The sequence below is a fragment of the Diadema antillarum genome, unplaced genomic scaffold, assembly GCF_040938485.1.
Source record: "Diadema antillarum isolate AM-2024a unplaced genomic scaffold, OU_Dant_1.0 seq00001329_RagTag, whole genome shotgun sequence".
Classification (NCBI taxonomy): domain Eukaryota; kingdom Metazoa; phylum Echinodermata; class Echinoidea; order Diadematoida; family Diadematidae; genus Diadema; species Diadema antillarum.
The window spans coordinates 3781-112731 of record NW_027272099.1 but is presented as its reverse complement, the minus strand read 5'-3'; the positions used below and the strand labels follow the sequence as shown (position 1 = coordinate 112731).

The window sequence follows — 108951 nt, the reverse complement described above, 5'->3', positions numbered from 1 at the left end:
CGCTAGGATAAGTTTGGATGATATTGTCCCAAAGTTATTTGTATATGTTTACATTTTTGGAAAGTGGCGCAATGAACTACTCAATCAGAATTGCCCACTTCTGATGTTGTATGGAAAGCAGGTTTTTATGAAGATTCACAGAATTATGCATGATTTGACATACCCAATGCAGTATATGTTCTCGTGTGATAAGCATGAAGCATTATGTGGAATATCAGTAGAGTATCAGCTCTTCTTTCTCGACGAAGCTTGTTTAGGGGGCGCTTAAATCACCTGCGTTGCTACGCAACATACATTTTGGACATTTTACGAATGCGGCACAGTGTTGTATTGCTTTACCAATGTCTGATACAGAGTGTCATAACTTTCAATTTGTTTTGTTATGGGGAAACTTGACAAATGAAAATCAGAAGAGGTTTAAACAAGTCAGGAAAGTGGTGCAACGAATTACTCGGCTAGAAACGCTAGGATAAGTTTGGATGATATTGTCCCAAAGTTATTTGTATATGTTTACATTTTTGGAAAGTGGCGCAATGAACTACTCAATCAGAATTGCCCACTTCTGATGCTGTATGGAAAGCAGGTTTTTATGAAGATTCACAGAATTATGCATGATTTGACATACCCAATGCAGTATATGTTCTCGTGTGATAAGCATGAAGCATTATGTGGAATATCAGTAGAGTATCAGCTCTTCTTTCTTGACGAAGCTTGTTTAGGGGGCGCTTAATCACCTGCGTTGCTACGCAACATACATTTTGGACATTTTACGAATGCGGCACAGTGTTGTATTGCTTTACCAATGTCTGATACAGAGTGTCATAACTTTTAATTTGTTTTGTTATGGGGAAACTTGACAAATGAAAATCAGAAGAGGTTTAAACAAGTCAGGAAAGTGGTGCAACGAATTACTCGGCTAGAATTGCCCACTTTTATTATGTTGTTGTATGAAAAGCAAGTTCTTATGAAGATTCACAGAATTATGCAAGATTTGATACACTTTATGCATGATATGTTCAGATGTAACCGATCTGGTCTTTGAATAATTGTTTCTAAAACTCAGTGATGTGGATTAGACAATTATTTGTCCCAAATGTTGTAGATATGTTTAACAACTCTGTGAAACGTTAGGATAAGTTTGGAAGATTTTGTCCCAAAGTTATTTGTATATGTTTACATCTTAGGAAAGTGACGCAACGAACTACTCGGTCAGTATTGCCCACTTTCTGATGTTGTATGAAAAGCAGTTTTTATGAAGATTCACAGAATTATGCATGATTTGACATACCCAATGCAGTATATGTTCCCATGTGACAAGCATGACGTATTATGTGGAATAATAGTAGTGTATCAGTTTTTCTTTCTTGACGAAGTTTGATTGGGGGCGCTTAAATCACCTGCGTTGCTACGCAACATACATTCCGGACATTTTACGAATGCGGCACAGTGTTTATGTTGGGGCACGCACGTGCCTATGGAATTAGTGCCGTGCAATACACATTGTACATGGGTACTCAGCGCCTTGGCCACCGCCTCCTGGGCGTGGCGCGCATTATAATTAAGGGTTTAGGGTTTATTGATAATACTCTTGCTGCCTCATCATTGGCCGACGTTGCACAGGACTGGTAAAGGAATGCAGAGGGGGAGGAGTTTTATTTTGGGTGGGCCGCCTGCCCTTCGCGGCTTTCTCTGAGTAAACTTGAGCAGGGCAGCGCTATGTGCTGTGCTGTGCTGCGCTGTCTGGTGCTGGCTGCTGTTTTGTGCTGGCCAAGCACCTAGGCGAGTGCCTTCGTAGTTGGTAGTTTAGACGTGGGGGTGTCGGAGGAAGACAGCGGTGATTTTAGTGTATGTTTGTTACTACATGTCTCGTTTAACTCGCGGGTTTTGTGTACGATTTATTTTTTGAAGGGTAGTCTTGTATTAATTGTTTTACTCTTGTTAAATGTTGGTGTACATGTATCTCCATTTTGGGGGTCTTTTTATTGGCTGGGGTGGTATTCTGAGACCGTTTTATCTCTGTTGTAAGTCTGTTGTAACAAATCGGTATTCTGAACACCGTTTTATCTCTGTTGTAACTTCTGTTGTAACTTCTGTTGTAACTTGTGTTTTATCTTGCGCACTCTTTGCCTGCGCATACCATTGTCTTAGGGTATGCGCACGCGCGTAACAGTGGGCGCAAACCTGAAAACCCATTAGATTACACGGTATTCTGAAAACTGTTTTATCTTCTGTTGTAAGTCACGCCCCGTGCAAATTTATGCTTCTGAGATAAAACAGGGTGGAAGGTGTTTTAACTCCGTTGTAACTGTCGTTTTAACTTAGGTTAGATAGTGAGATAATTCATCAAGTCAATATTGTGGTATGCGAGTTCAAAATAAAAAGATATACAAAAAATAAAAGCAATGTATGTACAGAAAGGCAAAAGATATAGCAGTTTGACAAAATGTAAACTCATTCCACAATACAAAATTTGGTAACAGTAACACTGCAAGTATACATACGCGTTGTATAAATGAACACAAAGGTTACCGGCACCGTCGGCAATTTATTTTAAGCACTATTCATTTCAAAAATGTGTTTCCAAATATTAAACATTTTATTATATGATTTCACTATCTTCACCAATTAGAATTCATTATCAGTACCTTTGGGTGTTTCAAAAATATTTATTGCTGGGAATGGCGCGAATCCTGAGAAAAGTATTAGAAGTCCAAGGTTCCATGACGGAACTTGACGTGATATTGATCTCCAAGAGATATCTTGTGAAGATAGTGACAACAACAACAACAACAACAACAATGATGATAATGATAATAATAACATGGCATTGCAAGGGCTTAACTTAATTTAGAAGCGTCTAGTTCCCCATAAACCATGAAATTTGGGTTCCTCTTATGAACGCCAGATATCTTTTTATTTTTTTAGACAAAATTTCAAATAAAAAGACTCAATCTGAGATAGCTTTGCGAATCCCCTTCCGCACCAACTATACGTCAAAACCGGTAAGAAGGCATAAATGATCAAGCTTCTGTTGTAACTTTATTCTATCTCTGGCTCTCTTTACCTGCGCATGCCATTGTCCTATTTGTGCGCACGCCAGAGAATGAGCGCTTGTTAAAACGCGCAGAGTTAAGCAAGGCGCATTTGCCCAAGGGAGCAATCTTATTGGTTGAAATGTCTTAGATGCTACTTCTAACAATATTTCCTATTGGATATGATTATTGCGATGGGCGGGGTTACCATGACTTACAACACCGTTAAAACAGTTTTCAGAATACCGATTTACAACTGTTTTAGCGGTGTTGTAACTCACAGACTTACAACACAAGTTACAACACAAGTTACAACAGAGATAAAACGGTGTTCAGAATACCACCCCAGGGGTCCGGTGCTTTTAAGCCCCTCCTCATCTCTCACCAGTCAATGCCTTCGATCCAGCTTTCTTCTTCTCCTAACTTCTCTCTCTATGACATGATCTTTTCCCCTTCCATCTACTCTTTCATCATAACTTGCAGAGGAAATGGGAGGGATGAGGAGGGGGACGAGAAGTTACACAGATATTTAGGTACTGAGGAAGTGTGCAACTAAGGTCTGGTAGGGTATTTTTAGACAGCTTACGTGTGTGGGCGGGTGTGTGAGTGAGTGTATGCGGGTATTCAGGTGTGTGTGAGCAGGGAGATGACACCTCCCTGGTGCGAGTGTGCACATGTGTATGTGTACCTTCGTGCGGGAGTTTGTGTATATATTCTTTTATATAAATTACAGAGATTTTTAATGAAATCATTCAAGACACTGTTCGTTCAATGCTTTTGTTTGTCTGTTTGTATACCACTATTATAATACGTGCAATATATGTTGTCTGCTCCAGTTCCTTTGTTATGCCAGTGGACGACGAATTTCTGTATTTTTAACAGACAATAAAGTTCCTTGTATCCTTGTATCCTTGTATCCTTGTATTGTACATACACATTTATGTATAAACATAAACATAAGTTGTTCACAGAGTATTTTCTTCTTCATTGTCTTTGCACAATGTACAGCAAAACGTACAACAAAACATACAACAATGAATAATACAGAGGGTCTACAGCATAACATAATAATATAATATACATCTGAAGGAGAATAGGAGGGAGGGATGACTTGCATAGAGATAGGATAGCTGGAAGGAGAAAGGGAAAAGAGAGGCCTGTCTGCTTTCACTAAAGGTTTTTACAAAGTAAAATCACCTGTATCATTGATTAGCAAGGTATGACAAAATATTTTCTCACCGCGGCACTGGTGAACAGTTGATACAGGTCATGGTCGGTTACATAATTACATAATAAATCAAATGCGTCGATATTTCTGCGAAAGAATTTCGTGTATACACTACCTAGTTCACACAACAAAAACACAACAGAGTACTGAACGCTGTACTTAATCATATACGTATAAATATAAAACCGTTACAATACATAATTATGCATATTACACGGATGGGAATGGAAATGGAGGGTCCCACTAAAAAGCCAAGCTTGTACGATATGGGACCCTCAGAAATACACAAAAAACGAATAATGACTTCATGAAACTACAAACAAATATATGAAACAAAATCAAAGAAACAAATGTAAACTGACATGAAATGAAATAACAGGGAAAAACGAGAAAAAAGAAAAAAAGAAAAAAAGGAAAAGGAATGATATTGGAAATATAAGAATTGGGTACATATACCAGAAAAAAAATACAAAAGAGCGGACATATTAAAAGGAAAGAATAGACACAATGATAACTTGTTCAATAACTGTAACATTTGAGGAGAACTTATATTCGACAGATTATTTTACTCTAATAGAAAATAGTTGATATGTAATGATTAATGCATATATAAAAGAAAGAAAATGATAACTTAATTGAGTTAATGAAACAAACCTAATCCGGTAGTATGTTTTAAGATTTCAATAAAAATCATTTCAATTTATTCTTGAAAGAATTCAAAGTTCGTGCTGTTACAATATCATTTGGAAGTGAGTTCCAATACTTTGGCCCATCGTAAATAAAGGTGTTCTGAGCCACCAGAGTTCTGAAAAGGGGCAAATAAAACTCATTCGAACGCCTTGTTGGGTAATTATGAACGGACTGATTTCTTGGAAACATTGTTTCAAATAATATTATATTTGGAAGTTTTTTTGCATCATAATTAAACATTGATTGTCCTAGATTATACAAATACAAATCCTTAATTTTCAATATTTTGTTTTCAAAAAATAACGGGTCAGTATGAGACAGAAATGCAGTATGACGTATAATACGGAGTGACTTCTTTTGTAATAAAAGTAATTTATCTAAGAACGTTTGATATGTATTTCCCCACGCAAGAATATCTTAAGCATGACAATATGAGAGATGAATATAATGTAATCAGGGACGACAAAGGAAGACAAAATTTAATCTTGTTAATTATACCAATATTTCGTGAAATAGTTTTACATATACTATCAATATGGAATTTCCATGTAAGCTTGTTATCAACTGTTATTCCCAGAAATTTAATGTAGGAAACATTTTCCAGTGGAGTCCCATCAAAAACAATGTCATTAGGTAGTGTATCTATAGAGTTGCTGAAAAGCATATACATGTATATTTTTTTTTGAAAATTAAGAGACAATCTATTTGCCTTTATCCATTGGGCGACATTTTTTAATTCAGAGTTTATTGTATTTACAAGTGTAAGAAGATTATTGTGCGAAAAAATAAATATGAGTCATCCGCAAAGAGAATAAAGGAAAGAACAGCTGATGACCTACAAAAATCATTTTGATAAACGAGAAACAAAAGCGGACCTAACAAACTTCCCTGTGGGACCCCACATTTGATATTTAACATTTGTGAATTACAACCATTCAAAGAGACATATTGCTTCCTGTTCATGAGGTAGCTCCTGAACCACTCCAAGGCCTTCCCAGGTACTCCGTAATGATATAATCTATCAAGTAAAATATCATGATTAATGGTGTCGAAGGCCTTGGAGAAGTCCAGGAACAAACCTATTAGATGTGAAGATCTGTCAATAGCATGTGCCACTTTTCTACAAAACTTAATAAACTTAACATGAGTAGTGCTGTGTTTTTCTCTAAATCCAAACTGAGAATTTGAAAGTATATTATTAAATTTTTAAAAAGTAATAGTTCTTTTATAAACAATTTTTCCAAGAATTTTGGACAATGTAGGACCTACATAACAAAGAAATCGGTCGGTGATTATTGACATCTAATTTGTCGCCGTTTTTAAACAAGGGGATGACTTTTGCTATTTTCATACTTTCGGGGACAATGCCATTAGAAAGAGATAAATTGAATATGTGAGCTAAAGGATCCGCAATTGAAGATATTACCCCCTTTAAAAGAAAATTACTGATGTCATCGTGTCCAGCACTACTTTTAGAACTAAAATCAGAAACGATATTGATGACGAAATGATGACTAGACCAACTGGTTATTAGACCAACTGATATTAAACAGTCCAACTGGCTGTAGACCAAGTGGTAATAGAGTGTAAACCGATCCGGACGATAACCTCTGTGAAATGGTTGTTTGAAGGTTAGATATAAATTAAAAACTCGTCTTTTAATATTACCTGAGAAAAAGTACCAACGCACCCTTTCGGCAAAACCGGGTGTGGGGGTGGGGGGGGGGGTCAACCTCCCAAACGTACACCACAAATACACTACACGTGAAAAACCTATGACGCACGACACAACAACATCATCTTTTCTTCCCATGCGCTGCGGCTTGATTCTGAAACTGAACACGTCGAACTCGCTACTGTACGACGCTAAAAAAAAAAAAAAAAAAAAAATGTTTTCGACGAATATCTTCATAAAGGCATAAAGTCATCAGTGCAGTGCTATCTCTGCATACCATGGCAGAGAGAAAGAGTACCTGTAAGCGAGTCCGGCAGGGTTGGACTAAAGAATAAATAGACGCGTTGGCAGTGTGGGCTGAAACTTCCGGTTCCGTGGTTTGGACGAAGGGTGGGGTTCCAGTCAACGCGACGCGACACAACGCTCCCAACGCACCCTTTCGGCAAAACCGGGGGGGGGGGGGGGGGCTTTGAACGAAGGGTGGTGTTCCCATTAACGCGACGCGCCACCACCCAACCCACCCTTTCGGCATAAGCCGTTAACGTTCATGTGGGAGGACGATGAACGGGGAGAATAACATTATGTACGCTGATGAGTGTACGAGCGCATCTGAATGAGGACTGTTACATAAGTGGCGTAATTACGGCTGACATGCTACATGATTGTGTGCACGGAATACAAACCTATAAGGCTGTGTTTATCAACTCCTTTTCTCGGCAGAAACAGGTTATCCAAACAGCTTTCAAGGAATTTTTACGAGTTGATAAACGCAAAGCTGTTTTGAAAGCCCTTTAGGAAAGCCTTTTACGAAAGGGTGCGTTTATCAACTCTCCTTTCTCGGCAGAAACAGGTTATCCAAACAGCTTTCAAGGAATTTTCACGAGTTGATATTAAACGCAAAGCTGTTTTGAAAACCCTTTAGGAAAGCCTTTCCGAAAGCCCGAAATTTGTGACGATCCAAACAGGATTCCTAAACAGGTTATCAGAAACCTGTTTGTAAAAGCCTTTCGAAGTTGATAAACGCAAAGCTGTTTTGAAAGCCCTTTAGGTCGCCCTACTGCGGTTCCAGTTTCTGAAAAGACGCGCGCCACGTAAAGTGCACACGAGTACGTGTACACAGGTGTATACATACAGCTGTGTGTAATGCACGCATATGCTTGGAACAAGGAGGTGTTTCTTTCACCAACAAGGTTTGAGAAATAGAGTAACAACAGTCTCATTCCCTTTGATCCCATGTCTCATGCTGCCACTCAGAAATATTTGAAGTATGTGGAGCTGCTTCACAGATAAGAAGACAATTGACTCATGTGCCATTGTATCATGACTCGTCACTCTCAAAGGAAGATATGTCTTTATGATGGTAATTGCTTTTCGCCGTCCCTTCTTAGAAAACAAGCGGCACATTAATAGTACAGGCAGTCAGGGCTTTGGAAAGGCCTCTCGAAAGGCTATGGAAAGGGCTTTCGAAAGGGCTATCGAAAGGGCTATCGAAAGCCGTTTAAACAGGGGAAAGTTGATAAACGCAGCCGACGAAACCAAGAGGCACATTAATAGTACAGGGAGTGGACAGGGCTTTCGAAAGGGCTATGGAAAGGGCTTTCGAAAGGGCTATGGAAAGGGCTATCGAAAGGGTTATCGAAAGGGCTTTCGAAAGTCGTTTAAACAGGGGAAAGTTGATAAACGCAGCCTTTGTCTAACATCTGTGTAGGAAGGTAAGTGGTTAGGCCTACAATGTATAAGTAGAGATAAAGGCGTACTTGATGCTCACACTCCACCAAAACTATTGTCCTCTCGTACATACAACACACCTGCAAAGCTATACTCTCCCTTCCTCATCCTCATAGCATTCCACCTTTCAATGACACTCAACAAAATATAACAGCGATTAATGCTGGTGTGTGAAAATTGAAAACATTTAGTTTTGAAAATAAACAAACTTATGTATAGAACTAGACTTGGAATTTGTCAAGACTGACAAATTAGGTGATCCGATTTTTTTTAATCAATGATTCGAGTCCTGATCGCAATAGGCATGACCATATAGGTTTCATCTGTGTTTAGAGACATTGGACGTGTGATATTTGGATTCTCATTTAGAAAAGAGAGTTAGGTCTGCTATCTCTGTTACCAAATTCGGTATACACTATAAAGAAGATACAGAATGAAGTATATTTGACCATTGACCCAACTTTGCACAGCCAAGATGGCATCTGACCAAAAAGTGGTTATTTTGTGAAATGATTCTTGTAACATGGCCTTTGCGTGTGTAAAATATGGGAAAGATAGGACATGTATTCACCAAGATACAGGTTAAAACATTTATGACCTTTGACCCTAATTTACATACCCAAGATGGTGTCTGATCAAGTAGTTGTTATTTTATGAAATAATGTACGTGACATAAACTAAACATGTGCCAAATATGGGGATGATAGGGGCTGTTTTTCTTGAGTTATTGCAAAGAAAGTTGCAGAGAGAAAGAAATATCTCAATACATCGAATATAAGTTTGATGTCAACCAAGTTTTTACGTGATCTCGGCATCGTATGAAAAAATGAAGAATCACTGATGATAGCCCAAAGTCTCAGCTACATCATATTAAAATCTGGGAGAAATTTACAGAAGAGTAAGTGAGGTAGTGCTCGATAAAGAAAGTCATGTCAATTTTCATTTCCAGAAAAATTCCCTCCCATAGAGATAACACGTAAACTGGTTAAATTTGACAAGGTTACATTATATCCATTTTCACGTGGTGAAGACATCATCCGATTAAAACTTTGATTAACAAAACTTAAAGAGTATTACATTGGCTACAACATACTAACATCTGGAAGAAATTCACCGAAGGGTAATTGAGCTAGTCGTCGATAAAGACAATCATGTCAATTTTCACATCTAGAAAAATTCCCTCCCATAGAGATAACACGTCATAATAAAGATAAAGAAAGAAGTACATATGACCTTTGACCCTACTTTGCACAGACAAGATGGCGTCTGAGCAAAAAGTGGTTATTTTGTGAAATGATTCTTGTAACATGGTCTTTACGTATGCAAAATATGGGAAAGATAAGACATGTATTAACCAAGATACAGGATGAAACATTTTTGACCTTTGACCCTAATTTACATACCCAAGAAGGTGCCCGATCAAGTAGTTGTTATTTTATGAAATAATGTACGTGACATAAACTAAACATGTGCAAAATATTGGGCTGATAGAGCTTGTTTTTCTTGAGTTATTGCAAAGAAAGTTGCAGAAAGAAAGGAATATGAAAATACATGGAAGATAAGCTTTAATTTCAACCAAGTTTTTGGGCATGATGCCGACTCCGTATGAAAAAACGAAGGGCACATTAACGATAGCCCAAAGTCTCAGCTACAACATACTAAAATATGGGAGAAATTCACCGAAGCATAAGTGAGCTAGTGCTCGATAAAGATAGTCATGTCAGTTTTCATTTCCAGAAAAACTGCACTCCCATAGAGATAACACGTAAACTGGTCAAATTTGACAAGATTACTTTAAATCCATTTTTACGAGGTGATGCCGTCATCCAATCAAATTGTTGTTATTATATATCTGAAAGACCATTTAATAAGCTACAACATATTGAAATTTGGACGTAAATCAATTAAAGAAAAAGTGAGATATGCTTGAATGAACTTGAAATTTGATGACGTCATTTTGAAAATTTACTTTTTTAACTTTATTAAGAAATTTGATATCTTTGAATGACTTTTTCAGTATCGCCAACCCATAAACTGACATGTACAACTCATCAGCTTTCAGAATATGTAAAGAAAATGGGGGGTCACCGTCCATCCTGACGAGTAAAATCGGATTTAAAATTGGCGGTTTTGGGGCATTGTTGTACTGTATATCGCCATTGACGCGCGCGCGGAATTTCAACTTTGACAGTCCCGTATGACGTCATATTGAGTCGGATTGACTTGAAACTTGCTAGAAATATTCCTTGACTTTTCAGACATCCGATAAATGTAAAAAATCGGGAAATTTCTGTTGCATATGAGCTGTACGTGCGTATATGTGCGCGCGCGTACGCGTCCGTCCAATTTTTTCAATTTTTCAAAAAATGCTCCAAATGGTCTGAAACGTATGCAAAAAAAATTTGAGCTTGATTGGAGCATACAAATATTTCAACGCGCGCGTACGCGCACGTCTTTACGATGCGAGGAATTCTGAAAATATGGGTAGAATTCCCTTGAATTGAAATTTATGTGACGTAAATTTCATTGAGAAATTCCACTCCATTAATGAGATATGATTGAAAATGTGTTTTCATATAATGACGTCATAGTGACGTCACGGTCGACTGATCACTACGATTTTACTTGACATGTCGTCTTTGGGACATGATACACATATGGTATAAGTTTGACATTCATAGGCAATGCACTTTCTGAGCTTATCTCTACACAACTTTTGCGGAGAAATAAAGAAGAAGAAGAAGAAGAAGAAGAAGAACAAAGAATCAGTACAGATACAGAAGGTGATCCGAGAGGATTCTCGGATCACCTAATAAAGAGGTCAGAAATGCGTTTCTCCATGTATATTCAACGGCTCTTATCTGGAGTGCAAGGGAAGGTGGCCGTGTGAGGGTGAAAAGGGATTACAAGAATTCGAGGTGAATTAAAGTATGGTGTACACAAATACTTTGGCAATTTTATGGGTATTAAAAATACAAAAGTATGTGAAGGCACGCTATAAAAAAAGCCAGAGAAGGTTCCATAGTTACCCCATGAGGGTACAATACCAGACAAATACCAGGATTAAGTATAATTAACTGGAGTATGCAGATATTAAAGACAAGGCAATCGCCAAATTGTGTCTCGCCCATTCGCGTACAAGGAATTAATATTTTTTATAACTCCCAGAAGTTAATTGACCTGCTTATGACCTTTGACCTTGTGGTGACCTTCAACACCCTAAGGGACATTTACCATCCAAGTTTGGTCACAAACGGACAAAGGATCAAAAGTAATGAGCCATAATCGAAACGCGCCATAAAAACTTAACATTGGGCCCTAAAAATTTGTTGACCCCTTTCTGTGACCTTTGACCTTGTGATGACCTTTAACTCCCCAAGGGACATCTACCGTCCAAGTTTGGTCACAAACAGACATAGGGATCAAAAGTTATGAGCCACAATCAAAACGCGCCCTAAAAACATAACATTGGGCCCTAAAACTTTGCTGACCCCTGTCTGTGACCTTTGATCTTGTGACGACCTTCACCTCTCCAAGGGACATCTTTCATCCAAGTTTGGTCACAAACGGACAAAGGGATCAAAAGTTATGAGCCATAAACGAAATGCGCCCTAAAAACTTAACATTGGGCCCTAAAAGTTCGTTGACCCCTGTCTGTAACCTTTGACCTTGTGGTTACCTTCAACTTCCCAAGAGACATCATCTCTCACCATCACCCAAGTTTGACTGCCATTGTAGCAACATGTGCTGAGTTACGTGTGATAAGAGAGTCTTGCAAGTAAACTTTAATGTATGACCTCAAATGACCTTTGACCTTATCATGTGACTTCTTACGGCACCATAACATGAAGGTACCCCCAGTGCATCCATCACCCAAGTTTGATTGCCATTGTAGCAACATGTGTCGAGTTACATGTGATAAGAGAGCGTATCCGGGCAATTACCCCCAGAGGGCAATTACCCCCCGGCTAAATACTGGTTAGTGGTAAGGTTAGAGTTAAGATTAGGGTTAGGGTTAGGTTTAGTGTTAGGAGTTTGGGTTAGGGTTAGGATTAGGTTCAGGATTAGGATTAGGATTAGGGCCAGGGGAAGGGCCCGGGGTAATTGCCCAGGGGGTAATTGCCCTAGACCCATAAGAGAGTCTTGCAAGTAAACTTTAACGTATGACCTCAAATGACCTTTGACCTTATCCTGTGACCTCCAACGGCACCATAACATGAAGATACCCCCAGTGCATCTATGACCCAAGTTAGGTTGTAATCCAAGCAACTTATGTGAAGTTATTTGTCAAAAGAGAGTCTTGCAGGTAAACTTTAACATAGAAAAGAGAGTCTTGCACATACTCTTTAATATATGACCTCAAAATGACCTTTGACATCATCACATGACCTCTGACAACACCATAACATGAAGATACCCCTAGAGCTTCTATCACCCAAGTGTGGCTGCCATTGCTGTAACAGTTGCCAAGTTATGCATCATAAGAGAGTCTTGCAGGTAAACTTTAACATTTGTGACGGACGACGGACGGACGACGGAAGACGGACGGACGCCATTTTGGATCCCTTAGTCTCGCCTTCACCTCCGGTGGGCGAGACAAAAAGTAACTTCTGCTACTTACAATTCACTAATGTGAACCGGATTCATATTTCACATGTTACAAATACATTCTAAATTTCACACACACAGATTATGAGGGAAGTAGGTGAATATTCGTTAATTGTTGCTGACATATACATAAACCCATTTAAATTAGAAAACATGATGTTATAGAATGAAATATTTCAACTATGCATTTCGGAACTGATTTTCAAGTTGATGTTACTGGTACAAAAGTGTGAACAGATCACCCCCCCCCCCCCAAAAAAAAAAAAAAAAAAAAAACCTCATAGCTGCAACATGCACATAAAGCCGCCATTACATTGGTGGCTTTCTACATTCCTTTCAACATGGTGCCCATACAGCGCAAGAATAAAATACAGTTCTGCAATAACAGTAGGCGTTTTCACATCAGCCCGAATAAAATCCAAGCTCGAGAAATTTTTCGCGATTGCGAATTAGCGCGCTATTTCATTTCTTATTCACATCAGCCCGAAGAGAATTAGCCCGAAATTTTTTCGAGCTAATTCGGCAGCTGAGCATGTGCAAACAGCATCAGTATTATGCGTTTTCACATCAGCCCGATAAAAATCCAAGCTCGAAATATTTTTCGCGATTGCGAATTAGCGCGCTATTTCATTTCTTATTCTCATCAGACCGAAGAGAATTAGGCCGAATTTTTTTCGAGCTAATTCGACAGCTGAGTATGTGCAAACAGCATAAGTAATGTGTGTGCCCTCTCAAAAATTCCTCGTGATTTGTGTGCAGTTTGCCTCGATCGATCGGGTCCACAGAACTGATCGGGTCACACACGCTAGGCATGACGGGATGCATCGCGCTAATTTCTCGAGTCGTTTTCACCAGGCGTTTTCACATCAGCCCGATGTTTCGAAATAGCGCGCTATTTTCTGACTTGGGAAATTAAAAAATATCTCGAGCTTGTATTTTTACCGGGCTGATGTGAAAACGCCTATCATCAAATAGCGCGCTACTATCCCGCTATTTCAGAATTTCCTGAGTTGGACTCGAGAAATTTTCTCGATCAGAGCGATACAATAAGCGCGTTAATTTGTGTTCACATTATCAAGTAGCGCCGTTTCGCTATCGGGAAAATTTCCCAAGTCAGAAAATAGCGCGCTATTTCGAAACATCGGGCTGATGTGAAAACGCCTAGTGTGAACTGGAGAATAACCTCAACGTGCATTTGCATTGCATAAACAAATTCGCATGTTTGTCTCAATCTCCAATCTCAAACTGTTACAATTTATTTTTTTTTTCTCAGTTCAGTTCAGTTTCATTTATTTTCCATCCGACATCCAACAAAGAATACAACAAAATACAAAGTATGCATCACACCCTCAAATCATTTGGTCAGTTTGAAAAGGAGAATACATAACGCAATATGAATCGTAAAGTATGTGGTAAGATTTGATGTAGACGCATTAAAGCAGAATAACTAGGAACATGAATGCATACTCTGAAGGTTGACAGAAAAGGATGAAAACAGAGTGATCCACCAACAAGCAAGATTTGTAATACATGGATCACTCAAAACGTCATTTTATAATATGCCATCTAACGACAGGAATATAAACAGTAATCCTTAAGTTTAATAAAAAAAAGAACCAAGTTCAGACTAATCTTACAATATTACAACTTGGTGCAGGCACTATACGCTGAGCTGTGTTACCCAACAAAAGAGTGATAAGGAAGAATAAAAAGCAAACAATAGTAGATAGGTGGATACATACACACGTAATGTTCGTCCGATTTTCCCTAGACCCCGCTTCTCTGCTTTTTCTGCTTATAGTAGAGCGGTTAAGCCCTCAAAATCACGAGAATTGTGCAAAATTTGACTAAAGCATGAAACTTTCACCACTGTTAGTACATACCATAAGATTTATTTTAAGATTGGGAGGTAAGTCTGATTTGACCTCTGATGACCTCCAGAGGTCAATGAACTTTAGATATGAGAATATTGATGTTTGGAGACATTTGTGAATGATACATGTGATTATGTTGCACTAAACATACATTTATATTACAGAGAAATCATTTTCTGATTAAACAGAGCATTGACATGTTTTTACCTTTGACCTCTGATGACCTCCAGAGGTCAATGAACTTTAAATACCAGAATATCGATGTTTTGAGACATTTGTGAATGGTAAATGTGGTTATGATGCACTAAACATGCATCTATACTTCAGGGAATCCATTTTCTGACTCTACAGAGCATGGACAGGTTTGAACCTTTGACCTCTGATGACCTTTAGAGGCCTCAAATGACCTCAAAATATAATATTGATCTGTGATGTCATTGGTTAATGGTAAACATTGTTAAGATGTACAAAACAAGCATATATCTTTCTTACAATGAAATTGTTTTCATATTCTAAAGAGCAGACAGGTTTCTACCTTTGACCTCTGATGACCTTGAGAGGTCAATGACCTCAGAATATCAGAATATTGAACTATGACATCATTGGTTGGTGATAAACATGGTAAAGATGTACAAAACAAGCGTATTTGTTTTACAATGACATTGCCTTCATATTCCAAGGCACACAGACGAGTTTCTGCCTTTGACCTCTGATGATCTCGAGAAGTCAATGACCTCAAAATATCAGAATAGTTTGGCATCATTGATTAATGGTAAACATGATGATGTTCTAGAGAGCATTCGTAGGCCCTGTTTATTAACGAGCCATTACCTTTCACCTATGAAAATCGCACAAGGGCAAAGACCTCAAAAGAAATGTGAGGGTATTAATACTGACACTGCGATAGTTAATAGTTAATTGTTTATAATGCAGGGCTTACAAACCATGCATTTCTGTGACAAAAAAAGCTGCTCATTCCGCATAACTTTTCAGGTAATTATCTACATCGGGTGTGTGCACAGAGCAGGGGTGTCGATCTGTTTTCAGGTGGGGGGGGGGGACTTGGAAAATATGTGTAAGCATAAGTCCATGGTGCAAAGGAGTGGAGCGGAGGGGGAGGGTGTGGGTCGGGGATTGGATTTTTGCAGTTTTAGACCTGAAATCAGTGATTTAGTGCAGCTCTTGTTTGACGTGTGCGTCGTCACTTATATGTCATTTAATGGGGTGTTGGCGCATCTCACCACCCCCCCCCCCTCGAAGACGAAAATTTTCAATTTTCGAATCTGATGCATAGGTTTTGTGGAACATTTGGAAAATCATGGATCGCCAAAGTGTACCAAGTCTATATGGGTGGGGACCCAGCAAGAGCAGCGTTGGAGAGGGTAGGGCATTCCACTCCCATTCGAGAGAGCTCTTGTCTTTTGAGAAATGACATTCAACGATCTGGCACACATGCACTTTTGAAGAAATATCTCGAAATTTGTATCAGAGAGGTGTCGTAAGTCAGCCATCGATGGAGGGAGACGATTTGAGGGAAGGATGTGGGTGGAGGTATCCCCCTCCCACATTATGGAGCTTTTGCATTCTTTTGTTTTCAATTTAATGATCTCGTGCCACTCTGGGTTGAACTACCCTTTTGAAAAAAAAAATGTCCATCCCAAAATGTGTAGCCATAATCAATGTATGGAGGGGAGGTTGATATAGCGAGAGGAGGGTATGAAAGGGGCTGTCCCCAACCCTTCCCATGCGAGGGAACCTTTGAAATAGAAATTAAAAAAAAAAATCTTATGTACACATTTATGATGGAATATATGGGAAATTATGAGTAAAAGTAGTGTACTGAATCTAAGGGAAGAAACCGGGGCAGTTTTCTGTCTAAAAAGCAAAACCAAAAACAAAACAAAACAAAACAAAACAAAGTCCACATCTCAGAATTTATTGGGGTGGGGGTCAACTATCCCTGCCACCACCCCACCCCTCCTCCAAACTGATGGCCCGGTATGTGCATGTGTTTTACTACACTTGCTGAAAAGAAGAGAGAATTGTAAGAAACAATATCGTTCAGTGGTCGCTATCCCAGTCAAGTAAATTGTTTATCCATTATGTGATTTCCTTCACCTGTTTACCTTAAAGATGATGTAGACCAGCAGGGCCCTGTTTTATCAAAAGATAAATGTAACGTTAAGTCAAAATAATCTATGATTAACCTCTCAAATCAACTCTAAGTCCACTTAATCTATGATTAACTTCCAAGTCCACTTGAAGTCCGTCTTATCAAGACACCCAGAGTTGACATCAACTCCAACTTCCTAAAATATCAACACATAAGTTTTCTCAACCGCTCCAAATCTATGATTAACTTAACAGGTGATGAATATCAACTCTAAGTAGAAACAGTCTAGGTAGACTCAATTGTAAGGCAATTTACAGAAGAAAGATGACTGTCACACTTTCCTAGTCTAGCTGGGGTCTTGTCACAAATGTTTGTCTGTTAAATGCTAACCTTTCTCTAATATTTTGTTGCGTTTCTTTCATGTAATTATGGTCTTTTCCTTGCATGAAATTCACGATCGGCACGCATTGCTTACGCGACTGCTGCACGCAAACACCCTCGACAGCAGTTGCAATCCCAGCCTGCGCGCCCTGCGCCTCGGCACGCCGTCCGCCCGCCAATCAAGCTATCGCCAGCAAGCAGGTAACCGAGTACAGTACTGGAACAGGAACCGCGTCTGTGTGTAACGCATATCTTGCCAAAGTAAAGAACCCATATGCGAGGAAACCAGTGATTTCTGACGTGCGTAAGCCTACGTAGAGCTAGTTCGGCAATATACAAATGATGCACAGGATAGAGTGTGTAAAGCCCCCGTTCCACTATGCCGTTCTCGCTACGATTTGACAATTCTCTCAGATCGGGAAGGATCGGGTAAAACCTGAGCCGATCTGGACACAGTACGATGTTAGAACGCTCTAAGTACGCTGCAGTTACGACTACGATGATCGGGAATGAGACATTACGATCTCTGCCGCTGCCGGTACGCTTTAGAACGATGTAGCTATACGCTGTCAGTGCGATGTTGCCGATGTTATCCGATCGATGCACGCTGTATCTACGCTCTGAACGATCTATACGATCTTATCACGCTGTTACCCCGTTCAGAGAGCTGAAAAGTGCCTGATGTGCCCCGATGTACCCCGATTCCACTGTTGATCTGCAGTCAGTCAACTTATTAGCATGCAGAACCGAAGAAATATACTGTGGACCTCGAAGAGGCTCCTCAACTCACGGTTCTTTTGCAGCAATGCATTGTATAAACAAAGACGTGCTGACTGATTTTTCCAAGGCTTTTTCTTGAATCCTTGCTTTTATAGTCCGTCTTCCTCCAGTTGTAGATGATTTCATATTCTTCAAAATTATGCTATGTCCTCTTCCTCCTCTTTCAGCACACGTGCAGTCTCTCTTCTTCGCCTTTTGGGTAGCTGCTTCGCTGCTTTCTTCTCTTCTTTTTCTTCATCTCTCTTCTTCTTCTTCTTCTTCGAAAATTACAGCTAAAATTACTTCCCGTTCTTGTGCCGATGTTACTACGCTCAGAAGACCATGTTACGCTCTCCCCGCTTGCCGTTCGATAAAAATAGGTCAATTTTGATCGGGAGATCGGGAAGGAAATTTTGAACCGGTTCAAAATTTCTCTCCGATCTGAAAAAATGCCCGCTCCAACCCCGACCTCCACACGCTGCTGCTACGATGCTTCCGATCCCCGTACGCTTTTGCCGCTCTCTCCCGATCTGCTAGATCGGGACAGATCGGGGTCCAAATCGTGATAGTGGAACGGGGGCTTTAGTGAAGGTGCGGCGCGCTCGAGAGTATTGACAATGGTGCGACATGCAGAGGCGCAGCCGAGTGCATGTTTGCAACCGTTGTCAATACTCGAGAGTACGAGAGCACGCCCATCTTTATTTATCGTTAAAAACAAAAGAAATAAAAAGGAAAACATGAAATGAAACCCGGAAGTGGCACCAGAAATATTAGGTGCGCCCCCTCCCCCTTTACAGAATTCCTGGATCCGCCCCTGCATCGGGTATAAGTTGACCTTGACTATACATGAAATATCAATATATTGATATTTTGAGGTCATTGAAATGTCACAGTCCTCAGAGGTCAAAGGTAGAGACACGTGAGTAATTCTCTTGCTCTGTGGAATAGGAAAACAATTCAATGGTAATACAAATGAATATGACATCTTAATCATGTTTATCATCAACCAGTTGCACCAAATATCAATGTTCTGATATTTTTAGGTCATTGACCTCATCATAGGTCATCTGAGGTCATCAGAGGTCAAAGATAGAAACCTGGCTACAAAGACTCTGTGGAACATTGAGGCAATTCCACTTACAAAACTGAGTTGTTTAGTACATAATTACCATGTATCAGTAACAAGTGACGCATTAAAATATCAATTTTCTGACATTTTAAGGTCATTGACCTCTGGAGGTCAATGAGACATTTTGAGGTCATTGACCTCTGGAGGTCATCAGAGGTCGAAGGTAGAAACCTGTCAAGGCTCTGTGGAACATGAGGACAATTCCACTGTAACAAAAATTAGTTTTAATACACCATTACGGTGTTAATCATTAACCAATGACGCAAAATATCAATTTTCTAACATTTTGTGGTCATTGACCTCTCGAGGCCATCAGAGGTCAAAGGTAGAAACCTGTCATGGCTCTGTTGAACATGAAGACAATTTCACTATGACAAAAAATTAAGTTTTAGTACATTATTACTGTGTATATCATTAACGAATGATGCAAAATATCAATTTTCTTACATTTTGAGGTCATTGACCTCTGGAGGTCATCAGAGGTCAATTCAGACTTACCTCCCGATCTTAAAATTAATCTTTTAGCATGTACTACCAAAGGTGAAAGTTTCATGCTTTAGTCAAATTTTGCACAATTCTTCGGCTTAACCGCTCTACTATTATGCATGTACAAAGTAAACGTCAGGAAGGGATTTCCCACCCAGAGATTACCGGAGAGATCAAAGGTTGTACACACAGTCAATAACTATACACAGCATTAGTCCATGGGCCAAGACCCGAAAATGGGTTATTGGTGCCACCTGAGGTGGCCAAACCTTTTTGGTGTCATTTTGTTTGTCGGACATAGATATGTATATGCTTATCAAGCTATTAACCGGGGGCCAAAAGCTAAAAACAAAGGTCGAGTTCCACTCTCTCTACAAACTATGTAGACCATGCTTATTTTCAAGTTTTTATTGTAACAAACAACATTCCACTGGTCTACCTCAAAAAATTTGTTGCAAAAGCCTCCAAATCCACGATGGCGTCCAAGATGGCCGCCATATTTACTGAATTTGTTATTTGAAAGATTGAATTTTATAGAAATATCAGATTTCAACAAATGTGATGTCATATGAAAGAAAATAAAATTTTCTACAAGTTCATACCATTTTTGTTGGTTATTGTGATAGCTGGATTGAGATTTTAAGGAAAATACACTCATTTTTTATATTTTTCTGAAAAATGAAAATCATAAAAATGCTTGATTCAGCACAAATCAGAGAAAGACTCAAGGATTATCTTGAAACATTTCAAAAATTTTGTTTGATATATAATTAATATTTGGAGAAAATTAAGGGTCAGTACCATTTTTGGTTCAGGAGTTATAATGTCTCAAACTTGAAAACTCACTATGTAAAAATGGCCACTTTAGTTGTGACAAGACCTTGTTGGTCGTAAAAATAGTCTGCGCGCGCCAAGACTACTACACGCACCACTGGCGCTGGCAGTTGTAGCAGTGCCAGTGGTGCTGTAGTAGTCTAGGCAAACGCAGACTTGTTTTTGGCAAACAAGGGTTTGCGCCTGCAAACTAACTTTTCATACCAAGTGGTAGCTCAGGTGACGCTGATCGCTATTATTTCAAAGTAGATTGTTCTGAAGCAGATGAGATGAAGCAAAAATTATTTATCAAATAGAGTTAGAAGCTTGAAACTTGGCACCAATCTTATTATAGATAGTTTAAGACAGAATTTAGATCAACCACTCAAAAAAAAAATCAAGATGACAGCCATCAAAGTTGACATAGTGTATTGCGACAAATTATTTTTTTTTCGATTTTGATACAATTTTGTCTGTTGTGCTATCTATTTATATGTTTTTTATATATTTTGAACACTGTAATGCTATTTTAAACCGTCTTAGGTTTTTATGGAGACTTTTTTAAACCAGCGATATTCTACTCTGAAAAAGAAAAAAAATCGAGTGCAAGTTTTCACTTTTGAAGGAGTGAATAACAGAAAACAGTGAATTTAGAGTGAAATTGGAGTGAATTTTGAGTGAAAATGTTCATTTTCACTCATTTTAGAGTGACCATAGGGATCACTCGTCATTCGAGTGATCCCTGAGGTCATTCTAAAATGAAGGAAATTGAACATTTTCACTCTCGAGTGATCCTGATATCAAATAGGGAAAGCATCTACCAATGGCATAAGTTCAGATCAATTGTGACACACTGTAACCCACATGAAATCAGCCTAAAAACAATGTAAGAAAAATCTAATAACAGCAAATACAGTTTCAGCATGCTTATTTGTAAATGTGAATATACAGCACGAATAATCAATTTGGACAGTTTTATTCGAACAATATACTGAAAAGTAATTTCGCACAACACATTTAAGAGCAAATTTGAGAAATTGCCGCCATGTCGGATTTTCGGGGGGGGGGGGGGGGGGGTCTCGGATCAGAAGGGCTTTCAAGGACATCTACGGATCAGACATTATTACACATATACCATCATCATTCACGTTTCTACAACAGCAGAGTAACATACAAGTAAAAAAGCATATCTTTGATACAGATGCATTTTTTTAAATCAAAGATTGGGCGTTACCCAAACACTGGAATGAGCTCCACCCCCCCCCCCCCCCCCCCCCCACCCAAAAAAAAAAAGACCCTCAATATGGTTTACACTAGTACAATATCGTTCGGATGTATAGAAACATATAATAGACAGCAATATAAGAAGATTAAAAAATATATCAAATTATAAGTTGAGATTTAACTTTGACGCAACACACTAAAGGTATTGTTTACCATTGGGAGAGATATCACATTCGATTTATATGTGCAGGTTAGTTGTATCACAAAACATTCTACCATGTAAAAAATTATAATAAAGCCTAAAACATACGGAGATATCACCGTTTCTTTTCAAGAAACTATAACCATGATAACGGTTGACAGCTTAGTATAAAAAAAAAAAACATTCTTATCATATCTATTTAGTATATAGTCTAACAATATTTAGCATTAATTATACTGATTTAAGTTTGTACATTAGTAATGTTCTATCCCTAACTCACAGTTAAGAACTAGTTTGAGGAATTAACTAAAGCTGGGTTTTTGTTTTACGTGCACTAATGGTATGATAATGCCTTGAACGACAACCTCAATTACCGCCATCTTGAAGTTTGTGTGGATACTATCTTTGTCGCTGAATATGACACATCGGCAAAAATTTGTGCCAAATTCCAAGCTCCTATCTCTTTTTGGAAAATACTTTCTGTTCAATCTTATCTGCCTCAGAACAATCATAAATGCTATACAGTAATAGCGACCAGTGTCACCTACCACTTGGCATGAAAAGTTAGTTTGCAGGCACTTGCAAGTCGCTAGACCATTATAGTATTACATGTGACCATGTAAACACATTGTATGCAAAATTTTTAATGCATAAATATAATTTTTCAAGTTTTAGATGTCACCTTGTCAACAGTGTATGATATTGCCTGTAATTCCATACATATGAATTATGTCTCAATCTCAGTAAATCTCAATCTCAGTAAATCTCAATCTCAATCGCAGGTTTCAAAGTAATTCTTCAGTTCTTCTTTGATAAATACTAAAATCATGCATTTTTATATTTCTTCCTTTTTTCAAAACATTATAAATAATATGGATTTCCTCCCCCCCCCCCCCCATTTATCACAATACACAGCTAAATTGGTATCAATTTTTAGGAAGTTTTACTCTCCTTCATATTACATCAAATTTGTTGCAATCCAATGTCTCAATCAAATTTTATATTTGAAATATTAAATTCAATAAAAATGGCGGCCCTGTTAGACCGCATCTGTACTTTAATGTTGGAGGTTTTTGCAACAAATCTACTGCGGTGTACTTACGGAACATTGCTTAGTATGTTTAATATCATGTATAGTCTTGTTTATAGAGAGAGTGGAACTCGAAAAGTAAACACGATCTTGGATTTCTTTGACCCTCTGTGACTTCTTTGGGAACAGATGTGTGTGAATACATGATATTATCTAAAATGGGATTTCAAGTTTGAGACATTATAACTCCTGAACCAAATACAATACTGACATCTAATTTTCTCCAAATATTGATTATATTGGAAAGATGTTAATTTCTACATGGTTTTCATAAACACTTTTAAATTTGATTCTTTTTAAAAACTTTTTAGAGAAATATTCATGGTGCATTCTGAAAAATGTCTCCATAAAAACCTAAGATGGTCTGAAATAGCATTACAATGTTGAGAATACATAAAAACCATATAAATAGACAGCAAAACAGACAAAATTGTATCAAAATCGAAATAATACATTTACTATGGCGCAATACCTATCTCAGGATTAAAGTGAGAGTTGCAATTGAAGGCATATTCCCTTTTGTCTTTTAAAATAAGTAAAAAATAGTCACTTAAGTATGCACCAGGTGGCGCGCACCATTAAGAGCTAAAAATTGAAAAAGCTCCCTACCGTACTGTTGGAGGGCGGACACCCTCCCCTCGCTCAGTCGCACACCCTCCCCTCGCTCACTCGCTTCGCTTTCTTGCTTTCGCACATAAGCCTGCGCGCAGAGATGCCGAGTCATGAAAATCTCACTCATTCATTTTTGAACTTTGCATCTATGAACCCTGGACTGAACCCTCGCTTCCATGGTTCGCTGACTGCATTATCGTACAGCCGAAACCGTGTCTGTTTCACAAAGAAACTACTATACGCACATTCACATAGAACGGAGGACGATGGCGGAGCGGAGAGACGGCAAAGGTAAGTATTGGATTTAACCAAGGTTTTGAACTGGGTGAAACTTAATTTTAAAATGACCTGATATATATAGATACTAACAGTGCGCCGGAGAGAGTATACGAGTGTCTATAGGGCCCGGGTAAGACTGATCCTGTAATATAAACATATACAATCCTAACTACACGCAGCCGCTGTTGTGAAGCTTCGCACAGCGGTCTGGTCAGGCTAATACAATCCAAAAAGCGTACACGTGACTGGGCATGCATTCACTCATATTTTACAAGGAGTGAAATAGGAATATTGATAACACTTATCATGAGAGGATAATACCCGCATTATAATTGATGTGCAGTATACTACAGAATACGTTTCACTTCCACATTTCTCCTGTTTTTTACCGTGCTTTTGGTGTGTCTCGTCTGTTGTCTTCGACAGAACTTGGGAGCTGTGCTCAGCCATTTTGAAGTCTGCATGAGAATGCTCAAAGTGCAAAGTTCATCATGTCTGCGCGCTATCCCAATGTGGAGACAAATCTATTGTTGAACATAATATATCCGACTTCGAAAGCAAACAACCCAAGTAACCCAAGTAATCTGTAGGGAAAAAAAAGATAGAAGCAAACGTATTATATATTGTATGGCACGTATGATTGATTGGCCACATATTTTACGTGATGATCAGGGTATATTGTAAACTAATAGAGGTCAGCATGCGTTTGCATTGTGCGTATTGCACTTAAGTATCAAAGCGCAATGTTTATACACACATCAACATCCACTAAAAAGTGAGTACACTGTACGTTTTTAATTGGTCAAATCCTATTACTTTTGTTGCCATCAAATAGCGTAGATTATCATCAGTGTATGATCCTAATAAATGCAGCCTACTCGAAAAATGTAATCTGTATAGAGCTCTGCGTTAACAAGTAATGAAGTCTTCTTGTTGAGTTGAGTTTATTTATTTTACCACGGTAAAAAGCTTGCTATAAGCTAAAAGCTGTTTTTCAGCAAGGCCGTGAAATGAGAACAAAAACAGAAAAATCATACAATGAAGAGAAATACAAAAAAAAAACATATTACATACGAACGCAAAAAAAAAGAAAAGTGAAAAAAGTCACAAAGTATGCAAAGTGTAACATAAAAATTATATACAATAAACACAAGAAATCAAAATGAGAATTGAGGAAAAGAATTATACAGAAATACACAAAGGATTGAAGAAAATTGACAATCATAACATCACATTGCAAACAGATTTAAACGTTTGAAAATAACAGACGAGCTTCAAACGAAAGGGGGGGGGCAAATGAATTGACACACCTGTTCTGTGAGCAAATATTTGATTATACAAAATTAACACTTGGATATAAGTTGAATATAAATTGTTTCAATCATACAAATCTTTTCTTTATTTCTGTTATAAATAATTTTATGTCATTAATTGTCCTGAGACTCAAAGGGAGATCGTTAAAGAGCTTAGAAGCTGAATATAGTGCGCTTTTTCTTAAAAAATTGGTTCGTGGTTTTGGGAGAACAACAGTGGTGTTATCGTTTCGGAGATTGTAATAAGACTGAGATCTAAACTGAATCTTGGAAGACAGTGAATTAGGGGCGAGGTTATGGAGCAATTTAAAGATGATTGTCGATTTTTCAATGGTTTAACATCGGTGGTACTATACAGAGCTTCTCTATTGAAGCGACCATCAACTCCCAGGATTAAGCGGAGACACCTGTTTTGTAAAGTTTGAAGCTTTGCAAGTTGGGAAGCATGACCATTCATCCAAACCATACTACAATAGTCCAGCTGTGGCTGAATCAATGTTTGGTAAAGTATTAATGAGGTTCTCTGGTCGAGGTATTGACGGACACGTTTTACCGCGTGAAACGTTTTCAAAGTCTTTTTCTTCACTTCTTCTATTTGGGGTGTCCATGCACGTTAAACTGCTGTCAAGGATAACGCCAAGATATTTGCACTTGGAAACTCTTTGCAATTTACTGTTTTAAATGGAAAGATGCAAATTTTCAAACTTGCGTAACAATCCCTTTGAACCGACCAACATAAAATGACATTTTTCTATATTAAGGAGGAAATGATTATCTAAGAACCATTTTGACATCGACTTTAAATCATCATTCATAACCTTTTCTAATACTCTTGGGTCTTTCGCGGCAAAATATAAACAAGTGTCGTCCGCGTAGAGTGAAAGGGAACAATTCTTAACAGATTTATATATGTCATTTAGCGTAAGGATAAACAACAACGGCCCGAGAATGCTGCCCTGGGGCACTCCACTGAGAACTGCTTGGCTGGTAGAGCTATTACCATTTAGCACAGTCAGTTGCTCTCTTTTATAGAAATAATTTTCGAACCAATTCACAACAGTGGGGTCAAATCCAAAGAAAGTCAACTTTTCTAAGAGTATGTCAAAGGATATCAGGTCAAACGCCTTTTGTAAATCGAGTGTGACAATCGCTACGACATAACCTTTATCCACATATTTCGAAATGTCATCGGTCAATGAAAGAAGTGCAGTTTGAGTGGAATGGCCTGGACGAAATCCGTGCTGATGTTTATTTAGGAGGTTATTCTCAGAGAGATAAGCATATACTTGATTGAAAACAACTTTCTCCATAACTTTAGAGAGAACAGGTAGAACGGAGATCGGTCTGTAATTAGATGGGTTTGAGGTATCTCCACCTTTATGTAATGGGGTGACACGAGCTCGTTTCCAAATATTTGGGATTTTGCCTGCTTTCAGCGACAGGTTGATGATACGGGTGATAGGTTCGACAATGTACTCTATTGAATCTTTCAAAATACCAGTTGGGATCTCGTCCAGACCAGTCGCTTTGTTTCTAGGAATACCGTTAACACACTTGTAAACATCGTCTTGTGATATTTCCTTCCACAATTCATTTGCTCTTTGTCAATCGCCATGAAGGATTTAACGCAATTGTCAAGGTCACGGAGAAAGCGTTTTCTATTATACAATCTAAAAGAACTGAGACGTTCGTTCATTCCTCAATGATTGTGACGTCATAAATTCATATCAAGAGTAGTCAACCTGGAAGCAGACAAAGTTTCCTATACAACTTATCACCAAAAGGTTGTCTATACCGGACACCGATGGTGGTTGGACCCACACTTGAGGAGATCGAAGAACTCTCTGTCGAGCTCGATCTCGGACTAAAAGGTAGCCCTGAGCTCCGGGACTACCAGTCCGCCATCGATGACATCGTGAGGGGGATCAACGAACTCGACGAGCTGGTAGAACCCACTCCACTGGTCAAATACCCACGGACTCCTGGTCGACGACCAAGTAAAGCCGATAATCCACACAATGCTTGGTTAGCAACAAACTTTCTGTCTCTATCTAGTTCTCAATAAAAAGTAAAAAACAGTCAGAAATTATACTCTTGTAACTGTAAATTGGTAATAAACACGAAGAAACAATAGTTAGTGGCAGCTATGTAAATTTTTTACACTCAGGTGCTATAAGTAGCGGACTAATCTATGCACAATATGTGCGCATGATGGTTAAATTTTAACTTTGTATAGCATATTTCCTGTTTATCATTTAGTCCTTGGGCATTAATAACAGGGAAATTCGAAAAAAAAAAGCCTTGAAGGATTTGTTACGTCAGCCGACGGAACTCGTACCCATCATGACTATTGTGTCTAGTCTATTATCAATCGTTACTCGATGCTCGTTACTACTGTATAGGTATTATAAATCCACGATAACCGGGGCATCTAACGGGAAACTGTCGGGAAAGCGCGTCGCAATCAAGGACTCCATTGCGATAGCGGGAATCCCTATGATGATGGGCTGCCACGCCCTCGAGGGCTACGTTCCAGACTTCGATGCTACGGTTGTGACTCGAGTGTTGGACGCAGGTTTGTGTGACTTCGTTATAGAAATCAGAGAGCAAACTTTTGTTATGATCTTGTCTTCCAGGGTCGGGTTTAGTTTCACGCGATGTTAATGGGACTGATGGATTTGATGCAATATCAAACTTAATTCCTGGATTGCAATGAAATAACGAAAAATTACAACTAGTCGGACAATGGCCGTTGGTTGTTAAACTCCGTAATCAAGTCAATACCCGTAGGCGCACTCCATGCTTTACATAAATGGACAAAGATTTTTGAAAGCTGTCTGAAGTATGTAAGATTCATAAGTGGCTATTTGCAAAAGTTTTTGTACTTTTCTTTCTCTTCCGCTATTTATGTATTCCAAACTTTGCCATACATCATTTAGAACCGCCGGCATAAAGATGAATAGACACGTGATCGAGATAAGAATAGATAGGCCCTATCATTTGCACTTCTTACTCAACGGACAAAGGGGAATGTACGGATAATGTCTTAGTAAGAGCTGGGTATGGTAAAAAATTGGAAAATAAATATGCAACAAATAGATATGCAATACCTATCTTTCCTTCTCAACCACATGCTCTTGCATACTCATTGCTCACAATGTTTTTCACTGCATGTGGAAATGCTCTCACATACTCAAATGCACACAATGTTTTTCATTGCATGTGGAATGAAGGTGGCGTCATTCTGGGTAAGGCTACAAGCGAAGACAATTGTGGTTCTGGGAGCAGCTTCACCAGTGCCTTCGGGCCCGTGACAAACCCATACGATGATACGCACGTCGCAGGTGGATCGAGCTCGGGTAGCGCGGTAGTGGTGAGTATGATACGAATGGAGAAAAATAGCCAGAAAACTCCATGTCGCTGTCTATAATGGTCTGTCTGAAAGAGACAAAGAACTTTGACTTTCGCGTCCTTCGCAAATGGGATGGTGTCACCCTGTCCAGAAATTGGCACAAGATGGCTACACGAATATATATATGTATATATATATATATATATATATATATATATATATTTGTATACATATATATACCTTTTTTGTGCGAGGTTAGCTCCGAATAAGCCAGTTCGTAATTAGGTAATGTACGCATTAGACGTTTTCACATCAGCCCGATGTTTCCAAATAGCGCGCTATTTTCTGACATGGGAAATTAACCCGAACACGAAGTAGCGCGCTATTTGATAAGCTGTGTTTATCAACTTTCCCCAGTTTAAACGACTTTCGAAAGCCCTTTCGATAGCCCTTTCCATAGCCCTTTCCATAGCCCTTTCGAAAGCCCTGTCTACTCCCTGTACTATTAATGTGCCGCTTGTTTTCGTCGGCTGCGTTTATCAACTTTCGATAGCCCTTTCGATAGCCCTTTCCATAGCCCTTTCGAGAGCCCTTTCCAAAGCCCTGACTGCCTGTACTATTAATGTGCCGCTTGTTTTCTAAGACGGGACGGCGAAAAGCAATTACCATCATATATCTACCTTTGAGAGTGACGAGTCATGATACAATGCCACATGAATCAATTGTCTTCCTATCTGTGAGGCAGCTCCAGTTTAGCACATACTTCAAATATTTCTGAGTGGCGGCATGAGACATGGGATCAAAGGGAATGAGACTGTTGTTACTCTATTTCTCAAACCTTGTTGGTGAGAGAAACACCTCCTTGTTCCAAGCATATGCGTGCATTACACGCAGCTGTATGTATACACCTGTGTACACGTACTCGTGTGCACTTTACGTGGCGCGCGTCTTTTCAGAAACTGGAACGCATGGCTGCGTAACCGCAGTAGGGCGACCTTAGGCTGCGTTCACATAGAAGTATTCGGTATTCGGTATTCGCTATTCGCTATTCGCTATTCGCTATTCGCTATTCGGGCACCGAGTACACCATCACCCGCACCGTCAACTCACCATCCCATGCAGTGAGGATTTCTTCCTCCTACATCCCAGCAAATCTTATTAACAATTTCTAAACTGCATCAGAATGTCAGTCTACATGCTTATTTCGTAGGTGTTTTCACGAACCGACGCTATTTCGATTTTGGTCAAAATTTTCAAAATCGAGATATTGGTACCAAATGGAAGTGCTTTCAAAACTCTACCAAATCCCCAAATTTTAGATCACAAAATTAATTATTCTTAATTTTATCAAAGAAGGAAAAAAACGACCGTACCCGAAATATCGAGAAATTGAGAAAAAGGGGTTTCACGAACCGACGCAGTAAAGATACGCCGGTTCGTGAAACCCGAATTGCTAGGGTGAAGAGCAATGCGGGTTTTACGAACCGTCGCGGTTGCATTATTTTGAGCTTTGTTCAACTTACTGGCCTAGAATTAGGTTTTGGCCCTAATCCAGATCTCAGAGTGAGGCCCAAACCTTCTGAAAGATGAATGACGGCCTAAGCCAGCCCACTGTCCACGATTGAAGTGAATGATAAGCTATAATCCTATTAAAATCATGCTCAAAATAACAGTTGTAGTTGGACTACCATAACCATTAATTGCGGTAGAGCGTAGTCCCATGTATTCAATCGCATGATGCTTATGAAGCCTAGTCTGTAAACGCCATCCAATTTCAAATTAGGTCCCAAATCATATTATTTATAGTTCCTTTTCAACTTATGTCGTTACTTCTGAGACTACTGAGTACTGTAGTCGTAACGTCTGTGTGCAAGACATGCAAGATGTCAAAGTCTCGAAGACACTCATGGCTAAGCCTTGACTTGAGTTGAAAATGAAATCATGAGATTGACAAAGTAGGCCTACTAAACAAAAAAAAAAGTAAAAAGTCTTAAAGTAAAACTCAAAGGAAGAGTAAAGAATAAAGGTAGACATGTTAGACTTTAACTTTCAAGTCTAACTATTAAGTCTAAGTTAAGACTTTACTTGTAATACCAGTTACTAAAACTAAGATCAGCTGAAGTCTCTAAGACCAAGTCAAATTAACACAGAGTCTATAGTCTAGCTCTAGATCTACATCTAGACTAGTGGTAATAGTAGGTAGAGTCCACCCATTTTCCCCCCAATTTTTACTGGTCCATTCCTGAAAAAGTTACTGGTCAGTGTCCAACAGTGATTTTTCCTGGTCAGGGACCGTCGGACCAGTGCCAGTGTGCAGCGTTGGTGTAGATGTCATCTATGACAGTATGTGGTCTAGTGATACTACCTAAACACTACGAGTACTCTACAGGTTAGGTGGCTTTCCTGTACAGTGCAGTGTTATAGTATACTTGTGAATTCAGCCCTAGTACCGTACTGTGTGTAGATATGTGACATTATGTCTAACGTTAGTTCGAGTGGAGTACCTTTGAAGCACAGCGGTGGGGCTTTTTATGCCTCCGCCACGAAGTGGTGCCGGAGGCATTATGTTTTCGGGTTGGTTGGTTGTCCGTCCGTCCGTCCGTCCGTCCGTCCATCCGTCCGTCCGTCTTTCCGTCCGTCCTTCCGTCCGTAATGAATTTTGTGGACAGCGTAACTAAAAAACCTTTTGAGGTATCCTAATGAAACTTGGCATGTATGTGTATTAGGGAGTGAAGTTGTGCCTATCAACTTTTGGGTGCACATGCTCAAGGTCAAAGGTCAAAAGGTCAAGGTCAAATATGTAAAATTTCACTATTTCCACCATAACTATGCATTGCTTGAAGATATTTTCTTGAAACTTAGTGTATACATGTATTACCCAATTAAGATTCTCTGGTGAAAGTTTGGGGTCATGAGGTCATAGGTCAAAGGTCAAAAGGTCAAGCTAAAATATTAAAAGTTCACTTTTTTCTCTGTATCTTGGAAATTGTTCAAGGTATCTTCATGGAACAAAGTGTATATACATGTACTGACTGGCAGTGATTATCTAGAGAATTTAGGGTTCATGGGTCAAAGGTCTAGGGTCAAATGTCAACAGCAACACTTCGCAATTTTACTATTTCCCTCATATTTATGCAATGCCAGCAGGATTATTATTATTTTTTTATATACACTTAGTGTATGCATGTATAACCTAATAGAGATTCTCTGGAAACTTTCTTTTTTCTTCTTTTTTTTTTTGTTGTTTGCCTCAAAGGTAAAAAGGTCAAAGATCAAGGGAAAGTGCTGAACTAACTTTTTCCTCCATATCTCAGAAGTGGCTCAAGTTCTCTTGAAACTTACTACATATTTATGCATGTTGTGCCTGACAGTGATTATCCTATGAATTTTAGGGTCAAAGGCCAGATGAAAATGGTAACAATGATCTTTTCATTACAGAAATTGCACTTTTTCTCCATACCTTGAAAATTACTCGATGCATTATAAACTTATGAGTGGGTCAAAGTCAAGTTAAAATCCTTAAATCCCCAAATACATGCTCTCCTATTCATCCAATTAAACCTACAAATGTAGGTCAAGGAAGGTGAACATTCAACACATTTGTGACAAACTTGTCACTTTGATATTTTGCCAATTTTGTGAAAATGTAATCACACGTTGTCTACATGTACTATAGACCTATTAGGAGAATCATGCATTATGGCGGAGGCATACCAGTCGCCTTAGCGACATTTCTAGTTTTCCCTAAAACTTGTGAATGCGGCCCAACCAAATGGCGTTTACATATTTACGCGTGATTGATAGTGATACAGTAGCGCTGTCGATTTCCACAGCAGCCATACATAATCTTTTGTCCTTTCTTCTTTCCTTTTTTCCCTTTGTTCTTTCACCCTTTTTATTCTTGGAATCGAAGGATTTCTAAGAAATGTCCCTCGACTGATTTAACCAGGACTCTTGAGTCCTGGTAAACCTAACCTAACCGAGTAACCGTTAACATTTGTTAGGCCTAACATAACAGTAACACTGACTTAGCCCTGTATTGACTTTGTCTTTGGCCGACTTACTGAGATGGCGAGTCTAACTCTTTAACGTTAGTCTAAACGTAGTCGTTAGATCTGTCAGTGTCAGTGTCACCGGTTATTGTATATGGTGCCATCTCTAATGTACGTTAACAAGTTGATGTTAGTTATCTATGTCAACTTACTGATTCAGTAATAGTGGTACTGTCATCCTGTTGGATATCGCCGCAATATCATCCGTGACGTGTTAATTTCGTGTCACAAAGACATAGTATAATGCTTGCTCATGTTTTGTTTATAGACATTCCTTTGCCAGCTACTCAAGCATCTTATATAACTCAGCCGGGTGAATGTCGTCTTCTCCCTAAACAGCAAGCAGCAAACAAGTTCAAAAGCAGAGTTTTGTGTCAACAAGTTTATGTAATACCCACTGTTCTGAAACTTTTTCACAATGGCTGAGTCAAATAGTGTGAATGATATGAATAATGGAATTGTTGTTATGTCTGCTTATGCACAAGACAAAGAGGATGTACCCGTACATGCCACAAATAGCGAAGAGGGTAATAATCCTGATATAATTAGTTTTTTGAACTCACAAGCTCACGAACTGATACTTGATTCTGATGTAAACGACACCAGTCCTCAAACACCACCTACAGAATACCACATTGAAGACGACATAATTTCATTATCTCATTCTAATCCAAACCAATTTTTTATTTCGCACTTTAACATAAGGAGTATAAACAAAAACTTTGATCAATTCAATATGTTCGTGAATCAAGTTAAATTTGATAGTCAGGTTGTCGGAATCAGTGAAACCTGGTTAAATGAAACATCACCTTCTTCGCTATTTACCATTCATGGATTCACACTTTTGACAAAAAACAGGGCAGGTAAAAAAGGCGGCGGAGTTGGGCTTTACGTCACTCAGAATTTGAATTATGAACTCTTAGACGAATTCAGTTTAATGTCTGAAGTTATTGAGAGTATTTTCATTGAAATTAGGGTTCCAAATAGAAAAAGTATTGTTGTCGGTGAAATATACAGACCTCCAAATACAAGCCCCACTGAATTTATTGAATCTTCATCCGTACTTTTAGCTGATAAATATTTGGAGAATAAAAGTTGTTTCATCATGGATGACTTCAATTTCAACCTTTTAGACTGTCATACCAACTCCGCATGCCAAGATTTCCTCAATGTGATGTTATCACCTCTTATAAAGAAGCCCACTCGAATTTCAGATGTCACAGCAACTCTAATTGACAACATCTTTGTTAATAGTTCTCTTTCCAATACCACGTTTGGTGTAATAGTGTCTGATGTATCCGATCATTTTCCGATTTTCGCTGTTCTGCCCAATGTTAACATAAGTAATGCCTCTTTTTATTCGCCCAATTCTGGTTTTCGAAAAATGTCAGAAACTAATCTTAATAGACTTAGGGAGAGACTAGGATCCGTTAATTGGTCAATTGTTAATAACCAAAGTGATGCAAATTTAGCTTTTGAACACTTTTCACAAATATTATCATCCGCATTCAATTCCATTATACCCGTTAAGCCATTTACTCGTTCAAACCGTAAAAAGGTTCCAAAGAAACCATGGATTACGAAATCTCTCCTGAGGTCTATTAACCGTAAAAATGCTCTTTTCTACAAATACCGAAGTGATCCTAACAGTCGAACTCGGTCTCGGTATGTGCATTATCGCAACGTTCTTACATCATCCATACGTTTAGCCAAACGAATGTATTTTTCAAAGCAATTTATCAAGCATAAAAATGACATCAAGAGTACGTGGAAGGTGATAAATGAAGCGCTGAACACTAAAAATAACATCGAACCACCTAGGCATATTATTAATAATGATAAGTACATTGAAGATGAAGCTGATGTGGCAGAAGTATTCAATGAATACTTTGTAAGCATAGGACCTAATCTTGCCAGCAGTATTCCGCATTCAAATACTGATTTTTATTACTTTCTAAAAGACCAGAATCAGCAGTCTATTTTTTTTTTTGAACCTGTCATTGAAGAAGAAATCAAAGATATCGTGCAAAACTTGAACACTAAGAAAAGCTCTGGATGTGATGGAATCACCAATTTTCTCCTTAAAAACATCATTAATGAAATAGTTATACCATTAACACACATTTTTAAATTATCGTTATCTACTGGCATAGTTCCACAAAAAAATGAAAATAGCTAAAGTAGTACCAATTTTTAAAAAAGGACAAAAAGAATCTGTGACAAATTATCGCCCTATATCTTTGTTAACTTCATTTTCAAAACTTCTTGAAAGGTTGGTATATACGCGCACACACAAATTTCTCGAAAAGTGTGAAGTTTTTTGTAACTCCCAGTTTGGTTTTAGGAAAAACCACAGTACGACCCATGCCTTACTCACTTTTATCCAAAAAGTTGCTCATGCTATAGATGATGTCTCCCACACTATTGGAGTTTTTCTTGATTTTTCGAAGGCCTTCGACACAATTGACCACGAAATTTTGATTTACAAGCTACGACATTATGGTATACGTGGGAAGGCTTTGGACTGGTTTCGAGATTATTTATCAAACAGAAAACAATTTGTGAGTATAAATGGCCGTGATTCTCAGTTTAAGTTAATTTCATGTGGTGTTCCACAGGGCTCCTTACTAGGCCCACTATTGTTCATATTGTACATTAACGATCTTCCTAGTTCCTCGCCAATTCTTTCCTTTATATGTTTTGCTGACGACTCCAATCTGTTTTTTACACACAGAGATCCTTATACTCTTGTTAACACAGTGAATAAAGAACTTAAATCTGTGCAATCTTGGATATACGCCAACAAATTGTCACATAATATTGATAAAACTCATTGTATGCTTTTTAGCAATAGTCTTAAAACCCTTCCTTTTCATATTAAATTTAATGAAACTGAATTAAATCAAGTCAGTAGTATAAAATTTTTAGGGCTTTTTATTGATAGTGATTTATCTTGGAAATCCCACGTTAGTTATTTAAGTAATATTCTTTCTAAAAATACGGGTGTTCTTAATAAACTTAAGAGTGTTTTTCCAAGTCAAATTCTGCTTAATCTTTATTCTACTTTGATTACTCCGTACCTTAATTATGGTATTCTTGTGTGGAGGAATGCAACTAGAAATCTTCTTGATATACTGTTCCGTATTCAAAAACGTGCCATCAGAAATATCAACCATGTCGGATATTTGTCCCACACGAATGATTTATTTTTGAAAAATAAAATACTGAAAATATCAGATCTGTTCAGTTACAACGTCGGCATATTTATGTACAAATTTTCTGCCAACGAGTTACCGGATGTTTTTACTAGCATGTTCAGAAAAAAACTATTTGATTCATAATTATCCTACCCGCCAAAGTGACGCATTTCACCTTCCACGTACTCGAACAATTTTCGCTAAAAAAACGATAATGTATACGGGCCCTAGATACTGGAATGACCTCTCCCCCGAAATAACAAGCTGCTCGTCTTTATATTCCTTTAAACGTAAATTAAAAGAGTTTTTATTGAGTGCATATTTTGCAGACACTGAACAGTCGTAATGTCTTATGTAATACTCTGGTATGTTATTGTCCAATCAAACATTTTGTCAACACGTTGCAGATTCCATTTAGGGTCTTGCCATCGGGCTCTCTGAATTCATCACTAGCAATTCCACATTCTACTTCGTTTCCCTCTCTTCCTCTTTCCCTCTACCCCTCTCTAACCTTCCATGCAGAGCTTGCCGGCAGGCACCAAATGGCTTAATAGTTGTACATGTTACTTTTTGTGTCTTACTGATCATATCCTGGTGAAAGTTTTAATGCAACAATAGTTTATAGTATATCTTCTATCTTATCTTCTATCCGTTCTCCGTTTCTTTTTCACAAACACTGATTACTCGGGGCTTACAGCCAAACAAGCTAGCTTTCATGTAGGTCCCGTCATACTTCTCTTTGATCAACCCCATTTCGATTTCGATTTTGACCAGTTATCATTACATGTAATTACTGTGTTATCACCATGTATATTGTTTGTTTTCTGCACATTGTTCACAAGGTAAAAGAACTTGTCTGGTTTATGTTGTAATGTTCATAAATGAGAAGTATGAAAATAAAATGAATTGAATTGAATTGAATATTAGATGTCTAGATCTAGATGTAGTCTAGATCTAAGTAATTTGAATTCTGTGTAACTTAAAAGTGAAAGGTCTAGACTTCACTTAGTCTATAATTAGACCAGACATTCATGAGGCAAAGGCCTATTTAGTAGATCTATTCTTATTCTATTTTAACGTAAATTCCTACTAACTCGCAACGTGTTATTCCTAAGGCCAAGGACTTCCGGGTTAGTGATTTTTTTTTTTCATAAATACCAAACAGCAGACGTGTTTCATTTGCATTCTTGCACAGACTTCATGAAAATATGTGCAGTATCAAAGAAATATGATGCACATGACAATGCCAGTGTTTTATAGGTGAATGGTTAATACCTTTAAAAGCTAAATGATAATGTAGAGTCTAGGTCTAATTAAGATGTTACAGTCTCTGATAAGAAACAGGTTTGATTGTCATAGACTGTTTCCCAAATGCAGGTACATGTAGTAATATTCAGCTATTTCAATGCAATGCCTTGTTTACAAGTACATGTGGATTTATATTCATGTGAATGATAATTCAATTTCTACATGAGACTTAAAAGTGCTAAACATAATATCTTGCATCAGTAAAATGTGTAAATGACGAGACAATTTGAATATGCATCAAAGACGAACAGCAGCATTTTTTGACATTCTTTGATCCTGCATAGGCCTACCATTTTGTTTTATGTTTAATATAAATAGAGCAAAATAATTTCAACTTCAGTTTTGTTGGCTGATTTTTTTTTCTTCTCAAAATTAAAGTTGTATCTTGTACCATGATGTTTGATTTTAATCAAAAGTTCTTAATTTCTTTCTTTTCTTTCAGATGACTGGTGCCATGTAGTAGCGAAGAACTGGACTGTCTCAGAAAAGAAAAGGAAAAGTACAAGGTCGTGTACATCATCAACGTATGTGAATACAATGGTAATGTAGAGTCTAGGTCTAATTAAGATGTTAAAGTCTCTGATAATAACCAAGTTTGATTGTCGTAGACTGTTTCCCAAATGCAGTTAGTAATATTCAGCTTTTTCAAAGCAATGCCTTGTTTACAAGGACATGTAGATTTATTCATGTGAATAATAATTTAATTTCTACATGAGACTTACTAAGTGCTAGACATAAGATCTTGCATCATTAAAATATGTAAAAGGCGAGACAATTTGAATATGCATCAAAGACGAACAGCAGTATTTTTTTGACATTCTTTGATCCTGTATACCATTTTGTTTTATGTGTAATATAGATAGAGCAAAATAATTACAACTACAGTTTAGTTGGCTGATTTCTTTTTCTCAAAATGAAAGTTGTATCTTGTATCATGATGTTTGATTTTAATCGAAAGTTCTTAATTTCTGTCTTTTCTTTCAGATGACTGATGCCATGCAGTAGCGACGAGCTGGACTGTTTCAGAGAAGAAAAAAAAAGTACAGCATCGTGCTGATCATCAAGGAATGTGAATACAATGGCTTAGGAAAGAGGACAATCTACAGATAGGATAGAAGGGAGAAATTGGGATGAAGGGCGACAACATAAGGACGGTATATCTACAGTGAAATGTGATTGTAAAGTGGAAACATGAAAGGAGATTTTAAGATTGAAGGTGAAAACAATGCATTCCATTCTGTGATGTCGTAATTTCAATTTTGCTACACTTTAATAACACTACAGAGAGACATTTATATCAAGGAAAGCTTCATGTGGATATGGAATGTTAGATTTTTTTAAGTGTTCATTGGTATGTATTTCATGATAATAAATCTTGAAGGTTTTGTGTGGTAATCATAACCTTGTGATAAATCTTGATAGATTTCTAAGTGCACATTGGCAATATTAGATGATGCTGTAATCAGATTAAGTTCTATTCTCCTTTATTCTTTTATTTATTATTTTGTTGTCTTCAACCCACTCTGAATGTGTCACGTATGATTCTTATAAACATGGGAACATGCACTCCATGTAACTGATAGGACTTATAACAAATTGACATAATTATTCAACCATCACTAGACAGTTCTGTTATAAGATGTTCTTTATTTAACTAAAACTGTAAATTATGATACGTGTATGTTCCCATGCAAACTCACAACAAAATACAGAAATATGATTTCTTTTAATAATAATTCATTATGTCTCTACATTTGCAATTAAAGAAAGTGATTGCAAGAAGGATGTCAAACATTGTATATTAAAATAATAGATTATTAATTTGTCTCCATCCGTAGTAACGCACGCAACTGCAGTGTGCAGTTTGTAGGCTGCTGTGAAAAAAAAAAATCACAGGCAGCCCAAGCGGGATTCGAACCCACGACCTCTGGATTACTAGACCAGCGTCATAACCACTAGACCACCGGAGTGCCCTGGCACTACCTTTACACATGAATAACCAAATATAGAAGGGCTTGGGAGCGCTTCGAAGTTTACTGCTCTTATTAAATATGTACATGTCATTTGCAACTCAACTAAAGATGATTAAACACACTGAAATTCTTACTTTAAATGATATTCATAATCTGTTTTTTTTTTCTTTAATAGCTTGGGATGGACACTTTATACACTGTATCGGTCTACATTTCGCCTACAATATGGAATTCTTTACTTCGAGACATTTGTTTTTAAAAAACAAAAAATTAAGAGTCCTTTAAAGGTGCTGTAAAACAGTGGTGTTTGTTTGCTTGTTTGTTTTTTGGTGGGGGGGGGGAGGAGAGTCAAATTAGCCTTGGCCACTCTCCACCGTCCTTTTTTTTCCTTTAGCTGCATTTTTTTTTTTAGTCATCACATGAAAATTCGTCTGCATCCACCCCGTAGTTTTGCTGATGAACTTTCTTTTTAATTATTTTAGCCACACACATTTTGGCCGAATTTCCCCACCCCTCTTGTGAATTTGCTAGTACAGTGTACATGTACTAAGACACATTCTCAGAATGTGTTTATAGTACTGGTGGATTAAGGATTCACAGGGAGGGGGGGGGTCGGCCAAAATTTCTCTTTTCTCATATGTAACAAGCCTACGGGGCGAAAGGCTGATATTGTGGGCTTTCTACACACATTTTTAGATGCTAATTATTGGTTAACAGGAGCACGATCATTTATGTTGTGATTAATTTGTTTCCTTATATATGTATGACTTCTATTAGAGACTTAATTGGCTTGGCACTCCTTACATCGACCTATTTGAGACACCCATTTCCTTCTCTCTCTCTCTTGCTTTTTCTCTACTGTCCTGTGAATAGTGTAACTACATGTACATGCAGTACATCTTCTCTTTTGTATGATATACATCAAGTTTTTAAATTATGGGTGTTGCAGCACTCTCAAGCTTCATGCATATGCAGCAACATCTTTGTGTGTTCATATACATAGTTATGCTTGATATGTTAACTTGAGAATGTTATTCTTTCTCTTGTATATGTTCCGTCCGCACTCTATAGATGTAAATGTACGATGTAAGATTTGGTGTGCATGTTCGAACTGTGTTCCTCTTTTTGTGAACACACAAGAACTGATATAATAATGAACTTGAATTACACATATTCTTGAATCTTGATTCCATCTCCATTTGCCATTAGATATTTATTGATTTATGGAGCTCTTCCACAATTGTTATCCTTCCCATTGTCATTACTCATCTCTGAATAATTCAAATTTGATATTTTATTGAGTACCTATCTTTCTTCGATTACATAATGTACCTCTTCAATATATTGCTGCAAAAGGCATAATAAAACATGACCATTATTATATATTTAAAATGAAGCTTGAAATTCTGATAGTGTTGATATTTTTGTATTTTTAGGAGTTTATCAGTTTCAAAGAGTGCATGCAGGATGAGTTTTATGTTTTCATATCAAGTGCAGCTATCATAGAATCTGTTGAGCAGGATAGAGAAAGATGGAAAATGAGGAATTATGAGAGAATTCGCATGCGAGCCAAATGACAATAATGACACCGATAAAATTGTGACAAAGTAAAAGTCACAAATAACAGAGTGCATGAGTATGAAAGATGAGTAAATGCAAGTAATTATTACTGACTGGCACGTCTTTTTCCAAATTTTTAGCGGTATCCTTCATCTTAGAACAAACATTCATAATTAGTATGAAAGAGGTGAACTGAATTTGAATTAAAAATAATGTGAAAAAATAAAAAAAGTAAGTTAAAAAAGTATTAAAAAAACAATAAAAAGTAAAAAATATGAAACACAGTATACCGAGTACATGTATTACCAAATGATAGATGTCCACATGCAAAAGTGTTAAATAATATATCCACAAAAAAGGGGGGCAAAGAAATCTTTGGAACGATCAACGACAGCTCTAATAACAATACTAAAATGAAGATGAAAACAATGACAACACGCTTTTTAGAACAATTAAGAGAAACTGGCTTGTATTATCATCTTAATTATCACTAAATGTATTGTAATCATCACAACAATCATTACATGACAATTAATTTCAATTAATAAGGTTATTGTTGATAAGCAGGTATAGCCCTAATAGTATTTGTATGTAAACACACACGAAAATGAAATAGCGACGGTTCGTAACTACACGCGTATTGCACGTTACCTATTGTACAGGCCCTACAGCGCGGGTCTCACGAACCGGCGTAATACAACTTACGTCGGTTCGTGAGACCCGCGCTTAAGTACATAACCTATGGTGCGCGCAAGAATCGATGGATTTACGAACCGACGCAGTGAGTTTGAAGACAGAAATATCGTAAATTTTTTGGATTCACATTAAAATTACACTATGGATAGGAAGAACAACTTCCACTCTCATCACCCTGTCAAAATTTTCACACACAAGACAGGCAAAGTCCTTGAAAACGTTGTCTAAAACTTGTGAGATCTTTAAACGCGATTTTCTCAGAATTGCATTTTCGCTCAAAAACGAAATAGCGTCGGTTCGTGAAAACACCGACGATTTTTGCTAAGGGGCAAATCCAGACCAAAAGTGTCATTTCATAAACGAGAGACGATATACGCTGCAAGGAAATCGAAAAAGCTCGATTCCCACTTTCCTATACTTTTCGCAGCTATTCGGTACTTTCGAATAGTGCCCTCCTATGTGAACCGGTGTGAGGAAATCCTATCGTTCGATTCAAGCTATTCGCGTGCCCTCGAAAAACGAGCCCGAATACCCGAATAGTATACTTCTATGTGAACGCAGCCTAAAGGGCTTTCAAAACAGCTTTGCGTTTATCAACTTCGAAAGGCTTTTACAAACAGGTTTCTGATAACCTGTTTAGAAAACCTGTTTGGATCGTCACAAATTTCGGGCTTTCGAAAAGGCTTTCCTAAAGGGCTTTCAAAACAGCTTTGCGTTTATCAACTCGTAAAAATTCCTTGAAAGCTGTTTGGATAACCTGTTTCTGCCGAGAAAAGGAGTTGATAAACACAGCCTATGTGAACACAAATTAGCGTGCTAACTGTATCGCTCTGATCGAGAAAATTTCTCGAGTCCAACTCGGGAAATTTCTGAAATAGCGGGATAGTATAGCGCGCTACATGTATTTGATAATGTGAAAACGACTCGAGAAATCAGCGCGATGCATCCCATCATGTCTATAGCGTGTGTGACCCGATCGATCGAGACAAACTGCACACAAATCATGAGGAATTTTTGGGAGGACACATACATTACTGATGCCCAGTGTTTGCACATACTCAGCTGTCGAATTAGCTCGAAAAAAATTCGGCCTAATTCTCTTCGGGCTGATGTGAATAAGAAATGAAGTAGCGCTCTAATTCGCAATCGCAAAAAAGATCTCGAGCTTGGATTTTTATCGGGCTGATGTGAAAACCCGTTGGTTAGGCACTTCACTCGTTTTCAAAGTGGCATAATGCATAAGCTTGCCCGACGTAACAATTTATGGAATTCATGTTCTAACAAAGAATGAACTTGCGTTTAGATCAGGTGATCAGAACTCCATCAGTTGACAATTTAGCAGCAGGCATCCATTTAATTGTTTTGTATTGAATGCAATAACAGCCTATTTCCTTTTATATTGCGAAATACACCTACCATTCTTGCTGTCAGGTGGATGTGCTGGCGAGCACTATTTAGATAACGATCACATGAATAATCATCGCCTCACAGATGCTTATCTCAGTGAATTTACAAACCAAAATGCCTGTTGGTACAAATGACCTTTTTCTGCTCATGCGCAAAGTGGATTACGAACTGGTCTAGTTAAAAGTCAATCAACAGCAAGCAACACGAAACCTACAGAAAGAGGTGATGGCTTGTCTTAGAATTGGAGTCAAATTTGTTCTCTTCTCTTTCTTCTTATTCTCTCTTTCATCTCTCACTCTTTTGTTCTTTGTTGGTTTGTGCACGCACGCATGTTGTGTGTGTGTGTGCGTGTGTGTGTGTGTGGGGGGGGGGGGCTTCTTTTTCGAGAACGTACCCCACCACAAGCTTCTGCCTTTTCGTAGTTTCCTTCCCCGTACATTATTCTAATTTTCAAGTACAAATATGGCATGCTCTATAGACTTATTGAAGTTTACGAGTACACTGTACTTTTTATAAGCGGGGTTTCCATTCTTTTTTTTATGACCATATTTTGTAGTTTGATGTATTGATGATTGTATGTTACGATTGTAATTAGTGGAAAACTCTGTTAATGAAATGAATGAAATGAAATGAAATGAAATGAAAGGAAATGAAATGAAATCGATCTTGAGAACAATCTTGAGAATGAAAACGATCTTGAGAATGTCTCACGAAGTACACACAAGCAATTTGCGAATACGTCGAGAAATGATCGGACGAACTTCGCTGCTTTCATGTAACGTATACAAGACATTATCCAAACTGTCGGAATCTGTTTGGGGTTTTACGAGGATTTTGCGAACATCGCGCGCATCTTAAGTAAGTCGTGCGCATATGACGAAGCTTTTGATACATTTTCGAGAGCAAATCATTATGAGTAAATCACATTCTGGGATCTGGAAATGATCGCAAGAAGTTTAGAATGTTTTCAGCTCCCACCAAACTAAAAACGACACCAGCGAACAGTCGACTAAGCTTCTGAACCACGGGCCCGGTTTGGCGATATCTTACGCGTGTTTTACAGCTTAGAATACGAACGAGGGACTTTGCCATTTCTCCGACATCCGCATCCTTGTCAAATCGTTCGAGTGCCCGTGAAAACGGGGTCATCCCAAGAAACCGACACCCACGAGTCATACGGTCCACGAGACCGACATAAAAAAAAATAGGTCCATGAGTCATACAGCCCATGAGTTGTACGGCTCACAAGTCATACAGCCCACGAGTTCGACACTACACACAAAAGGCTCACGAGACCGACACTAAGCAAAGAAAGCCCACGAGACCGACACTATACAATAAAGGCTCACGAGACCGACACTAGGCAAAGAAAGCCCACGAGAGACCGACACTAGGCAAAGAAGGCTCACGAGGCCGACAGGATGAACAGCGCCATCTACATGTCAATTACCTGTACGCAAAAGAGGCTCACGAGACCGACACTAGGCAAAGAAGGCTCACAAGACCGACACTAGGCAAAGAAAGTCCACGAGAGACCGACACTAGGCAAAGAAGGCTCACGAGGCCGACAGGATGAACAGCGCCATCTACATGTCAATTACCTGTACAGGGTGTTCCATGAAGGGGAAAATTACGTACTGGCGGGTACAATTTCGTCACGCTTTCGAGCAAGAGACTGTAACTAGTTGAAGAGCACCATCTACTTATCAATGACATCAAGTAACTATGTATTTCTACACGTGTGGCTTTTAGAGGGCAATTCTTTCACGCTACGGGGAGCGACATTGTTACCATTTTTTTTAATGAAATTGTGGGGACCCCCCCCCCCCCCCCAAAAAAAAAAAATGTATGAAAAAATCATAGAGGACAAGAACGATGCATGATTTGATTTTAGATGCCATCGTGCTATTTTTAATAGGCTTTCCCAATTTCTAGATAGACGGTGGAGAGGATGTAAGCTTTTTTTCACCTTTTTCTTTCTCTCTTCACTAGTTTAGTATTCCTTATTAGATATCCTATCCTCCTGCTTATACCCGCCTGCTTAGAGTTCAATTTGGTGTGTTTTTTTCTGTAACTATAATACATGACATTTCAAAGGATGAAAACGCTTTATATCGCAGCGATTTACCTCGATTTGTGACTTGTATTTGTAAGATTATTCTCCTCAAAACGGTACATTTTTCAGGAAATAGAATAGCTGTTCGTATATGGATGCATCTTCATTTTCCGAATCCTTAAAGCTATTTTGATAGACGATTATATCATTTTCCGTGAATTTGTACTAAATCAGCACCTTTGTTGATGACTACTCCCCTTCAATATCATGTAAAGCAAGTGTGCAATGCAACATTGACCATTTTGTGAAATATTTTCTTGTAAACCTCATTTCACACCTGGGTATTATTCTAGTTGATTGATCTGAACGTCCACATCATTTTATTTCATTTTTTTTCTAAGCAGGTGTATACCGGTATATGTTTCGCGGAAAGGGATACGTGGGTGTTTCGGCATTTTCGAAATTAATGTGGAAACATCTCATGCACTTTTACTGAATCTTGTTTATTTTTTCACAAACGCTCAAACGCGCAAGCACAATTTAAAATCTTGAACAGTTCAGGGGGAGAGGGAGGGCAATTGACGGGGTAATCCCCTAGCAACTCTCCTTTTCCATCGCTCATATCTTCCTTATGCCATTATCTGGACACCCTATACAATTAATTGGTCTATAGGCGGAGCTCTTCATCCTGTCGTTCTCGTGGGCCTTCTTTGCCTAGTGTCGGTCTCGTGAGCCTCTTTTGCCTAGTGTCGGTCTCGTGAGCTTTTTTTGCCTAGTGTCGGTCTCGTGAGCCTTTTAAGCGTAGTGTCGGTCTCGTGGGCTTTGTTTGCATAGTGTCGGTCTCGTGAGCCTTTTGTGTGTAATGTCGAATTCACGGGCTGTATAACTCGTGGGCTTATTTCACTTGATGTCGAACTCGCGGGCTGTATGACTTGTGAGCTGTATGACTCGTGGGTGTCGGTCTCGTGACGTGCACCCGTGAAAACAGCCCTTCGTGCACTCATCACACTGTCCCGAAATTGAGCAAAAATGAACACACGAAAAAGAAAATGTTCAAATTCAGCTCTGATCGTGTAAACTTCTGTCATTCCAGGCACCTCATAGCCATCGTATGACCGCCGATAGAGTCCCTCCTGCTCCGGCAGCAACTTCGTGAGGGGCAGCGAAATCTTTGACAACCAAAAATTAGCGCGAAGATCTTGTGATGGTTCATCTTGTAATAAAGATTCGCATCTTCGTGTAGCTGTCTAGTGTGGTACTAGAGTGTCATCGTGTGACGACCTGTATAGGCATCGTAAACTATTTGCTTCTGAAAAGTGGCTCTGAAACAAGTTCAGTGTCAATCTCGTGCAAAATTGAAAAGTCAATATTCATATGGCTATCGTGTATCAATTTTGGGACCGTGTACCATAGCCTTGAGTAGACATGGTAGAACAGAATTGATGGCAATAATAACAAGGGAAAGTCATTGTCACTAATTTTCTTCTTGCACATTCTGGAAACGTAATCCTTTTGAATCGACACTTCCGATGTTTATGCTAAAGCTTAGCCAACAATGGCAAAGCTAAGTTTTATAAATTTCAATTTGAACATGGAACTGCCTGATGAAGACTCCAACTAGATACTCTTCAAATTTGTAAATTAAAAAAAAAGAACATGAAATTATTTTTTACCTGAAAGCCCGGACTATTGCGATAAATAAATACAATTAGCGACGTTCACTCTGTTTTCAAATCAGTGACAACTCGAGATACAAAAAGATGTGTCGTGGAATGTATTTTCTATCGTTAAAAAGAATGGGATCAGCCGACCATATGAAATGATGATTAATCATATGGGACCGATGCATTTATCAAGATTTTAATAAGACATATATGATCATACACACATGAGAACAGAATGGTACCAACTTTTCATTGGTAATAGCGAATTTCTGGGATGAGAATATGTGTGATCCGTATAGCCACATGCTATCATAAGATGGAACCCTTTCACATTGCCGTCGATGACAATCCCGTACTATCTTCAGGTTGCAAACAACGAGGTCGATCTAGCTATCGGTGGCGACCAGGGAGGCTCGGTTCGGATCCCGGCAAGCTGGTGTGGATTGGTGGGACTGAAGCCAACTTTTGGACTGGTCCCGTACACCGGCGCAGGTTCGGGGGAGCTGACGCTCGATCATCTTGGTCCAATAACTAGGACTGTCGAAGACTGCGCACTGATGTTGGAGGTAAAGTGGCAACCATGAAGTGAAATAAGATCTTCAGTACTGTATAATTATTGTCATGTTGTGCCTGATTTCACTAATACTACATATAATGCATCAATAACTCCTGATTCATCCATGCTAAGGCCGTCATCCAAGTTAAATCCAAGTTATAGTTAAGATCTCCTCTCTGAAATAAATGTCAAATCTAAGACATTGGTGACAGGGCTTTTGAAAAAATGGCACCATCATTACGGAATGATCTCCCTCTTGATAATAGATGCATTACAGATTTTGATGATTTCAAATCTGTGTTGCAAACCCATCTTTTTGATAAGTGTTAATTGTTATGTGAATTGAGAAATATTTGAAAGATTATGTTATTATGCGTTCTAAGAACTGACTATCACTATTGTTATTATTATCATTATTATTATTGTTATCATTATCATTATTATTATTATTATTACTATTATTATTATTATTGTATTAAACATACGCACATTTTCGGTTCACAGGAATAAGATGATAAAGTTGGTGATAGTGCAAGTTTTCAGAATCATGACCCATGCACGGTACGTATATTGTGTGAGTTAATTCATGTGTTTGTTTGTAATCATCTTTTGAAACATATATCATCTGGACATTTATATATTAGACATTTAAATGTATCCTTGATATTATTTACATATATGTACATGTTCTTTTCCTGGTATGTCAACAGGCCATTGCAGGTTATGACGACGGTAGAGACCCGAGGCAGCCGTGCAATATCGATGTGCCAAATTACACAAAACATGTAAGAAATTCTTAACCATGAGTATGTCCCTCCTTTGCAAAAACATGTGGGGAAAGGGACGTTGTTTTACAAAAATGAAGTCCATAGGCTGAAGTCTAGCTATTTAGAAACAATTATTTTTTTTAATATTAATGCCGACTGGCATTGTTGTAATTTTGTGACATTTCTATTTCATTATATCATCGTAAAGCGTCACAAAGGCAAGGTGAATGAACTCCACCAAACATTTTTTATTTAAAAAAAAACTGAGATGAGATCATAATCATGAACGAATGACTGCAGAGTATGGCTTGGAGTACTAAGTGTACGAGTGCGTGATAATGCGTTTCTTCCGAAATCTCATACCATCTTTTGCTCGTAATATCTATCTTATGTGAATATACAATGAAAATATGCACTTTTCGTGCCGATTAATTTTCTGATGGTTGCCAAGAATTAGCATGCCTTCATGTCAACGTAAACAAAGATGTCGATTAGTAGATCCTAACAGCGGAATTTTCTTGTCATGATATTTGAGAAGGGACAAGTGACTTTCACTTGTATTTGTTTTGGGGGACACTTGGGGACACTCAGTGACGGTAGTTCAATTCAACTCAGATTGAATGCATTGAAAGAAAGCGATGCAATTTTATTCAAACGCGTCTTGTAGATACATGGTTGGTACCACATCTCGCCTATAAGCACGAGAATTCTGAATACACTAATTTCTTCCTGTAATACCGCTTATTCCCAATTTGCTTTAATATGCAGCCGATCATATTAACGAACAATATATACGTATATATTTCCGTACCTTTTCATTGTTTTATCTAGCTGAAAGACATAAAACCCGAAACGATATCTGTCGCCGTATTGAAGGAGGGCTTCGGACAAGATTGTTCTGATCCCGCCGTCGATCGAATCGTAACCGATACCATTGATCGATTTGCAGCAGCGAGTGGTGCGACGGTTTCACCAACATCGATGCCTCTTCACAGATTCGGTATTTTGTTCTCTTTTATGATACATTTGATAATGTTTAGAATATCTAGTTGAAATCTCACAAACTTTTGAACATCTGTACAACAAACTTGCTATTGTTAAAAAGGAAGAAGAAGAAATTTGTTAATATGTTAATATTGTTATGTTATCATGTTGATATTTCAAATATTGTTCTACAGTAGTTGTGAACATGCAGGAATGCAAACATAGTTTCGTCATCTTTAGAGAAAAAAAAAACATATTCTTGATTGTTCATATACCATAATCATAGGACGTTGTAACCGCTATAACTGTTGTGAAATATGATATGAAATAACAGGTATACTTCTCTCCTATGTTATGTCCTATTTTGATTAAACTATGGGTGTTTTTCAATCCCTCTCTGTTTTCTCAGAGTCATCTTGACTGAATTTGCCTCATGACTAAGGATTTTCTTAAAGGGGAAATCCAGTCCAAATATAAGTTAGTCTGATAAGAAATGGTAAAATATTACGAGTTCAACGGTATATAATTTGATCGAAATCGGATGAAAAATATGGAATTTATGACATTTCGAAGTTTCGCTAACAGTTCTTGAACAGTCAAAATGAATATGCAAATGGCAAAGTAAGCAAGTCATCCCCTCACAACTCACCATATAGTTTTTGCACAAAAAAAAATGACATTTCCAGTTTTTCATTCAAATGCAATTATGCCTGAGGCTCAAATCCTTATACATGTATATCTAACTGATCAGTATTCTGAAGTTATTCAACCAGGAAAAACTTCATGTTTCAGACTTCAATGACAGAAACATTGAATTTATGTCATTTTTTTTGTACACCATTAATGGAAAATTTTGAGGGTAGGGCATGGTTAATTCACTCATTTGCATATTCATATCCACTGTACAAGAACTGTTTTGCAGAAATTAGCAAAACTTCAAAATGTCACAATTTTATTATTTTTCATCCGATTTCAGTCAAATTTTTACCCTTGAACTTATAAGATTTTACTTTTTTATCAATTAACTCGTATTTGGACTGGATTTCCTCTTTAATCGTGATATCACTGATTTTTTAGGACGTTCTGCCGAAATTAACCTTACCATGGTTATATTCGTGTGGCTTTGTTTTTTTGTTTGTTTTTTAAGTTGTGTTAAGAAAGAAGTTGTTGGTCTTATATTGCTGAAAGGTGTACACACCGGACAGAATTCAGACTTAGCCTTACCTATCTTTGGGTCAATACCTTCTGCTGCTTACTGTGTAGTAATGTCAGTGTTATATACATTTATTTTACTGAATTCTGTTCACAGGCATACAACTAGGACTGCCAATTGATATAATTGGAGGGTTAGATTGTGTCATGCACTCAGGAGGTAGGTATCAATACTTTCGTCGGAATAGATGCAGCTTGTGTTTTGTCCTCTCCTGCAAGACTCTGAAATTTTCAGAAATTTGTCTACAATTCAATGTTCATCAAAATTGATCAACATCAAAACTTAGATCTCATCATCCCGGTTTGGGGAAGATAGATAAAGCATTATGGCAAGGCTGACAATTCAACATGAAGAGTAATTGTTCATATATGATACACGTTGCTGGTAAAATCGCACCACTTTGTTTAGTTTTGTTCTTTTTTGTTCTTTTTTTCAGCAGTCAAAGTTTCCAAGTTCTTCCATAGATTTAGGGAAGATGTTTAATTCATAAAAATGGTAATTCTAGAGTAATTATGTATAGTGCTGCCTGAATTTGGTTTGAGTTTAATATTATCAAAAACTGGTACTTCTGCCCCAACTCTGTCAAAATGATGCCGACAGTGGTACAGTGGCATTTACTGCATTTCAATATTAGCCGCAGAATCAACTAACATTATGTTTACATGAAAACCTGTTCGTATCTTTTTTGTTTATTTATTTTTTTGTTTGTTTTAATATCTTATGAAACTCCATACAGTGATGTGCTTGATTTACTATCCGATACTTTATGTTCCCAGAATGCTTGTAAGACAATCTATGCAGTCATTCAAAATGTGATATATTTTCTGCTGTATAGTGATGTAACACAATTGCCCTGTAAAAATTAGATTTTAGTAGTTATGAAGACAGTTCTGAATGCATAGAATGTTAAACCTCTTCGTAGGTGCCGGACTGCATCACACGGGTTATTATCCAACCAGCATGATGAAGATTTTAGCAACGCAGTTTCAGCAGCACAAGAGTAAACTCGCCCCACTGAACAAGGTATGGTGTACTGTGTCTCGTTCAGTCCACTTCACAATAACGTAATGATACTTCACAATAACATAATGATAGTTCGAAGTATACAGAAGACATAAACAAAATAGTTAATTACGTTGTTACTTAAGATCTCGCAATTCAGAAATATATGAAATAAAGAATATTAATGTGCACATTTTTCATTGAGCTTTCACATTCCTCTATTTCACTGATGACTTCTTTTCGGAAGAGACCCAGCCAACTGAAAACAATAGCTGTTTCAAAATATAGGCTTATGACAAGGACTCTCGGCATAACAAGAGACTCCCTTTTATCTATTCAAATTTAGAAAGATCAGAATTCTGATCTCATGAATTGTTTTCTGAGAGTTTTGAAAAAAATCATCGTGAACAGGGAATAAAGGACATATTTTTGCTACAATTTTTCACTCATCCGCCTGTTCATGTATTCATCACTGCAATAAATCATTCGCTCGTCGCATGGACTAGCACTACACAAAAAATTATTGTTTTCCAACCACGTGCAGCTCATGTTTCTATCAGGAACGTATCTGAAGAGAAACTACTGCTCCCTCTACGGCAAAGCACAAAATCTTCGTCAGCTCTTGACGCAGCAGATGGAGGAAACGCTACAGTGTCACGATGTGATCGCCATGCCAACCATTCCTTTCACCGCTCCCAAGATACCCTCAGGGGAAGCAACAGAAAAAGGTAACCAATCGCGCAGATCCCAACGATGATCAGACACAGACATTTCCGTAGTGAAGAAGATACCGTAAAAAAATGTCTTATCAAAATGATTTCAGAAGGTAATATAATATTTCTCCGCAGATCATCAACCATTTATTTGTTTGTAGATTGTTGTTCTTTTTTCTGTCGTCGGAAACCAAAGAAAAAACAGTGTTAAAAAGTCAACTCACTCATGTGCTGTACTCCTAGGCTCGGAGCAGCACATATAAAGTGCGTTGATTTTATTAACAATGTTTGTTTGTTTTTTTTCCCTTTTGTTCTAGCAAGGGTTTATCAGTGCACACATGGAGATCTGAATTTGATTCGACTTCATTTTGACTAAACTTTCTCAGCCCCGGAAGGGAAGCTGTGTGGAAATAAGCACATGATACATATCTAATTCCAAACATTCTCAGAAAAATGACGCATGTCTAATTCCTACAAAGGTGCCCCAAATATCCTTACATATTTACTGATGCCTAAATCAATAGCAAATGTTGACCTCTTGATAAAATGGTACAAACGATTATTCGACAGAATTCTTGATATCACAAATTGAATTCTTGATATCAGAAATTTAGTTTCTTGATATCACAAAATGGAATTCGTGATATCAAAAATTAACTTTAGATCTAAAAAGCTTGCCATACGACAGACGACAGCAATGAATGATTTAAATTATTTAAATTATTTTACTTATGAAATAATAATGATGATAATGATGATAATAATGATGGTATTAATAATAATAATCATAATGATAATAATAACAATAATATTTAAGCAATGTAATATTAACATCTAGGATGTCCTCTCAGAAGCACTGTTTTCCAAGCGGGAAACACTTCCATCAACACTTTCATAACCCTATAAGGGCCCAGCAATGCTGCACACCCACTCACATACCAATGCATCACAGAGCTCGATCTTAATGAAATAGATGCAGAATGGATATTGACAACGTATTATTCCTTAATGTGATTCTTATGTTCACAAGAAGTGAAACTAATAGACTTTGCGATCATTATTACAGTAATAGTAGTAGCAGCACACGTATCGACATATCTGTTATTCTTTTTTTTCCTCATTGCCACTATCAACATCACCATCATTCTCAAATTTCCCCTGTTTTTCATGGCAGAAATTTTAGAAGTCAGCAACAACATGCTGACCAACGTCAAAGTGAGCAACCTGACGGGCCATCCTTCTATCACCATCAACGTTGGTTTTGTCGGCGGGCTGCCAGTTGGTCTGCAGCTCACGGGAAAGAAATTCGGCGAGCTACGTCTTCTGCAGATTGCGCAGGCCTTCGAGGAATTCGTTAATGCGCAACCAGCGCAGGACGCGTGACGGACGGAGATTTCAGTACCAGTAGATCACGAGCAGAAACGCCGTCGACGCGTAAATTAGCCTATATGACGCACAAAACATTAATTGCTGTCATTACTGTAACAGCATTGTAATCAAACCGATTGCTTTTAAGGGAGATTAACTCATATCAGTAATTACAGTAATGGCATGGTCTTACCTACTTGAAGAGAAAGACAGTAAGTGATCGCAAAATGGCACAGAATTATACACCATTTCGAACAAGGTGAAAGATTACTAGATGCCATATTCAGCTCTGTTCGCCTCATTGAACATACCGTTTCATCTTTCACCAATTTCGAAATGTCGTTCACTGCACCAATAGGGGTGTAGACCTACCAGTGACGTCATTGTGCGCGATCCAAAACTGCTCGATGGCATCTGTACGCTCTTGATTTGGAAAGTGTTCGGTGTACTTGCTAGCAAAACCGATGTCATATGATAAGCAGTCGACAAATCGGCTAGTAGGAATCGTTTCAATGTTTTATCTTACTTCCCTAGACTGCAATCATCTTTCTGTGAATTGAAATACTTATATGATATTGGATGGCCTTGAGGTTAATACAAGGAAATATTGGACGAGCTATGTACAAATATTGGACGAGTCGAAGATGAGTCCAATATTTTGCTTAGCGAGTCCAATATTTCGTTGTATTGACCGTAAACAGGACATCCAATATTATCATTATTATCCTACAGAGGATTTTAGCAAAGAATCTTTGCAAGATCGGGTTTGTCAAGCTGTTCGAAATCGTTATCTAAGTTTTTCTCACGCAGATAATCTTTGAATACACTCACCGAGATCTTGGTGGCTTTGTGCGTATTCTCACTGTCTTTTTTTATTTAGAAGTTTTTCATAACCCTCTGCATCCATGCAGATCTGCAAATCTCCGACGAGCTGTAGATCTATCCATGGTAGCCGCCATGTTACTGTTCGGCCGAGATCTAGCTAATTTAGACCAGAATTAGATGTTCTTGTAGCCGAGATCTGAGACACAATTCACGTCACATCTACCAAAGATCGTGAAAGATCGAATTAACACATAACGTAACATGCATGCAAATGCAAGCGGCGGCCGGCTATATGTATTTGGATATCGCGGGCTATCTAGCAGTAGCGCCGAGCTGATCGATCGTCGCCTGCACAAACAATGCAACTTGTTTTCATCAAACCTAAATTTAATTTCCTGTTATGAAAGTGATATTTTGAAAAATTGTATGAAAAACAATTGTAACTAATTAATATATGAAATTTGTTTGTATAAACACAGAATTTTAGAAAAAACGATAATTTAGTTAATTCGTGATTGACCAATTACAGACGTTTTTACTTCATATTTCGGGTCATCTCGTATATCTCAACCAATCACGGTGCAGTTTATAAAAACTTTGGGGAATCCCCCTCTTGCCGTCCAATATTTCAAATATTGGTCGCCTCGGCAAATAAGTGGGTCGGAGGTTATGAGGTGCGTCGACAAAATAACACTTGTATTTGGGCTCTAAAAATACTCTGTATGGATAATAATGTACATTGTTAAACTCTAAACGCCATTTCGAGTGGATTACAGCTGCGATATGCATTTGCGCATGCGCATTTGTCATCTTTGTTTGCTGCTTGATCTGGTGATATTTTGTCACACTCTCTCCTCTCTACATCCTCCTCCACTCCCTCCCTATCTCTCCCTCTCTATGAGACAGTGTGAAGCGTGTGAAAGACCTCAAAATGACGTCATTACGTTTCAGTCCACTCGGTCGTCGCGATCGGCCTCGAGGTCCTTTGTGGATCCACACAGACAAATGGGATGAATGGATTGCTTACGAAAAAATGTTCCTGTTTTAATAATGCCATACTTTAATAATAGAGTGACAAGCTTAGATAAACGTCATCGACTTGAGAGTGCTGGATTTGCAGCATAGTCAGATAATCTGAATGACTGGAGGAGCATCGATATCTGAAGGAGGGTTATATTCTACAGGTGTTGGTTTTGTTTTCTGGTTTGGGGTTAGTTTCTCTGCATGAAAGTATGTGTAGTTAGCTATAGTTCTTATAAAATTTATTTGTATCTTTTACGTGTAGGTGTTGCAGAGACTGATTTGAGAGTGTAGTGCTAACCTTTGTTTGGTAAACATATTCTTCAGAGGGGGTAGAGTATCTTGCTATATGTGTTTTTATGATTTTTCGGTATATAAGAGAAAATATTTCATTTCTAATTGGAAACCGAGTCTGCGCTTTACATTTATTTTTTGTTTCACCATCCTTCCAAACAAACTCACGCAAGCGTAAGAACCAACACATCACGAAAGGTACTTCTCACTTTGCTTTAAAGTGTTTTCAGTATCAGGTTCTATGATTTTGCGCGCAATATTATGTGACACGACTAATCTTTTGTCAGAAACATTAATAACGAAATGGCACAAACTGTTCACTGGTATGACGCAATTCCATTTCATTCAGTTGCATGTACAGATTTGCCTTTATCAATATCTTCCATAGCTTATGGTCAGGCTTTGAAAAATTGATCAACAGCTATCATTATTATCATTATTATTATGATTATCATTATGATTATAATAATTATTGTTATTATTATTATTATTATTATTATTATTATTATTATAATCTCCACATCTTATGAATTACACGTGTGCTAGTGTTGTAAAGAACCCAATGTCAAAATGGATGTTATCACATTTTTGTTCCTCGCTGTAGGGTTAATGAAGCTATAGTTAAATCTAGGAGCAGTAGGCCAGCAGGTTCGGAGCTGCGTTTGGATTGGCCACCACTCCCAGCGTTGCCGAGCTGGTGATCTTGTCGTACACTTGCTGCGCTGAGTATCCCTGGCCCAGCAACACAGCGGCAATTCCTGGTGGAAATATGATTAAAAAAAAAGGGAGGCAACCGCACAAAAAAAAAAAAATGTTGATACATGTATTCGCGTGAGCTCTTTTACTGCCCTTATACTCTTCAACAAGCCTTTAAAGATCTGTTCTGTGCTACCATTATATTTTTTGTTTTACATTACACATCACAGGAACTGATTCCCCCCCCCCTACGATCACATCTCAATTCAAAAGCACAAACAATATACAACAAGTAGGTGACTTATCATAACGTAAGGGGATGTTTCAGTTCCTTTGTACTGTAGTCGCGCAACTGGTCACATCCCGAAACTGTGGCACTTAATAGACCAGAGTGTACACAATACTCCTTTCCTTCAATATTTTAAAGGGGATGGCTAGTGACTGATCAGTGGGAATCAGTGGAATGCTGGGGATGGTTGTTCCAATCCTTTCGGGATTCATTTAAGAGCTACTTTTTTATATATCTATTGTTGTGTGAAAATTATTTGCTTCAGAATAGGTTCATATTCAAGTAATGTGCAGTTTAATGTTTCCAGGTTAGCATGCCTGTACAGTGACGGGACATTAAACTGCACATTACTTAGAGATGAGACCGTTCTGAAGCAAATAATTTTCACACAACAATAGATATATAATGTACTCTCAAATGAATCCCACAAGAATTGGAGCAATCATCCCCCAGCAATTCCCACTGAGTCCCACTAATTAGTTTCTAGCCATCCCCTTTAAAGGGATGGTACAGTATTGGTAGAGATGAGGATTGGACTTTAAACTTTTTGCGAGATACCAAGAAACCACTTATGAAATAATATGAAAGAGCATACCATTCTAAGAGGAATTCAAAGTTTATTTGATCAAAAATCTGTTTTGGAATGGCCGAGACATCCAAAAACAAAGTAAAACAAAGCGATCGTAATGAAAGGTGAATCACATCTTCTGATAGGATTGCTCTTTTTCTTTTGATATCTCAACCATTTATTTCAAAACCAGTTTTGTCATATAGTTTGTATTGAATTCCTCTTGGAATTACATGCTTTTTCATATTGTATAAGAGCTTTCTCTTTGTCTCATCAAACTGTAAGAAACGTGAAGATTGGTCTCAACCAAAACTATACTATCCCTGTAAGCTCTGAAATGGAAGTTGTCAATTCGATTTTATAACGCTATTCTATTTCGCATACTGGATCCAGAAAATATAGAAATCTGTGCGTAATCAGATTAATAAAGCATTTGATATAACATCGAGGAATTCGAATTTTATCCGAAGACTCGAAAATGTCGCGAATTATTCGAAGCTATATGGATACGCTCGAGAATTACCTCATTGATATCAAAGTATACTCTCATACAGGTATCCCACTGAGTCATAATGGGATGTGAAAACTATGTGTGTGTGAAAACTATTTACTGGTTAATAGGGTCCATTTCTGGACGAATGCAATTTACCCTTACTTCTGCCCTCCATATCATGCCATGTTTCCCAATAGTTTACAAACCTTTTTGTATATATGTGTGTGTTGTTTGATCTGTCTCTAACATTCCTTTGTAAAATCTTATTTTGTCTATATATGTCTTAACATAGTAAATCATGTTAACAATACCGATTAAATTACAAAGAATCACAGTCATTATTGCTACAGCGCAAATGTTTCTAAACTGTTCAAACGGGTTGTGGTTTGTATGTTGCATTTCAACTTCTTATGATTTACAAAATGCAATAACAAATATAGAATCTGTATGATTTGCTTACCCGTAATATATTGTCTACGGGTTAACTCTCGTTCTATGCTGTTATGAATTATACTCTTTTTGTGTTAGGCATGTTGACTGAATTCGTAAACGGCGCACAATATTGTTGTAACTCTGCTTGGGTTTATGCTTTGTATCGTAATTACGTGTTGGGAATAAATTGAATTTTTTAAACCAACTTTGACCAACATCATCATTGTAATACGTAAGGCCAAGTAAAAAAAGAAACCAGTTTCTCGTCCTCGCGCGCATCGACTTTGGCCGCCGCATCGATTTTTTTACTATTTACTATTTTCAAAATGGCGCTGAAAATACCAAGAAATTCATAATTCTCGTCCCAGCCAGCTCCCCGCCCGCATCGATTTTCAGTTGCCGCATCGACTTTTTTGATATTTACTATTTTTTCGGCCGCCGAAAAAAAAATCAACAATTTATTCACCTACCAATCGTGATTTCTAATTACGCCTTGCGTCCTCTACTTAGCTGTAGTACAGCTGTAGCTTCTGTAGTGCGTATGTAATACACTGTAACGCATGCATTTCACACTGCGAGCTCGGCATGCGCAAGAAGGAATGACACACAAAGCAGTTGAACTGTAGTTGGATGGGCGGGCGGCGGCCCTGGGGGGTGTTTCATAAAGCTGCTCGTAAAGTTACGAACAACTTACGAGCGACTGGTGATCAGTTCTTGTGCTGAATTATGGAAATTCTGATAAGTATAGCACAACAGAACTGATCACCAGTCGCTCGTAAGTTGTTCGTAACTTTACGAACAGCTTTATGAAACAGGGCCCTGGGCTGTGATGTACAGCGCACTCGGTACGTCGTGATGTAGACAGGACGTTGAGCACCTTCTGTACATTTCTCTCGTGCTGTTGCCCGCTTCATGTGCTGCTAGATTGATTGCGCAATGTAACCACAAACCCCGTTATTACGAGATCCGTGGGACCGGCGATATTACCTCGTTATAACCGGTACCTCGTTATAACCATACTCATTAAAAACAAACAAAAACATGAGCATGACGTCATATATCCATCCATGAAACTTAAACATATCCTTTGCGTTGTTGTTACACAATTATTGAGCGTTATTATTGAGAGAATAAACGGGAGATTATTTGTGAATTAGACGAAGAAATAGAGGTTGAAATGATAAGTTAATTCTTTATTGTAATTCTTGTTTTTTAAGCTTTTCCTAAACACAAGCGCAAATATGGGGGCAAATATATACTGTAGAGTAACATACAGGCCTTGTTTACCTAACTTGCTAGGTATTTTTACGCTGTTGGTGCCCAGCGGGAATCGGCGATGATTTCATGAATCATTTCGGCTGTAATCTTGTACACATGTACAATGTATGATCGTTAAGCCCAAATGGATTAAAAATGCGTTCTTTATTTTCTTCCGAAAATCTCTTCGCGTTTTGTTTGACCGTTCTTGAAAATATGTGACAGGATTGAATGTGGGAGGTTGTCATCCTGTTTACGCAAATATGTACCAGATCTATTCAAACTAATAAATGCGTTTGTTTCTTTTTCTGATTTAGGTTAACATGCGTCATTCAACTTTTTTAACGCTACTGTCACCTGGCGAGATCGCAATGATTTCAGAGTAACATACGTGCGTTGTTTACCGCTAACTTGCGAGGTATTTTACGCTGTTGGTGCCCAGCGGGAATTCGATAATTTCATGAATCATTTGGCTGTAATTTTATACAATGTATGATCGTTGCGCTCGAAGGGATTAAAAATGCGTTCTTTATTTTCTTCCCAAAATCTCTTCGCGTTTTGTACATCCGTTCTCGAACTGTTGAATGCGTTTGTTTCTATTTCCGAGCACCGATTAAGTAGGTTAACATGCGTTATTCAACAATTTTTACGCTACTGTCACCCGGCGAGATCGCGATGATTTCATTCATTATTTCGGCTTTAATGATACACACTCATATTTAAATTATCATTCGTTAAATGATAATGAACACATCCAGATCTATTCAAACTAATACATGCGTTTGTTTCTTTTTCCGAGCACCGATGAAGTAGGTCAACATGCGTTATTCAACTATTTTTACTCTACTGTCACCTGGCAGGATCGCGATGATTTCACTAATTATTTCTGCTTTGATCATACACACTCATATTGAAATCATCATTTGTTAAATGATAATGAACAAATCCAGATCTGTTAAAACTAATAAATGCGTTTGCTTCTTTTTCTGAACACCGATTAAAGTATAGGTTAAAATGCGTTACTCAACTATTTTAACGCTACTGTCACCCGGCGGGATCGGGGCGATGATTTTATTATTTCGGCTTTAATCATCCAAACTCATATTTGCTCAAAACCAGCAAAAGAACTGGAAGTCGGAACTAAAATTGGAAAGAATATAATGATGAGTTGCACACGCATTCCAATTGTCCATTTTTGGTCAAATTTTATTGTCGCTACATGAAAAGTTTTTGAATGCGTTATCTATTTTTTTCTAGTTGCGCTGTGGTCTGACCTCATATCACGCACGCGTTTCTCGCGAAAAAGAAAATCGAATGATTATGTTTAATAATTAGTAGGAACATCGGAAGGTGTTCCTGCTTATCGCGTGATTAAGAAGAAAACATGGAAGAAACGGTTCTCTGCAAAACGGGAAAAGACGTGGATAGCGAGATTTCGGTTTCCAATGTTTCATTTGTCGCGTGTTTGAAAGCGGCAATTTGGTCAAGAAATGGAACCTCGTTATATCCGATCAAATTGCTTATGTTTTTCTTTATCATGATTTACCGAAATTGTCCTCGTTATAACCGGAATCTCGTTATAACCGAACACGTTATAACCGATTCGTTCTGCCATTACACGCAAAGGAAAACGGGACCGACGCGATCACCTCGTTATAAGCAGTTCCTCGTTATAACCGAACTCGTTATAACGGGGTTTCCCTGTAGTAGAGGAGACCAACCAGCCAGCATAGCATGCGTTCTGGAGCTGGAAAAAATCGTGGAGTGATGGAGAGAACCGATCTCAAGCGCTCATGTGCACAACGAACGGCTTTAGTATTCAACTGGTTCGTATTCTGTCTTTCAGTAAAAAGGAAATCAGGTGGTTGTTTCACAGGGTTGACAATTGGCAGTACTGTCTGCGGCATTTTAAATCCTTGAGCGAATAAGTTTTCATATGAGAAAAGATCTAACTCAGTGAGTTTGTGTTGTGTTGAAAGGCAAAAATAATGCTATGGCTATGCATTTCCAGAGATAATGGTTGGATTCATAGGTTCAACAAGAGTGATGTATAAATGTGTATACAGTATGTTAAAAAAAACGTGTTTTTTTTTTCATACCCTTGATATGACTGAATGAATACAGTCACAGTGTAGTTAAATTGGTATACTTGTCATGCATAAACAGCAATATACGCAGATTTGGTATTAAATTGTGCATCACTCAAAATAACGTGGGTTTATATCACACATAAACACATATTACTTTCATTTTGACAATCCTCGAAAAAATAGTAAGATATCAAATAGTAAGGACCTCCCTCATCGCCTTGCTCAAAAAACCCGGACGAGAAACTACTTTCTTTTTTTACTTGGCCTAATATACATGTATATTTTTTTGGATGGTCCTTCTTACCGGCAACATGAGGACAGGCCATGCTGGTCCCGCTGTAAGTCCTGGTCCCGTCGTTAGAGTCATGGGCCAGACTGATGATGCTGGAGCCGGGAGCGAAGAGCTGAACGCATCGGCCGTAATTGGAGAAAGACGACCGAACATCATACCTGTCGGTCGACCCGACGGTAATGACCTGCGCCGAAAGAAGGAAGTAAAGTTGTTTGCTAAAATGTACCATAAAACCAGGGAGGTCCCACCTCCCTGATAAAACGGACTAGAAAGCCGATTGCACGCACATAAACACAAAAAAAAAACAAAGCATGATGCGATGGGCATAGCTTATCACAGACGTGTGAACGCGACCTGCCTCATGATGAGGATTCGTGAAGCTACGAATCTTATTCTATTTAAGTCAAACAGTACTCAGCTGTTTGTTAAACACTTCATAATTCCTTCAGCGGCACAAATGCCAAACAACATTATTCAAATAACCTTTGTTACACTTTTGACACACGGTCTTTATCTTTATGACTAAAATTCATTATAGCAGCCAAGAGAACTAAAAAAAATGCTTCTATAATTATGGAATGACAATCTTCACTACAAGATTATTAAATATATCACTTCTTAGGTCTCTTTCTCTCTCTTTCTCTCTCTCTCTCTATCTATCTCTCTCTCTCTCTTCCTCAGTGTAGATATAACTCGAAACATATTAAAATCAAACACAGACACCCGTAAACTCACCCCACGCACATGAATATCCACTTATTCATTTATTTGTTTATCTATCTATCTATTCATCCATCTACCTATTTCTAGTATTGGAGAAACCTGCTCACGGGTCATGACTTCTTTTTTATGCCTCCGCCACGAAGTGGTGCCGGAGGCATTATGTTTTCGGGTTGTCCGTCCGTCCGTCCGTCCGTAATGAATTTTGTGGACATCGTAACTAAAAAACCTTTTGAGGTATCCTAATGAAACTTGGCATGTATGTGTATTAGGGAGTGAAGTTGTGCCTATCAACTTTTGGGTGCACATGCACAAGGTCAAAGGTCTAAAGGTCAAGGTCAAATACGTAAAATTTCACTATTTCCACCATACCTATGCAATGCCTAAAGACATTTTCTTAAAACTTAATGTATACATGTATTACCCAATTAAGATTCTCTGGTAAAAGTTTGGGGTCACGAGGTCAAAGGTCAAAAGGTCAAGTCAAAATATTAAAACTTCACTTTTTTCTCCGTACCTTGGAAATTGTTCACGGTATCGTCATGGAACATACATGTAGTATATATACATGTACTGACTGGCAGTGATTATCTAGAGAATTTAGGGTTCATGGGGTCAAAGGTCAGGGGTCAAAGGTTAAGGGCAACACTTCAAAATTTTACTATTTCCCTCATATTTATGTAATGCCAGCAGGATTATTTTTTTTTTACACTTGGTGTATGTATGTATAATCTAATGGAGATTCTCTGGAAACTTTCTTTTTTTTTGCCTCAAAGGTCAAAAGGTCAAAGATCAAGGGAGAGTGCTGAACTAACTTTTTCCTCCATATCTCAGAAGTGGCTCAAGTTATCTTGAAACTTACTACATATTTATGCATGTTCTGCCTGACAGTGATTATCCTATATGAATTTTAGGGTCAAAGGCCAGATGAAAATGGTAACATTGTACTTTTCAATATATACAGAAATTGCACTTTTTCTCCATACCTTGAAAATTACTCAATGCCTCAATGCATAAACTTATGAATGGGTCAAAGTCAAGTTAAAGTCCTTAAATCCCCAAACACATGCTCTTCTATTCTTCCCATTAACCCTAGGTCAAGGAAGGTGAACATTCAACACATTTGTGACAAGTGTCATTTTAGTATTTTGCCAATTTTGTGAAAATGTAATCACACATTGTCCACACATACTATAGACCTATTAGGAGAATCATACATTATGGCGGAGGCATACCAGTCGCCTTAGGGACATTTCTAGTTTTTTTTTTGCGTTGGTGTTTCGAGAGCGAAAGCAAGAATTCACAGTAGGTTTGTAAACATTATCTCAACCAGTAATCTTACGTCGGGGCTGCCAGCGGGGGACTGGAGGCAGGCATCCGCGTTGCTGTTACCAGCCGAAGTGACAAGCACGACACCGAGTTGCTTGGCCCTGTTCGCTGCCTGGAACTCGCTGGGAGAGAAGAAACCTCCATACGACATCGAGGCGACAGCGGGCCTCTTTCCTTCTGTCGCTATCCAATCCATCGCTGACAAAAACAAAAAGTACAAAACATATGCAAAAGTACACCACATAATGTGTTTATTTTACAAATATCACATTTTACTAACATGTATTTACGAAACATGTATGTTGGTATGTTATAATAAACGTGTATTTTTGTGTATAAAAGATACAAAATATCGTTTTAATGATACAGTCAAATTCATTGATTTAGACATTTTCACCCACATCACTCAAGTAGGGCCTATGTTATATGAATAAACAAATGGATAGATGAAGGAATGTATGTAGCCTATATCGTATAAAGATTAGATTCATGTATGCAGATATACTACTTTAACATGAATGACAAGAATATACACTTGTACAAGATATGTTATTTTTGAAAGGTGCCAAACTTCACTGTAGCACTACATTTGGAAACGTTGCACACAAACACAAACACACACACACACACACAGAAGGAATGACTTGAGTTTGTGTTCTTTTCTTGATTTCGATTCGCAGATAACGTCCTATTTATTCTTTTTGCTGTCGTAAGTGTGAAAAAGCAGGAAAAATGGGTTGGTAATTCGTGCCTATCATTTTGTATTGTTTGCTAATTTCTCCACGTCTGAGTCTGAGTGAAAAATATGAATCAAAAGATCAGCGTTGTCAATTATAAACGTACCTGCAACTGAGCTGCTGATCAGTCCGGATCCAAAGCAATCGAGAATTCGTACCCCGTAAACCGTGGCCTCGCGAGCGATGCCGTACGTGTTGCTAGCCGTCGTCCCTGCACAGTGAGTTCCATGACCGTCGCAGTCTATGGCCTTTCAAGAGTTCGACGGTTAACAAGTAGAAAGGCTGAAAGCATGAGTGATGTACATTGCTTCCCAAGAAGTTTATTCTTATAGATATAGCATGTATAGCCACTGCGCAGGCGCAAGAATATTCCGTTAATTAAAAGCCATTTGTTATCTGCATCATTATACACACGCCTACACGACACTGTCGTGATGATCATACCCATCAGTACACAGCATGTACAATCATAATCATTTGATTATGTGTATATAAAAAAGATACATGCATGTTGTGTATAAATACAATTAACACGATGTTGTAAACAATTATTCTGAACATTAGTTTCACATGCACATGTATAATGTATATTGTTATAATACATCGTACTTTTTTCTCTCTGAATTTGTATCTATAAGAATGTGCTACTGGAAATAAAATCTCACTTGAATTTGAATCTGAATTTGACGCAATACAATAAAATTAATGCATATAGTCTCCCTACCGTGCCATCCTCGTCCACAAAGTCCTTGATAGCGATAGCCCTACCACCAAAATCCTCATGATAAGGGTTGATCCCGGTGTCGATCACGTAGATGTGAACACCCTCTCCATAGCCTGTTTTAAGTAGGAAAAATGTAAATGCCTGTCAAATTGATACCTTATCACTCAATCATTTATTTGTGAATAGATTAATTTCCCGAGGATCATCCTATAGGGCAATGTGATGTCGATAATGACATTAAAAATTGCGTGTGCGCCAGAATGATGACAAATTCAAGTGAAGCCAAGAAGAACTTTTTGTTCTTCCGAAGAAGACACACTTCCTTACTTTTCATAGGTCTGCCCAGTCCGTTAATCCGTGACAAAACTAGTATCGAGCCAGTAGATGGGGTTTACTCGGTGCTTTTACGTTATGAACGTGTCATATGACAGTGTGCTTTCAAGCGTGTGTTAACTTTTATGATTGTCAAGGGAACAAAATGTGTCTGTAAGTACGTTTTTCATGCACAAAATCCTCAGCATACATGGAGCATGTGTATGTGCGTGTGGCTGTTTGAAAATAACCAGCCTTGCAATCAAAGTGTGAAGAATAACAGTGGCATGACAGCAATAAGTTAACTTAAATTCCCGGTATAGTGTGTACTTTTGAAGCAAAAAGAAAAATAGGAATCGTATAATGATGAAAACTGAGCCGGAGATTGGACGAGAGAATTCATAACACATAAATCTATGTATCTTATGGGTTTAGTTATAAATATTCTAAAACATATGTTATCATATGGAGAAAATCTGAAAATTACCGCTGGATATGAGGTGTCCTGAAGACATTCCAAACAAGAATGTGGGTCTCTGCTTTAATGCGTTCTTCCGTCTCAGTGGAATCCCCCCATCGTTTGATATAATTACTGCACAGTATATCTTGGAATCTTCCACGTGTTGGACTTCGAATGTTATAATTATAAGAAGAATGATTCTCAAAGACGCTCAGAGCCTTGCTATGATGTTATGTTGTTATGATTCATGTTACAAAAACTTATCATTGTCCTAGTATACACTACACTGACGAAGGCCCGAGGCGGGTTGAAAATTTTGTGAATAAAAACCTTCTTATTGGATCTCCAGATGGCGTATTTGAGACTCATTCTTATTTATGTATATATATACATATATATATATATATATATAGTATATATATACAATCGGATTTCCGCATTGACAACTTTCAATATGATTAACTGTCTGAATGATGTTTCATGGTCTAAATAAAATAGCATCTTACCTATTTCTTGCAGAAAACCCAATTTAATTTAATTTGGTTGAGTGGTCACAAAGAAATGTGGATCGTTGTAAGACATGTCTTTAAAGTTTAGCACTTGGACGCTCTTGGAACTGCATATTACTTGTAATGTGTGGACACAATGGACAGAACTTCTGGAGGGAAGGGATTCCTGACATGCTCTACGAGAGATCCTCATTTCTCTTTGACCACTGAAGCAAATCGGATGGGAATTACTGTAAGGTGTGGTTGATAAGTTACAATAATTCATACCCTGAAACTGTCTTTAGATTGATTCACTATTTGTAAACTCATCGTTACGGAAAGTCACGTGTTGTTATTATTATTTTTTTTGCATATGGTAGAGGGAGAACAGAACAAGGAAACAGAATGACGTCATCAGAGGAAAGAGATGAGATGCTATGTAGGGTTGTCTAACATTTGACTGAGATTTTACCATCAAGGGTCATATCGTTGTTCAGTTCATTGTCCCTCTGGTCGATGCGGTCGATCCCCCAAGACCCGACCACTAGGTCCTTGTGAATCATCTTGTCCTGCTCGACGTACTCCACGCCGGGCAGTGAGAGGAGCTAAGACGACAGAGGAAGACATTATTACAGCAGATACAATTCGAGATAATACAATCATCTATCACATTCCTTTCCATGACAGGGGCGGATCCAGGAATTCCGTAAAGTGGGGTGGGGGGCGCGCGAAAAATTAGAATATATATATATATATTTCTGATGCCACTTTCGGGTTTAATCAGCTGACAAGCAAAAACAAAAACAAAAACAAAGTTCCGTGCAAATATTCTTTACAAGAGAAAGGGAAGGGCGCACAGTTTCATTTTTTCTTTTGATTTCTTTTATTTTCAAAATAATTAAAGAGGGGTGCGCGCCCGTTGCGTTCCCCCCCCCCCCCCCCCGATCAGCCACGTATGAGCACTCTATTTCTCACCGTACATCATGCTGATTCCGATCGACTCTGATAATGCAAGGGTTGCCGGCAATATCCTGTGTCCATACATTACCTATTCATTTATCTATTTTCCCTCTTCACCACATATTCTCAGAAAACGAGAAAAGTACAATACATTTTCGGCGACGTGTCAAAGGTCACCTATACCCCACTACCCAGGTTCATGAGAAGAAACAAGTTGCATACTCATGCAATTGAAATGGTTATGTGTCACAAATCTGAGCATGTTCATTCCATTGTACGTTTAAGACGATGGCAACGTTTGATCTCTGTTCAGGCCTTATTACCATTTGCCTTCCATTGATGTCGTCGTCGAGCTGGACGACGAATCCATTGATGACGGTCCGATAGCGACGTTTGACCAAAGCCGATATCTTCTGAGAGTTGGCAGCCGTCGTCAATCGATCGATGATGCCGTCTACATTTTCTCCCTCCTGAGAAAGGGGACAGCACCAAAAGTAATAACGATAGTAATAATAATGAAAATAATAATTATTATTACTATTAATAATAATGATAATAATAATGATAATAATAATTAATGTTATTGTTATTATTATCATCATTATCATTATCATCATTATAATCATAATGATAATAATAATGATAACAAAACAAATAAATGATAGACACAGGAGTAAAGTTTTGAAAGCACTTTTAAGGAATAAGCTGAAATGCCAACCCCCCAAAAAATGCAAAATTAGAGTATTAAGACAAACTTGATTTTGAACCGAATGTGTGATTATAAATCTTGCCGGAGGCTTGCTCTACCTATAGCAACAAGTAAGTGACTTCCTGCCTAAAGAACTTAATGGGGTGAAGCAGGTGCATTAAATTATTACAAGACTAAAGGAAAGAAACATCATAAATTGCAAGACATTACACAAACGGTCTAAATTTGACTATGCGGTTAATACATAATGTCACAGATAGAGAGATAGAATGAAAGAAAATATCCAAATCAGATATATTCCTCTGATTTGTGCTCCGATTTTAATGGAAGTTCTATACCATTTCGTTCGTTTGATTTTTTTTTCTTAGTCTATTCATAAAAGCCGTCTTGATCATCAGTTATAATTGTGATGAAGAATTTTACTTTCATTTGCCTTTGTAATGAGAAAGAATGAGCTCCACCAGTGCTGCACAAAACACGTCGGGTACATATGGGAGTTAACAGGTGTATGTTTCCATCTTTTAAAGGGCTAGTTATGACGTGGAGAGAGAAAGCAGCAGTGTCGTTCGCTTTGTCTGTGCACACAGATATGGCTGTATGGGGGATCAAACTTGCCACTATTCTGAACAATCCAAAGGCAAAAGTTATTTACAGAAATTAGAGAAGGGATACCTTTTCTGGTTCTTTTAACCGTTTTTATATATATTTATATCAGATACATGAATGATCAGTCGACGTCTTCATGGCCTTGGAAACCAAATTCCTTGACCGTTAATTGTTAACCGTGTTTTCTAACGGTATGTATTAATACATAAATAGATATATGTTTGAACAACATGGTACGAAAGCCTAAACCTGCAGTGAAGTATTGGAAACAGGGGAGAAGCAAACTTATGCAAGATGTCTATGTTATAATTTTATGTGCATTGAGTATACTATAGAAGTAGAAGGCGAGAGAGACATTTTCCCGAGGCTTGTCGTTTTTTGACTTAGTGCTTTTTTTATGACGAGAAATTTACAACGTTGCAAATTGTTCGAGATGAAGAGATATTATGACTTCTTAACGAAGCTTTGTCACAATCTCGTCTCTAACTTAAATAGAATTTTCTTCTTTAGTTTGTCCTAAACGGCGAGTTTAGCAAGTCATATTCTAGACTTCTCGTCGTGAAGGCGCCGTGTAAAGATTTAGCGAATCGCCTTCTCGCAGCATGTTCATGCTTCTTTATGAATCCAACGCAGTGGCTTGTACTTTGTACAACCGGTATCATCTCTAGCCAAACCAAGCAAAGTCAACAAACCTTATCGGACACCAACGACCAGTCACATGACGTAGGCGTACTTAGATATTAGTTACTTATAAGATCTGTAGTAGTGTCAAGATGGCTTGAGTTCAATTGGACCAGGCACGCAGCTGATTCATGATATTAACATGGTAGCGGAAAGTATACTCAAATGAACAGAAGCACCAACTGACAGTCATCGTGTAGTACTTGATAATACTCTAAAATTGACCGGTTCATTTCCGGTCAAATATAAAAAGAACAGAAATTACCGTAAATCATATCGAAGGAAGTCCTGTAGAGCACGAACGTATTATCAGCCTAGTTCAAACAGAATGGGATAATGTTGCGATAGGCATTTACTTCGATGACATTGACTACGTACCGAAACCCGAATCATGAGACCCTTAATATCGAAAGAGGATAACGTCGCCAGTGTAGCATGTTCTACGTTATAACTGTGAGATTATCTTATGGTTGCAGCATACACCTCACAATGATTATCTATTTTTCCAAAATATTTGCTTGATCTGTGCTTAATAATGGGCTAAAAGTGGTGGAAACCTGTTTTTCTTACAGGTTTTTCTCATGCAGTGCCACTACCCATGAACAGAGAACACGCAGAGATTACGCGAATCGACGTGACTATAAAGCTTGATATTGTTACCATTTGGTGTTTGTAGCACCTATAATTTTGAATAGTGGAGAACATGTAGAATCATGGCTTCTACAGATATTTCATTTCTCTTTTATATCAACTTTAGAACCGCTGTCGTAAGTACTCGGGTCTGTGACAAGTTTAATCACACGAACAACTGACCTTCAACACGACGATGTACTGGCCTGTCACACCGACGTCAGCCGGGGCGTCGTAGAGCTGCGTTCCGGTGGCCGCGATGGCGAGGGACAGGAGCAGCAATAGTCTCATGGTGGATGTTATAGAGCAGGGACGGCTTGAGAATCAATTCATAAACTCACTGCAGCAGGAATAATTAAGGTAAAATGTATGTTCAACTTTAGGTGCTGATAGCCGTTAATGATTTTTCAATGGCAATATTAGCGTTTGTCACATCTTGCAATCTTCTTCTGAATCTTATTACCTCATCACAGTTTCTTTTATCATAAATATTTGTTTGAGCCTCTCGGAGCGATTCACCCTATACAGTAATATGGCAACAGAAACTCAATAACACTTTACAATTTAATAGTACACACCTATAATTCACGCCGGGCTCCAACAAAATCGGTTAATGTGAAACGGCGCGATTGTCAAAAGTTCGACAACCGAGGGTTCTTGTGCTCATGGATGCTAAAAATGAAATAATTATGTAGATTGAAGCTAAGATCGTACCTGATATCATACCAACAGCAATAAATGCTTTGTATGGCATATCTTTCAAGATTTTCTGTGATCTGCGCTTCAGTAAAAAAAAAAGGTGGATTAAATGAAAATGATTCTGGCAGTTGCTATTCAGTTATGTCTCACCTGGTGAAAAAATCTAATTCCATATTTGAAGTAAACTCTAGTAAGTGAAGAAGAAAAAATAAGCTTACGTATTTAAAGTAAGTATACTTAAGTTGAATAATTAATCTGCAGACTCAGTTTGAGAAAACCACATCAAGGAACATGTATCCTATGAGTCTAATAATAATTCTATCATATCTTCAATAAGATGTCTTACCTGTCTTAGCTTGGCTTCAACGTCTTTATTGGTCCGAGTGTTGGATAAAAATGGAAAACAGCCCAGTTTAAGGCTCCTTTATACATGTAGACCATTAATTTATTTACACATAAGCTGTGTGGGAACTGCTACATACGTTAACCATACCCAAATTGCATAATTAAAAGATTTTTATTCCGATATGAGAATTTGTATTCAAAGGTTAATTACCAGTCAAGGGGTCATCGAGCGTAGTTTCGTCACCTCGCTCCGATTAGATAATTTGAACAAACATTGAATTTTTCATCAAGCTCAAGCAGAAAGCACAAACACACACACACATACTGTGTACCATCTCCGTGAATCGAGTTGTAGTGTGACTATTGCAGAAAGCTGAATATAGAAACAGGTGGTATATAAACACAATTTCATGTTACAAACCCTCGTTTTGAAATATGACGTAAGTCTGAGACTGAATAGACGATTGTAGTTTTGTAAAGACGCCGTCCCGGAATTGGTAATCATGTTAGTCATTCACAATGTTTTTATGTAAGTAGCCAAGTAGGAAAGGCAATGGGGGAGGGGATCTGAGGATCTCTACGTATAATTATGTTCACAACAGTAGTAATTAAAGAAACTCCGTGAAAGTTTTGTGTTGTATATATATATATATATATATATATATATATATATACATATATATATATATATATATACATATATATATATATATATATATATATATATATATAATGATACATACATACATACATACATACATATATTATGATAGGCCTATAACTGGAATTCATAAAGCGGGATGGATAATTCCAGCTTTATCATTATTTAGCTTATGCACATTATTATAATAGACATGAACACACACGCACTCACACCATTCCATACATGAATATGCGTTATGTAATTATGTTCATAAAACAATGATTGAGCAGATCCTGCTCAAAGGATTGGTTTAAAGAGTAATATGCCTGCATGTGACCTTATGGTGTTTATTTTGCTTGACAGCAATTTTGCTTGTGTATGAGCGGTCATTAGTAAAGAATACTGAACGATCATTAGCCCTTTCACGTCGCAATGGCGACAGCGGGCCAGATCTCACCGTGTTATTTACTCACGAGGAGGGTAATTTATCAAACGACTAGGATCTGCTTCATCAATTAAAAAACAAAACACAATACGGATCATTTTGTTCGAGCATTAGTATAATATTAAACAGCCACCTTTGATCAGTACCTTCGGAAACAGTCAAATGCCCTTGGTTACCATACTGGAAAGAACACAGTGTCCCTACAGTGTGTTAACAATGTGTTCACAGTGTTTTCATGATAATTATGAACGACTACAGTCGACTTTGTGAAAACGCTCGAATTTAAGAGTGTGAAGATTATTTCATACCGCGGTGTGGTTTTCACAGAGTGTTCAAATAGTAATGCTTTGTTTCACACTGTGAATTGACGACTCACGTTGTGTTCACACTTTCAAAACGCTCGAATTTAACAGAGTGAAAAGATTTCACACTGTGTTCACACTATGGTTCTCACACTGTGGGACATTGTGTTCTTTCCAGCACGGTTATTGCTTCGGGCCTGTTCGAAAGGTACCTTGTGTGTGTGTGTGTGTGTGTGTGTGTGTGTGTGTGTGTGTGTGTGTGTAGGTCTTATACTAATGACCTCATTGATGCAAATTATTTGTGTAATATTGCATGGACCGTCAAAATAGAAAACCAATGCCATGAACACTATACAGAAACCAAAACAACAATGGAAGTTTCATGGACTCCTTCCTTCATTTATTTTCAACCTGCGATCAAAAGTTCATCGTGTCTCCGTCTAGCTATTTCGCCTTCTTCTTCAGTATCATCATCATCATCATCACCAATTGTATCATCTCAAGAGCAGTACGAGAGTAGGTTCGGAGTTCCATTTGGGTTGATGACTTTTCCGAGAGTTGCCGAGCTGATAATTTTGGCGTAGACTTGTTGCGGGGAATATCCTTGTCCGAGCAAAACTGCCGCAATTCCTGAAGACAAAAACAACGAGGTTAACTATACCCAACAGACAAAGTGCAAGTGTTATATTCGTCATTGTGGTTATCCCTAGATATACCTAGAATATCCTGTATATATTTCGAATCTGCTCAACAATATCAAAAGATATTTTTGAAAATGGTTGTATAATCACTGTGTCCTGTATCATAAAGCTGTTCGTAAACTTACGCATGACTTTACGAACGAGTGGAATATGAAGTGCCAATATGTGTGCCCATTTTTTCCCTTACGTTTCAGTAATAATCATTATCATCTGCAAAGTTTAACTTTAGCTTTTAAAATTAGCACTGATCAGGAAACCTATCACTTGGCTTGCTATATATAAGTCGTTCGTCAAGTCGTGCATAACTTTACGAACAGCTTTATGAAACGGGGCCCCAGGTTGTGAAAGTTCACACTTTATTGATAAAAACTGACCTGCCACATGGGGGCAGGCCATACTGGTCCCGCTGTACGTCTTGGTCCCGTCGTTGGAATCATGGGCAAGACTTGTGATGCTGGATCCGGGGGCAAAGAGCTGTACGCAGGGACCCCAGCAGGAAAAGGAAGAGCGACGGTCCTCGCTGTCAGTAGAACCCACGGTAATCACCTGGCAACGCACATGTCATGAAATTGAATGAAACTGATATCAAACTTACTATTCATTTTCAGTATAATGATGAGTATTAGCAGGGAGGTGGAAAGAGCCTTGCTATTATACTACTACCATCAATATCAATAATGACAATCATACCACTATTGATTATTATGGTTATAATAATGATAATGATATCGAATTAGACCATACAGAATAAGATTGACAATGATAATAGCACTACCGATAATAACAACATTGATTTACAGTGCTCCATTTCAATCTGTTTAAATGCTAAAGTTGTTGGGAAAACTCAAGAAAAAGCAGCAGCTGGATTATGGGATTCAACATCTTTTAGGTGTAATGTTGATAACTGAATTTTGAGAACGTAATTTTGCCACACTAGTTGGGTATACGATTTGCTTGGGTTTTTTTTTAAATCTTGACTACCGCCCCCTTCCTAAGTTTCTTCCTAAGTCTACTTAAAGAAACTTAGGAAGATTTTCAGAATACATCCTGGCTTAGGAAGAAATTTCTTCCTAGGAAGGATTTCAGAATACCACCCTTGGTTCGTGCCTGTAGAGAGGGATGAGTCTATGGTTTTAGGTGTACCATTCTTATTTGTCATGAAAAGAACTTGTGAGATTCTTAAATGGTTGCGCATATGACATAGACAGAATTTAACAAACGCCCCAGGGATCGGCGTTTCGGACAAAAGTAAATTCCTTAACCGATGTCTGTCTGTCTGATACGTATTATATGTTTTGAAGCCATTGCTACTAATTACCACTATCATATCTATGGGAATTGTAATCTCTTAGATAACACGCAGACATGAAGGATTGCACCATCTTGGCGGGAAGAAACTTACATCCGGGCTACCCGCTGGTGACGACCGACACGCATCGTCGTTGCTGTTTCCCGCAGCCGCAACGAGAACCACGCCGAGTTCTTTGGCTCGCTCGGCCGCTCGCATTTCGCTTGGGGAGTAAAAGCCTCCATACGACATGGACGCTACTGCGGGTCGCTTGCCTTCTGCGCCAATCCAGTCAAGAGCTGTGGATCAAACGTCACAAGTCCATAAAACTGGATTTTTTTTTTGCACTCTACATTTCTTCCTTTCCATCTATGTTCGTGGAGTGAGCTGAGCTAAGTCTCTTGAAAAAAAAACCAACGATTTCTAATAATTCGTATGAGTTAATTATGTATACGCAACATTCACGACGTTTGGGAGATGAATTCCTAAACTAGCGTTTGACGGCAAACCTATGGATGAATGTCAAAATGATAAGATTGTTTCATTTTTCTTCAGTTGCGCTGCACAGAAATTTGGAAATATTTAAAAAAAAATAGCTGTATAAATTGAATTACACTAGTAATACCAGTGAATGCAGTATCTAGAAAAGTACAATACAAAAGTAGGCTTACATTCGAGAACGTACACTAGGCATTGAGTGTAAGGTATCTGCTATGATTATCATGGAAAAGTGTAAAGGCCAGAAGAGGTGGTTATTAGACGTGAAAAGGGTCCAGGTGCTAGACTTAAAGCGCGGAGATCAAGAACGCCCTCTTACGTACAAACCTGCGACAGATGAACTCACAGCTCCAGACCCACTGCAGCTCAGAATTCGAATGCCATAGAGATTCGCCTGACGAGCGATCCCGTACGTATTGCTGCCCACCGTCCCTGCACAGTGGGTACCGTGGCCGTTGCAGTCGATACCCTTTAAAGGACAATAAAAAATACGCATTTACGCCATTATTAGATCCCACACGTATCAGTGGGAGTTCATAATGCAATTCCATATCAACACGCTGATGTCTGAATGCTCAAAAATGTTTGAATAGTTCTTTTTATTTGGTTTTTCCCGACGCGACCTCTAGTATCACCTCGTGATGGAAGTATATACGCTACTTCCTCGTATAAATGTATTGAATAGATTCCAATGCTCGGAATCAAGTTTTGCATGCACTAGTTGTTGTTTTGTTGAGCAAGCTTAGGGCAAGTTTTTCTTATTGTCGTGAACAATCTGTGTTACAAAGGTACGCATTGTATCTTGAATAAAAATGCTGGTAAATAGGTCAAAGCAGTTCTTTGACTAACCACGTATGAGCAATCCACGTGTTACAATCAGTTATTCTTCTATACTTACTCTGCAAAAAGGATGAGTATTTACAGAAACACAATGGTACTGAGGACCAACGGAAATCGAATGCTAACTGAAACTGAAAAAATGAAATTAAATGAAATGTCGATCCATCTGATAGATTTACAAAAAAAAATGCACAAGTGGGCAAAGATAGGATTGCTGTATGTGGATGTACTCAGCTTGGTCACTTATAAGGACGCAATTATTAAAGTCTTATTAACAATATGAGCAAGCTACCAAGGGACAGACGCAATCGAATTAAGGTGCCTTTCCTAGAGGCACAACCCCTGATGCCAGAGTCCGTGGTCCTATATCTACTGAGCCGCAATGGATTCGTAATAATGTTAAAGCCAGCTACATGGCCGGCGCCACGTTTTCAAAAGTGGGGGCCCACTTCAGACTTCTGGTGCCACGCACTTCCGGGGTTAAAAAAAAAGAAAAGAAAAAAAGTGGGGGCCCAAAGTGGTGACACCTTATGTATTCCTTTGCATGCTGCAAAAAAAAAGTGGGGGCCGAGCCCCCCCCCCCCCCCCCCCCTACGCTCCCGGTCCCGCAGGCCCTGCTACCGAATGGAATCAGCATTTGTGGATGACGTCTAGTGGATGTAGTGATAGAGAGTTATCATGTGAATGACATTTGGGGGGATTACAACATTTGTGGGATACCGACAAGATGAAGACAAGCTTGGCTTTTTAGTGGAACACTCTTTTCCGTTGTTATGATTACTACTTTATTGTTACAATGACAAAGTGTGCATTATTTTTAATACCATTCGTGCATGTACTTTATATTGTATTCGTCGAATTGTACTTATCAGATGAATGAAAGTGACTTGACAATTTGTACCGCTTTGAATCATGTTTTCTTTTTCTTCTTTGAGGAAATGAATAAACTATTGAATCGAATTTAATTGAAATTAAAAGGCAGTATCTACGACCAGAAATGGTGTAGACGCAAGAAATGGAAAATATAGTTTTCTTTTAATTTCCTAACATATTGTCATGAGATTTATAATTGCTCCTGCATTGTTTAACAAACAAACAAGGTTACACCATCTCCTCACCGTTCCGTTGACGTCAACGAAGTCTTTCACAGGTGCTGCACGACCTCCGAAGTCGACATGGTTGGGGTTGACGCCGGTGTCGATAACGTAGACGTTCACGTCTGCCCCATACCCTGCCAGACGAACCACAACAAATCATATTTGCTTAATCTGAATATGGTATTTGCCTATCTCTTGCTGTTATGTTGTCACCTATTTCTCATTGCTATGAACTTTAAGCATAACAAACTACAGCTGTAGTTTGGCAACTTCTCTGCGGAAGACAAGGATTCTAACAACATGTTTGTACATTTTGACTTCAAAGACTATATAGTGTCGTTACCAATTATATGATTATGTTGCAGTAGATATTACTCAGATGATATACCTACCATATCTAAAGAAGTAAACACGCGCTTTCCATATAATATTCTAAATAGTCAATGAAGCACAATATTAAGGATGCTATTCAATATGTAAGTAAAGTTGCAATTTCTATCACTGGAGTTTTGTGACAAGTCTGAGTTATTCAACCTATTCGTACACATTGAGGCGTCAAATACAATTTTTGGAACTTAATGCTGAACATCAAATCACAAATAACCGAATAGCCTTGAGAAAGCAAATTTGATAATATTGATTGTGTGACGAAGTGTAATAAACAGGAAATGTTACTCTGATGCATAATCAAGCAAATATGATAATACTGATTGTGTGACGAAGTGTAATAAACAGGAAATGTTACTCTGATGCATAATCAAGCAATGAATTGAATAAAGTACTATCTTGAATCAATCAATTAAAAAAAAACACGTAGGTTTACCATCGATTGTCATATCGTTATCCATCGGCAAGTTCCGCTGATCAATTCTATCGATACCCCATGATCCGACAACTTCGTAGGAATGGATTGTCTTGTCCTGTTCCACAAATTCTACACCGGGTAACGACATCAGCTACGACAGAGAATAGAAAAATATGCAAATGACATACGTATGTGAAGTTCGCGGTACGAGCTATAGAAAATGATGAAAATGGGTTTACCTGCCCCCAGGCGACAATGGTGCTGTTGTAAATAATGTATTTTTGTTAGTTCGTTGTTGACATCAGTTTGTGCGATAACAAGAATACGTAAAAGGAATGCTTTTGTTGACGAATATTGTTGTCGTGTTCGTTGTGATGTGACATGTTTCATAGATTCATGCAGTCACAGTGGGATGTCATCATATACATGATAAATTCTCACCCCAAATATCTATAACAAAATATCACACGATATATATGCCATGTTATCTGGGAAAATAATCACCTGGGACCAATTGATGTCTGTAGGGGATACACTCAAAATGACCAACATTACCCGAGTAACCCCAACTCTTTTGCCATTCTTTAATGCAACATTTGTACTGATTGACTAAGATTCATGCGATAGTCATTTTGGAGAAGTTCTCATAATAGTATGGAAGGCGTTGCGGTGAGTCTCGAACGAAAACTGGTTTACTTTGTCCTGATCAGATACATCATAGATGGCAATACAACACGGACACAAGGCAGCATTTGCTAAGTAAAGTAAATATCCTTGTCATGAGGGAGAAAACGTTCATAAAGTATGTTCATCTTTTCTTTTTTCTTTTCTTTTTTTTTTTTGCTTGGTTTGTATTAATCTAGGCTAGATCTCTGATCTTTTGTATTCTTTTTTAAATGGACACATTCTATGCTGATATCAAATACTTTTTTTTCTGATCTTAAGATAGATAACGAGGCAAGGGCTTTCATTGTATACTGCCCATTAGCAGCTCTCTACCAAATACAAAACACAGTGGGCCCTACATGAATTACCATCGACTCACCAGTCGAAGTCCGACGCTTTCTTCGTCGAACTTCGCCACGAACCCAGTGAGGAGGGTTTGGAAGCGGAGCAAGATGGACGCCTGGACGTTCTGCGCAGCGGCATCGACCTCGAACTCGTCGACGACCCGCTGCAAATCGGTGTCATCCTGCCAGGGAATGAGATCGAGGAGGACCGGGTGATCGAAAGTGATGGAACGTAGTCGAGTGCATAGTCGTAGCATGATACAACACGAGACTATAAGAGAATCATTTTCCCTATAGCCTACCCATTACACATCTCAATTTTCAGCAGTTTTAGTGCCTGTCAATTCCCGCAGTTGTATACAGTATACTTTAGTAACTACGTGAAACAATCCAAAGCTCTGATTGCACCTGAAATCCAGCGCAATCTGTATGTGTGTAAAAAGGACATTCTCTCTCTCTCTCTCTCTCTCTCATACACACACACACACACACACACACACACCGTCGCAGACGCGCAAAAAAAAAAGAATTACTGACGAACATTCACAAGCGTATAATGAAACTCATAATGGATTAAATTGATAAGGAAAGTCAATGAAGTTGAGATGAAATATATTTGGTTGACATCATGCCTTCTCCTTTCTTGAAATTAATGAACGCAATGATGAAAAATCAACACAAAAGGAAAGAACTATCGGTATTTCCGATATAAGCACTGAGCGGATACGTATTATTCCAATAGGCCTATTCTTGCGGAGATTCCTTATGATTGATAGTAAGATCTACACACAGCTATGGTAATGGGAACTTATGACTGACAAACAGACACGCACACACACACACACACACACACACACACACACACACACACGTGTGTGTGTGTACAATGTATACATATAGTGCCTCTGCAACTTTGCATTATTTATGGACACGGGTGTGTGTCTTTATCTAATATCTTACATAGATATGATATTAGTACAGGTAATTACTGATTAACACACTCACACGTAAATACTACAATAATACACGTATCATGTCGACGGGTATTTTGCAAAAAAAAAATGTCCAGAGTGTAGTGTGGCTATCTATACCTTGTTCAAATACGTTTGATTTCAAAGCCCTAGTATGATTTAGATAATGAATATTTTGCCATGCAGGGCAGCAAATATAATATCAACGTAGCATGAAGGACTGCCTATATAGGATTCGATGGACCAGTTTACCCCCTTTTTTTTTGGTCAATAAAAGGAAAGCACTAGTTGATTCATATCATGCAGCGTGTTATCAACATTATATGATTTCTGAATTAGATGTCTTCTAACTTCAGAAAAACGCTATGTCAATAATTGTATCAATGAAATTCTATTTTAACTTCACATTAACACATTCTTTATCTCAGACAGAATTGACGGGAATCTTGACAATATTGTATAGTTACTTCCTTTTGATGATGTTGAGATCAATTCAACTTTCAATTCAATTTCACTATATTTCCATCAATAAAAGGAAATTATATATATAAAACATAATACATTTATCAATTTAACTTTAAGATAATTTGAAAGGACAAATCATTATGTATAATAGTTCAGTATAAGATGAGGATACCTTTAAAACCACTATATACTGGCCCTTGATTGCACCCCCAGGAGCTTCATGGAAAACTGGCGCAGTGCTCACGGCCAGGACAAGGGCGAGACCCAGAAGAACTCGTAGAAACATCGCGGCTGGAATAATTCTACATAGTGCATTGAAAATTAGAATCAAACATTTGGAACCACGACACTGATGTGATATTTTCATTTCATTTCATTTTAATTTCATTTCAACACGATAATAAAAAGAAACTTGCTCAGCCATAGGACGTTATTCTACAAGTCCGTGCATGCATGTATACAATAATAAAACAGAAAAAATAGATTCAGTAGATTCAGTGTATAGCAATGGTTGAAAAAAATGAGAAAAATCATAAAGAGAAAGAAAAATATACATATATATCTACATAACAGTATATGAAGAAAATACAGATATTGACAAGAGATTGACATAAAAAATGTCAATGATACTCATCGCTTAATATGATATGAAACTTTATGACATAATTATGATATGACACATAATTCAGTAAATATTAGACTACAACTGCTGCTGTTTTAAATGAAACCTGAAATCATAATTTTGATATCTGGAAAATCATTCCACACTTTACGTCCCATGTATAGTAAACTTCTACGTTTAAAATTAGTTGAAATTCTACATAACTCAAATTTTAAGATGTTGCATCTGAAAAATATAATTTGTGTATTTAAATGAAAACAACACACACAGACTTTGGGGATAAAACCTATGCGCAATTTTATGTATGGCATGTAACATTCTGTGTCTCTGTCTTATTTCAATATTAAAAATACTTAATTGATCATAATTATATTAATTGTGTTGGATATCTCCAATTGACTTTTAGAACGGTACACAGTGCCAGATTTTGTAATCTTTGCAATTTATGAATTAACAGTTTACTGCAATTTGACCACACTATATCACAGTTATGAAATTTTCTTTGTATAATACTCTTAATATAATATGTTAATGTTGTCTGTTGTATTATATAAGGTCGTATCCGTCTCAAGAAATATTTTCTGCTTATTATTTCCTTTAATATTTTTCCAATACGCTGATCCCAATTTAGATGTTCATCAATAATAATGACAACGTATGTAATATGTGTTACTCGTTTAATTTTACATGAATAAATATGCATATTAAAATGCTTTTCACTTTCTAATCGTTTTTTGGTACCAAGAAATAAATTTTCACATTTATTTACATTAAGTACAAGTAAATTCTCTTTAAGCCAGTGATTTACTGCTTCCAAATCCTTGTTGAGAGTATCGACCAAAGATTCAGCATTCTTATGTGCAGTGTATATACAAGTGTCGTCAGCATACAGAGACACTTTGCATTCGTTAAGGCATTCCGCTAGGTTGTTGACGTATATAAAACATAACAGAAGACCTGAGGTGCTCCCTTGTGGAACGTCACACTCAACAACTCTCTTGGGTGATTTTACACCTTTCATAACAGTGTACTGAACGCGATTGAACAAAAGTGTTCTACTCACTTCAGTGCATTACCGGTGACACCTAATCTTTTCAGTTTGGACAACAATACCTCGTGGTCGACAGTGGTCGAAAGCTTTTTTTTTTTCAGGTCCAATGTTACTACCCCGACTTGATTACCTTGATCAAGCTTTTGTTGGATAAATATTATGTTTTCAAAAGTCCTAGCAAAAACAGGTAAGATACTGATTGATCTATAGTTTCCAATCACCATTTTATTCCCACCTTTGAAAACAGGTGTAATTTTGGAAACTTTCAGTTCATCTGGAACAGATGCTTGCTTGATTGACATATTCATTATAATATGTGAGAGGTTTAACGATTAGATGGGCAATCGGTTTAATAAGCGACATCGGGATATCATTGTTTCCACGAGCTTTTTTTTCACAGACATCTTCGTAATTACTTTAGGATTTTCATGCTCTTCTATTTCTTTAAATGAAGATAAACATGACTCATCACAATGATCGGACGGTCATTGTCAAGATCAACACGATCATCATTGTTCTTAATGATACTACTCTGAAGAGTTTTTCCAATCTCTGCGAAGTAATCATTAAAGTTTCAGCCGGGGCTTTTTTACCCATTATCACGGACACCATCTCGTTCAATTTCATCTATCCTTCCATAACTGCGTTTCTTATCCATTACATAACTTAACGATTGCCACACATTACTGGATTGACCGTTATTTGCTTTGATAGCATTGTTAAAAATTCTCTTTTAACTTTACGTATTTCAGTTGTTACACAATTTCTTGTCTTTTTATATCGGTTCCATGTTGTTAATTTTGTTAATAGAATTTATGCACACCATTATTTTCTTTCTGTGAATCATGTACATTGTAATCCGTATATTGATGTTTTCTGTAATATCATTGAAAATAGATTTGATTTTATGTATTAAATTATGTTGAAGAAAACAAATTAAACGAACAAACAAACAAGCAAACATATTTTTACTTCTTTGGTTTTTTTTTTTTTCCTTTTTTTTAAACCGAGATGCAAACGCATTTCTGATGTTCTTTTGAGTCAGAAATACCTTTGCTTTTTCCTAGCACAGACTCAGATCGTAATGCTAGACCACGTTGCTCTAAGCAGCTTGGATACCTGAAATAAGGTGCTAAGTACATCACTACACATTACATGAACAGCAATAATGCAGTTGAAAAAAGGAACATGATGTAATTTAAGGCTCAAAGATAGACCCAATCTAACGTATCTGTATGAGATGATATTCCGTTGGTGTTCAAATGTCTTTCTTGATTACTACTCTGTAACTCACCTTTGACATTCTACCACAATTGTTACAGTTGACAACGACAGAGTTAAAGGCGTTATTTACCATTTGCAGATGCAACAAAAACCCAGTTGTAAAATGCGATTAAGGGATAGAAACAACCAATGCAAAAATGTTGATCAGTATAAATAATGTTAAGTATTGTTAGATACAAAGTGTGAACAATAGTTATGATAAAATATCTAGACTAGGCTTTCTACAGTTATGGTTTATTGAGAAAATTGTGATATTTCCTGATATTTTAGGCTTTATTGCAAAATCTGTATATGGTAGGAAGTTTTGTGGTACAACTGACCTGCACATAATCATCATAATTTTTATACATCATATAATTTTATTACGCTAACATTTTTTAAAGCACTGCTCTCAATGGTAGATAATACCTTTAAACATGACGTTAGTTTATTTGAAATGCCTATATAGTATAGTTGAAATGTTACAGAAGCGAAGTCATCGAGATAAACAAGGCGCTCGAATGTGAAATATAATTATCACCAAGCTCGACAGCGTTCTTGCTTTAGATATCATGGATATACCATTGTTTAAGTCATACAGTTGTTCCACAGAGAGTATAAAGCAGAATGTCAATGAATTCGTCTTGCATGAATCAAAACAAAATTCAAATAAGATGATTAATTTGGAGAGGAAAAGAGTCATAAGAGTCTTTGTAATCAAAATGATTTGAGTGAATAGAAAGAGAGAAAGAGTATTTACAGAGATTAGACTTGCGCTCCACGATCATTTTACAATTTGGTAATTACAAACTTTTTTTTGATGGTTCTATAATCTTAACAACGCCTTTGAATCCCTAATGTTAAACAACTAACTGTCTATAAAACAAAAACTGAAACTGCAACATTCAAATCCTTCGACGAGTAAGCCTTACATAGTTTCGTTCTAACAAACATAACTTTAACCATCTGTTTTATAAATGAAAATTCATAGTTCAATTCAGCCACTATTCATATCCCCAGGAACATTAACATTCTACTCGGTCATACCACTCATTGTATTTTTTGTTAGATTGTTGAAGGACTGTACCTTCAACAAGATTTTGGTACAATGAAATCGTTATTGAAAAATGACATACCGTCTGGAGAGTGATGCTGTCGTGTAAAGGGGCCTACTTCTCACAGCAACAGATGAACACAATGACATGCAGCGGGCTGCACTGTTATGCGATCTCTTTGAAGAGAAACAGTTGGTTACCAGTACAAAAGTAGATTATGTATCTATTCGACTAGCGTTATCTTTTTATCTTCCAACAGTCAATAGTTCGATCTCAAAGGCCGAAAATATTTGATATGTAGGGTTTTGGGCAATGAATATTGTGTAGGAATCTCGGAGGATTTACATCACTGCATTCTAGCCAACAAGAAGAACAGATATCTCATCATTAACCCAACACGTCCCAGAAACCACATTTCTGTGCTATCATTATGTATCGTTTTACAGTTGTACTTTTCAGACAATAAGAACATAATTGTGATACCGTATAATTCATCAATGACTACTGATGTTTTTACCCATCAATGTCTCCTTAGTGACATCTTTTTAAACATGGCTACCTGTCAATGCTGGGTATTTGAAGTAATGACAGGACCATCTTGGAGAGGAATACTGACTCATTGAAGGCTACCGTTGTTATCATATTACACAATTCTCATTGTATCAAAATTACTATTGTTATTACTATAAGGAAAAATCTATATTATTATGATGATTATTGTGGTTGTTATTATTATGATCATCAAGTATATCAGTATCATTATCATCACCACTATCGTTATCAAGGGAATTCCCTTGAGAAAGGCGAGAACATGCTTGCCAAAACGTCGGGATTGGGCAGGCCCTTTTTAGCACCCAAACACATACCCTAGAAAGAATACGTGGTGCACCGTTAAGCCTTCACCCATCATTAGAATTAGTTATCCTTCAGTCTCACACAGAACAGCTCCGACATCGAGCATTCATTGAATTGTCAACGTGTTGGTTTAGTTTGTCTGCGCCCACAATGATATTATAGCCACATTTAATGTCAATGTACGTCAATTCTAGATGAATCTAACCATGCTAACTGTGTTCAACTAAATTCAATGTAAATAGAAGTGAAAAAAAAGGAAGAAAAGAGACGTAGCAACGAGACTAATGGTTAAAATAACTAAGTGATAACGAACAACAGTTACATACTGTAGTAATTAAACGATGATCATAATTTGATAGTATATAGTGGAAGTAGCGGCATGATGATAGCGATGATGATAATAAGCTTGCTTTTCGAGCCTGGTGTGAAAATCACTTCGGACGGTAGACAGAGGGGCCTAAAGTTATCAATAGTTAAAGGATGCCATCTCTGTCAAACAAATGCACATCTTGGGAACTGAATTAAGAGACCATGAGTTAGGCCTCTATACCAGGAGTATAATGTGTAATCAGGTGCGCTATATAGTGATGAAGACTATAGTGGATATTACTATCCACTTGTCATCGCACTCTTATGATTATACTGATGATATATTTATGTCATCATAATTATGATAAAGCTCATGAACTGCAAGGACGCAAGAATAAGCAATGTTTTGATATCTAGTGCTAATATATTATGATATCAGTGAGTTATACTATGATTACAGAAAACGATGATCGTCACCACTTACCACTTTATCATGTTTATCATCGTCTTACACACCACGTTTACCAAAGCTAATGAGTATTCTAGACCCAGTAAACGTGTTAAAGGTACTGTATAATTAAATGGTTTTCTGTCAGTTGCCGTACCATTTAATGGTCGTTATTGACTGGCGAGTTGATGAACAGAATTATCAAGACCTCAGTTGAGATCACTTCAGTGCGTTTGTTTCTTATCTAATTTATTGGGGGAAAGAAAGAAAATCTGTATTGATCTATTTTGTATATCATTTTATATCAAGCGTTAGTTTTAGGACTTGTAAACAATGTGAAGTTTATCAACGTGATCGATACACCAGAAGTTATAGATTGACAGAGGCTTTAAAAGCTAAGGCTCACAAGCTTTTGCTTTTCGTATATAGGTTTGATTCATCTCTCCCTCTCTCACTCTCTCTCTCTCTCTCTCTTTCTCTCTGCTGTGCTCTTTACACCTGTGTTTTGTGCATGTTATGTATTTTGTTCTAGCACATAGTATCATTTCTTTTTTAGAAATATGAAGATAAACTAGAAAACTGAAAGTGAAACGGAATACGCATCCAACCCTTTTTTTCCCCTTACACAACTCTCTGCCCGCTCTTTAGAAAACTCTGATTCTCTTTTTCCCTGCACAGAACTGGCTTCCTAAATGAGGATTTCGTTCTGCACGCTTTGATTAATGTTATACCAGGGACGCATGGATCCACCCCCCTTGATTAAACATTGGGTGAAAACTTTCCTCACACCGTCTGTTGGTATCAGTTTCCCTTCTCACCAAGACCTCTTCAAACCTAGACAGAGTAGCTTTGTTTATTGATCAGCTCTGCAAGGCTGTAGGTGCACAGTTGCACAGTATGCATTGTCCTTATGAATAGTCACCGAGAGGGAATAATGGGGGGGGGGGGGGGTAATCAGCATTATTTTGTTGTAGGCATCGCTCTTTCTCTTTATTTACATAAGTTCATTGGAAGAGTCTCACTGAAAAACGCACCATGAGCCTGGGCCAATACACTAATTTTTGACTATTCATAGGAGTGTGCCGATTTGAGAGAAAGCGGGCATATCCAGACAATAACATACCCAAAGTTATAGGTCTCTGAATTCGAACCGAATAGCATAATCATATATTCTTGTCCGTTCAAGCATTGCAAGCAGACAACATTTGCGTTTGACTGGATTCAGAGCACCTAGCTCGTATCGGGTTCCAGCACTGAAGAGAATTTTTGGTTCGTTCGCGTGGAACATTTGCAGCAGCGGCGGCAAGCACTTTGCCTGTTGGATTCTTGCAAGGGTTTCTAGCTTCTGCAAAGAGGATCTACGGGAGTGACTCTTTCTGACGTCGACTCGGTAACAGCTGGCATGATGTCGACCGCCGATATCGAATTCAGCGTTTCGGACCAGAAAGCCGTGATCCCACCCGAGCCCAAGGAAAAGGGAGAGTCGGGTGGAGGCGGTCGACTCGGGGCAGACTCGACCTCATCGTCTACGTTGGTTGTGCTCATGCTCCTGCTCGTCCTCGTTGTTTCCGTCATTGCCATTGTACTCTCGGCCGTCAGCCTCTCCAGGAATGGGAACTCGACGACCTCGTCTGCCGTAGTCAACCAGGGCGGGGACTCATCCGGTACGTCTAATATATAGTTCCTCTATTCTCCCAGCACAACATCACTTACCTTAGACGACTAAAATGGCCTTATATTTGGCAAAAAAAAAAAAATGATAATTGCTCTCAAACGATTCCTTAACAAAACTGAGAATGATATTTGCAGTTGTGCGTCATTCATGGCTAAAGACGAAGAGATACTTACGTACTCATATACAGACAACTTACAACAGTAATTACTATAGCACAATCAATCCCGATAAAGATTAGTACATTCTCACAAGTGTTAGCCAGTGCTATCAGTGCCAGTGCTATCGCTATCATAGCGGCGGAGCTTCGTAGTGCCACAACCTTTCATGTACTCTTGTATATTTTCTCCATGTCTTTGTTGAAAAATATTACAGTTAAGGGTTGTTTCGTTGAGTGTTTTAGTGCGTTGATGCGTGAGTCCTTAAAATAATGTTACTTCTTGCATCGATTTTTTTTTTTGCATTCCTTCTGTTGACACTTGGTGACGAATTTTGCTTCGCGTAGCTCCTTAACTGCCTGCTATGTTTGGGTTTCATAAAGTACGAATGATCTATTTAGGTAAAACATTAACAAAAATCTAAAGCAAAACATGAATTTAAGCAACATAATCCATCATCTCATGAAATGAAAGCGTCTAGATTCTATAAGGATAATTTGTGTGCGTATGTGTATGTGTGTGTGTGCGTGTGTGTGTGTGTTGGGGGTGTGCCGAAGCTGCATATCTTTCTCTTTTTCGTGATATACAGAAAACTGACCTTTCAAAACTAATAGGATAGGAGGGAAGAATAGAGAATTAATAATAATGTGTTTCGTGTTTTAAGATAATGATAATGACATTCTGCAGGAAGTCCTTCTCTTTAAACTAACCCCCCAGCCCCCCCCCTTTTTTTTTTTCTTTCTCTCTATCTTTGTGCATCTCTTCCCAAAACATAACTTACACTGTTCGGTATGCATATAATCGCTGACGCATATGCATACATCCATACTCCTAAATACTTGATAATGACAATAATGATAATGATAATTATAACAATAATAATAATGATAATATCATAAATAACAATAGTAATGATAAAATACTTGTAATGATAATAATGATGATTATGATGATGAGGATAATAGTAATAACAATAACAACAACAACAATAATGGAGAGACTCTTATAAAGCGCTCACTCTACCTAAAAAGATGTATCATGCTAGCTTGGAGTCCGCTTCCGTCGTGTGATTACTTTCCAAGAGAAAGTTATGGTTTTCGGTTGTTTCAAGCTCCTTGGTTGTTTGTCTGTCTATCTGTTGTTCCCGAATCTATGGTAGAGGCAAGACGAGGACCCATCTCAACAAAATACGTGTTAAATTCTTTTGCGATTATGAGAGGATCGTTGACCAGTTGATCATCATTATATAAGATACATTTCAAAAAATTTACTGCACTTCAAACGCATTAAAATTATTTTATGTGATTCAGTTTTCGGTGAGTAATAAAGTTTTCTGGAAAATCGTATCACTAAGGTAAGCTTATTTCTATAAAAACGATATTGTAAATATTGCGATTCTGATTTACTCTTTAAAGCTAGTTTATTACTAGTTTTTATGGATTGTAATAAAAAGGGCTAATTGTATGTTTTTCTCATCTATATCCGTTAACTTATAGATAAGAATATATCATAGGCCCTGTCAGTATTGGACTTATGAAACACCAGTTTTCATTTATCAAATCATAGATTAATAATTTGATATTTATGGGAGTTTCTTTCCTATACATTTGCTTTTGTTGGTTTATAAAGCGGCGTAAAATATGGCTGGTCAGTGATAGTGAATATTGGTCATTGTTCTCATATGTCGTAATACGAAATTTCATTAGAACAAGACAAGTGTCATTAGTTATATTTGAAAATATATTGTCAAGGAGAGTTTGAAATATATAGTCGCCATTCGAGTTGCGCTGGAGATTTGGGAATAAAGAGCATACGAATTAAGGATGCCAACAAAATTTTGTAAGGTATTTCCATCCATTTCATTAATAAATGTTATATTCACCACCATAGAAACACATTTATTTCCATGTGCTATATTATCTAAACATAATTCAAATTTACCCCCAAACATTATATGCAGAATTACCGGGTGGTCTATATATTATTTCTAAAATAATATTCTTTTTATGTTATTGCAGTACTGTGTATTTCAATAGATAATGATTCACTGCTATCTGTAAATCTGTTCTTTATTTAAAATTATGCTGAGAATTAACATAGAGCGCAACACCGCCCCCCCCCCCCCCCTTCCCGTGACGGCAATCTAAACGCAGATATTGGAAGGCTGACTGGTAATGTGGGATGCTCAATAAAGGAGGTGAATTTGCTTGAAGCCAGGTTTCTGTTATTCCAATAATGGTAAAAGGATACTATATATATATATTTTTTTTTGCGGATGACAGCAAGAACCTCTAGAGAATCCAATTTTCTATTGAGACTTCTTGCATTTATGTGGATTAAACTAAAACAATTCAAACAATTTTTATTTGCAGCGTTAAAGATATCTGAATCATATCTCTGACTGTGTAAAGAATAAAAATTATCACTGAATTTTTCTGTTGTATGATAATCACTCGAATGATTTACAACATTTTTGGTCACAGGTTATATGATTAAAATTCATTTTGTGTGTATTAGAATACACCGAAATGTTGTAAATTAGGTATATATTAGTATGAATATAAGAAAGATGGAAAATCGTTTGTCCAGAACAGTGTTAGAAATTATTGTTGTTTTCTCTGTATAAATTTACATGCATTGTTTCTGTCACTCAAGAAATTGAGATTTACGTTTACATATTATTTTATTGTGGAAAAACGAATAAAATTTGAACTTGAAAGAGGGCAGAGAGAGGGGAGAAAATTCGGGAGAGAAATGAATACAGAATGACTTTACAATAGCACATATCGAACATAGAAAATAACAACAACAACACGCATATAAATATATACATACATACATACATAAACTATATCAATCATGAACTTCTTTAAAAAAATTAAGATGTGTGCTACATTTACTTGGCAGCGGACAGAGCTCCCACTGACGAGAAAAAAAAATCATGATCAATCTGCTCTTTACCAACAAAAATATCATAGTTGCTTTGCAGGGAAAGAAATCATCCAAATTACTGTATCATTCTTCACACATATTAACAATTCAAAAAATATATCTCACAATCAATAAACACTAAACACCTCCAGTCTCCTACATTACAGGAATGTGAATAGCGAGGGGGGGGGGAGGTACTTCTTGCGGTTACCAGTATCCCAAGAGACACAAGAGAATCATCCACATGCATTTCGGAAAGTATAACAATCCCTACATTTTTATTTCCCTCATAGAAAACAAGAATAAAAAGACAAAACAAAATACAGCAAACTGAGAGGCAACTTGGTTTAAAAAAAAAGAAGTTTGGAAGCCCCGTGTGTTTACCTCGGGACACATACCAGTCAAACACCTCTAAGAGGTGAGCACCCTCTAAAAGGGTGCAACTTTGCAGCCCCAAATAAAACAAAATAAATGTGCAAAATTTTTAGGGCAACGACCAGCCGACTAAGATGAACAACGACGTTGTGTTACGTAAGACTCCGTTGCAAAGAGATACCGTATATGTTTTGCACGTTGACTCTCACATTTCAATACGATTTATGAAAGGCGAGTGTCATTGATAAGCTTTTCTACTGGGGCCAGGATGGTACATACATGCCCTAAACCAAACTAGCCTGTAGCACGTGACATGATAAAGATGATAAAATCTTTCATATCAACGACCATGTGTTTCAGAGTAACAAAAGGAAAAATAGAACAGCAAAACTCAGAAGTTTGTGACGTAAGAGGTTATTCATGGTGCTCACGCCAATTGTTTCATGTTTCAAAACGAATAAAACAACACTGGAATTACCGAGGGGAGTGGAGCAATCGACCCGTTGAGTCTGTTTTTACGTACAATTACAATGAACGTCTTTATAATGTGTGTGGATACATAGCCAACAGCTTTAACGGCTTGGAGGCTATTATTTGTGAGTGGCGGGAAATTAAAATAAAACAGCTAACTAAAAAAACTTCATGAAATGTCACCGTCGGAAAAAGTATACCATAGGCGTTTTCACATCAGCCCGATAAAAATCCAAGCTCGAGATATTTTTTAATTTCCCAAGTCAGAAAATAGCGCGCTATTTCGAAACATCGGGCTGATGTGAAAACGCCTAATGTATGCAGGACGGTTGGGGCGAAGATCATCTAGTTCTATATGACAGCGATGTTACAATAGGCGTTTTCACATCAGCCGGTTTTCACATCAGCCCGATGTTTCGAAATAGCGCGCTATTTTCTGACTTGGGAAATTGGACAATATCTCGAGCTTGGATTTTTATCGGGCTGATGTGAAAACGCCTATTACGTAATTCATTGTCAAGTTTTAAACTAGCCCACATACTTAATAGAATGATTTCTGAGTGGCTGCTAAACAGTATTGTCCTATATATAAAGCACACATTTTATTTGTTCAGTTCTCTATTCTACTATTAAGATTTCCTTATCGTAAATCATGACGCTATATATGCAGATCAATTGGACCTACAGCTTCAAGAGTTAGGATAACATATTTGTGACTTGCAAAGCATTGAGAGTTCATGTACAAAGTCAAGGCTTTATACAAAAAAAAAAATAAGTAACACAGTTTAATGGGGCGACTAGGGCAACGACCAACCGACTATAATTATATGAAAGACAACGTTGTGTTACGTAAGACTTAGTTGCCATGATGCAGCAACAAGTAACAGCAATTCCCTTTTCTTCCTTTGTCTAAACAAGAACGAAATAGAATAGTTTCATCAGACTGCAAGATAGAACAAAATATAATCGTCGTCGTAGTCTTTCGAGGGGACATAAAACCGGCTGTTTCACGGCTGCATGCATGCTTGTCTACAAGCATCCAATGCTTTGTCAGTGTTGCACGCAAAACAAGTTGTATACAGTTCGTGTACTGCTCCGTACTAGACTGCACAAGTCATGAACCCATTGTAATTCACCTGGCCTACCTTGGAGATTGAATGATACATTCGCAGTCTACACAAAGGACGACCCTGGCTGAATAGAATCCAGCCCAAATACACACTTATGGTTTCGGAATATGCAAGCTTTTCTGTCACATAAGCCCCGTACAGAGATGCGTCCCTCGAAGGTGAGACATCGCGCTTTGTGTTCCATTAAGGAAACGTACTATTGCTTAACTCGCTAAATAGTCCAAACTTATATGGAGAAGAAGCTGACTGGCTCCTTATATTTAAACGATGTCGACGTTTGAGGTCGAGTTGAGCACGTCCGATATCAAGGCAGTCATTCCCCCTGACTCAAAGGAAACTGGAGAGTCGAAAAGTGCGTCCTCGTTCTCCTCCTCCTCCTCCTCGACTGAAATCTTCACCGTCATATTGATCATCTTGGTGCTCGTCATCTCCGTTATCGCTCTCGTCCTTTCTTCATTGAGCTTGACAAAAGGCGGATTTTCTCAGAACTCGGTCGTGTCGGTTGTCGACGCGGGCGACGGAGACTCTTCCACGTCGGCAGGTTCGGTTTTGACAATCCCAGTTTTTCGATTGCGACATGCAGCGAGTATAACGTTTCATTGATTGCTGCACTTAGTTTGTGTCTCGATGTCTTAGCTTTTGCAATTGGTTCTTTCCTTCAGTCCAATAACGAAATATCTGAGGCTTGTAATGTTTGTATTCTGCTTTAATTCCGTTGTTATACTTTGGCAGCGTGATAGCGTAAAATATAGATTGAGATACTGGTGTTGAGATGCTCATCAGGGGATAAATCATCTCTTCCATGCATCCTATAATTAAAACTTTTAATGCACTCTGTGGTCATAGGCTGTTCTTTGTAACTGTTAACCTCTGAAAGATTACGAGGAACCTTTATTCAGCATGACGGCATGTTACTCGTCTATATAAGCGATATTAACCAAATTTCGACCCATGAAACAGAGTAGCTTGCTTCAAGGCGCCTTTTCTTATCTCATCCATTTTTTCCTCTCATCCATGAGCTCACCTCATCCATGAGCTCACCACGACCGTTTCATTTCCCCCCTCCAAAAAAAAAATGAGAACATTTTCCACAATAAAGAAAAGGCTAATCACACACACACACACACACACACACACACACACACATACACATACACACGCACACACACACACATGACACACAGACAGACATCTGTATACTACCACAAAATATACAGCATGTTAAGGTAATTGGTGCAAGGAAAACAAAATGGTTGGACTGCCAAAGGGGGCAAGGTGTCACAGAACGGTGAAATATTAAAGTTGAAAGACTACATGCATGAAAATCGTATGTGACACTCCTTCGAAATATGCCGAAATAATGTCGCACTAAAGGTAGTGTGGTATTTCGAGATATACAAAATACAAATAACGAGAATAAGAGAAAAAAAGAAATATAACCATTAATATCAAATAGTGGACAAGTGTAATAACAATCAATGATTTTTAAAGTTGTTTTGCACTGACATTGTGATGATGATAATAATGATGATGATGATGACAACGATGATGATGATCGAGTGTTGGAACGTCCAAGGCTGCGACACAATTTTTTTCTCTCTTTCATAACTATTTCATAGCTTCAAGTATAACGGTATGTCTGACAGCGATATCTTAGCAGTTATCTCGGCGATTGCTTCAGACTTAGAGTAAAACGTCGCAGCAGCAGGCACGGCAAATGGGAAATCAGTTTAGACAGAAATCATAATTATTGTGCCGTCAAGCATCTCTAAAAACCATATTATAGTGTCGGTGTTAAAGTAGGGTCCTAACCTTTGCAGCCTCGTTTTTCTTCGTCCTTTTACAGGCGACACGGATTCCGGAAAAATATGGACTTTCGCCATAGGACATGACGGTACCAATCTTGAGTACATGTAAGTCTCGTGTCTTTAACCCGTTACGTACGGGAACCTAGTGGCCTGCGTATATTAAGTCTATGGGCATTTCAGAATTCAAAATGGAGCGGGTTAACATTTCACTCCTTTTATCCATGTTTGACCACTGGAGTCTATGAAGAATGTGTACCCGGCGTTTATCTCGGGTTCATCTCTCAGATAGGGGTACCCCTTAAATTGTTCCCATCAGAAGCAGTGAAATGGATCCCACGCGCAAGGGCCCGTCACTCCTCTTCCCCCACTTTAAAAACGAATTGAGGAACCCACACATAATCGACACACATAGACACTCATTCACAACAGCCACAAACACACAAAATCAATTAATGAATAATATTTGTGCGGCGTCATCAAAGAGGGTTTGATAATTTATTATTTAGTGTCTATTGTTCCTGTTTGGAAGTCTACAGACGGTGCTCTATCATCGTATGGCTATAATATGTGAACAAAGGAAATGCCTGATGTGTGGGATATAAAGCAGCTCATAAATACGTGATTTACAGTACAAAGCAATAGCATATGGTATCAATAATGTGCTTAACGTCAGTATGAAAACTTGGAACTTTGAACACCCCACTGCCCGCCCAAAGGTTCTCCAAAAAAGTTTCTTAAAAAGTTTCATATCGTATCACGAGTTGGGGGTCACTCTAATAGCCGACACATGTACCTCCCCCTCCCCCATTACTATGGACATAGATGTTTGATGATTAACATAATAAGATTTCGTCTTCGGTTATTGGTCTAGTGACAAAATCCTAAGTATCGTTCACTTGTCTTGTCGATCTAACTACCGGTAGAATTTCAGTACTTGGAGCCAGGTTTACATGTAGTAGCTGTTACTGTTAAGGGCAAGTGATATGCATGTAGTATGTGAATGTCGAGAACAGCCCTTGTTGTGAAGTTATACAAAATATTTATGACTATATCAGTAAACGGATTACGTGTGACTATCATTGTATCTGTACGGATGAATTTACGGGTTTGTGCACATGTACCATAGGGCGTGTGATCGATGTGAAATCATAATCATTGTATAGAAACAACAGTCTAGGCAAAAATTCGTAAGCAATAAAACCATCACACGGTGAACATATTTTGTTATGATGATAAAGAGAAAAACTATGACGTTGTTGCTGCAATTTTGTTTCCGCCTGTCTGTTATTCTTTTATCAACTGTTTGTTTGCTTGTTTCTTTGTTTGTTTCTTTGTTTGTTTGTTACATTTGAATTTCCGTTTTTTAATCTTTACTCTTCAATACACAGCGATGATGTGTCGGGAACTCTGCGTGGATTTCATGTCGACCTCGTTGATGCTGGTGAGTTGTATACTCTTGCTACAGTTAACCAGTGAATGCTATTTGTCCGAAAAAGTGGACATTATCATGGTAGTGTATTCGTTTAGGCAAATAGTATACTGTTATAGAAGTGTTAGTGGTGTACATTGGAAGACACAATGTGTATGAAATTTGCATTTCTCTTATTGCTCGATTGAAGTAGGCATATCTATCCTCATAAGGGCATGTTGTGGCAGATCGTGGACTTTTAAAACACGAGGTTCTTGATTCGAGTTCCCTAGCTGTCCCTATAGACAAGGCACTTTGTCCTCGTTGCGTATAAGTCTTTCGGCGGGGGATTGAAACCGTCGGTGTTATGTTTGGCTTTATAAAGCGATGGAGGCATCAATGAATGAGAACATGAGAACGGTTTTATGAAAAATACCTACATTGTATAAGCTATGTAGAAGCTGTAATCACATTCAACATAGCTGGCGCTATACATATTACTAAGCAGATGCGTTGATATGAAGAGTTGTCCACTTCTCGCGATGCAGCTCTGTCCATCTAGGCCTGGGCCCCGTTTCATAAAGCTGTTCGTAAAGTTACGAACAACTTACGAGCGACTGGTGATCAGTTCTAATGTGCTATACTTATCAGAATTTCCATAATTCAGCACAAGAAGTGATCACAAGTCGCTCATAAGTCGTTCGTAACTTTACGATCAGCTTTATGAAACACCCCCTGGTGTATAAGTCAAATGTTGGGGATTATGACTAACAAAACACCTTTTTTTCTTTGAATGAAAATTACTTGAGATCAATATCAAAATTTACGCCGGGTTTTTTTTTTCAGACTCGATAATGAATAGTGATTGTAGATGATATTAATAGAATATTTTTTGATTGTGAGGAGTAATTTGAAATGTGTTTTTATCAATTTTGTATTGTACTATTTTTGTGAGCAAATGCTTCAATTCAGCCGTTTGGCTGCGAGAACGTTTTATCTAAGAAACCATACCACATACTGTACAAGTTAAGCATATTACGTGTATTTACTAAAATTCATATGGGCTGATGTTAAATATTCCTATCAGCAATTGGATGAACATTGTTACATGATAATAGACCATTTCATTATTACATAAAAGAGTATCCTCCATTCGTAAAGAGTGAGAAGAGTAATTCTCGTTCAAGAGCATCTTCACATACACAAATAGAAAAGAATACCCAAAGATTATATTTTGTTTGTTTGTTTGTTTGGTTTATTTCTGCATTTTCTTTCTCCGAATACAATTGCAAATGAAAACAAAATGATACAGATACATACAAATCAATACAAAGAAAAATCATTTGCGTAACAACATTCAGTCTGAAGTGGCATAATTATGAATCAAAATAACATATTAAGGCATACTGTATCTATTAACAAAGGAGAAATCAATACAGGGGACCGTCATCATAAGCAGAGCTTGACGTGGATGAGGCCCTATCTGAATATGTGATACCAATGTAATACAACACCAATTATATATGTACTCATAAAACTCTTATGAAGATAGAACGATGATATAACTTTAACGATTGACCTTGCTCTATCATGGTTAATAATTTGAGCAATTTAACAATGTGATGTCAAGTGAATTCTAGGCGTCTCCTGAAATTAAGCGCTCTTTGAGAAATTGCTGAGCCTATGTTCTTTAAGGCACAAAATTGACTTGTTTGTGATACAGTGTAGGCCTGCTGCAAAAAATGACCACCATGAAAATTTCAACTCGAATATACGCGTTTTCAAGTTCTGTGACTCACTACTGTTATAATCCATTTCAACATTTAACCCTTTCCATGCCAATGAGTCAAATGTGCACAGATTTCACTTACAAACCTGTGGACAGGAAATAATGTGGCATGCAGAGAATTGCTGATCTTTGCTGCCGGGATTATCATACAGAATGTTCTAACCTCATGCTTTTAATTGTTTAAATGGTATCTTGACGAGGTCCCAAGTTATTGGAATTGTGTGTCGAAACTCAACCTAATCTTCCTCAATTGCATTCAAGCCCTTCATTCAGCATGTCGGTCATTTCACAGGGTTTCCCTTATTTAAGAACACGACCCACGAGAGCTGCGTCTTCGTCACTTTATCGAGAAAAGATGTAGGGCTTACATGCAATTTCAAGGCATCAATTTGGCCAATTTCAAATAACCCATCCCTCGCTACCATTGATGTCGCTATGTTTCTCTGTTTTTCCCCTCTTCCAGTCTGCGAACAGGCGAACAGGGATTGTCGACTCGTATGGGACATCTATGAAAACTGCTGGAACTCTCAAAGTGGGCAGCGCTCTCGGGGTGGAGTTGGACTGATGGGGCGCTGGTACGACGCCTGCACAGGCAAGTATAAATTTAAGTAATAGCGTGACATCATCGGGAAGAGGTGTTTTTATGACTGGGGTCATCTGTATTAGAGTATGACTGTTTTGGTTTGTTTGTTTGTTTGTTTGTTTGTTGTTTTTTTTTTTTGTAGTTCTTGATGTGGTCGTTGTTATTGTTATGAGTCTGTTCAAGACTTGACGTTGAAATCAAGATTTATGTCCTTTAACCTGTCGGTCCGGAACAGAATTGGACTACTAGTAGTACATATCACTGTTTCATATATTATCTTAAAGTGTATAAGGTTCTGAACAGGTGAGCAGGTGGTATCTGGATGGAATGCATGGAATCCAGTCCAGTACTAGTATGCACGACTTTAGGCAAGATGTTTCACCAAAAAATATCCCTCTTAACTTAGATGTGACAATGGAGTAGGCCTACAATGCATGGCCTTCTGTTAGCACGGATACTGCCATCATCTCTCTGTCATGTCCGAATAATCCGAGCTCATATTTAGAGGATCTTTTTATTTTCTTTTTGATTTAATAGGGTGGATAGCCCTTTCAACACCACTGACTTTTCAAAGAGGTCCACTTGACATACATATTAAAATTCACATAAAACAACTACGACGACAACTACACAATAAAAACTTATACACCAAATTGATTGTTAAAAAAATGACTTACAGCCGACAAATTAATATGATACATTAAAATAATTTCATTAACGCAAGAAAAAATATAAAACAAAGTGACTTATAGTCGACGTATTGGTGTAATACATTAAAATAATTGCAATATAACAGAAATAACTGGACCCCCCTAAAAAAAAGGATAGGATCCTAAGTAAACCGTATCAATATCTTAAGCAGGGTATACCATCATCGTTACAAGTGTATTACTATTTTCGCTTCTGCTATCCTTATCATTAGACGAGAGAGTTGGTGTAATGAACGTTGGACTTAGAAATTTCGAAGCAATCTACTAACAAGATCTAACGGTAGTTAGGGCTGTTTATGTAAAGTGTTAAGAATTGGAGTGCGTTGTAGAAATCTTGTTAATCAGTCTGTTTAGAGATATCTCGTCATTACAGTTTCTTTATTGTCAAATCATCCTCATTTAGTGTATGTAACTCCTAAATTTAACAGAGAGTTTGCCAATCAATTGATTCATAGGATTGTCAGGTGGGGAGGGTCAAAGATCAACGTTGTTTTTATCCGAGTAATCGAACATAATAATTGCCATTATCAGCTATGTAGTGAACTAAAAAAAAAAAATAGATCAGGAAGTGTTCCCTTACGAAGGACATGAGTAGGGTTTCTTTTTTCGCTAGTCATGAAAGGTATACCAATTACAGTCTTGGTGTTTATCTATTCTAGCTTTGTAAAGCCACTTGATTATCCAAGTTTCCGGTATAACCAATGTACCTTGCGGTTGTGAAGATATGACAGTAACTCGCTATAATGTTCAAGGTTGTACCAGGGTATTCTTGATGTGTCTCTCTTTAATTATCTTGTACAGCATTGCCCTCGTTTCTCTCACACCCCACTGTGGTTTCACTCCTATGTCTAACCAGGTTGGTTTAATACCTACGAACGGGCCCTCACCATGCAGTTTTCCTCGGAGTTTCGCAGGGGCCTGGAGGCCACTTTTTACGTGCGCAGCGGAAACCCGAGTGCCTTCAACCCCACGAACATTGGATCCACCCAGAAGATCGGTTTCATCGACGGCTGGGCATCAGACGAGCACTGCGTCGCCAGAAATAGCGGCACCATCACTGTAAATATGTGCTCAGCTCTACCCATCAGTTCATTGTTGTCATGAACACTACGATGCTGGCACAAAGCGACATCAGCCACGATAAGAGCGTAGTATGATTCTTAGCGAACAATAAAAATGACGATGTTGATGATGCGGATCCGATGTAGTTGGCGGAGACAATGAAGACAAAAATTAAACTTACACTGACCTATCATAGGCATCATGATCGTTATAATAAGGATTGAAATAACTTTATTAGAACCTAATAATGTTACATCTTTTCTCACTGATTAAGATAATACCGAAGCTGAAAATGTCTAGCTTTTATTTTACCCATTTTGCATTAAGGTATCTTTCTATTTTCTGTAATATTGTCAATTACCGTTAAAAGATAACCATAGTAAAACATTATAGCCTAAAGAAAAATAATGCTTACAATTCTTATTAGTAATTTAATTCAATTTGATGGGGTGGTGGATCTCAAATGTAAATTATTCCGATTGCAATGCCATGACGATGATAACACTTTAGATATTATATAACTTTAGATTTAAAAAAAATACACATACACTAACGATCGAGTGTCATAAGAATAATGATAGGAGCAGTAAGATTACTGATGATATCAGTGATATGAAATCAGTGATGGTGATGATATTGACAATAAATCGACACGCGGCATGGTACCTCCCGTTCTGCCAGCGTCTTCACATTAATTTCTTTCTGCTGTCTTATACCCCTCTCTCTGTGTGCAGGGAGCACCCCTGGATGACTCACAAGTGCTGCATTATCCATCGTTCAGTGAGCTGAAAGACGCCCTGATGTCGGGAGAAGTAAGATAAAGATTTCAAATTGTTCGCACTCGATTATGATAATGATTGTAATGATGTTAGTGATGTCTTAGTGATGTCTTAGTCTTCAGTGGTGCAATCCTGCAAGGTGTCGATGGAACAGGTGGTAGTTCTGATGCCGTCGTACATGCCCTGGCGTTTCCATTGTCTGTGGCTGTTTGTATCCTACTGCAAAGATTTAATCCATTGCCTACGGGAACCTGGTAGTCCCTGCATTTACCCTGTGGGAACCATACAATCCTGTAGGGAACGGGTTAACCAGTATACAGTGTAGTCACTTGCGCAGAAGCGTGTTGTCTGTTGGGCCTTAATTTTTGTTCGTAGCTCTATAAGTCTTTGCGTGTGCTGGAAGATAGGTTCACGCTTGTAGGCCAGCAAGGCATTTCTCGTAGCCTCAGAGACAGGTTGTATCTTTTCCCAGTGAGCTCCGTACTATATAGTCTTCGCTCCGATGCTCCTTTTTCTCGAAGACGATGAAGGTTTATAAGGAGTAGATAGCGTCACGAAGATGTCACCACTTACGATCGATTCCAGTGACACTGGGGATGGGAGTTACCATTTTTACGTAGAAAAGTGTCTTGGAACAGACAGAGATATCTCCTTCGCCATCAGTCTCACTTTGCCGTAACGAGAGAGTTATCTGTGTCGCAGTCTGCGCTGTGGTGACTCCCCGTATATGAAGAATAATTCAAAGGTCTGCTCGCATGATGACCAGATCGAGCTGATGTTTTTGTTGGGACTGAGGGTGTCTTCATAAGACTTTTTGGCGTTTTTACCCTTGAAATAGGTGTTCATCACACACAAGCCATTGTTGCAGCACAGCTCCGACAGCCACCGTCCATTCTCATTCATCCTGCCAGTACACTGGTGTACGAGACGCAATTAACAGGACAGATCAGTTGCAAGCAGCTCGAACGCTATGTGGAACGCTACCTGGAGCTGCACACAACCCTGAACATGGTGGCAGACGCCGCCTTGGAAACTTTACCCATGTTCTCAGTCATGGAGGAGCTAGATTCCCTGATGCAACAGAAGAACTAAGCAAAGTCGATTGCATGTCTCTCTGACTGAAAGGCTCCTGGGAAAGATGCTGTTGTGCGGCTTGAGAGCAAACCGATCTTCACTAGACACAATCTGCTACTCACTATACGCAAGCAGCAGCAGGAGAAGTGACTAATGCAGCAAAAGTCATTGTATATTACCTCCGTAGACCTGTCGAACACCTTTGACCTTGTCAGCAAAAGTGGGCTCTTCAGTATCCTGCAGAAAATACTATAGGAGGCTCTTCGGGAATGCTCGATCCATCAGATGTTCACATCTTTTCACGAGGACATGCAAAGCACAGTCATTTGCTACAACGGCGGAACTCCCGAGGCGTTTCCCCGTGAGTGCGGTATGAAACAGGGCTGTGTCCCCGCACCAACACTTTTTAGCATTTTCTCCTCAGTCTTCCTTCAGTAAGCCTTCCATGACTGCACAGGAAGCATATCTTCATCCGTACCAGAGCCGACGAGGAGTTATTCAACATTCATCGACTGCATGGCAAACCAAGATAGAGGGAAGTTCTCATCCTAGAGATGTTGTTCTCTGACGACCCCGCTACGCTGATATCGCGCACAAAAGCCGAATTGTAAAGGCATGGTTGGTTACCTGTACGTCCCATGCTTGTGAGGAATATGGGCTGACCATGAACCTGAAACAGGTTATCATCCTTGTTCAAGGTACTGACTTCACGCATCTTGAAGTAGTGGATTCCTTCACCCATACCTTGGGTCGACCATTTTCAGCTCCCTCTCCCTTGATTCAAATTAGACACAAGGATAGGGAAAGCTACCACTGTCATGACCGAGCAGAACAGGGTTGTATGGAGCAACAGTCAACTGATCAGTTATCAAGAATCAAAGCTCCGCGTTTACCAGACCTGCGTCCTTATTTCCATGCTATCTAGGCCTTACAACTGCGAGTCATGGACAACAAACTCCAGTCAAGAGAAGGCTCAACACATTCCACCTCAGATGTCCGCTCGGACGTCTCCTGCACATTAAGTGGCAGGATAAGATGACCGACACAGAGGGTCCTCAAGAGGGCATTCCCAGCCTACTTTCGCTCCTGAACCATCGACACCTCAAATGGTTTGGTCACGTTGGTCGAATGGAATCAGTTCGCATCAAGGGAAGCTACAGACGCACTGTTAAATTGAGTGTCGAGCGGGCTGAAGCTGCAAGAAACGATCAGCAGGCTGACGAGAGAGCCAGGAGGAAGGCAAGGGCAGCCTTAGTCTCAGTCCCAACGGACTTTGTCTGCTAAAATTGCTCCCAAGAATGCTGCTCATGACTGGGACTATTCAGCCACTCAAGGCCATTGCATAAAGTGCTATCTGTGATACATGTACACCATTGTCTGTCGAGACGAATGGATGCGGACGGCGAGAATAGTGATAATGATAGGGAGAAGAAGAAGAAGAAGAAGAAGAAAGATTACAATTTGCCCGCGAGGCACATGATGACTTACAGTATATTACATTTCTCGTTCTGTGCTTCCTTTCCTATCACAGATTGTGTCTGCCTTCGCCAACACGAACGTCTTTGCGGGGGAGACCGGAATAAACACCATTGGTACGACTTACTCGAACTGCGCGAATGGAGGAGGGTCCATGATGATGATGAAGGATAGTTCTCTGACGTCCTGGTGGAACCCCGCATTCGAGGCCATCAGGTCTTCCGGTGTCTACGCCGACGTCTGTGGTAGGGTCACTACCGATCACGGTGAGTTTACTCAGCCTCTTGTATATAAATCAAACGCATGTACAAATGTCGTTTGTCTTTATTGACCCTTTGTCATGTTTGTGGCATATTTTGCTTGTGTTTTTTAGCTTTACATGTGTGGACTGGAAACATAAAAACACATCATGCTCCATATGGCACTACACAATACGAAAATGATATTACATAAGAGTTACATACCCACCTATAATATGTACATAGTTATTTGGTATACACATGTACAGAGAAATACGGCGCTTCAACTGCAATAATATGATAAAACATATACAACTGAATGAGTGATTGATGTTGACGGTAGTAACGTTATTTCAGGAAATTTCAGGATATATTGAATTGCAATCACCCTTTCATATAGAACGTGTAGATAATAAATTTCTTTCCGAAAACATTCCTCCGTGAATCTTGCTCATACAGGAGTAACAGAAACGAAAGCTGTTCGTGCTGTTGGTTGCGGATCTTCCTTGTATACGTCCACAGCATCAAAGTGAATCTAATTTATATTCTAAAGACTGTGACTTCATTATTAAAAGTAGCGAAACAAGATACATTCATATTCAAGAAATACAATGTTTCGTTTCTTATTTCTATGGTATGTTAGATAACATCAGGGCTGCCAACTCTCACTCATTGAGAGTGAGACTCACTCATTTTGGTCCTTTCTCGCTCTAAAACTTTATTTCATTTGCATGCATTTCTATTGATCTCACTCATTTTGACTCCTAAATTATAGCATTGGTCTATGGGAGTCTCACTCTCAACTAGTATCCAATGTTGGCAGCCCTGTAACATAAAGAATTTATATCACGTACAATCAAACATGATTGGAATTAAGGGGACCTTTTTTTCTGCTCCTTACAAAGTTTTGCCTTTATAGGCTGATATTAGGATACCTCGATGCCAGACAGTCATGTAGCTTGCGAAAGATTATGACAAACAATATGGAAAGTTTCAGCTACACCACACGCCGCGTCATACGGAGTCATTTGTGTTTTATTGAAAAATGTGGCCGTTCCAGCAATCCGAAATGAAATAAATACATATCCTACAACACTATATAAAAAAGAATATAGTTTAGGTTTGCTCTTCATTCTTGGCTGATTGTACTTGCACTGTCAAAGATTTGTTTCATTTTTCCATGCCTGCGAATCATTTAATAAAAAGAAAAAGGCTCTTCCCTATCTATTTATTATGATGATGATACTGTAGTAATAAAAATGATAATTGATAATAACAATGATAATGATAGTAATAATAATAATAATAATAATAATAATAATAATAATAATGATAATAATAAGGTCTTCTTTATCCAGGGTAACCTCTTCAATGTTGACACTCCTCTGCAAGAGGGCCCTGCCGTTATTATTATCATTACCTCATATCGTTGCCAGTTATATTCATTCCTACACCAGCATGACCACAGTCGAGAGGGGCATTGGGAGTTAAGACATCTTGTCCAAAGATGTAAGCACTGGAGTGGGTTCGAACTCGGGCCCTCAGACTGAAAGTCAGGAGTCTTATCCACTTTGCCACAGTGCCCCAAACAATGATGAATTTCTATTCAGGATTTTTTTTTAATTTATTTTGGCGACAGGTCTCTTGGATGGCGCCACGGGAGGAGATTTATGTCTGTAGATCACCGATAGAGGGAGTTGTTCGAGACTTCACGATGTGCGAAGAAATACTGGCCACTACTCCTCAACCCGCGACAACCCAACATGTCTTTCATCAGATACCTTTACTACAGCTCACAATGTTGAAGATTTCGATACAGTGTATTGTTTTGGAAATTATCAATCAATAATCACATGCAGGATATCGTAACTTACCAATTGATTTCAATTATTTCTTCACGGTTTTCAAATTAGACTAGAAAAAAAAATAAAAGGTATTGCGAAAAAGTAAAAAATGACACTATAGTGACTTTTGACATGTGGAGGTAACAATTCAAAGGATGAAATGAGATAAGAATAAGGTAAAAATGTTGGGAAGCAAAGTGACGTCCAATGAATAACGAAAAGGTTTTGTTCATGTCAAATTCTCTTCTCTATAGTATCATGCTCATCTAATTTTTAGTCAAGTTTCACCTTAATTCATTTCTGTATGTTCTAGCAACCTCTAGATGAAAATTAAATCATTTGTACAAATTGATTACTATTTGTACAAATCAATTTTCTAATGATAAATCTACTGGGTAATTGTGTTGACATTTTTTCTCTCTGTGGCCTTTGTATGAACAGTTTTGTTTAGATATCCAATGCTTGTCTATCCATAGTCTGAAGAATGATAAGTACGCCATGTAAAGAGCAGTCGCCCTGGAAACAATAACATTATTTGATACATTAGCTAGATTTGTTTGCTTGTAGTGCTGTTTTGTATAAAAACAGAATTCTATCAGAAACATCTCTGTAGTTGAAAACGAACAAGGGGTTTATGATAATAAATCAACATTTTCTGTATAATTTCTCAACAGTCTCCTTTAACTGCCAGTTCTATCTGGAAATGTGATGAATTGTGACGTGGAGAGGAGATGCCGCATGAGAGAGAGGACGTGGACGAGGATTGAGAGAGAGAGAGAGAGAATATATAATTATTTTCAATTTCAATTTCAATTCATTTTCATATTTCTCGGTGTAAAAAAAAAATACATCAAATATTCAAAATAAGATGATACATGATTTCCAGCTAGGATGCATAATAGAACATTGCAACATATAGAACATTTGCTTCAGATAGGAAGAGAAAACCTAGGAGGGACAGAGAAAAGGAGAGAGAAAACGACAGACAGAAAATTCTACAGAACGTAGGGTGCACGCCACATTATGCTGATGTAAGCAAAGTGCATGAATTAAGAATTACGTAATACATATAATGGGACAGAGCAATATATAGATTTGGATTTGATGTAGACTTATATAGATAGATAAGTGTGTTTGATGAGTGGGGCAAAGTTTAATTTTTCTAGCATAATGAAAAATCAATTTACTTACTCAAGTAGGCCTACCTCTGTTATAAAGAAGGGGTTAAAAATCATGTCAGGAACAAGTAAAAGGAATGTGTACTTCTCTTTAAATGACATTTTTGGAATTACTGATCTCTTTCTTTCGTCTTTTGTGTGTTAAAACCAACACGTGCAATTAATTCTCGCATATATAATATATATACACACATTCATATATATATATATATATATATATATATATATATATATATATATATAAATTATACACATTGATAAGTAAGAAGGTATACGGTAGCAGGACGTAGCCAGATTTCAGAAAGTTATTTTAATGGTCGCTCATATAAGGCTTCATGCAATCACGTACAAATGGAAATTACTTCATACAGAGAGGACTTGGACGAGGATTGGAGAGAGAGAGAGAGAATATATAATTATTTTCAATTTCAATTTGAATTTCAATCTATTTTCATATTTCTCGGAGTAAAAAAAAGTATTTAATGTTGTCGCACAATACTAAAATATGTATATATATTTCCCTCTGAAATTAACTCAATTCGAAGTTTACAATTACCACATGATCATTATTATTTCAATCCTATTACTCTAGTGCAAGTGCTGTTTAATAGTACAGTCATTAAAAACAGAGCGATGCTGTAAAGAGTAATTTCCTTTTGCATATGCTAATGTAGCCCTGATGAAGGTTTACCAAACGGACCGAAAGCTCGGCCAATAAAACACCCGCTGATAAGACACCCTGTACATCTATACATTCCTACCACTCCATCATACTTCTCAGAGTCTTGATTATAGTATATCATGAAGAAGCAACAATTACTTTTTCTGTACACGGTGAGGTCAATACCATCCAATATCATTTAATTCAATTCAAATTCATTCTCTTTTTTTTTTGTAGAACATAACAGCATAAACTGCACATCTTTTGGTTGCAAAGGAATAATGCAAGCAGCACATTGTGAAAAAAACAACAACAACAAGCCAGTGTATATAAAACATAACTTTATAAAACAATTCAATTCAATTTCAATTATTTTCATTCTCATTTTCTTCCAACAAAATATAACACAGAATAAATCAGGAATTATATCATAAGCAAATACATTAGAATGTGCGAACCGAAAATTAACAAATATGATATAGAGATATACATTTGTACATACATATTGGCAAAATACTAAGGTATGTTTGGAGGGGGAAGAGAACTGAGAGGTCCACTAAAAAGCAATGCTTATATATTGTGAACCATTCAATATTCATAACGAAACATTGTAATAAATCACCTAGGATTTGTGGGGGCGCTGTACATAAGAAAGTACAAAGTTAAAGTTTACCATGCCGAAGGTTTAAATCTCAGTCCAAAGTTAAATTTGTCCGACAATGGAAAGAGGTTTGTTTTTACGAAGGTTATAGTAGTCCGAAAGATGTCGTCTTCAAACAAACTGTTCTTCTTCTTTTTATTTCAGACGGGCCCGCGCCGTACAGAGCGGTAATGTTGCGAATCGGAGCGCGAGAACAACTCATTTTCAGAGTATGGCAATACAAAAAATATGGCGACACAAATTTAAACAGAACAAATATGGCGACACATATTTCAACTCAGTCGGCACTGAAAAAGTATCTCGACAGAATCATGCGAAATCACACGCACATCTTCGGAGCAACGCACTTGAATCTAAATTGCAACGTTTAATGCAATATTGGGGAAATTGCGTTTGATATTTCAAATCAAGTTTAAAACGTAAAGTGTCTAGAAACGGGCCTGCATGGGTTTTCGATCCCGTTCTCTCAAAATCTCTCTAGAATTGTGCGTTGTCGTTACTAACCCGCGCGAGATTTATGCATGAACTAAAACATTATTGTTGCTGATGTCAATAGGCATGTTTTGGCGGCAAAAGGAGTAAGATTTGGGTAGCGATCCGCATCGTGATCCAAATCTTACTCTGTACAGGGGAAATTAGTTTTCATTTATAAGTCGACAAAATGTCGATTTACGCGTAAGTCGACATTCGCGTAAGTCGACGTGTTTTGCTCAGTCCCGATCGCGAGGTTGACTGTATATTCACTTCTTTAGGCCTTCATCGAGCACTTCTCGAGACAACCCGGTCTCTCGGAATACCTGTCCGCCGACCGACCAGTACGTGAAGGAGGTGAACCTCATTCTCGGCAAATAGGAGAAATTAGATTCTGAAAATCGTTTTCTTTTCTCTCTCTCTCTTTTTTTTTAATCAACTAGATAAGGTTGATTATTTCCGTTTTCAATGTGAAATGAAAGACAGAATAAAAATCAGTCTCTTGCAAAACAACAAATTTTATGATTACTAATGACTGGGAAACTGCATCAACTGGACTTCCTTTCTATATGTATGTCTCTCTTTCGGTTTTATAAGTAAGATTTGGGAACAGGCCATTCTTTTAACCTCCACAAATATATTCCGACATGTTTTCAGTGTCATTTCTCAAACGTGACCTCACTTTTTCAAATAAATGACAGCATGAAATATTTGTATAACAGTACATATTTCTGATGCTGATATACCTGCCTTTAAACATTGTTTTTATGGACCTGTTCCAAACCTATTGACCGATTCTGTGACGCGCTATGTGTATTTTTGGCATGGGCAGCGCCATACTGGGTGTATCATCCGACCCCCCCCCCCCCCCCTCCGCACTCCCCCACCCCTCTCCATACATTCGCACGCGCGCAGAATGAAAAACTGCGTTAGCCAATTGGCGTCTCGTACTGAGTGCGCGAATGCTTGCTAGTGCGCGAACCTTTGTTACAAGTGCGTGATAAACATGTTGCCCGGGGGTGGGGGAGAGCAGGGGGGGTCGG

General features: G+C 38.0%; 4 protein-coding genes across 4 annotated transcripts; 2 read left to right on the top strand and 2 right to left on the bottom strand.

The window, feature by feature from the left end:
• The first annotated feature begins 23869 nt into the window (after positions 1-23869).
• On the top strand, positions 23870-53714 carry LOC139708358 (amidase-like). Its single transcript, XM_071620315.1, has 11 exons — positions 23870-23935; positions 27021-27261; positions 27639-27811; positions 28470-28609; positions 46867-47067; positions 47768-47842; positions 48656-48824; positions 50118-50180; positions 50944-51044; positions 51568-51751; positions 52911-53714. The coding sequence occupies exons 1-11, from the start codon at positions 23911-23913 to the stop codon at positions 53117-53119; spliced, it is 1581 nt and encodes a 526-aa protein (XP_071476416.1). The 5' UTR covers positions 23870-23910; the 3' UTR covers positions 53120-53714.
• A 2156-nt stretch (positions 53715-55870) lies between these two features.
• LOC139708364 (alkaline serine exoprotease A-like) lies at positions 55871-70007 on the bottom strand. Its single transcript, XM_071620320.1, has 8 exons — positions 69900-70007; positions 67414-67560; positions 66603-66735; positions 64871-64983; positions 64253-64394; positions 63423-63607; positions 61373-61544; positions 55871-56001 (listed from the first exon to the last, which is right to left on the bottom strand). Exons 1-8 carry the CDS (start codon positions 70005-70007, stop codon positions 55871-55873), a joined length of 1131 nt encoding a protein of 376 aa, XP_071476421.1.
• Positions 70008-72649: 2642 nt separating this feature from the next.
• Positions 72650-80111, bottom strand: LOC139708363 (alkaline serine exoprotease A-like). Its single transcript, XM_071620319.1, has 8 exons — positions 79998-80111; positions 78425-78571; positions 77398-77530; positions 76596-76708; positions 74965-75106; positions 74254-74438; positions 73226-73397; positions 72650-72780 (listed from the first exon to the last, which is right to left on the bottom strand). Exons 1-8 carry the CDS (start codon positions 80109-80111, stop codon positions 72650-72652), a joined length of 1137 nt encoding a protein of 378 aa, XP_071476420.1.
• A 6722-nt stretch (positions 80112-86833) lies between these two features.
• On the top strand, positions 86834-103120 carry LOC139708360 (uncharacterized; the record flags this gene model as incomplete). The annotated part of the gene is made up of 7 exons (XM_071620317.1): positions 86834-87092; positions 94012-94078; positions 95362-95414; positions 97634-97762; positions 99320-99522; positions 100260-100337; positions 102910-103120. Coding segments are annotated over exons 1-7 (1000 nt in total), but the record flags the coding sequence as incomplete, so codon positions are not given.
• Between the last annotated feature and the right edge of the window lie 5831 nt (positions 103121-108951).

What these genes read in the sequence shown, in the direction of transcription:
- LOC139708358 (XM_071620315.1), top strand. Translation starts at nt 23,911, where the DNA reads ATGGCGGAGCGGAGAGACGGCAAAG. An exon ending in GACTCGAGTGTTGGACGCAG is followed by an intron (nt 27,812 to 28,469) that starts GTTTGTGTGACT and finishes TGTGGAATGAAG; the next exon opens with GTGGCGTCATTCTGGGTAAG. An exon ending in GCTCGGGTAGCGCGGTAGTG is followed by an intron (nt 28,610 to 46,866) that starts GTGAGTATGATA and finishes TACTATCTTCAG; the next exon opens with GTTGCAAACAACGAGGTCGA.
- LOC139708364 (XM_071620320.1), bottom strand. Translation starts at nt 70,007, where the DNA reads ATGAGACTATTGCTGCTCCTGTCCCTCGCCATCGCGGCCACCGGAACG. An exon ending in ACATCAATGGAAGGCAAATG is followed by an intron (nt 66,736 to 67,413) that starts GTAATAAGGCCT and finishes CTGTCGTCTTAG; the next exon opens with CTCCTCTCACTGCCCGGCGT. An exon ending in TTGTGGACGAGGATGGCACG is followed by an intron (nt 64,395 to 64,870) that starts GTAGGGAGACTA and finishes AACTCTTGAAAG; the next exon opens with GCCATAGACTGCGACGGTCA.
- LOC139708363 (XM_071620319.1), bottom strand. Translation starts at nt 80,111, where the DNA reads ATGTTTCTACGAGTTCTTCTGGGTCTCGCCCTTGTCCTGGCCGTGAGC. An exon ending in TAACGATATGACAATCGATG is followed by an intron (nt 76,709 to 77,397) that starts GTAAACCTACGT and finishes TTCGTCTGGCAG; the next exon opens with GGTATGGGGCAGACGTGAAC. An exon ending in CACCAGCGGGTAGCCCGGAT is followed by an intron (nt 73,398 to 74,253) that starts GTAAGTTTCTTC and finishes GTGCGTTGCCAG; the next exon opens with GTGATTACCGTGGGTTCTAC.